The sequence below is a fragment of the Cnephaeus nilssonii genome (genome assembly GCF_951640355.1).
Source record: "Cnephaeus nilssonii genome assembly, chromosome: 4".
NCBI lineage: Eukaryota > Metazoa > Chordata > Mammalia > Chiroptera > Vespertilionidae > Cnephaeus > Cnephaeus nilssonii.
Window position 1 is genome coordinate 73,030,590 of NC_137075.1, and position 144,179 is coordinate 73,174,768.

The window sequence follows — 144,179 nt, forward strand, 5'->3', positions numbered from 1 at the left end:
CAGCTCTCCCACTTACTAGCCATTTGGCCTAGGCAAGTAACTTGATTTTCTGACCCTGTTTTCTCAGTGGCAGATGGGCATAATTACATTTCACTTGATTGTTGTTAGAATTAGCAATTATATACAAGCTGTGAATAGCTAGTATGGTAGTCATTATTCAGATATAATGTGGGGTTAATAATATCTTATTTAATACTTATATTAAGAACTGGTAATACTATTTTTTAAAAAAATATATTTCACTGATTTTTTACAGAGAGGAAGAGAGAGAGATAGAGAGTTAGAAACATCGATGAGAGAGAAACATAGATCAGCTGCCTCCTGCACACCCCCCACTGGGGATGTGCCCACAACCAAGGCACATGCCCTTGCCCGGAATCGAACCTGGGACCCTTCAGTCCGCAGGCCGACGCTCTATCCACTGAGCCAAACCGGTTTCGGCAAGAACTGGTAATACTATTATTAAAATATTAAAAAATACATGATCTCATTTAATCTCACACTAACCCTTAGAGCTAAGTCCTCTTATCCTCAGTTAATCAGAGTGGAAACTAAAGCTCCGAGAAGTGAAGTGACTTTTCCAAAGTCACACAGCCAGAAAGGAGCAGAGCTGGGGAGCAAAACCAGGTTCTGTGATTGCAAATTCAATATTTAACAGAACCCTTGTAAGAAGTGTATAAAATCATGGAATCAAGACTCAAAGAGGCTGTAAAGGTTGTTTCTTCCAATTGCTAAGTTTACTAGGACAAAACGTACATATTTCAATACTAAATTCTTTCTATTAGAAAAGTTTACAAGATGCTGGCTGGCAGCTGATTTAATATTGCTGATTTAATTTAGTGTTATATATCAGCTAATGACAAAAAAGATATCATGAGTAAGTGAAACCTATATAAATAAAAACTCACATTTTAATTGTTTGTATACCTAAGGTTTATACCTTGGGAGTAAAACAGATCTGGGTTCAGGTGCTGGTTGTTGAGCTCTGTGTCCTTGAGCTAATACGTTTTTCAGTGTGGGTCTAGAACTAGCCTATAGGGTTATTTTGACGATTGTGTAAGCTAACGTACATTCAACACCCACACAGCGCAACTGCACTATAAATGTTGGCTCCTCTTTTCTCATTAAATTCACCAGTTTTCAATCATTGAACAGCCTTTGAAGATGTGAGACATAATGGGAGACATGGAGATGGTTCCAATAATATTAAGTTATGCCACAAAGTAGCTTTACATCCTTACCCGTTCCTGACCAGATTTCCCTTGAAAGGCCCCAATGATGTTTTAGGATTGTATGGGCAAAATGGAAACTCCTCTCCACAGAAATGAGACTAATGTTTCTTGCAGCTATTTAGAAGTGGAATAAAGATGTTCTGCTTATCTTTTGCTGCAAACAATTTATCCCCCCAAAACCCACAAAGATTATATGGGGTCATAAATTCAAGCGTATTTCACTGAGTGATTTTTCTGCTCCAGGTGGTACTGACTCAGGTTACTTGGTGGTATTTAGCTTGTGGTGTGTATGGAGTGGGGTACTGGAAGCCTTCATTCATACATTGGGCACCTTGGTGAGGGCTGCTGGAAGGCTGGGCCCAGCTGGGTCTCTCGTCCTCCCCCTGTAGTAATCTCAGGGCCTCTCCACATGGTCTCTCCAGCAAGGTAGTTAGACTTCTCAAACGGTAGCTCAGGGCTCTAAGATCAACGGTTCCAAGCCTGGGCCCAGAACTTGGCAGTGTTACTTGTGGCATATTCTATTGGACATAGCAGCCACAGAGCCCTCTCAGATTCAAGAGGAGGAAACACAGATCCCACCACTTTGTGCAAAGAATGGCCAATAATTTGTCCTCACCCTTAGGCTGTGATGAAAGCACTTGAAGGTCATATGCTTAAAGAGACTACATGTTAATGGGGACACAATGCAGACCTCTAATAAGCAGTTATTGTTAGAATAGCTGATTTATTGTTAGATCTGCAACTGCAGATATTTCTTTCCCCCTCCATTATTTGGGGGACCTGGAATCTTCCCTTTACTTTCAGATCTGTGAATTATTTCTATTATACTTGCATCTCTGCCATCCTGGTGGTGCAGGAGATGTAATACGTTACTCACACATTACTCACCACTTCTGGGAAGTCTTCCCTGAACAAAACAGGAATAGCCAGCTTTCTATCTGCTAGAGAGATGTGTACTGCGTGTCTTTAAAACATTTCCAAAATTCAGGGAAAAGAGGATTGTTAAACACTAAAAGTCAGAAGGCAGTCTCCAGTAAATTGCACTTTGGTAGATTTAAAAAAAGGGAGAGAGAAAGAGGAGGTCCAAGATGGCAGTGGCCTAAGAGGCTTAATTATTAATGGACATAAAGGGAGAAATCCACAGTATATAATAATTGTAGAAGGTTTTAATATCCCACTCACATCAACAAATAGATCATCTAGACAGAAAATTAATAAGAAAATAATGGCCTTAATTATCACATTAGACCAGACTGATTTAACTGACATTTAGAGAACATTTTATCCAAAAACTGCAGAATACATATTTAATTTAATTAAAAAATGTTTTTATTGATTTCAGAGAGGATGAGAGAGGGAGAAAGAGATAGAAACATCAATGATGAGAGAGAATCATCGATTGGCTGCCTTCTATATGGCCCCCACTAGGGGTTGAGCCCATAATGGGCATGTGCCCTGGCAGAAATTGAACTGTGACCTTTTATTCCATAGGACGATGCTCAACCACTGAGCCACATCAGCCGGGAGGCAGTAAAACTCTTTGACATTGCTCTAAGCAATATATTTTTGGATATGTCTCCTCAGGCCAGCAAAAGAAAAAATAAATGGGACTATATCAAACTAAAAAATGTTGCACAGAGAAGGAAACCATCAACAAACACAAAAGACAGCTTACCAAATGAGAGAAGATATTCACCAATGATACATTCAGTAAGGGGTTAATACCCCAAATATATAAGGAATTCATACAACTTAATGCTGAAAAACAAACAATCAATTAAAAATGGGCAGAGGACCTGAATAGCCATTTCTCCAAAGAGGACATACAGATGGCTCACAGATATATAAAAAGATGCTGACCATCACTAATCATCAAGGAAATGCAAATTAAAACTATACTGAGATATCACCTCACATCCATCAGAATGGCCATCCACAATAAATCAACTAATATCAAGTGTTGGTAAGGCTGTGGAGAAAAGAGAACCCTCATACACTGTTGGTGAGATTATAAGCTGGTGCAGCCACTATGGAAAACAGTATGAATATTCCTCAAAAAATTAAAAATAGAGCTGCCATATGACCTAGCAATTTCACTTCTGATATTTATTCAAAAGAAAACAAAACCACTAATTTGAAAATATATATGTACCCCTTTATTCATTGCACCATTACTAGATGTCCATCAATAGATGAATGGATAAAGATATGCTATTAATTTAATTTTTTAAAAAATGTTTTAAAAAATGTTTTTATTGATTTCAGAGAGGAGGAATTACCAGTGGAATATTATTCACGAATAAAAAAAGAATGAAATCTTGCCATTTGCAATAATATGGATGGACCTAGAGAGTATTATGCTAAGTGAAGTAAGTCAGACACAGAGACAAATATTATGATTTCACTCATATGTGGACTCTAAAAAAGCAAAACAAATGAATAAATAAAATAGAAACAGACCCATAGATATAGAGAACAAGCTGATGGTTGCCAAAGGTGAGGGCCATGGTGGGGGTAGGGGGAGCTTAAAAAAAAGAGGACTTGAATAAAAGAGAGAAGAGAGAGGAGAGGGGAGAGAGAGGGACAAACAGAGACAGAGACACTAGCAATCTTTAGGTAATAGAATTACACTTTGTAGTTTCAAAAATTTTTATTTCTTTGTTGTTACAACTAGAGGTACCTCAAATGCTGGGAGTGCTAATCCTTTTAGCAAGTTAGTTGCTGGTTTCAGTAACATTGGAGAGTAGTGAGCAGCAACCAAGGTTAATTACATAATAGGTTAATTATATATGTTAATTATAGCCATTGATATTATATTATACTATATTACAAAACTTAAAGGGTACGTCTTAATTCCTACTAGGGTTTACCTTGCATGATAATTCTAGCAAATCTTTTTGATGTGAATAAATAGATCACTTCCCTTTCAGAAGTCAAAGTTCAATCACTCAGGAAAGCTGAAATAGCTGATAAATACTCTTCTTTGTTTCAAATAATGGAACAGAAAAATAAGTGATCCTTGACTATAGAAATAGTATATTTAGGGTAAACATGTCCCTAAACTCCACTTAATGTACCTACATATTACTGTCTCTAAAGTATCACTGTAGTTTTACTGAAGTCAGGAAAATGATAGAAAGTTTTATTCTAACCTAAAACCTGCTTTAGTACTAACCAGAGGAAATAAGATGTTTGTAAGCTAATCAAGAGTCCTTAAACTCCACTATAGAAATGATACATTGCCATTTTTGTATTAAGAGACTAATGGCATCGCTCTTCCATAAAGCTGTGTCCTCTGGCACAGGCTCAGGAGACAGCAGTGGTTTAGAGATAAATTGCTTTGAGGGTATTGGAACCACTGCGGTGCTGAGTAACCCTACTGAGAAAGGAAAAAGAGGACGCTTCTGGAGTTAAAATAAGACCGAATGCACGTTTGGAAAACATAGTGGCTGAAGACTATCGGAATTCTCAACATCTCAGGCTACCAGAAACTGTTCAGTTTTCACCTGTACTTTGGAGATGCGCTAGAAAGCTAAGACACTATAAGAATACAAATGTACGCTTTAACCAGTCCATATACAGGAAATTCTCTGTTGGTGTAGAAATTGCTCTGCTGTTCATCCCTTAAGGACTTGCTCCTGTTCCCTCTTTGTCAGGATGCAAGGGGAGGTGTTCACAGTGACGAGTCTTGGTTTTATGTATCTCTCATTCACACTCTCACAGAATTGGAGTCATTTCGAGCTCTCATAACTTTTGAGGAGACGTTGCAGTATTTTGTATATGTTCTGGGCAGTGCCTGGAATTCTGCGAGAGATCGATAAGCAGTAAGTGATGATGAGTAACACATCTTTGCCAGTGGACCAGGAAGGTCGCTGGCCTCCTTTCAGCAAAGAGCAAACTTATTAGCAGGGACTCTGGCCAACTTTTCCTCTTCGCTGCAGCTTCTAGTTTTTTACCCCGGCTTAAAGAAAGCCCACCAGCTAGCAGCTTCATAATATTTGCACACAATTTATTTGGGTCGGTTTTTAATTTTTCTCGCCGTTTGAAGCTAGGGTTGCCTGAAGGCTAATTCAAAGAGAAAGACGGAGGAACGAGAGGTTTCGTTTTGATTTCTGGAGAGGAATCTGGGATGGGCAGGGTGAAATCGAGTACCATTTGCTTAAGGTTACAAAAAATAAAAAGTCACCTAGTGTGGAGGTTCCCGTAAGATGAAACCAGCTTTGGGGGAAGGAGAGAGAAACAGAGACAGAAAGAGAAGAGGGGGAGGGGTAAGGATGGAGGGAGGGAGAGAGAGAGAGAGTGAGAGAGAGAGAGAGAGAGAGAGAGAGAGAGAGAAGGAGGGGGCAGGGCTAAGGAATGAAGGAAGCGCCGCCGAGCCTCCAGCCCCGGGCTCCCACCCCCACCTGCTGCGGAACGTTATCTCGGGGGGACAGCCCCGGAATCCCGAGCAGCCCCACGCGGGGGCTTATCAGAGCGCGCGGGGCCGAGGCGGCGGGCGCCTGTCCCTTTAAGGGGCCGGTCTCCGGGCACCGCCAGCCCAGACGCCCGGACGTGCCGGGGCCGCCCCGCCCCGTGCCGGGCGGCGCGACGGCACCTGAGCAACTGCGGTGGCGGCACCTCGGAGCTGGCGATCGGGCTGTCGTGCCGGCGCCGCCGCGTCTTCCCGGTCTCCTTACCCCGGCGCGCAGGGTAAGGGCGAGCCGGCGGCGTCGGGTCGGGGGCGCTGGCCGCGGGGACCGCGGGGTGAGGGCGGCGCCGGCCGCGGGGCCCCGGGCGGGAGGGCCGCACCATTTGGGGGGCGCGGCCGCGGGGCCCGAACACGGCCCGCCGTCCGCCGGGTAGGCCTCGGGCGCCGGGTCCCGCCGCCGGACTCCAGCTCGGGCCGGGCCTTCGTGGCGGCGGGCTCCCCGGGCGGCTCGGCCTCACGGGCCGCTCACGGCCCGACCCCGGCTCTGCCGCGGCGCCTCCGAGCGCGGCCGAGGTCTCTCTCCCCCGAGGACGTCTCTCGAGGGCGAGGTCGGCGGGAGAGGGCCCTAGGGTGACGGAGGCGCCTATTTTTAGCCGGGCCTGCGGGCCCCCGGGAGGGCAGGCGGATTACCGCCTCCGGGCCGGTGGACGGAGGGAGCGCGTCTCCGGCGCGTCCCTGGGCCGGATGGGCCACGCGTGCGCCATGCTGGAATTTCAGCCTCGCCTCCCCGGACACGGAGCGCCCGGCCCTCGCCCCTCCCACGGCCTCCTCCCACCGCCCCGTGCGCGTCTCTGGTGGTGGTGGGGGGCGGTTGGGGATGGGGAAGCTCCGTGAGGGGAGAGTTTGGGGGGAAATCTGTGGCTCGCCCTCGAGACCAGGGAAGTTATCCCTTCCTCTCCCGGAGGGGTGTGTCTTCCTCACTGCTTCCCCCTCCCCCCTCAGTTTCCAACAATGAGATTTTTGGCGTTGGGGATCTGGGCGGAAAACCCAGCTGGCAGCCTAGAAAAGTCTCCCGGTGATCAGATACCTGGTGTGGGCCGTGCAGCCCGGCTCGCCGGTCGTGGAAGGAGCCTGTGGGCACCGGCGCCCGGCGGGCCCCCCGACGCGGGGAGCGGCCTCCTAACCTCGTCCGGCGGCACCCAGATTTCGGTTCCAGACTGGGCTGTTTGAGCTTAGCCATCCCTTCTGGGAGGAAAGAGCCCAAACTCGTAGTTGGGCCTGTGCCCGGAAAGGATTCCTTAGCAGGTATTTGAATAAGCACTGCTGTAAAAGCTGCAGTGGAAGTTAACTGTTCCAAGTTGTGGGTGTGTTTCAGATGCTCCGAAAAAGGCAGGTACTCACAGCCGGCTAAAGATCAACCCATTGGGATGAACTAAACACTGCGTTGTGTGGGAATTGACTTGAGAGTTTGAGTTCTTGCTAATTAGATAGCACTGGTCCTCCCTACCTCACCTAGCGGGCACTGGGCCACCCTGTCTTCCGTTTGGCTTAAAAGCAGTTGCTTGATGAGACTGGAATGATCCTCCCAAGAATCACCCTGGAGTATTAACCAAGTGCTTGTCACCAGGATTTGCTCATTAAATCTGTTTTTCTGGTCTACATGCTTTGCTATAGATTTTCATATTGTGTTCTCTGACAAAAAGGGGCTCTCCCCACCCCCTTTTGTTCAAGGATGGAGCAAGAAATAGCGGGGTTTATTGTTTGTAGGTTTCTAAGAACAATTCATTACTCCCCTCCCCCAACATTAACTTAGAAATGTCTCTTCTGATTTTGCAGCATCAACAATTATAACAGTACTCTGTTAGGTGAGCTTAGGAAATGAGGTGTTCTATTTAACTTTCTGAGACTCACTCTGAAACTTCAAATGTAACAAAGCTTAGTGAAAAACTTTCTTAAATGTATTAAGCATTTTGAAATTATAAAGGCTATTCAGTATTATTAACCCTGATGACTCAGGGTCAACATTATGAAGAGCCATTAATACATGATTTTGGTTCTAATTTAATTTTTTCTATATCCTCCTTTAATATCAGTAGTCTGTTCGGCTTGGTATGTTTTCTCCGGTCTTTCACCCCAAACCTCCTTCTAGTTTGTAAGTGTTAAACTGATTTTAGTAGGGAGGACATTTTAATAATTAGATGGTAAATAACAGTCTGTGGCTTTTCTAAAGGACTTAAGGATTTTTTTGAGGCTTAACTTCTAAAGGACCCGTGTTTTAGAATTGTTACTATCACTAAGTTCTTAACTTGATTTTTATTTGAAACATGTGGAATATGTATTTTTAAAAATATGTATTGGTTTTAGAGAGAGAGAGGAAGGGAGAGGGCTAGAGAGATAGACTAGAAACATCAATGAGCGAGAAACATGGATTGGCTTCCTCCTGCACGTGTATCCTGACTGGAATTGAACCGGGGACCTCCTGGTTCATGTGTCGACACTCAACCACTGAGCCACACTGGCCAGACTAATTGGTTTGATGTTAAAAAGATAAGAGGCAAAATATACTTTTAGCACTAAGAATACTTTACTTAGTAGAGACTCCAATGGGAAATATAGTGTTGTTCTTAGGAAATGTGTAAGAAATGTTGAACTCTTTTTTAAAGATAAAATTAGTATTTTACATATCACCTTAACTACTATGGGCTGATTAAGAACACGTAACCTTAACAAAGTGATTTGTACTAAGTGAAACTGTTTACACTCCCCTCCTTTCAGGGCATTGCTTTTTTTTTCTCTTCTTACTAATTGCTTTGCTCATACTGTCTTTATGATTCCTCTTTTCTTGAGGTTGAAATGTTTAGTCCTTGGTTCACTTTTTTTTTTTTAATACTTTCCTGGTGATCTCATCTCATGCCATAGCTTTAAATACCTATATGCTGATGGCTGCCATATTTATATCTCCAGTTCAGACTTCCCTCCTGCACTCCACATTTCACCTTGGATGTTAAGTATAGTAAACCCTTGATTTTGTGGACCTCAATATAAAGGACTTTGGATTTATTACACAAAATTTCTGGTTCGTATGTGATATGTGAAAATTAATACACTGTTAATTTTTAAGTGCTTTTAACCAAGATTTGCTCATTAAATTAACGGTTTTTTTTGTTATTAATTCAGTTATTTTAAACAAATTTTAGTGAATAGGCCATGTGTTGGAAAAAACAGTGTAATAATTTCACCAATATAAATAAATATTACATATCTACAACTATAGTCTACATATTTAAGTCCAAGAATCACTGCTTATAAACAATGATGGGTAATGATTAGCACAAGATCACACTGCATAGTGCATGCTGATTGGTTCTGTTGTCTCCTGGCATCACTTTCTGAAGCAGTTTTAACCGATGTTTCCTTCTGTGCTAAGTCACACCACAACCATGTACTCTTGGTGACTGGTGAATGCACCCATTTCCTAGACCTATTCAGTATACATTTAAAATTAAGTAATAAATATAGAAAACTTTTCTGTGAAATTAAAATTTCATACATACTTAATTTTAATTACACAAATGTATCACATAAGTAAAAACAGGTAAACTAACTAATTTGTCAATTTTTTAACATATGAATTCGGAAACCCTAACGGACTTTTGGCTTTAATGGACTCCCCTTGCCTGAATTAGTCCTTTATATTGAGGTTTTACTGTAGTCAACTTACACTAAACTTCCATTTTCCTTTTTAAACCTGCCTCAGGTACAGTCTGATTTATCTCATTTGATGCTGCTCCATCCAACATTCAGGCAAAAAACCTGTTGAAGTATCCTTGACTTATCTCTTTCACACTTGGCATTTTGACTCTGTCTCATTTTGAAAATGTATTCAGAATAAAATCACTTCTTATCTCCTCCACTGCTCACTAAGCTGGTCCAAGCCATTCTTATCTCTTGCCTAGATTTTTGTCTTCCAACTGGTCTCCCTGCTTCTACCTACCCTGGCTCCCTACAGTCTTTTTGAACATAGTAACCAGATCATATCACTTCTCTTCAAAACACTGTAGGGCCTTTCCATATGCAGAGTAAAAGATGAAATCTGTATGGCCTACAAGGCCTTCCAGAGTTGGGCACTCCTACTTTCCCCATCACCCCTTACCTGTCTTAATTTAGCTGCTACTCTTCCCCTTGCTTGTTTCACTCCAGCCCAACTATCTGTCTTAGGGCCTTTACACTGACTGCTTCCCCTCCTTGGACCATTTTTTTTCCTAAGATATTTGCATGGCTGACTCTCATGTCTCCTTCAAATCTTTGCTTTTCAAATGGTCTATCTTACTTTACTATTTTATTTAAAGCTGCATTCCCCTACTTATGATCTATATCTTGCTCTATTTTCTCCATAGCACTTGCCACCTTCCAACAAACTATGTAAATTCTATTTGATTGTGTTTATTGTTTCTTCTCTCTGCCCCCAAACACATACTATAATGTAACCTCTATGAGGGCAGGACTTTTTGTCTGTTTTGTTTATTGAGTGTTTAGGGCAGTGCTTGGCACATAGCATGTGCCCAATAAAGATTTGTTAATGACGAATGAAATCCTTATCCTGCAGTTCCTTACTGTGATGGATACCTCATTCTTGGACACATGTAGTTTTCAGTTTGCTTATATAGTTTTCAACTTCAGTTAGTCAGAGAGCAGGAGAAAAATGGTACTGGAGCTTTTGGGGACCCCTTGGTGGACGGAATGATGTTAGAGTGTGATGGAAACCTTTTTCCCAGCCCTATGTGATTAGGACCATTGGTTAGGTTGGTTAAAGCAGGAACTGAAAGTATCTGTATGCCTTATATATTTTATTTTAACTTAAAACACTTTTATTTGTCTGTCTTATTTTTTGGATCAATCTTTTGTCTTTGAATTGGGGATTGGGGAGGGTGTCTTCTGATCTTTTTTCTATAAATCACTAGAGGCCCAGTGTATGAAAATTCATGCACTGGAGGGGGGGGGTCCCTCAGCCCAGCCTGCCCCCTCTCACAGTTCAGGAGCCCTCAGGGGTGGGAGGTGACCCGGCGATCAGGGGAAGGTGACGCCCCTGTCACACCTCTGCTGCTGCCACTGCCACAATGCAAGCCTTGGCCGGCCCTGGTTACCTGAGCCTCGGGCGGCCCTGGGTGGCTGGGCAGCCGCCATCTGAGGCTTGCCTGCGCCTTGGGCCGGCCCTGGGCGGCTGGGCAGCTGCCGGCCCTGGGTGGCTGGGGGGCTGAGGGGACTGGGCGCCGCCATCTTTGAGGGCGTGACAGCCAATTAGCATATTCTCTCCTTATTGGCTGTGGGCGCCGCCATCTCTGTGACGGCGTGATGGTCAATTTGTATATTCCTTCTTTATTAGGTAGGATACCCTAAAAGCATTGTTGATGATTTCTACTATTGGTTTCTTTAAAGGGGAATGAAAATGTGGCCACTAGAAACTTTCTAAGTTCAAAGTCAAGTCATTCTAGATCTTTCTACTTCTTCATCAAGGCCTTCCAAAGGATTTAATTTAGTTTTCATAGCAATAACAGCTCTTGTCTTTATATTCTCATATTTAATGGATTTATAAAAATAAATGACTACAGCCTGGTTGGTGTGCTCAGTGGTTGAGTGTCGACCCATGCACCAAGAGATTGCTGGTTCAATTGATCAGGGCACATGCCTGGGCTCTTTCCTCAGTACAGGCTGTGCAGGAGGCAGCCCATCGATGTTGCTCCCTCTTGATGTTTCTCCCTCATTGATGTTTCTATATCGCTCCTTCTCCCTTCCTCTCTCTCTAAAATCAATAAAAACACACACAAAAATAAATAAATGACTACACAGGAGAATAGACTGCTAGCCAGAATCATTAGCTTTCTGTAGACACCAGTCCATGTATTTCTACCTAGGAGAGAAATGTCATTTAATTCAGTGAGAGGTTCTTTAAAGAGGCTTCCATATTGAGTAGGCTTTATAGGAGCCATAAGATCCTAGCTGCCTGTCATTACTAGAGGAGAATGTCAGTTATCTACGTTTCTTTATTTTCACTCTGAGTAACACCTGTAATTAGTTATCAGGACTTACATGATTTTCTTTTTTTTTTTTTTAAATATATTTTATTGATTTTCCACAGAGAGGAAGAGAGAGGGATAGAGAGTTAGAAACATCGATGATAGAGAAACATCGATCAGCTGCCTCTTGCACAACCCCCACTGGGGATGTGCCCGCAACCAAGGTACATGCCCTTGACCGGAATCGAACCTGGGACCTTTCAGTCCGCAGGCCGACGCTCTATCCACTGAGCCAAACCGGTTTTGGCCATGATTTTCATATATATTGTCTTTCAAGAGTCTTGATGTTCTATATGCTCCCTGGGAAATGTGGGGCAGTTATTATTTATTCTTGCACACAAATCATTTAAGTTGTCAAGGAAACAGTCTGATTTGGTATAATAAGCTGGAAGTCATTAGTTAGGAGACTTAAGTCTTAGACCTTATTAAATCTAAGATTTTTATGCAAGTTTCTTACTGCTCAGTTCTTTAATTATAGAATGTATGATGTAGTGAAAAGAGCGTAGGTGCCAAGGAGTCTGAAGAGCTTGGGTTTGAATTTGGCTTTGCTAATTATTGCCACTTAACATATGTGTGAACTTACCTATTTTACTTAACTGGCTTGAGGTTCATTTGCCTTGCTTATATTATCTTAGTAGTTGCTACATAAGTGATGGGTAACATTAGAGTGCTTATTTGCTGTAAGGTTCTGTAAATACTTTATATACAGTATCATATTTAATTCTCTCAATCTTATGGCATAGGTACTATTTGGTGGAATAAAGGTGCTAGCAGTTTGTAAATGGGCTCAACTTTCTAAAAGGAGTAATGAACCACCTCTATTTTTTTTTTCATTAAGAGTGTAGTACTTTTAGTTATATCCATTGTATTGATAGTAGTTAATGCTGCTTTATTTCCACATATAGTAGTATTCATGAATATTGTACAATAAAAGAAAAGTACTAATAAAGTATTAATGGTGGATATTTGGGGGGAAAATGGATGTCTTAAGTTTTTCCCCTCCTATTAGCATCTTTTCACATGATTGAAAAATGGAAGGATGTGTTACACTCGTTCTAATTACCACACATTTTTCTTCCACAGTGTTTTTGAACTGTACCTGGCAAGGTAATCAAGTATGTGATTTAAACAACTAACCTGATTAGATTTATAGATCAGGTTAGATCTGAAATACCACTTGAAAGAGCAGAGGTTTTGTGTATTTAATTTTTATAAGACTAACAGGTTTTTTTCTTTTTTCTTTTAGGCTTTATAGGATCTCATTAACAAAAGCATGATGGAGTTTTATGAGTCAACATATTTTATTGTTCTTATTCCTTCAGTAGTTATTACAGTAATTTTCCTCTTCTTCTGGCTTTTCATGAAAGAAACATTATATGATGAAGTTCTTGCAAAACAGAAGAGAGAACAAAAGCTTATTCCTACCAAAACAGATAAAAAGAAGGCAGAAAAGAAAAAGAATAAAAAGAAAGAAATCCAGAATGGGAACCTTCATGAGTCCGATTCTGAGAGTGTACCCCGGGACTTTAAATTATCTGATGCCTTGGCTGTAGAAGATGAGCAACTTGTACCTGTTCCACTGAATGTGGTTGAAACTTCTAGTAGTGTTAGAGAAAGAAAAAAGAAGGAAAAGAAACACAAGCCTGTACTAGAAGAGCAGGTCACCAAAGAAAGTGATGTATCAAAGATTCCAAGCAAAAAAGTAGAACCTGTCCCAGTTACTAAACAGCCCACCCCCCCCTCTGAAGCAACTGCCTCAAAGAAGAAACCAGGACAGAAGAAGTCTAAAAATGGAAGCGGTATTATAATCTATTTAACTTTATTGGATGATAGTATTTGTTTTTAATAACTTCAGAGCTTGAAATTCACACCTAATAATGTATTAGATGTGCATACAAAATGTTAAATGCTGAGTCTGAAATGAAATCATTATCCTTTTTACTGTGTGTTTGCTTTCATTAACATTAATTGCTGATAGAAATAATTGGTATTGATCATAAAACAACATTTAAAATTAAACTTCACATTACAAATATTGGAAAGACCTTTAATAGAAACATAAAATCGAACTGTTTTACTAACACCACAAGGGATCTGTAAGTACCAGCAGTTAGAAACTTATTTATTTCAACCAATGCTGTCTAATCAGTGTGATAAGAATTAAAGATGAAAAGATAAATCAGATAGCTCTTTTCACCCTTGATTGATTTTGCAAACATTTAGTAGACATCTGTTTTATGGTAGGCATTATACTAGATACTAGGACTACAGAAATGAATTGTGCATTTTCAAGGTATTTACATGCTAGCTGTAGATACAAACATCTATGTATATAAAAGCCTAACCGATCGTTTGACCATTTGACCACCAGGGGGCAGACGCTCAGCACACAGGCATGGAAACATGGAACAGACTGATGAATCTCAGAAGGAAGGGGGGAGGGGGGTGGGCAGGAAGAGATTAACCAAAGATCTTATATGCATACTAGAGGCCCGGTGCATGGATTCGTGCACCAGTGGGGTCCCTCGGCCTGGCCTGTGGGGATCATGCTGAAACCGGCCTGGTGCATAGATTTGTACACCGGTGGCGTCCCTTGGCCTGGACAGTCCAACATCCCCCGAGGGATCCCAGATTGCGAGAGGGTGCAGGCCAGGCTGAGGGACCCCACTGGTGTATGAATCCGTGCACTGGGCTTCTAGTAAATATTATAAAATAAAAAGTTATCTATAATGATCTATGTATATCTAAACCAGTGTAGGAGTTCTATATCGGCCAATTAGTTCATATAATGACTGAAATTAATCTAAAAGGTTGAGTAAAGACTAGCTGGTTTATTTGGGTGGCTGGGAAGGGGTAGGGATTGGGTATTACAAGAAGAGGGGCGAAGGACATATAAGCCAATAATAAACTGATTTATATAAGAGATGTGTAAAGTATAGAAGAACAGAGGTCTAAACAAGTATTTATGGAGACTGGGGGAACAAAGCTTTACAGAGGAGGCAGTGCCTAAGCTGGGTCTTCCAGGATGAATCATGTCACCAAGCAAATAGTGAGGTCTTATTCCATATTGGCAGAATATCATGTGTAAAGGCATAAAGGTATAAGAATACAGTGTATTGCCCTGGCCGGTGACCTAAGTGGTTAGAGCATCGGCCCAAGCATGGAAGCATCGAGGGTTCGATTCCTTGTCAAGGGCACATACCTGGGTTGCAGGTTCGATAACTGTCCCCAGTCAGGGTGTGTGTGGGAGGCAACCAATTGATGTGTCTCTCTCACATTAATGTTTCTCTCCTTATCCTCCCATTCTCTCTCCCCCCACTCCCTGCATCCCACTTTATGAAATCAATGAAAAAAAAATCCTCACTAAAAAAAGAATGCAGAGTATTGTTGAACCATGAAATATGAGGTGTAGGGAGTGGTAGGAAACAAAGCTGAAAAGGTATGCAATGATTAGTTCATGATGGTTTTTCTATACTCTGCTAAGGAGCTGGGATGTTATAGTTTAGCCATTGTTGAAGACTTTCAGGAAGGTTAGTTTACACGGTCAGATTTATGTTTTAGAAAGACATCTTTGGCCAAACTTGGGAGTACAAATTACATGGGACAGTATTTGATATAATCAAAGAGATTGCTTTCCAAAGTTAAGTTGAGGGACTCAGCTATAGTAGTCACAGAAGAAATGATAGATTAGGAATGGCTGAAAAACGGGATATAAAAGAAGGAGCAAGTGCTGGAATTCTTGATGAAATTAAAGAGCAGGTGTAACAAAGTAAGAAAGCTACAATGACAAGTTATTAGTGAAAGTTATATATCAGAGCTTAAATTTGAGTGGTAAAGCATTCTATGAATTATTTATTAATAATTGTATCTTTTTGATTATTTTCCTTTATTTTTAATATGATTTTTCATTTATTTTTAATAAAGATGATCAGGATAAAAAGGTGGAAACTCTTACGACACCTTCGAAAAAGCAAGAATCATTACCCCTCCACCAAGAGACTAAACAAGAAAGTGGATCAGGAAAGAAGAAAGTTTCATCAAAGAAGCAAAAGACAGAAAATGGTGAAATGTGTAGATATATATTTTATAAATACTAATTCAATAGCAGTACACTATGATAAGGACCCTAGAGACCTCACATACTCTTTAATTTCCAGCTGAATGTATACTATAATAGCTTTGATACTAATGCAAGTCCAGGGTTCTCTTTAGCCTTGTGGCTTTGTAGTACTTTGACAGATGGGCAGGGTATAAGTTTGTTATAAAGAAGTATTTATAGTTTAAATATATTCTCATTCTTAACTAAATTTTGAAAATAGTGTAAATGGCATACAAAATTCTATAGAAGAAAAGGATTCCTGAAATATACTTTTTAATATCACTTAAGGATTATGCTTGACAACATTAGCTTGATTTGTCATTACTTTATATTCCCAACTATTTCCTGAATATAATTTGCATGTATATATGGGAAGCATCCAATTAAACGTGGTGGTGCAATTTTTATATGTTCAGAATTATCCAGGAGAAACTTAACTGTGAAATTTATGTAGTTTAAACAGTAATTTTTAAGTAATATTGGGCCGTGGTATCAACTAGTGCTACAAAAAAGTAAAATTGGAAAAGGAAAAAATTACATTCTATTATTTACATTAAAATTACAACACATATCAAGCAATCAGTTATAGAAAAATATTATGCAAAAATATTTCATAACATTAAATATTATGTTTTAAATAAAAGAACTATGCATGCCCAGTTTTTTCAAAAAGGTAGGAATATAGGGAGATTCCCATTAAAATGTGGAAGTTGGTATCTCTGACCAACAGACACCACACTTTACTGTTCATACTCATAGAGTTCTTCCCATTAAAATTAGGTACAAAGTAAGGAGGCTTTCTTTCTCCACTTAAAAAAATGTGTGTGTGTGTGTGTGTGTGTATATATATATATATATATATATTTTTTTTATTGATTTCAGAGAGGAAGGGAGAAGGAGAGAGAATCATTGATCAGCTGCCTCCTGCATGCTCCCTGCTGGGGATCGAGCCTGCAACCCGGGCATGTGCCCTTGACCGGAATTGAAACCGGGTCTTCTCAGTCACCAGGCCGACGCTCTATCCACTGAGCCAAACCGGCTATGTCTCTTCCTCCACTTTTAATGTTGTTCTGAAAGTTTTAACCAATGTAGTAAGATGTGCCACAGAAATTGGAGGCATACCTATTAGAAGTGAGAAGATATCTGGAAGGAATAATGACTGATTTTTGTACTTAGCAAGTCAAAGGAACTCAATTAGGAATTATCACTTACATTCAACAAAGAACCAACATAAAGCAAAATTTAAGTTTTTCTTGAGCACTAATTAAATATAAATGGATTCTTAAAACAGAAGAAAAATGAGAACCAAGTAAAATGTAAAGGATGTATAAGAAGAAGTTTTCAGATACTATTAGAAAGAGATATGCTGCAAAGTTTTAGATGATTTAAATGTTTACTGTACTATGAAATAATATTGAACTGGCACTGTGTTTTGACTTTTTAAATGATAAAATAGGAATTTAAAGCCAAATTTAGGTAGTATTAGAGATTTGAAAATAACTGCATTTATCATTAAACTTAAATGTGCTTACATGCTATTTAATTACTGCTGTAAAAAAATACTAATTATAATTTTTTTGAATCTAAATTGCAGTCTTGGTAGATGAACCTCTTATTCATGCAACTACTTATATTCCTTTGATGGATAATGCAGACTCAAGTCCTGTGATGAAGAGAGAGGTTATTGATCTGATTAAACCTGACCAAGTAGAAGGAATCCAGAAAATGGGGGCTAAAAAACTGAGGGTGGAAACTGACAAAGGTAACATACAGAATGAGGCAATCTTTTGTATAGAAAAAAACACATTTTTGAGTACTGATGGAATCGAGTACATTTTCTCATAGAAGCAATGAATCGTGAAAGACTAATAGAATACTGTAATAAAGGATTTATTGGTAGTTTTCTAGTCTAACCTCAGTTTTTGGACACTGGCTTTGATTTGCACAAGGGCTCACAGCTATTTTGGTGTCGGGTGATCCTTTCCCTTCTATGATGGTCTTATACAAGATTCCTATGCTAATTCACAACCACCTTTTATTTTTATTATTACTTTTTTATTTTATTGTTGAAAGTATTACAGATGTCCCCCTGTTTCTCCCCATTGATACCCTCCCCCATTCACTCCCATGCCTTACCCCCTGCCCCCCAGGCCTTCATCACACTATTCTCTATGTCCATGGGTTATACATATATGCATATAAGTTCTTTGGTTAATTTCTTTTTTTTAAATTTTTTGGTTAATTTCTTATAGACTAATTTTTTAGAGTAGTTTTAGGTTTACAGTCAAGTTGAGTGGAAAGTACAGAGTTCTCACATACCCCTCGGCCCTACACATGCACACAGTGCCTGTTTAAACTTAATAATGTAGCTGAAATATTAAAAGCCCTGGGCTTTTTTGGGTCTAATGGGTGGCAGTTGCTTTTAGGAAGAGTAAGTTGATGCCTAATATGAGAGCACTTGAGGAATTGAGATGGGTTAGTCAGATGTCTGATACATGGATATTTCTAAATGTTGGGATTTCTTGTATGTATTTGAAAAGTCAGATTTCCTTTTAATATCCTCATCTTATTTTCTCACCTGTAAAATTTGGTTTATATATCACAAGTATTAAGGTTAAATGAGAATATTTGTGAACAAATCTAGTATAGATACTCTCACATCCTAGAGACTTGAGTGATTTTTTTGTTTTTCAAGTGAGGGCATATTGGCACCTTAGTATTAAATTTTTGAATTTAAATTGTAGTCTTGGTAGATGAACCAGTATTGTACAGTTTGAGCAAATTGTCAGTTAATGTAATTCATTATTCCATATTACATTAAAGATGCTTAAACACTTGCTCTCTCTTGACTAGAGTATTTATTTTTGTTTGATTTGCAATATAAGTCTGTTTTGTCTTGGTTATTTTCTGGGTTAAGAATTCTTGATGCTTTACTGAAGTTACTGTGTCTTTTAAATGCCAACTGTTATTTTGTTTTTAGAAAATGCTGAAGTGAAATTTAAAGATTTTATTCTGTCCTTGAAGACTATGATATTTTCTGAAAATGAGGCTCTTTGTGTTGTAGACCTGCTAAAGGAGAAGTCTGGTGTGATACAGGAAGCTTTAAAGAAGGTAAGCATATTTTTGGTTATGAGCATATGTGGAAGCAGTGATTAGAAGTTCACCAAGCAAAACTTTAGCTAGAGCAATAAATTATCATCTACTTCCATTCTTCATACCCCAAAGTTTATGGCCACATTTAGAAGTTCTAGAATGCCCTTAGAAGTTATTTCATATACCCATATTAATCAGTACACTTACTTAGTTTAGCCAGGTGTCTGAGTCATTAGATGTTTTGACAAAAGCAAATTGCTTATAAGTAAGATGATTTATCTCACTTTCAAGTCTTTTGGCTCTTGGCTAAGTTGTACCTTGCTATTTCTAATTGGAAGTATTGAAAGCAATTTCAGGTGATTTCTGGATAGCATATAGGGAATATTTTTGTGACTGAAGATAGCACCATTCAAAGAACCTGGAAATCTGTTGTTGCCTGTGAATGCGTATATTACCCTTGTAAAATAAATAAATTATTTGGATAGTGGAATCATTACTATGACTAAAATAAGAAAACAACAACACAAAAACAAAAATCTGTGGAGTTAATATTTAATTTCTTATGAGTCTTGCTCACTATATTATGTGTACTATGTCATACTGGTAAAGGTGACAAGTTTTTATGTGTTACTTGTGTAACATAAGATGACACAATTTCTGGTCAGTATTAGATGTAGCCTTAATTGTTCTAAACACACACACATTACACCCCCTACCCCCCAAAAAACACTAGTTATCTGCTTTAAAACCTTGAGTGGCTTCCATATTTTCTTAAACACCCCCCCTGCCCCCTGACACACCCCATCCAAGCTATCACCTCTCACCTGATTGGCTTCAATAGTCTCCTAGGTGATGTTTCTGCCTTCCCTGTTAGTCCTCTAATTTATTTTTTCAAAACAACTGCAAGGTGACCTTTATAAAGCCTTAGGTGCCTTTCTCTTTGCACTTACACTATAACCCAAATTCCTTAGCAAGGACTTCGTCTATCTCTCTCTCTAACCTTACTTCATGGAATTTTCTCCATCACTCACTACATTTTACCCATTCTAGGTCTCTTCTGGTTCCTCTAGAGCAGGGATGGGGAATGTCCAGCCAGAAATAATTTGATCTGGCCCTGCCAAGGCATTAGAGTGTGTTTGATCAAATATAGCAGGCTAATTTTAAGTTGATAATTTTGTATGGCCTGCAAATGATGTTCTAAATATACAGTGGCCCTTGACAGAAAAAAGGTCCCCCACCCTTGATCTAGAGCATACCAAGCCTTCTATTTGGACTGTCCCAACAGCCCACTCCCTTAACCTCCCAATTTCTCCCCTTGGCTAATGCCTCTTTCAGGTCTCCACTTAAATATCCTTTCCTCATATAAAGATAATTTGAATTCCCAGTCCAAATAGTTCTCACTGTTGTTTCTCATAACTATCTGGGCTTTTTGTCATAACATTTATCTTAGCATTATAAGTCTGTCCATGCTTGTAAGTATCTATTGATAATGTGTCTTATAAATCTACTAGTGGCCTGGTGCACAAAATTCGTGCATGGTGGGGGGGAGGTGTCCCTCAGCCCAGCCTGCACCCTCTCCAATCTGGGACCCCTCGAGGGATTTCAGGTGACCGGGCTGATCAAGGGAAGGCACCAGCCCCATTACCCCGCTGCTGCAGCCACTGCCAGCCACTGCAGCCACCAAGGTGTTTTCATTAACACGGACTCTAGTCCCTTCACTGTGAAAAAATGACAACTTTATTTAGGCATATTCAAGATGTATCTTTCATAGGATATGACATTTTTTTTTTTTTATCCTCACCTGAGGATATGTTCCCATTGATTTTTAGAGAGTGTGGAAGAGAGAGGGAGAGACAGAGAAAAACATCAATGTTGATTGGTTGCCTCCTGCATGAGCCCTGACCATGGGCGCCAGGCTGGGGGGCATGCAGGGACCCCTGGGCCGCACGCAGCGGTGGCCGCCGGGGTCTCCACACACCCCAGAGGCCAGCAGCCAGCCCCCCATCGTGGGTGCCGGGCTGGGGGCATGGACCCAAACCGCTGCTTGGTACTGGAGCATTCCCAAGCGGCTGGGGGCACTATGGTGATGCGGGGATGTTCCCACCCCGCCCCCAGCCACTTGGCGCCTGCACCCATAGGCTCCGAGTGGCCAGGGGGTGTTCTGGGACCCCTGCCGCTCAGGACCTAAGCACGGGCCTACAGGCTAGGAGCGGCCTGGGTCCGGAGGATGTTTCCGGGACCCAGGCCGCACAGCGCCTGCATATGCAAATTAACCACCATCTTTGTTTGGGTTAATTTGCATACTTGCTCTGATTGGCTGTGGGCATAGCAAAGGTATAGTCAATTTGCATGTTTCTCTTTTATTAGTGTAGATGGCATGTTACAATGTAGTATGCTTGTTGGATAGTCTTCGTGTGATATCAGCAGTGGCCCAGAGTAAACAAGGTGTTCGAGGGTAATCAGAGTAAGTGTGATAACTCTCTGTGACTTTGGATACAAAATCAGATTATTCTGTTGCAAAGAACATTCTTGAAATTCTTAATTGATGAATTTGTCATTTGATGTACTTCATTTTAATTGGATAAGTATGTAAAAAAAAGAGTAGTCATTTTATTGTCTGAGACAGTGCTGAACTCTAGTGAGTAGGTGGGAAATAAAACTCCCCTTGGTAGGTATTTTAGGCAGGCCAAGGAGGGATTGGGGACGGCTAAAGACAGCATTTTGACATAAAGTATTTTGAAACTACATTTCCCCCCCTTTCCTTGGAATGTTGAGCTTCAGAATGAAATCTTCTTGTTCTGGATTTCTCTGGAGTGGTTCTATTCTCATTAGAAGGGACTCGGTGCCCTGTAGGTCCACTGTATCTGGGAAAGACTAGGTAAGTTTAATTTCTCTTTTTTTTTTTTGCCAGAGAAACTGAGTCTTGGTCTCAGATGTAAATGAATCCCCAATCTTATAAAGACCACTTGAGGGAAAGGGGGGAGATAAATGCAGGAGCATTTGCACAGGCATAGGGACTAGATAGGGGAGTTAGAAGGCTTGCTGATTAATTACATATGGTGGCTAAAGAAGAGTCTAGAATGAATGCTTGTTTTGCTGGTGAGTAACTGGATAGATTGTGGTGACGGTATTTGTGAACACTTGCAGAGGAAGAGAGAGTAGAGGATTGTTTTTTAGGAAGTTGTTTTAGGTATCCTTTGGATCATTTAAATGGATAGAATCATTTCACAATTGAATATATGTTTATTTCTGTAGAGTTGAAAAAGGATTTCAATGGAAGTGATTTAGGCAAGTAATCTACTATTACCAATACATATGGTGGATGTATATTAGACCAGAGAGGATGTGAAAGTGTTAAGAAAGTTAAAGAATGGGAAACATTAACATTTAAAGGGCAGGGAAAGCCACTACAAAGCAGAAGGAGAAATACCAGGAGACAGTGGAATCATAGATTCTTAGGGAGGATTGAAACTTTAGGGGTTGGGGAAGAGAGATTGCATAATTAGAGAGGAGGTATTACGTTGTGTGTGTGGGTGCACGTGACTTGTGTTTAATCTACAAGACACTTGTACTGTATATTTAGAGTGTAGGTTAAAATCCTGGGCCCTGGAGTCACATTTTCTGCATTCAAATCTGGGCTCTCCCACATTGAACTTTATGGCCTTAGATAGGTTACTTAACCTCGGTGCCTCAGTTTTCCCATCTCTGAAATGGGAATGATAATCAGGTTTTGAGAATTAAATGAGATAATATGTAGTAGGTGCTTAGAGTTCTTAGCCTATAGTAATTGCTCAAAATATGTTAACTGTTAATGTGATTACCATAAAAAATTTTAAAGATGTATTTGATTATTTTAGTTAATAGGTTATTAGTTTGTTAGTATTGGCCTTTAAATACACTTGCCTCAATAATGTAATTTTTCAACTTTAAATTATTAACCCTTTTGGCCCCATGTTATATAATAGGAAATCTGCTTACTTAAGTTTTTTCCTACCTTCTCTCTTCTTTCTTAGCTTTTGTTAATTATAGCATTTCTTTATCAGGTACTTTTAATATTTATTGTTTCTTTTGTGACTATAATTTTCATGTTTGTTTTAGTCTTAATTCTACAGTTTAATGATGGGTTCAAAGCTTGATACCAGTTCTTTTGCCATAGCTTCTGTATTCATCTCTTGGTTGGCTGAAGTTGTTTTTCCTGGAATTTCTTCAAGAAGGGCTCATGGAAACTATATTTCCCAAATTCTGGCAAGTTAAATGCTTCTTTGTCGTCTTTATACTTGAATGATAATTTGGTGGGGTATAATGTTTCTGGATGTCACTTCCTTTCCTTGAGAAATTTTCATAGTTGCTTTACTATTCTCTACATTCAAATTGCTGGATACAGATCTGAGACCTGCCTGAATTTTGCACTCTTTTCATGTATTCTTGTCGAACTACACTCACAATAAAAACATCCTTTGGGCAATCAACCAAGTGTTTTATTATTTATTGGACTTTTCCAGTATATGTCCTATTGTACAAACATCCAGGGATTCAGCTTCTTTGAAGTTTAGCAATAATTTTACTATAATATGTCTGAGCATTGACTCCTTTATTGATATTACTTGGGATAAAGCATGTCTTTTCAATAATGAGAGTCAGTGTTCCTAAAAAATAAGTAAAATAATGGGTATCAATTAAGCATATGTTGGATCTTTGTTGTCTTTATCTTTCATATTTTAATTCTAAAAGAAGGCTTTTGGTTCATTTGTTTCTTTTTATTTACTTCACCTTGTACTCTATGTCTCTTATTGTATTTTTAGCAGTCTTTCTTTTTCTGTTTGTTGCTTCTATTTGGATTATATTTCTGAGATGGTGTTACTTTTACTTCTGCTTTGGGTTTTGCCAGCACATATTTTATCTCATTCTGTGGTCTGGTCTTTTCTCTGAGCTCTTTCTCTGAGCTCTGTTCTTTGCTCTTCTTTTTCCAGAAATGACTGTTATACTAGATTTTTAAAAATCATGGTGATATTTTTTAATTACAGTTTTTTTCTACTCTTTGACAATCTTTTTCTGGTGATTTTTCTTCTTGCCATTTGTTTTTTCTTATTATTTTTCTTTCCTTTTTCTTGTATCTTGTATAGACCCTGTTTTATTTCTTTTTGATCAGTACTCCTGTTCCACTGAGGGGTGTTCTCGTTGGGCTGTGTGTGTAATTGAGTTCTTTTAGCCTTTCCTTTTTCCCAGATAAAATCTTCATTATGGAGAGTTCACTAGAGAAACTTGGTCAAACTCCCTTGACCATGCTTCACTGTAGCTGCTCTCTCTGAGTAAAGTTTGTATGATTTCTTCTTTTTTATTTTATTTTTTATTCTGCTTCTTGAGACCTTCTTCCAAGAAAATTTCTACCTTCTATTTTTGTACTTGTTCCTGATGTCAAATGGGAGATTGTTGGTTTTACTTCTCAGGACATGCCTATTAACTTAAGAGAACTAAGCACCCATGGCGCTTCTGCAGTTTTGGGTATATTCTGACAGGGTTGTTGAGCACCTGTGTTTGATTTCCACTGCTTTTGGCAATCTTTCCTGATATTACAGATGACTTTGACATCACAGATGACTTTCATTTTGGTGCATTTTGGTTTCATATTATTCTTTTGATCTTTTAGGAGGAGGAGGGGGAGGTGGCTATATTCACTCATGGTTAAAAACTGGAAGACCTATATAATTCTTTGTAAAAATATGTTTTTTGATTAATATGTATCCTATTATATGCATCAGAATATATACTGATACAGTGACTTTTCTGAATGATATTTTACTGACCACTAGTTGGCAGTCATTCTACTTATATGTATTAGTGAACTCTGCATTGGCCTAAGAACACTTGATCTGGATATTTCATTTTCATAATTTTCATTAGCTTGTGTTAACTACTACTAATACTGTATTGATTTCTCAATTATAGTCAAGTAAAGGAGAATTGACTGTACTTGTACATCAGCTTCAAGAGAAAGATAAATTACTTGCTGCTGTGAAGGAAGATGCTGCTGCTATGAAAGATCGGTGTAAGCAGTTAACCCAGGTGAAGTCATTCTTGCATTTAAAGGATATACTTTTTTTTTTTTAAGCAAAGGCTGTTTTATCTTTTTATTGATTTTAGAAAGAAGAAGGGAAAGTGAGAGAGAGAAAGAGAGAGAGCGAGAGAAACATCGATGTGAGAGAGAAACATCAATCGTTGCCTCCCACACATGCCTGACCAGATTCAAATCTGAAACTTGAGTATGTGCCCTGACTGGAGATTGAACTCACAACTTTGGTATCGGGACGATGTTCTAACCAACTGAGCTACCCAGCCAGGGGAACTGTTTTACTTTTAAAATGTTCTTTCTTATCAAGTTAGAAGGTAGGATTTATTTCAGGTTCAGCTCTAACTCTTAGACCAAAAAGTGCATTTGAAATAAGAGTTAACAGAATAATGTTTATGAGGGAATTGGTGTAAAGAGGTGAGATGCAGATGACAGTTTTTTTTTTTAACCTTTCACCTTACTTGTAAAGTACTTATTTCAGAATTCATGATTATTTTACTGACATCATTTTTACTGATGTTAAAATGTTTTCTTATTATTAGAGTTGTATGTACTTCTATTTTTAATAACACATTTTTCATAATATTTTTTCTGGTTTGCTCTTCTAGGAAATGATGACAGAGAAAGAAAGAAGCAATGTGGTTATAGCAAGAATGAAAGATCGGATTGGAACATTAGAAAAGGAACATAATGTATTTCAAAACAAAATGCATGTCAGTTATCAAGAGACTCAACAGATGCAGATGAAGGTATATCTTCATTCTTTGAAAACAAACAAGTATTTGCATTGATTTAATTAAGTGCCTAATATGGTAAGGCTCTATGCTGGGTTATGGTACAGTGGTAGTTAAACTGGCTGCCTCCTTAAGTAAACAACTTTTGTATGTGGGGATGAGGTAGGGTGCTGGAAGCTGACAAGTAAATAATCCATTATAATAGTGGTGTAAGCATTGGGTGCTTTGGAACAATGGAGATGGGAGATGGGGAAGAGAAGGAATGATAGGGAAGACTTGTTAGAAATGATATTCAGACGGTTGAATCTTTTGAAACCATTAGGCATGGTCAGCTACTAGTAAGAGGATGAAGGAGTAGGCACTGGGTATAAGAGGTTTTTACTTTGTGTGATTCCTTAGTCATATCTCTAGAGATGATGATTCATTGGGTCTATATTGGGGCTATTTGAGCTTTTTAATTAGTGTACTCCAGTGTTTCCAATACAGAATGTTTGGAGATAGCAGTTTGTAAGAAATAAAACTTATGTTATTTGGGAGTCAGGGCTGGAATGTAGAAGAGAAGATCTAGAGAAGTAAATAGAGGTCCTGTCTTAACCTTTTGCACTCGGATGTCGAGTGTGACTCGACACGGTTAGCATCGGTAGCAGCTCGTATGTCGAGCCACACTCGACACGTAGTTTCACTGCGGGGGGAAGAGGGATTTTTGTCTATTTTTCCAGTATCTTTTCTTGTTTTCATTAGCGTGAAAGGACAAGTAAAATGTAAATGCCGTCTCAACTGATGCCAAAAAAGAAAAAATGAAAAACCAATAACGCATGTGAAATTTATTAGGAAACTAGTACATGATCTTGTTGGAGAATTCAGAGATGGTACACTAACTTCCAGGGGTAGATTATTATCCACTAACTTAGAGCAACGTTTAGATGGAAAGCTCCATATAATCACACCTCACCCTAACAAAAAACACAAAGATTGTGTTGTTTGTTCTAACAGAAAAATCAAAGGAGGAAGAAGAGAGACGGTTTATATTTGCAAAACATGTGAATGTAAACCAGGTCTTCATGTGGGTGAATGTTTCAAAAAATATCACACCATGAAAAATTATAGAGATTAAAATTACTCTTTGAATGTATCAATAATTTGAAATATAAAAAAATCCAAATAAATAAGTTTGTATGAAAAGAAACTCCAGTTTTTTATTCTACTGCTGCGCTTTGTAAAATCTGGGGTATTTAAAAAATTAAATCCCGAGTAGAATAAAGGAATTGAGAAAAAAGCAAGCGAGTGCAAAGGGTTAAAGGGCCTTGTATAACTGAGATTGGGGAGCCAGTGAAATTTAGCAAACCAGAAGTGTTGATGCTGGAGGAATTAAAAGGCCAGACTTCCCAGACACAGGTGGGAGTGAGGCTCTGGGCGTGCCACTGAAAGAAGCATTTTCAGAAGCCCCCATGGGAGGATGTAATGTGGAAGAAGGTTTTATTGGGGTAGAGTTATATTTCTCCAGTTCCAATATCCCATTTCTCCCATGCCAGTCCTGGAAGAGGGGCAGCTGGGAGTTCAGCAGAGTCAGAAACAAGGCCAGTGTCCAAAGTTTCTGTTCACTGTTGCAGCCGGTTGTGGTTCAGCATTCAGACCAGATTATAATACATCAGTCCATGTGTGGAATCCAGCATGGCCTTGTGCCATGTGGGTACAGCGTAGCCTCCTATAGCTGGAGTCCCCAGAAGGATGGCATGTGTGTGAGAGAGAGAGGAAGGGCTGAGCTTTCTTTGTTTAGAAGTTTATATATTTAGATTTCCCGAGCTTGCAGTAGCCACGCTCATTCAGGTGTGATTGACAGGCAAGTATTTTTCCACTTCACTCAGACCTTACTGGGAATGTGTCTAAACTACCTTTCTCTAGTCCCTTCTCCAGTCAGTGAGCTGGGAACAAACTTGGAGTATTAAATGCAGCTTTTTGGCAAAGCTGAACAAATGTCATGCCTATACTATTCGATTTCCCCTTTCATTCCTTTCATGTTAAATAACAATCAGGTTATTAAAATGGCATCAGTGTTATAATATTAGTATTTTAAATTATTACTCCGACAGTATTGTGGAGAATGGTACAAAGGATAGATCTTTTGGAAAGCTTTGGCAGGAAACCAAGAGAACAAAGTTCTGAAATCAGATGTTGACAATAGAAAGATGAGTTTGAGTGATTTAAAAGAGTAGATAGAGCTTAGTGATAGAGTGGAGGAGAGAGGAGGAGAGAAATGATAATGAAGGATAATCCTACAGTTTTGGTTCTGTCTCTTGTTCTTACTTTCACCTGTCTTCTATCATTTAAGAAAGTTCAGTTCTTACTGTATATATCTTTTCTCTGTATCATACATTTTCATGATTCCAATTAGGTCTAGTTCAGCGATTTTTTTTTTGTCTTTTTTTTGAGATTTAAATATCATCTTTATTGCAAATAAAGAGGGTTTTGGAGAACCTGGTTTGGGTCTGCTTGCCAAGTGGGCTTATAATACCCTCTTAATTGAACTTCCTGAACCAGTAATTTTTCGATATTATTATCATTGCTGGCTGATGCTTCAGTTTGGAAGTTCTTATCATCACCTGTCTAAAATCATACTCTTTTGATCAGATTGTTTTTGTTTTCCAACATTTTGAGGCATTATTATTACTCTTCAGTCCTTTGACTTTTCTCCCTTGGTCAGTCTATAGTTTATTCTTAATACCTTAATAGATACTGTATTTCTTGTTACTCTTGCATTTAATTCTTAGACATTACCTTAGTTTAGTATTTCATACTGTTGCCGGTGGAAATGGGGTCCTTTCACAGAGTTGCAAGAAAAGCATTTCAGGAGACCCATGCATGGGAGGATAAGATGCAGTGGTAAGGTTTATTGGGATAGAAATAGAAGGCTGCCCCCAGGTTCCTGATACCTCATCACCAATCGTCCCCCTGTGAAAAAAGTTTAGCATTGCCTTCATCAAACCCAGGAAAATAGTTAATGTCCAGAAATTCTGTGCCCTTTGTTTAGTCCATGTCAAAACTTAGTCCAGTTCGACTTCTGTCCCTGTCTAGCTAGCACAGTCTCTGTTCCTGTCTGCACTCCATTTGGCGCTGTGTTGCTTTACCCAGGCTAGCACTTGGTGCCTGCACTTAGAGTGCCCATGGCTGGCTGGCCTCCTGCAGGCGGCTGCTATGCCCACATGGCTGCTGTGGAGAGAGAATGCATGAGCACATGAATGAATGCATGTTATGGGATCAGAGAGAGAGACAGACAGATTGAGAGAGAAAGAGAGAGATTGCCTTTAAGCTCAGATTGTTTTATCTCTGATTTGGGAAGGACCAGGTGCTCTTTCAAACCAACCCTTGGTGCTGGGTCCTCCCCCTAACTGATCCAATTTTTAGTTCTTTCCTGTTTCTGTGTCTCTTATCCAATCAGATCCTTTTCCCAGGTAAGGTAGCTCCTCTCCTTTATGGTCTCCATCTTGGCTCCTGTGCATGCCTGAAAGTGGAAAGATCTTCCCTTGTACCATCTTGGCTTCTACTGAGCATGTGCCCAGTAGAGGAATTTCTTCTTTGTTGTTTTATTCCTTCCCCCTTTAGTTTGGGAGAGTGTGCCAATTATACCCAGGGGAAATTGGAAGCCAGTCCTTCCTCCCTATATGGGGCAAGGAGGGGTGTTAATCCTGTTGGTGGGGCAATACTCTGATGCCCTCAGTTCGCAGGCCGACGCTCTATCCACTGAGCGAAACCGGCTAGGGCTCTACTGCAAATTTTTAACTTATTCTTCACAGCTATCAAAGTCCAAATGTTTTTTATGGAATTACACTAATAGTGGAATAGTACAAAAGAAGTGAATGACTGTTATCAGGTTATTACCCCATCCACTGCTGCTTTTATGCTTTCATTTGGTCCAATCCTCCATCTTCCCATCCTCTAGTCATTTGAAATATTCTTTTCTGTAAGTCAGGTTATGGAAGAACTGATTTTTCCAGCCCCAAGTGATATTTTCTTCTTCTTAATTGCTACTTAATGTTGATTTAAAAATTAGCTAGGTACTTATAGCATCATCTTTTATTGAGGATGAAAGGTGTTGAAGTGGTTCATCTTTTTTTTTTTTTTATTGCTTATAGAGGCCATGATATATAGATTCCATATAATAAATTCTCTGAAAAATAGAAACATACATTTTAATTTCTCTTAAATAGATTTATTAAAAATTATTAAGATTATTTCACATATTAAAGTAAGATATGTCCTTATGGAGATATAAGAGTCAGTGTTCTTTATCTTTTGAGTCTATAATTCCGAAATAAAAAATTAGAGGCCAGAATATTTTTGCAAATAGAATTTTGTGTAATGAATTTGCCATATATTTGGTTATGGCTCAATTTGCAATTTAGTATAAATGTATTGAACATCTTTTCAACTTTAAAACTTGATTAATAAAATCTTTAAAAAATATTGTGTACATAAAATTGACATAGGATTAAGATAGGCTTAATTCTGTATGAGTCTGGGGTAGGAAAAAGATTCTAAATCATTTTTAGTTCTGAAACAGCATCTCTGTGTATTTATTTTGCATTTCAAATATGATAGCAGCTAGCATTTACTTGCATTTTTAAAAAAATATTTTTTAATTGATTTCAGAGAGGAAGGTAGAGGGAGAGAGCGAGATAGAAACATCAATGATGAGAGAGAATCACTGATTGGCTGCCTCCTACATGCCCCCCACTGGAGACTGAGCCTGCAACCCAGGCATGTGCCTTGACCAGAATTGAACCCGGGATCCTTCATTCCACAGGCCAACACTCTATCCACTGAGCCAAATTGGCTAGGGCTACTTGCATTCTTTTTAAAAAAATATATTTTTATTGATTTCAGAGAGGAAGTGAGAGTGAGAAATAGAAACATCAGTGATGAGAATCATTGATCAGCTGCCTCCTGCATGCCCCCTACTGGGGATTGAGCCCACAACCTGGACATGTGATCATGATCAGACTCGAACCCAGGACCCTTCAGTCTGTAGGCCGACGCACTATCTACTGAGCAAAACTGGCTAGAGCTCTTTGCATTCTTGGATTTCTGTGACAGCTGGTATTTGCTTTGCATTCATCACTATCAAAATGTAATTCATCTTTTAAATCCTGTATAATAAAGAGCTAATATGCTAATTAGACTGAACAGCAGAATGACCATCTGGACGACCATCCGGACAACCTTCCAGACGAAGCCAGGGCTGCGAGGGCCGGCTGAGGCTGTGGGGGGCTGCGAGGGCCGTCCAAGGATGGTGCAAACTTTATTCTTAATGTTTTTTACGTTCTCTTCACAATAAAGTGTCTTTTAAATGTTAGCTCTGGCAGCCCTCGCCAATTTGGCTCAGTGGATAGAGTGCCGGCCTGCTAATCAAAGAGTCTTGGGTTTGATTCTGGTCAAGGACACGTATCTTAGTTGCAGGCCCCTCTCTGGTCCGGGCCCTGGTCGGGGCTTGTGCAGGAGGCAACCAATTGATGTGTTTCTCTCACATTATTGTTTCTTTCTTCTATCCCTCTCTCTTCTACTCTCTCTAAAAATGAATGGAAAAATATCCTCAGGTGAGGATTTAAAAAAAAGTTAGCTTTGGCAGTCATTGTTTTCTACATCTTATGTTTATAAAATAATTTTAGTTCCAGCAAGTTCGTGAGCAGATGGAAGCAGAGATAGCTCACTTGAAGCAGGAAAATGGCATATTGAGAGATGCTGTCAGCAACACTACAAACCAACTAGAAAACAAGTATGTTTCCAAATGCTTTATTTTTAATTGAATGGCAGAGTATTTTCTTGAATCTTCAAAGTGATGTTTGATAGTGATTGGTTAGACTTTTGCTTTTTATATTTGTTTATAAAATCAGTTAATTTAAAAAAACAATTCTCTTGCTCTGTGAAGAACCTCTTCAGCTAAACTACATGATAAATACTGTACCTCCAATGGAATGGTATATAAATTTATGAGACTGAAGTTTTAACCTTTTGCACTCGGATGTCGAGTGTGACTCGACACGGTTATCATCGGTAGCAGCTCGTATGTCGAATTGTATTGAATGTATCAATAATTTGAAATATAAAAAAATCCAAATAAATAAGTTTGTATGAAAAGAAACTTCAGTTTTTTATTCTGCTGCGCTTTGTAAAATCTGGGGTATTTAAAAAATTAAATCCCGAGTAGAATAAAGGAATCGAGAAAAAAGCAAGCGAGTGCAAAGGGTTAAACCATCTATCCCCCTTAACAGTAGTTATCAAATTTCATAATTCTGAAGAGCATCTTGGCATGTTAGTTGAAAAAGCATATTCTTGAGTTCGATCCCTAAATGATTATGATTCGGTGCTCTAAGATGGAGCCCAGGAGGGTACATATTAAGTCACATTCCACTGATAGTTACGTAGTTGGCTCTGATACTTTGAGAAACAGTGCATTAGAGAAGACTAGTAGCATCCTTACACAGACTAAATCCTAACTTTGATTTTAATACATTTTTCAGAATATCAGTTTGAGGGTGACACTGTTGATTATGCTTATGAGTGTGGTTATTTATTTTCTTGATTATATTATAGTGATTTTAGAATTTGTATAATTGTCATCAGAATGATTCAGAGGTTACACTCAATATGTTTTGCTTATTCTTTATATGAGTCAATAATAATGGGAGGTTCCTAATCTAGTTACTGTTTTCAGGCAGTCTGCTGAACTAAATAAACTGCGCCAGGATTATGCTAGATTGGTGAATGAGCTGACTGAGAAAACCGGAAAGTTACAGCAAGAGGAAGTTCAAAAGAAGAATGCTGAGCAAGCAGTTACTCAGCTGAAGGTGATATATTTCCACCCATATTTATCATTTCATAAATAATGTACACATTCAAATCAGTATCCTAAATGTATATAAAGGGTTGAGATATGTAGTTTGAGGCTGAATGGGACCTGTAGTACTTTGCCTATATACACGTGTATGCACTTATGTAAGAATTAAATATAGGCTTAAGTTTGAAGTTAAAGACTGTTTGAAGAAATGAAAAATGAAATGAGCTGATTGATAGGTACCAGTTGTACCGGTTAATAATGCGGATTTTGTAATCAAAGAAAACATGATAATCTGTACTAATAATAGAGGAATATGCAAATTAGCCAGGATGCTGTAACGTTATGACAGTTCAGCAGGGTGGGCGGGGCTGTGGGGCCGTGGGGCAGGACTCTGGGTCTGGCATGATTTTGTTCCACCCAGGCAGACTCCCCTGTGTCCTTGCAGCCAAATCCCGATGCGGACCTGGGGTTTACTAAACTTTACTGGAGCTGCTCCCCGCACCCCCACCCCCTGCCCCAGGACCATGCTGTCCACAGCAGGGCACCCTGGCAGCCTCCTGACAGGTGGGCAGTGGGTGAGAGCCAAGTAGGGCGGGGACGGCAGGGAGCCACGGAGGGGCGGGGCTGTTGGAGCCAAGTTCCCGGGGGTCTGAGGAGAGCGTCTGACATGAGCCTGGACTGCAAAGAAGGAAGAGGAAGCGGCCACGGGGAGCTCTTCCAATCCCCCTGCATGGACACCCTACCCCAGCCCCCGCACCCACGGGAGGGCGGGGAGACTGACTGGACGGGCACAAGACCCAGCCTCGGGTAGCCGCAGCCCGCACCTTCGACTCTTGATCTCTTCCCCCGCCACCCCTGCCAGGGGCGCCCACAACATTGAGAACTAGAGGCCCAGTGCATGAAATTTGTGCACGGGGGCGGGGGGGGGGGGTGGTGTCCCTCAGCCCAGCCTGCACCCTCTCCAATCTGGGACCCCTTGAGGGATGTCCGACTGCTCAGTGGGATCGGACCTAAAAGGGCAGTCGGACATCCCTCTCACAACCCAGGACTGCTGGCTCCCAACCACTCACCTGCCTACCTGTCTGATTGCCCCTAACTGCCCTCCCATGCCGGCCTGATCGCCCACAACTGCCCTCCCCTGCTGGCCATCTTGTGGTGGCCATCTTTGACCACATGGGGGCAGTCATCTTGTGTGTTGGAGTGATGGTCAATTTGCATATTACCTCTTTATTATATAGGATTATATAGGATTTGTCTTGCTGGTATGTATATTGTTGGCATTTACACATATGGAAGTTTGTTCTCTGGATATGGATAAGTAGATAATGACACTAAAGATTGAAGTATTGTGCTATACCTCATATTACAAATTATAGGTACCTACTGAAATTTAGCAATAAAGATACCATCTTATCTTTTGAAAGCCTATTAGCTCATGGAAGCTTAATGGAAAACAGATTACAGCTAAGAGGATCAGATATATACATAGTAGCTATAATGATCCACCAGCACAAATATTGTTTTGAAATAATTTCCAATCTCTAAATTCTGTATACAGGTGGTGGTGGTGGTGGTGGTGGTGGTGGGGGCATAGAATGGCTGTGGCTGATAATATCCATGCATATTATCAGGCTAAACATATCTGCCTATCTTATTAAAATGTAGGAGACTAGTTGTTGGAATAAGCAGTTTTATGATACAACAGTAAAGGTAGAGGATACTTAAAAATAAATGCAATCCTGTGTTTGTGCTGATTTATCCATTCTCCAGGTTCAATTACAAGAAGCTGAGAGAAGACGGGAAGAAGTCCAAAGTTATATCAGGAAGAGAACAACAGAGCATGAGGCAGCACAGCAAGGTAAGGGGAAGAGGTAGTCATGTAAATTTAGTATATAATTCTGGATAAAATTTTCTCCCCTTTCCATACTGTAGAGACAGTATGTAATTTGGCATTTTGGTTATAGTTCAATAAAAATAGCTTTTAAAGCACCTTTATTACTTTAACATTCCCTAGGGTTTTACAGATAAGCACTCTAGCTCTGGTCATTGGGGCTCAGCTGGTTGGAATATAGTCCCTACACCAAAAGGTTGCAGGTTTAATACCTGGTTAGGACTGGTATTGAAAGAAAACCGATTGATTTTTATCTCTCACATTAATGTCTGTCTGTCCGTCTGTCTGTCTGTCTCTTTCCCCCTCCCCCCGTCTATAAATCAATTAGCATGCCCTCAGGTGGGGATTTTTAAAAAAAAGCAGTCTAAAAGCTTTGTCTGAAGCATTAAGTTGCAAAAAAATTATATAGTCCATAATAGGGTAATGCAACCCTTGCTCTGTGTTTCCTTTCTGTAGTTATTTATTCCTTTTGGTTCTTTGATCAACTCTTCATTTGATTTTTCTAAGGGTCTCACTTCCTATATTGTGAAGAGAAAAACAAGATCATTATTATTCCAAGTAGTTGATTTAAAACTCCCTAGTCCTTAAATACTAACTTTCATGTCTTTATTCTTAATTTTATAAATATATATGGGAGATAATGAAGCTTGTGTGTTATTTATGTCTCCACTACTCATTTTCTTATATAATTTTATAATTTGGGTCTTTAAAGCTTTGGTTTCTTTTTATTTCTTTTTTCTCCTCAAGTATTTCCCTTTGGTTCAGTGTATAAATACTAGAGGCCCGATGCACGAAATTCGTGCAAGGGGCTCAGCCCTCACAGCCCTGGCTTCATCTGGAAGGTCATAGGGATGGTTGTTTCTACGCTTTTATTATTATAGATACTCAAGATATTGAAGCCCTATTTCTTTATATGTAAAGTTTATATTTATGTTAAGATTCATTAGCTTATTCTTAAAATTAATATTTTATATTTAATCAACAAAGCACACATGAGTCTTGCTAAAATAATTGTAACTATAAACTTATATATCTGCCTGGCCGGCATGGCTCCGTGGTTGAGTGTCGACCTATGAACCAGGAGGTCACCTTTTGATTCCTGGTCAGGGTGCATGCCTGATTTATGGCTTGAGGGCGTGAAGGAGGCAGCTGATCAGTGATTCTCTCTCATTGATGTTTCTATCTCTCCCTCTCCCTTCCTCTCTGAAATCAATAAAAATATATTAAAAAAACCCAAACAAGATCAAAACTATATATAACTATATGTAACTATAAATAACTAGAGGCCCAGTGCACAAAATTCGTGCACAGCGGCGGGGAGGGGTTGTCCCTCAGCCCAGCCTGCACCCTCTCCAATCTGGGACCCCTTTAAACGGGCAGTCGGACATCCCTCTCACAGTCTAGGATTGTTGGCTCCCAACAACTTGCTTGTCTGCCTGCCTGATTGTCCCTAACTGCTTCTGCCTGCCAGCCTGATCACCCTCAAACCACTCCCCTGCCAGCCTGATCAACGCCTAACTGCTCCGCTGCCAGCCTGATTGCCCCCAACTGTCCTCCCCCGCAGGCCTGGTTGCCCCCAACTGCCCTCCCCTGCAGGCCTGGTCGCCCCTAACTGCCCTCCCCTGCCGGCCCGATTGCCCCTAACTGCCCTCCCCTGCCGGCCCGATTGCCCCTAACTGCCCTCCCCTGCTGGACTGATCACCCCTAACTGCCCTCCCCTGCTGGCCTGGTTGCCCCCAACTGCCCTCCCCTGCAAGCCTGGTCACCCCTAACTGCCCTCCCCTGCAGGCCTGGTCCCTCCCAACTGCCCTCCCCTGCTGGTCTGGTCGCCCCCAACTGCCCTCCCCTGCAGGCCTGGGTCCTCCGCAACTGCCCTCCCCTTCAGGCCTGGGACCCCCCAACTGCCCTCTCCTGCAGGCCTGGTCCCCCCCAACTGCCCTCCCCTGCAGGCCTGGGTACCCCCAACTGCCCTCCCCTGCTGGCCATCTTGTGGCGGCCATCTTGTATCCACATGGGGGCAGCCATCTTTGACCACTTGGGGGCAGCCATCTTGTGTGTTGGAGTGACTGTCAATTTGCATATTTGTCTTTTATTAGATAGGATAAAACTGTACTCTTATCCGAAGCAGTTACTTTTGCTTTTAGTCTTTTCTATCATAACTTACTTTATGTTAATATAAGTGACTTTTTAATGGAAAGTAACTGCTTTTTAAAAAAATTAAATTTATTGGGGTGACATTAGTTAATAGGGTTGTATAGGTTTTAAATGTACATTACTATGATAAAACATGTATATTGCAATGTGTGCCCACCACCCAAAGTCAAATCATCTTCCATCACCATACATTTGGCCCCCTTTACCCCTTACTACCCCTCACCTCCTTCCCTCTGGAAACCACCATACAGTTGTCTGTCCGTGTCTCTTGAGTTTCAGTTTTATGTCTTACATATGAGTGAAATTATATGGATCTTAGCTTTTTCTGACTAACTCATTTTGCTTAGCATAATATTCTCAAGGTCATCCCATGTTGTCACAAATGCCAGTATTTCATCTTTTCTTATGGCTAAGTAGTATTCCTTAGTGTGTGCCATATCTTCTTTCTCTACTTCTCTGTTGAAGGACACTTTGGTTGTCTCATGTCTTGGTCACCATGAATAATGCTGCAGTGAACATAGGGATGCATATATCTTTGTGAATACTAGTAAATGTTTTCGAGTTGTTCGGGTTGATACACAGAAGAGTTTTTTGAGGAATCCCCATACTGTTTCCCATAGTGATTATACCAGCTTATTGCCCCACCAGCAGTGTGGGGGTTCCTTTTTCTCCACAACCTCTACAACACTTGTTATTACCTATCTATATATATAAAAGCCAAGCAACCAGAATGATGGAACGACTGTAATGACCGGTTGCTATGACGTGCATTGCAGTGGCCAAACGGCCCCATCAGGGCCCTGATCAGCCCTCCCCAACCTCTCATGGTCCCTCCCCCTGGCTGTTCCTGCCCCCAATCAGCCCCTCCCCCCCAATCGGGCGGGGCCAGCCAGCCAACCCTTCTGTGGCCCCTCCCCCTGATTGGCCCCCATTGGGGTGGGCTGGCCAGACCCCACCTGTGTACAAATTAATGCACCAGGCCTCTAGTCTTGTTGATAATAGCCTTTCTAACAGGTGGTGTCTCATTGTAGTTTTGATTTGCATTTCCCTAATAGTGAAGTTGAACATCTTTTTATATAACTGATAGTTGTCTGTATGTCTTTTTGGGAGAGGTGTCTATTCAGGTCCTCTGCTTATTAAAAAAATTTTTTTAAATTGATTTCAGAGAGGAAGGGAGAGGGAAAGATAGAGATAAAAATATTGTTACTGGGAAACTCCTGGGTGGGCTCAGGCTGCCCATTGCTGTGTCCAATAACAAAGGGTTGAATCATATAAGGCGTTTATTGAGAAGGCTAGCCAACCAAGAAGACAGGGTACCTACAAGCATTCAAATCCTGTCTTACAGCAAGGTGCAGGGGCCAGGATTATAAAGGGGCATGAGCTATAATGAGGCTAGGAATGGAATGCAGTTACATGCAGTCCTGGAGGTCCGTAGACATCAGCTATTGTCTTTAGTCATCAGGTGATGAGATGATGTTTTGACTCCTGGTGGGTTGGTCTGACCCTGCTTATCGGTTCTGCTTGCTGGATTCACAGCCAAGTCACCCCCTCAATCGCTTTGCACAGGCCTTGAAAAAAGGAAACTTTAAGAAAAACGTAACCCCCTATTCACATATAAGAAACTTAACCCCCTATTCACATAAGTATATGTGTTCTAAAACTTAAAATAATATGATTATTTTTCACATTAATTCAGGTGCTCTATCAGATTATAAGTCCCTCTCTCAATATCAGTGATGAGAAAGAATCATTGATTGGCTGCCTCCTGCACGACCCTATTGGGGATTAAGCCACAGTCTAGGCATGTGCCTTGACCGGGAATCAAACCAATGACCTTTTGGTTCATGGGTTGACACTCAACCACTGAGCCACACCGGCTGGGCTGTATGAGTTCTTTATATATTTTAGATATGAATCCCTTGTCTGAGCTGTTGCTTACAAAAAACATTTCAACATTTCCCAGTTGGTTGGTTGCCTTTTTTTTTTTTATGTAGTTAGTTTCCTTTGCCGTGCAGAAGCTTTTTAGTTTGTAATAGTCCCACTTATTTTTGCCTTTACTTCCTTTGCCTTTAGGGTCAAATTCATAAAATGTTCTCTATGACTAAGGTCCGTAAGTTTGCTATCTATGTTTTCTTCTATTTATTGTAATTTATTGTTTCAGATCTTATGTTTAGGTTTTTGATCCATTTTGAATTAATTCATGTACATGGGGACAAATTAACCTAATTTCATTCTTTTGCCTGTGTCTTTCCATTTTCCCAGCACCATTTATTGAAGAGGCTTTCTCTTCTCCATTGTGTGTTTTTGGCTCCTTGGTTAAACATTATTTGCCCATATACCTGTGGTTTTATTTCTGGGCTCTCAATTCTGTTCCATTGGTCAGTGTGTCTGTTCTGCCAATACCATGATGTATTGATTATTGTAATTCTGTAGAATGTGAAGTCAGATATTGTGATACCTCCAGCTTCTTTCTTTTTCTAAGGATTGCTTTGTCTATTCTGAGACTTTTGTGGTTCCATACAAATCTTGTGATGTTTTTGTTCTATTTCTTAAAGAAAACGACATTGCAATTTATTTACTTATCGTTAATCTTCATTTGAGAATATATTTTTCATTGCTTTTTCAGAGAGTGGAAGGAGGGGGAGCAGAGAGAGAGAGAGAGAGAGAGAGAGAGAGGGAGAAACATGAATGTGAGAGAGACAAATCCACTGGTTCCTTCCCAAACCTGTCCCGACTGGGGGTGGGAAGGGAACCCTTGACTGGGAATCAAACCTGCAACCCTTTGGTGCTTGGGTCCGACACTCTAACCACTGATCACACCGGCCAGGGTGATAATGGGATTTTGATGAGGATTGATTAAATCTGTATATTGTTTTGGGTAATATAGCCATTTTCACAGTGTTGATTCTTCTAGTCCATGAACAGAGAATATCTTTCCATTTCATTGTGTGTTTTTCAATCTCTTTTAATAATGCTTTGTGGTTTTCAGTATATAGGTCCTTCACATCCTTTGTTAAGTTTATTCCTAGTGATTTTATTCTTTGGTTGCAATTGTATCATATCTCTAATTAAGCATATTATTTATATTTACACTGCTATTTCTTGATAGGCATCAGTTAACTTTCTGTCACAGGAAATGAGGGCTTAATACTCTCACACCATTTCTCTCACCTTTCCCTCATCCTCCTGATAAGGTTATGTATACTTTTTGATCATGTCAATATTCATTGTTTACATCATTATGACTCTGTACTCAGTGCTGAGCCAAGAAAAATATTAAAACGGCAATTCTTTTCTTAAACAGTGTTTTAATTTTCTGGAGCTAATTATTGCTTTATGTTTTTAAGTTGCTTGATCTTTGTTTTACCATTTAAATTTTTACCTGTGGTTAAACTCCCTTTAACATTTTCCCCTCCCCTAGCCTCTCAACATGTTAGATAATGGAGACCCTATCAGTTTTTCTTGGAGCTATCTGTCTGGAGTACTCAGTCTTCTGTTTGAGTATCTTACTTTCTAGGTTTGCTCCATACCTATCTTCCTGAGACTTAGTTTTGTCTCTTTATCCTGTATTTTGCATCTTGTGTCACCGCCATCTTTCTTGCTTTCCTCTCTCATTTAATAGCAAATATTTTAGTATCTTCACAAGAATAAGCCTTGAAGTACATATGTTTGTATATCTGAAAATGTTTTTATTCTTTCTACTTTCATGCTTGTTTTATAGTTTGACTAGATGTAGAGTTCTGGGTTGGAAATAATTTTCCCACAGATTTAACTTCTACTGTTGCTGATAAGAAATATTATGCTCTTCTGAGTTCTAAACCTGGACATTATTATTATGTCTTTAATTTCAGGAGCTCTTTTATGAATTGTGTTCCATTCTGATATTAGTATCTTCTTATGGAAGAAACATATAACATTTCTTAAAACATATCTAATGCACACACATACGCATTCCTTCTTCCCCCTATTTCCCTCTCTGTTCTTGGTGGTAGTCAACCATGTTCTGCCCGTGTTATCCCTTCTCCCTGTTTTGGACTTGATTGTGTTATGGAGCCAGGAGGCAGCTCTCATAATGTCTGGTATCATGATTTCCTGAACCTTTCTAGGTTTCTAGAACCCTTTCCCTTTCCTCCAAGTTAGTGATCATCTCGCCATTCATTTTGTCTTAATTTCTTGTGATTTGGAGTTACATTTACTTATGATTGCATCAAGGATAGTTTCCCTCCCTCTGTCTCTGTCTCTGTCTCTGTCTCTCTCTCTCTCTCTCTCTCTCTCTCTCTCTCTCTGTCTGTCTGTCTTGGGGTTATTAGAAGAGAAGCAGACAGAAAATTTTTACTTCATCTTACACCAGGACATTTGTCAGCTTTCAGCATCTTTCTCTGCTTTCCAGGTAGAAGAGTACAGGGAATTTAGAAGAAATTCACTAAATAACTTACTAAAGTACTTATGAAAAGGTGTTGGAAATCAAGAAATGGTATAGCCCTGGCCAGTGTGGCTCAGTTGGGCGTCGTCTCATACACAGAAAGGTTGCTGGCTCAATTCTGGGTCAGGTCAGGGTACATGCCAGGGTTGTGGGCTCAATCCCCGGTAGAGGGCATGCAGGAGGCACCCGATCGATATTTTTGCTTCCCCAGTGATGTTTCTCTCTCTAAAAAAATCAATAAAAAAAATAAGATGATATAACAGTTTTAAACATCACGTACTGTTCAGTTAACACATTTATTGAATATGTACTGTATGTCAAGCATTGGTCACAGCTCTGGATTCAGAAAAGGTAATCTCTGATTTCAAAAAGCTGGGTGAGAAGACGAATTAGTATTGTGTGGCAGGTACTGTGATTAAAAGTAAGCACATAGGCTGTTCATATGCAGGCAGGAAGGAGGGAGCAGAGGAGACATTCAAGGAGGGTTTTTCAGAGGAGATAATGTCTACACTAAATAAAGATGAGTATCAGTAACTAGGAAAGGAAGAGACCTTTGTAAAACACAATGCTTTGTTACAGATTTACAGAGTAAATTTGTGGCCAAAGAAAATGAAGTACAGAGTCTGCATAGTAAGCTTACAGATACCTTGGTATCAAAACAGCAATTGGAGCAAAGACTAATGCAGTTAATGGAATTGGAGCAAAAAAGGGTGAATAAAGAAGAGTCTCTACAAATGCAAGTTCAGGTATCTAGTTTCCTCTCTTTTAAAAAATAAAGGTGGGCAGGAATTGGATGTATCTGAATAGAAGAGGGAGGATAGTCTGCCTTGTCCTAATTCTGGAGCAGTGATGAATAATTAAAACTTAATCTTTGAGCATTTGTCACAGTATGGTATTTTTGAATATATACTTAAAGATGTCCTCACCCACAGTCTTAGGCTTTTTGTATTAGATTAGGAACAACACAACATATTCTTAATTTCTACCTTGTAAATTAACTCGTTTAGAAGAATGCCTAATCATTATTGTTGTAAAATGACGTCTTTTGGAATCAAAGAATGCCTTTCTAAAAATAAACACATGTACCTGTAACTCATTTTGTTTGTATGCATTGGTATATTTAGTAACAGCACACTTTCCCCCCTCTCTTTTTTGGTTGCTGATTATGAAAGGATATTTTGGAGCAGAATGAGGCTTTGAAAGCTCAAATTCAACAATTCCACTCCCAGATAGCAGCCCAGGTAATGGTGCTCTCTTATTGTTTATCATTACTAATAGCTTCCTAGCTGTGTAACTAATCCTCTGAGTGCCTGTTGAGTGCTGAGCACTGGATTAGTCGTTGGGAGACTAGTCATAAATCAGTGTTGATGATCCTTGAGTGCTAAGCACTCTGATAATGATAATAAGAAACAATAAGAAATTCAAATTCAGCTAATTGAGAGGTGGGTTAGAGAGTTTTTGCCATATGAAGAAAAAAAATCCACAATTCTGTCACAAAACAGGAGGAATTGGCCAAATGATGTCAAGAATAGTCATTTGCCTATTAGAAGTGTTCTCTACTATTGACTAGCCATAAAGGAAAACTTTGTATTCCCTCAGGTGGTAGCAGTATGCTGATCATAACTCTCAGATTATATATGCAAAAGGATCATTTTAAGATTTATATTTCAGTTTAGTGAGTGGAGAAACCTTCCAAAGACCTGTTTTTCTTTAGCAGCATTTTAATGTAACCCATCTAGGTATTAACTATTTTCTTGTTGAAATTAATGTTCGATCCAAAGAATTGACTATTTTTGAAATATCAGAGGAACAGTTAAAATACTCTTTTTTTAAAAACTTTTTTTATTTTATTGACGTTTTACAGAGAAGAGAGAGGGATAGAGAGTTAGAAACATCGATGAGAGAGAAACATCTGTCAGCTGCCTCTTGCCCACCCCCTACTGGGGATGTGCCCGCAACCAAGGTACATGCCCTTTACCGGAATCGAACCTGGGACCCTTGAGTCCGCAGGCCGACGCTCTATCCACTGAGCCAAACCGGTTTCGGCAGTTAAAATACTCTTAATATGCTAATTTGGTTTAGCTTTCTACCATTTAATTAAAAAAGGATATATCTTTTTATTATGGTAGATATGTAGATATAGTCTTTGGAATATAAATAATAATACAGTGAGAAAAAAGAAAAAACCTCCGAGTATTTAACTTGTTCCCATTATATACATATTGTGAATTTTAATTCTTCAACTTTAAAATTCTAAAAATTGTTTGTAGAAAAACAATTAGCTTGGAATAGAAGTCACCTTTCTATATAAAAAGTAGTTTTCACATTTAAAACTTGTTTTTAAAGTTTCAGGCAAATTTAAAGTCCTAAAACTTTGAGATAGCAAACATTTCCTCCCATCCTCACCCCCCATTTGCTTTCTTTGTAGAAACTGTAGCCTAAAATTATTTAGGAAGAATTATTTAATATAGGGAAGGATGTTTGTGTGTTTATGGATGTGTATGTATATATAAATTATCAATTCAAATTGGATTAAAATCCAAGTTATTAGCTGAAAGAGAGCTCTAGAAAATTTATCAGGAATTAAATACTTAGAGGATGCTATAAATACCTTTTAAAAAGTAAAGATGTGCATAAGTATTACCAAAAAGTTTAATTCTTACCTTAATCATGAACTGTATCATTTAGTTATTGGAAATCGTTACTAAGGAAAAGAAGTACAGGGATGAAAAAGGAACTTCATGGCTGTTTTCCCGATGTTTTGTTTCTTTGTTGGTTGTTGTTGATCAAATTTGCCTTCAAAATAATAGCTACTATTTAATGAACACTTGTTATGGGCTAGATGATGCCTTAATAATTTTATATACTTTAATTTCTTTTAATTTTTAATGATTATTGTAAAACTTTTAAACTTTGTCCTAAATGCTTTTATGTTGACACTGTTTTTCTTTCTTAGACCTCTGCTTCAGTTCTAGCAGAAGAATTACATAAAGTGTAAGCCTGCCTGTCTACATTTCTCTTATAATTGCTTAGTCACCATTAACTTATTACCTGTTAGATTCAGTACTTATGATTAAATTTATATTCTAACTTGTTCAGAAAATGCAACTAAATTTGGAGCAACTCTCACCCTCTTGCCTGCCCCCCTCCCTCTCAATGATTTGGTTCCTGAAAAGTTAAACGTTCTGTGTTTTTGTCTTTATCATAAAAAGATTTGGGGAATTTTTTTCATTTGGGCTTGAGCATTTATGTGGGAGAGGTAATTATGATTTAAGATCAGTGGAAGTTAGTTTTTGTGTCTAAGTAGTTGCAGGTACTCTGTATCTAACTATACTGTGGTGGCCAAAACAAAGTTCTGTGTTTTTGTGTAATTGAGTTCAGAAGCCCTAAACTCAGGTTTTGTTTTTTGTATAGTAAATGTGGAAATTTATTAAAGAACAAGTACAGACTCCCACATGGGGAGGGAGAAAGAGTCCTCTCTAAACTCAGGTTTAGACATTGCTAGGCTTGTGAGCTTAAAAAAGTTACTTATTTTACCTCAAGTTTTAAAATAGGGATAGGTATTTTAAGGAGCTGTAGTGCGTATGACTGTTATTCCTACACTGAAAGGGGATTACAGAAATGAAAGGTACAGTTTATGTGAGAAACTGCTTTGATTTGAGGTTTGACATCTGATTATTTATTGAATGCAAATGTATTTCCCGTTAAAGGATTGCAGAAAAAGATAAGCAGATAAAACAGACTGAAGATTCTTTAGCAAATGAACATGATCATTTAACAAGTAAAGAGGAGGAACTTAAGGTACAGTAATTATTATAAACTAGGGGCCTGGTGCACAAAATTCGTGCACTGGGGAGGGGTCCCTCAGCCCAGCCTGCCCCCTCTCACATACTGGGAGCCCTCAGGGCATGTCCTACTGATGGCTTAGGCCCGCTTCCCGTTGGGAGCAGACCTAAGCCAAAGTCTGGCCTCCCTTTGCGGGAGGCGACCGTGCTGATTAGGGGAAGGTGCCAGCCCCATCACCCTGCTGCTGCATCCGCCAAGGTATTTTCATCAACACGGACTCTAGTCCCTTCACCATGAAAAAATGACAACTTTCTTTAGGCATTTTCAAGATGTATCTTTCATAGGATATGACATTTCTTTTTTTATTTTTATCCTCACCTGAGGATATGTTTCAATTGATTTTTTTCCCCCTTCCCTTCGATCCCAGGCTTGGCCCCTTCCCAAGCCTAAAGCCTCCACCCCAGGCTTTAGGCTTGGGAAGGGGTCCTCCCCACAAGGGGTCCCCCCCACCCTGCACCTCCGATCGCAGGCTCGGTCCCTTCCTCCCTTCCCCCCCCACCCCCCTGATGGCTGGCTGGGAGTGACCTGGGTGCTGAGGAGGTTCCCGGGACCCAGGTATGTACGCAAATTAACCGCCATCTTTGTTGGGTTAATTTGCATACTCTGATTGGCTGTGGGCGTAGCGGAGGTATGGTCAATTTACATGTTTCTCTTATTAGGTAAGATGGCTGAAATATTTTACAGTCATTGAGTTACCCTGATCTTGTAATCAGTATATGTGTTTATGAAGAAGAAAATACTCTAGCCCTAGTCAGTTTGGCTCAGTGGAAAGAGTGTCGGCCTGTGGACTGAAGAGTCCCAGGTTCGATTCTGGTCAAGGGCACATACCTGGGTTGCAGGCTTGATCCCTGGTAGGGGATGTGCAGGAGGCAGCTGTTCAGTGATTTGCTCTCATCTTTGATTTTTCTATCTCTCTTTCCCTCTCCCTTCCTCTCTGAAATCAATAAAAATATATTTAAGCCGAAACCGGTTTGGCTCAGTGGATAGAGCGTCGGCCTGCGGACTCAAGGGTCCCAGGTTCGATTCCGGTCAAGGGCATGTACCTTGGTTGCGGGCACATCCCCAGTAGGGGTGTGCAAGAGGCAGCTGATCGATGTTTCTCTCTCATCGATGTTTCTAACTCTCTATCCCTCTCTCTTCCTCTATGTAAAAAATCAATAAAATATATTTAAAAAAATATATATATATTTTTAAAAAAGAGAAAATACTCGAATTCATCTGAAAAATGTCTCTTTTCTAAACTACAAAATCCTTTTTAGCCCTCTAAGAGGAAAAGTTTAAAGGTTTTTTTTCTCACATGATATAATTGACAGTAATTTGGGAAATATGTTAAACAACAGGAATTGATGGTTTTTCTTTCTCACTTAAGAAATTATAATTTGAGACTTTTGCTTTGAGAACTTTGCTTAAGTAGAAGAGCATTTTACAAGCTTCAAAGTCAATTATATGAAGTCTTACTAATTCTATTTTTCCTTCTTGTTCTAGGATATACAGAATATGAATTTCTTATTAAAAGCTGAAGTGCAAAAATTACAGGCCTTGGCAAATGAACAGGTAGATCTTTATTGCTTTTTAAGCATTTACCTCAGAATTTCAGTTTGTCTATACTTATTTTTATTGGTATTGCAAGCTCTAATTTTACTCATGTAGACAGTAAATAAATATAATGGTTACTCGGGTCTGGCTCATGGTATGTTGTTGAAAGCCTTTTCTATTTTATATGCCTCTCACAACCCATCTATATATTAATTATTTTCATGTTGAAATTAATGTTCGAGCCAAAGAATTGACCACTTTTGATATATCAGAGGAGCAGTTAAAACATTCTTAATGTGCTGGTTTGTTCTAGCTTTCTACCATTTAATTAAAAAAGGACATATCTTTTTATTAGGATAAAGGTTGATCAATAAGTACAAAATATTGGATAGCAAAATGTATTGATATTGCTTTAATTTTACTTCAAATATATAAAAATGTAACTTTTTAATATGTAAAAATAAGTAAAAAAATAATTTAGATTACTGCCTGAGAAATGGCATAATTCTTATCTCATTCTAAACACAGGCTGCTGCTGCACATGAACTGGAGAAAATGCATAAAAGGTAATTAATGTATTGTTGAACATGGAGTCATTCATACATTTATGTCCAAGTATAATTACAGGAAATATTGCTGCTTATAACATAGTTGTGCACATAATTTATGTACACTTTCTCAATATATTACATGTTTTAATTGATTTTTTTCTCATAGTATTCGTGTTAAGGATGATAAAATAAGACTGCTTGAAGAGCAGCTACAGTGTGAAATTTCAAACAAAATGGAAGAATTTAAGGTGTGTGATTAAGCTTGTCATCTCTGCTTTTTTTGAACAACCTTGTAATAGTTTTCAGTTGAAGTGAATCTAGAAATACAACTTTTATGTGTAATGACTCTGAAACAGTGTTTCTAGAGTTTATCTGGGGACTTATACAAGCAATGCATTTTATCAGATTCCTCTTGCCTAGATTATCTTATTTCTACTTGTAACAGACTCTTGAAATTTGTTTTGCTCCAGCCTTTTCTCTACAGTTTTCAGTTGGTGGTTTGTGATGGTTCTGTCTGCCTTTGTTGTTGATGCGGTGCTAGTTTCTGGTCTGGCCAACCAGCTTGAGTGCTGTACAGCATTCTGATTCCCAGGGTGCATCTCTGTGTAGTATGATTTGCTTCTTGGGGGCTTTTATTTACTAGTACTCACTTAATGAAAGTATGGTTTCCCAGATTCCATTGGCACAAACTGTTCAGCTCTTTGAAATACACATGAAAGCAGTTCAAAGCACAGTGTTAACAGTCTTTTGGGATAAACTACATGACTGAAATAGGGGGCTCAGTAGAATTTGTTTTAGAGATTATTATACATGTACTTTATACTAGTACTGTATTCCTGTACTCTGGAATGTATTCATTAAAACTGGAAACTGGAGCCATGTGAGATTTGCATTCTTATGTACATTAGTATATAATTCACCTGCCACTTTATTAGTACTTAAAGCAATAATATGGGTTTGATATTTTTTTTAAAAACTTAAATTATTGCATTGTTACCTTTTCTTAATAAAACAGTAAATTTAGATTCTTTCTTCCAGATTTTAAGTGACCAAAACAAAGCATTACAATTAGAAGTTCAGAAGCTACAGACTCTTGTTTCTGAACAGGTAAGGTTTTTCATGAGCCTTTCTTCTTAAATAGTAACCAGTTCATTTACTTTGAAAAATATTGATTGTATTTTTATTGTTCTTGTGCTTATCAAATATCCAAACTAAGGAAAATATAACTTTTCTTCCTGAAAGGAAGTTAATGCTAACATGCTTATGAGCATCCCTCCTCCCGCCCAAAGGAAAGAAAAATGTAATAGTATGCATAAAAAGAATGTTTTAAGTTATTTTGATGCATTTGGTTCTGAGGATAAAAGTCCTCAGACTTGGAACTTCACATTTTCTAAGGCATCATGGTTCCCTAAAAGGAGAATGGGTTTGGCTCAGCCAGTGTTGCTCAGTGGTTAAGTGTTGACCTATGAACCAGGAGATCATGGTTCGATTCCCAGTCAGGGCACATGCCCAGGTTGTTGGCTTGATCCCCAGTAGGGGTTGTGCAGGAGCCGGCTGATCAATGATTCTCATCATTGATGTTTCTATCTCTCATTCCCTCTCTCTCCCTCTCTTAAATCAATTAAAAAAAAAAAAAAAGAGAGAGAGGGAGAGAGAGAGAATGGGTTTGAAACCTAATACCACCACTTAATGCAGTGATGTTGATCAAATTGCTTAACCTTTCTGAAACCTCTCATCCCAAGTCTTTAACATTTTATTTACATCATAAGCTTGGTAGATTTAAATGGGTAAGTTTATGAATAGTGCTTAGCCTAGTTCTTTGCATATAGTAGTTATTTTAAACCTCCATATCTTTCCCTTAGAATATTTGTTTTTTCCAATCTCATTTCCACCCCATACTGCCATCATACTTTATTCTATATTTATAGCAAGCTATCAAAACTACAGTAGTCTGAATAAGCATCCTATATAATAAAAGCCTAATATGCTAAGTGTCCGACTGTTCATTCGACCAGTTGCTGTGACACGCACTGACCAATGGGGCAGATGCCCTGACCGGTAGGTTAGCTTGCTGCTGGGGCCGGCCAATCAGGATGGGCGAGATGGGCCGGACATGCCCTGGAGATGTCCCGCGGTCCCTCTCTGGCCCCGATCGTGCATTGGTGGGGTCCCTTGGCCTGGCCTGCTCCCTCTCGCAATCTGGGGCCCCTTGGGGGATGTCCACAGGCCTGGCCAAGGGACCCCACCTGGTGCATGAATCCGTGCACGGTGCCTCTAGTAGCTCCATAAACTAGAGCCCCAGGCAACATCCATTTTATGTCTGTTCTTGAGGGTTGCCTTCATACTCTTCTACACAACTCTTCAAATTTCAGTTTTAAAAAATATTCTAAAAACTTTTGATATTACATGACACATTAAAATAGAAGCTTTGCATGTGTTTCTATTTCAGTCAGTGTATGTTTAATTTCTAGTTGGTCCTTTTCCATATCCTCGAGGGTCTCTCTCATATCCTCGAGGGTCTTGCTAAATTTATCGGCCTTTTCTAGGAAATTCTTGAAAAACCTTATAACCGAGGTTTTGAACTCTATCTCCAGTAGTTTGTTTTCCTCCATTTCTTTGGTTTTTGATCTGTTTCTTTGTCTTCGCATTTTCGCTGCTTCCCTGAGTTGGAAGGGTAGCTTTGTGTGCTAGTTGTCCTATATGGGCCAGTGACTTGGCCTCCCCAGTTACCTGAGGTGGACACTCTTGGTGCACCCCTTTGTGGACTGTGTGTACAGCCTTGTAGTTAAGTCTTGATTATTGTTGGTATCAGTGGGAGGAGTTGACCTCCAGGCCAATTGGCTGTGAGGATCAGCTGTGTCTACGCCGGGAGACAGCCTTATTCGACTAGACTTGCAAAATTGTAAAAGCCTCTGTGCTCAGCTTGGATGGGGCGGAGTTTCAGGTTGGAGCCTACAGCCTTGGCTTCCCGTCAGCCCTGCCCTATGAGGTTCCTGGGTCTCAGTGTCCCTCAGTGTCCCTCGGTACTCGCTGCAAGCACCTCTGAGAGAAAGGCGCCCTGGAGTTTCGCCCACTGCCGAACAGTCTAGTGTCTCCCCCAATGAATCTGGATTCCAGATTCTCGCCCGGAACTGGGGTTCAGTGCAGTCTGGAGCTTTTGTCTCCTTTCCGCTAGGGCAATCCAGCGGCACAGTCAACAGTCCGTCCTCTGTGCGCATTCACGTGCGCGCCTCCAGAGCTCTGCCTTTCGCCGCTCCCCTGAGTTACCGCCTTACAGCCTAGATTCCCCCAGTATGAGCCTGGGTCCCCAGGGTCTCACCCGGAACTGGGGTTCAGTGCAGTCGGAGCTGGGGTTCAGCGCAGTCTGGAGCTTTTATCTCCTTCCTGCTAGAGAACGCCGGCCAGGCACTCAGCCACCGCGTCCTCTCTGGCTCCGTCCTCTCCGCACGCGCGTGCCCGTGTCTCTGTACCTCAGACTTTTACAGCTCCTCTGATTTTCCTTGTGGTTTTCTCTTTCCTTCTAGTTGTAGGATTTCCAGTCAGCCAGCTTTCCTGTGGTTTTGGATGATGTCCGTTTTTTCTTTTAGTTGTAGTTTTGAAATTGTTGTGCTAGGCTGCAGTTTAGGTGTTTAACTATGCTGTCATCTTGGTTTCTCCTCCGCATGTGTTTCTAATACCGTTAAATTTTTAGAACACACTTATTAGAAGCTGAAATGTAAGTTATTGCAAACGATAGCACTTCTTTCAGCAGGTGCATGCTTTCTTTTTTATTTTATAATCCACATTTAAGCAGGTATTGAATTGGTGTAAGTAGCTGTGCCAAGTACTGTGGAAGTATTTTGGAAGTATTGTTAATATCTTAACAGGTATAATCCACTTATTTTCCTCCTCCCTTCAATATGATATTAAGTACTTTGCTTAATCTTTATTACTTTATATATTCTTTACCCCTGCAAATTAAACTTAATAGAGGAGAAAATTCTGAGCAAATGATATTTAGTGTAGGAATATGACTTCATGCCTCTAATCCTAAAGTGGTATTTAAATCTTATCTTAAATCTTATTCTTATTTCATTTTGTTGAGGTATAGCTTATAAGAGATATGATATTTCATCAATTGTAAGTTTTTTTTCTACCTCTTAATTTATCATCCATCTCTGAAGTCTGGTTGTATCTTAGAGCCTCTGGTTACAGTTTAGTTGGCAGTATTTTTAATTTTTAGTGCTTCATAAAATATCGGTTGTGAGATGCAACGTTAGTGACTTGGATTAGATTAAATATGATAGATATTTTTTATCCTCACCCCAGAACATTTTTTAACTGATTCCAGAGAGAGAGAAAGGGGTGGTGTGTGTGTAGCGGGGGTGGGCAGAGAGAGAAACATCAATTGGTTGCCTCCCGTACGCACCCCGACCGGGGATTAAACACACACCTAGGTATGTGCCCTGACAAGGAATTGAACCTGAAACCTTTTTGGTGTACAGGACAATGCTCCAACCAACTGAACCATGCAGTCAGGGCTTATAGATGGTTTTTTGATTGTGTTAATTCTGACCCAGAAAAGTAGAATGTAGTTTTTGTGAGTTAGTTATCAGAGATTCTGGAACACCTATTTCAATATGTAGTTTTAAACTTTTTAAATTAACTTCATGGGAGATTAAAGCAAATGCCTAGAAACTTCTGAATCTGTCCTAAAGTTCCAGTATTAAAGATACTCGTAAATCCTATTTAGGTTTAAAAGAAAACCTAAATTTTTAAAACTCTTTTAACTTTTGTTCTGTACTAAAAATGGTATTCTCTATCATTAGACAAGAGTGAAACCACTAGTCTTTAAATTTTCTTTTTCTTAAAGATAATATGATGCCCTAAAACTGCCATTTCATATCTTATATAAACTATCACATGTGGAAGTTAATAAAAAATTTAAAAAATATATTTTTAAAAATCCTCTAATTTCTACCTTATTTAGTCAGCCTTTACTGTGAAGTTTCTTTGTGCATTTAGGTATTGTTAAAATAACAACTTTTAGCATGAGATGAATTTTTTTAAACAAATAATAGTTTTATGAATTTTTAGCAGTAATCCTCAGAACAAAATTTCATAGTCACATTTTAAAATTTTATTTAAAAGAATTATTTGATAAGTGTGGAAACTCATTATGGTACTAACTTAAGATTTGCTCTTTGATAATTGTTAGAATTTTTCTCTTCTCTTCAATATTTATTTTAAAATATTGTACAAAGCATATGACTGGTGTTACGTTTTTGGTTGTAGTTCCTGTCTTACTTATCTCATCTTGGCAGACCAAAGAACCACCTCTTTGACTTTTTTCTGGCCATTTCTTTGTTATTGCTAATAAAAGAAGAGATAAAGATTAGTATAATGTTTTTTCATTTTTACCTTTCTTTAACCCCTTCCTACCCAGCAGTCAGAATTCCAAGTGACAGTTGAGAGATGAACAGTTCAGTTATTTAAAAAAAATGTAGTCCTTTTGCCCCATGGATTTTTATCCTGGAGGATAAGATTGACCTTATTGAAACAGAAACCAACAATGGTGCCAGGTTGTTGTTTCTTAAGGTGTAGGAAGCAGAAAGACAACAAACACCAGGTAAGGGAAGCTGTTTATACACAAAAGAAGTGAAATCTCCATTCATAGATGATGCAAATAAATCAGTTACAAAATCTCATTTATTCAGAATAAAATAAAACTTTTTGGGGATGAGGGTTCTTATATGTCCTTTTTTTTTTTTTTTTTGGACAATATTGACTTTTTAGCAAAGGAGCAGCATGATATTTTATTTTATTCTAGTAGATTTTTAAGATTCAGTGATCAAGATTATTAAGTAAAAACTATGGGAGTAGGCAATTTTTACTCTTTGCCCTGATGCCTGGTTGTACTTTACTGAAGACTAATTTATTATTATATAAGATATGGTTTTGAAAGTCATATAGGGACAGAAAAATTGGATCAGATCAGATCAATAATCTATTAAGTAAAAATGTTAGATAGATGCTAATTGGGTCAGTTTGTACAATTGAATAGTGAATGAGCAATTGACCAAGAGTACTTGTTAAACTGTGACCTCCTTAAAGGAAATTTCACTTTATTAAATATTTGCTAATTGAGTATATGCTAGAAACTATGCTACATGCTGAAGCTACAGAGATGGATGAGAATTGGTTCCTGTCTTCAAGACAGGTTTAGTGTGAAGATATATAACACAGAAAAATGTGATGAATAAAATTCTTGAACAGGTTAGGAGGAGGAGTAATGAATTCTATTTTGAAGGAGGGTGAGGGTGAAATGCACAGATAACAGGGGACAGCTAAATGTGATTTTGAAAAAGGGCCATGAATTTGCCAAATAGCTAAAAGGACCATTCCAGGTCTAGTGGATACAGTATTAAATGTCATGGCAGTATACGGTTAAATTGGTATATTTAGAGCATATTAGAGAACTGCAAAGTATGAGGTGTAAGGAGTAGAGAGTCAGTAGGGCCTAATAATGAAGAACTTTGTATGCTGTGTAAGGACCATGAACTTGATTTAGCATATAGGTATGCCACTGAAGGGTGCTATAAAAATAAATAAGCATTTTGTCTAGCATTTTAGATAGATCACTCTGGTGACAATGAGGTGTTTGAATTTACATAGGGGAGAAGTATGTAGGACTAAAAGTAAAACACAACTGAACGGTTAAGGTGAAGATAACTTGGACTTAATAGTATTGTCTTTTTTCCCCAATCTTCATCAAGGACATGTTTTTCATTGATTCTAGAGAGAGAGAGGAAAGGACAGGGAGAGAGAAACATCGATGTGAGAGAGAAACATTGATCTGTTTGCCTTCCGTATGTGCCCTGACCAGGGATTGAACCTGAAAACCTTTGGTCAGTGCATGGGGATGACACTCCAACCAACTGAGCCACACCGGCACGTGCGTGCATCCTTCCTCCCTCCCTCTCTCCCTTTTTCTTTTCTTCATTTTAAAATAGTGCTTTAATTGACACTAACATTACATATAACATAATGATTTGATATTTGTGTATATTATGAAAAGATTACCACTGTAAGTGTGGTTAAAATCCATTACCATGCATAGTTACACATTTTGTGTTAAGTCTTTATGTGAGACTTAAGATGGGCAAAAATCATCTTGATGAAAGATGTAAACTTATTGCATGATTTATTTTTCACAGTTTATAAACCTATAAACCTGATTAGAGGCCCGGTGCATGAAAATTTGTGCACTCGGCGGGGGTGGGGGGTGGGGGTGGGGGTGGGGTATCCCTCAGCCCGGCTTGTGCCCTCTTGCAGACCAGGAGCCCTTGGGGGATGCTGCAGTCTGGCCTTCCTCTGTGGGAGTTGACCTGCAGGCCGATCGGGGAACAGCGCCGGCCGGCGAGCAGTCTGTCCTACCCCCCACCCCCCCCCCTACCCCATCGCCTCTCTGCCACTGCCAGTCACTGCCGTCCCTTCCCTCTGCCCCCAGATCGCATCCATTCCCTTTGCCCACTGGCACCCGTCTTGGCTGGCCTGGTGCTGCCTTGCTTGTGGGCCCTGCCCCCAGCCCAGTGCTTGTTCCGCCTTTTGGTTAATTTGCATATTAGGCTTTTATTATACAGGATTTAATATATGTTTGACAACTCTTACCTCCTTTCTGATGGTAGGAAGAATTTTTTCCATTTAGAAGTTCTTTGTGTACTTCTCACAAAATAATCCTTATGGATTAGAAGCAGGGAGAAGAATGAGGATGATGTGATAGTTGAGAAGAGTAAAGCTGAGAGCCTAACCTACGGCATAGAAGAAAAGTGGGTTAATTTTAGAAATATGTAAGAAGCAGAATCTTAGGATTTGGATTTGGCAATGGAAATTGGAAAAATTAATAGTGTTTGTGAAAATGGTTGTAATAACATTGGGAAAAAAATTAAGAAACTAGAGAAATTAGGAAAGAGCAGGTAGAGATGGGTGGAAGACAGTGTTCAAGGAAAAAGATCCTAAACCTGTTTTGAACTTGCCTATATAAATATTATACATTAGCTGTCTGAAGGCCTGGGGATACTGAGGGGAAGCTCTGCTTCTGGACACACAGTAAATTATGACTGTGAGGACTTTTGTTATGTATGGGGGGATGGCAGGAGGGAGGCCAATGTCAGGGGTCAGTTGTATTTTATTGCAGACTAATTCATTATTATATAAGATGTAGTTTTGCAAATCATGCAGGGAGGAAAAAAAATGGATTAGACTAGACCAGTAATGTATAAAGTAAAAATGTTGGATAGATGTTAAGCTGTGTCAGTTTTGTGCAGTATTGAATGAGCAATTGACCTGTTGCTTACCATACGTGCCCTGACCAGGGATTGAACCCGAAACATTGTCATGTGTTTTTTTTTTTTTTTAAATGTATGCTTTTAAATTGATTTTAGAGAGAGAGAAAGGGACGGGGGCGGGGAGGGGGGAGGCATTAGTGTGAAAGAAAAACATCAATTGGTTGCCTTCTGCATGCACCCCAACTTGGGACTGAACCTGCAACCTGGGTATGAGCCTTGATCAGGAATCGAAGCTGTGACCTTTTGGTGCATGGGTTGATACTCAGCCAACTAAGCCACACCGGCCAGGACTACAGGTCATGTTTTAATGATTTACAAGGAGGATGTGTTCATATGTTGCTTCTGCAATTTATAATCAGTTTTATATATTGGTCTGGGTGGTAGTTATATAACCATATACATGTTAAAAAATTCTTGAATTGTACATAGGAGTTTTGAACTTGCCTATATAAATATTATAACTTAGTGTTTAAAAAAAATCCATTTATAAAAAGAAAGAACAAAGCCTCCTTCCTGGCCTGTGAGGCCTTAGAACCTTTGATTTCTTTTTTTTTTTTAATATATGAAGAACTGAATTAATTGATGAAAAGGAACTAGGGCACATTCTCTTCTTATCCTCAAAATTTTCTTTTATAGTAATTAAAGAATTATTCATAACAAACTAACTCACTTTGCTAGTCCATTTTATATTTCACGTTTTTCTGTCTTGTGTAGCTGCTTCTCTTTTGTATTGTGTTTGTAAATTAATTATTTAATTATTAGCAATCTTCAAATATGGATCATCTTACTAACTTTTGAATGTAATTAAAACTAAACAATTTTTATAGAATCGTATTTCAATGTTTAAACAAGTTTTACCTCATGCAAAGTTGGTAAATTAAACTCTTTGGCGATTTTTATTTTAGCCTAATAAAGATGTTGTGGAACAAATGGAAAAATGGTGAGTTTAAAATTTTCTTTAGATATTTTAATGAATCACTTCTACCAAATTTGAGATAACAATTATCTTTACTAATAAAAGGGTAATATGCTAATTAGACCGGATAGACGGGGCATCTTCTGGATGTCCTTCTGGACAAAGGCTGTGAGGGCCGAGGAGGGCCAGCTGCCGCGGTGACCGAGTGGCAGCAGCAGCAGGGTGATGGGGGCGGCGCCTTGTCCTGATCAGCCTGGTTGCCTCCTGCAGAGGAAGGCCAGACTGCGGCTTAGGCCCGCTCCCCGTAAGGAGCTTAAGCCATCACATCCCCTGAAGGCTCCCGGACTGTGAGAGCAGGCTGAGGAACCCCCCTTCCCCCAGTGCACGAATTTTCATGCACCAGGCCTCTAGTCTTATATATAAAAGGCTAAGCGTCCGTCTGACTGGTAGCTATGACACGCACTGACCACCAGGGGGCAGATGCTCAGTGCAGGAGCTGCCATGACGTGCACTGGCCATTTCAAAATAAACGGCACCACAAACCTGGTGCCGACAAACCAACACTCGGCTTCCCCCAAGTGGGACACAGGCCCTGCCACCACCCTGGAGGGACACCCTACCAAATCGCAGCCAATGCTGCCAAGACCCCATGGTGCAAAATGTGGCCCACAGCCCAGCCCAGCCCAGAAACGGTCACTGTAGGTGCCGGGGAATGACGTCACATAGCAACGCCCGGCTTCTTCTCCCTAGCGAGTAGCCTCCTTGGAGTTTTTTCAGCCCAGGAACACAACTTGCTTTATAGCCAGGTGCAAACATTTTACACTTTAACCCTACTAGACCTGAGGCCCTGAACCTAACTGTCCCCTTAAACCACACAAAGTCAATTCAAACACATGGGGGCAGACATTTGCAATGGCTAACCATGAGGTTTGACCATGATTGGTTGGTTATTTTTAGTTTGTGACGCATTTTTTTTCATGTAATAGGCAAAGTACCGAAAATTAGGTATAGCGGCAGATTTGGTTAACCATATGTCTGTGAAGCGTTTTCACGTGCCTCATCTCATTTGATCCTCACAGAAGTCCTGGAGTAGATAGATAGGAGACTCGGTGGAATCCTCTTTTCTTTTCATTAGCCAGAAAACGGAGATTTAGAAAGTTTAGAAACTTGATCCGACTGAAAAGAAGTAAGAAATGACTTCAGGTTTTCTCACTGCACAGAATATAGTCAAACACGGCTACAGTTAAATATTTTACCCTTTGTTCTACCTGCGTGATCTACAATAATAATGTGCTTTGTGTTGATATTTATTGCTGTGTTGCTGACAATTACCTGAAAGAGAAGTTGGGGTGCTTCACTGTGCTGGAAAAAGTTTAGCTAAATCAGAAAGCAGATCTAATTAAGCAAGTTTATTCTGTATATATAAAAGGCTAAGTTGACTCGTACATGCACAATACATATAAAGCTCTTGCTGGTGCCAATCGCACGCGTGTGTTCTGATCTATCATTATCGATCGTGAATTTGGTTGACACTTCTAATAGAGAAGGGTGAATAGCGATATTAAAATATTTCTTCTAATCAATTTCCTTTCAATGTTCACGAATCCCTGCACTGGGACACTAGTTAACTATATTAATCAAGATTCTCAGAATTCTTTTTGTATTTCACAATGGAAGAGAGTGGTATGCTATTGATTGATTTGGGATTACATTAGGTTTGTGGGTGCCATGCGTAGCAGTGATTTATTTTTTTAGGCTAGCATGTAAACATGCATTACTTGAACACATTTTACTTACTGGTAAAGAAGAAGTACCCTTAGACATTAATCAAAGATTCTCAGAAACGTTTCTAGAATTAAATTTTATAAGGAACAATGGACAAAGGAGGTAATCCATGTAAAATATTTAGGAATGATATAATTCCTTATAAATAGTTAAAATAGTTAAAAAATAGTTCATACATATGTTTTAAATTTATAATTTCAGCATTCAAGAAAAAGATGAGAAGTTGAAAACTGTGGAAGAATTACTTGAAACTGGACTTATTCAGGTGGCCACTAAAGAAGAGGAACTGAATGTAAAGCACTTTTAGAGTTATTTTCCTTGTGGTTATTCAGTGAAGGGGTTTCACTATAATTTGTGTAAGATTTTTCCCATAGCTTTTAAACTGCATATGAGTTAACCACATTTTATTACATTTATAATTTTTTCATTAAATTTAATATTTTATTAAAAATACAAAAATGCATAGTTGATTATAGCATTCATTGCCTTAATGAAGTAGATACTATTGTTATGCTTTGTAAAATAGCTCTTCCACCTCCACCCATGCTCAAATTATAACCAGCGCTAACTAGCAGACTTCATAAGTTCAGGAAGTAGTATAGGAGGCCAGAGAAAGGAGAGACTGTAGTTCTGTTTATGATTATCATTAACAAACTCGAGTAGGATAAGTGGTGGTGCTGGAAGAAATAACTTAAAAGTTGTATTTGAGTTTAGGGTGACAAGTGGTATACTGTATGGTTGTATGATTGTGTAAACATAAATAGAAATAATTGTGGGGATAATTTAATTAAAAATCTATTTGGCTAGCTCTAGAAGTTATAGAATTGTAGACGTGGAAGAAGGGAGATTTCTGGGCCTTCCAGGGGAAAAAAAGCAGCTAAAGAAAAAATGAGAAGCTAGTTTATTTTGAAGCAAGCTATTTTTCCCCAGAAAATAAAAGTATGTTCTGCTTATGTGTCTTTGAAAAAGGCAATAAGAACAGAAAACTCATCTTTGACAAAAGAAGTTCAAGACTTAAAGGCAAAGCAAAATGATCAGGTAAGGAATTTAATAGATTATGCAACCATTTTCTTTAAAACAATGGACAGGCCTGATACATTCAAACATAGCCATTCTGTTGTTTGTCTGTTCCTTCCTTCTCCAAAGTGGAATTTGTCAATTGTAGTTTTTTGTGACTTGATTATCAGTAATAGAGTCAGCAGTTTTATTGGATGCTGACTATATCCCAAGTACTAGGTAGAGTACTCCAGATAGGAGGTCATTACTTTTTATGACAGGATAAAAGGGTTGAGTATACAAAAAGAAAGTGAGACTCGAAATCATGGGTGGGGAACCTTTTTTCTGACAAGGGCCATTTGGATATATATAACATCATACGAGGGTCATACAAAATTATCAACTTAAAAATTAGCCTACTATATTTGTTCAAACATTTAATTAACTCACCTCTAATGCCTTGGCAGGGCCAGACCAAATGATTTCTCGGGCTCTATATGGCCCTCAGGCCGGATGTTTCCCACCCCTGCTCTAAATAATAGTAGAAGGGGTTATCTGATTTAGGTAATTTTTTAAGTCGTATTTTCTCTTTATCTGGTTAAAATTATTCAGTAATTTTAACATTTATGTGTTGATTTTTCTTTTGGCCTATACTTAACCATAAGTAGCCTTAAAGCTGCTTACTTTCAAAGTGCTTTTCATTTTCATAATTATGATGTTAAAATCTAGTAAAAATTAATTCTTGGGTTTACTTTTCTTATTTGGATTTTGGTATAGTGGAAAATTTAAGGATAACATACTTTTCTATTTCTGACCCATTTGTATTTTGAGCAAATTACTAACTAGTATGCCTTCTTATTTCCAGGTTTCTTTTGCATCTCTAGTTGAAGAACTTAAGAAAGTGTAAGTAGTGACATATTAAACTGGTCTTCCTCTTTTAGTCCATTGGTTAGTCCTGATAAATCTTGTTTTATTGTGCAATTGAGTTAGCTATGTATGTTAGTTTAACTTTTTCACTCTAGAATTTTTTTATTGATCGGATAAGCTGTGATTTCCCTGGTACAACGTGATTGTTAAAAAATGTATTTCCATAATTGATTCCATTTATTTTCTTAACTTATAGCATTGCATTGTTAATTTTCTGTTTCTGTGGTAGGAACTATTAAAGAATAGGTTTTATTAGATGGGGAGATACATTCCTTGCTTGTCTCCTTTCTGAGATGTCTATAAAGTTTGATGTCATAATTGCGTATAAGTTCTATCACAGCTTTTGCAGCCCTAAGAGCCAATATTATTGAGAGGAACTTGATTCTCTCTGCTATTCTTCAGGGTACACCTCATATTCTCTATGTACTTCTGAAACATGTCACTAGCTTCTCCTAATGTGCATAGGCTTCAGCCACTTGATAGTTGCTGATTATTTCTCATTTAGAAAGAGCTTTAAGTATTATTTCCCCTTCTGTCTGATATGTTGCTATTTTACTTAAAACGGGGAGAATTTATTTGGTGAGCTTATTCATGATTTGGTGCTATTCTTAGTTGGTGATGGTTTCTATTCAAATTTAATACTCCATTTCTTTATCTAAGAATTCATGAAAAAGATGGAAAGATCAAGTCTGTGGAAGAGCTTCTGGAAGCTGAACTTCTCAAAGTTGCTAATAAGGAGAAAACTATTCAGGTATTGGGAGTGAGAAAACTGTGTGCTTGTCTCTTTGTTTATCAACTTTAATGAATACCACGTAATTTCATGTGTTTGTCTGTACATTGCATTTTATGTCAATTTCTGTGTTTCCATTGTCCAATCTTGTCTGTTTTATCATTGTCAAGGATTTGAAACAGGAAATAGAGGCTCTAAAAGAAGAAATAGGAAATATCCAGCTTGAAAAGGCTCAACAGGTAAAAATCCCAGAGCCATAGCATGACAGATCTGTTAGTGTATGTGTATTTACGAGATACTTGGTTTTCTTGTTAATTGGGAAAATTCTTTTAGTAGTGTGATGTAAGTATATTGGGTAATGTGCTTTTTATTGTTTTTGCCTGATTTGAGAAAGCGTCCTTCATATTTAATCAATGAGTCTTCGAACTGTTAAAGATTCCTTTTTAGAAAGTTTTCTGTATTAATGTTTCACTTTAAATTTTCAACTTAATATATGAAACACTTTGGTAAATCTTTTTTTAACTTTTTTCTTAACTGCATGGACTGTAATGTTTTGTTATAGAATATGTATTGCTCAACCTTTGCCTTTAGAACAAAGTACAGATTTCATATTTCAGAGGTAAAATTGGTTACTGGAAATAGATGGGTTTTGGTGAATTTAATCCAATAAGGCTTCATTGAAAAAATGGTGAGGCTGTATGGAAGAGATTCCAATAGATTGATTCAACAGTATTTTTTGAGTTCCTCCTACTTGTCAAAAGAATATGTTAATGATTGAAGATAATGTGTTGAAGGAAATGGGGTATGATGAAAAGATAAAACTCCTCTAAATATAGATTGAGAGATCAGGAAAGTTTCCTCCTGAGGAATTGATATCTAAGCCAAGCTCTGAAGGGGTTATGGGGGATAAAAAGTACTATAGAACTGTGTCTGATAAGAAAATGAGATTAAAGAAGGACACTATAGAATGCTGTTGAATAGTTGGCCTTGAAGACTGGGGAAGAAGAGCTCTGATAAGGTAGGGAGGTATGTGGACAGTTTAATGTTCTAATTTTCACAATTACAGAAGTATCACATTATTTAGAGTTAGTTATTCATAACTATATTCCTTGCCACCACCTGCCTGCCTACCTTACATTTTTAATTTGTTATTCTTACTGTGTCATTGGAATCAAGAGATGACAAAATCAAAATGCATCTTATTTTGGCATGAATAATTCAACTGGGATCTTTGTAATTTAGAATGTATCTGTGTTTATCATAAAGCTTTAATAAGGTAAGTTGAAAGGATTATGAATGCTTTTTCTCTCTGCTTTTTTTCTTTGTATTTCAGTTATCTATCACTTCTCAAGTTCAGGAGCTTCAGAACTTGTAAGTACCATTTCTTTAATTTCCCTTTAATATTTATTTTCAACAAGTTAAATACAATTATAACAAAAGTTGTAGCTTCTTTTTATTTGATTTTAAGTACTATTTTAGGGAATATCAAATTATACCTCAAAAAGGCCTTAAGTTTTCATTAGGATTTAACCTATAGGTTGTTTTTTTTTTAATGGGAATGGGGATATAGTGGAAAGTTTTATTTTATAACCTGAATATGACCTTAAATTGAGATGATCCTCTTTGTCCATTTTCATAGCCACTGTGGAACTGGCTATATATTTCAAAACCAAACCAGTTGTAATCCGTCTAAATTTGCTGGTATTGACTTAAACAGCATGATATGGAGTGGGACTACAGCTATCCTAGTTTAGTCAATATCTTGATCTTCAGTGATAGATGGATTTAGTCATCCTATGCTTTTTAATTTGATTTATTCCTCCTATGCTTTTTAATATGATATCTCCAAAATCTTGCATGCTTAATTTTTAATTTATTTAAATTAGCTTGGGCTATAAATATAACCTAAAATATATCTTTCCCAGTCTCCATTATTTTTGCTTTGTATAGTCTTGTAACATTTTCATTGATAGTTCTTCTTAATTTATTGTCAGATTAAAAGGAAAGGAGGAACAGATGAATACCTTGAAGACTGTTTTAGAAGAGAAGGAGAAAGATCTAGCCAATAGCGGGAAATGGTTACAGGTGAGAAGATAAAGACAATGAAAACATCTTTTTTATACTTGAATATTAGTTCAATTCATACCTATTCTTTTTCAGGATCTTCAAGAAGAAAATGAATCTTTAAAAGCTCATGTTCAGGAGATAGCACAACATAACTTGAAAGAGGTATAGTATAAGCAGACAACCAGAATATTACATAAAAATGAGCAGTTTTTATTTTACTATATTAGAAAGCAAAGAAGGTAATCTGTTCTCTGAACTTCTTTGCTTAAAAATTATTGTTGTAAAAATCATAGACACAGACAACAACAGTTATGGTTACCAGAGGGAAGGGGATCATAAAGGGTAAAAGGAGTTAAATATATAGTGATGGAAGAAGATTTGACTTTGGGTGGTGCGCACACAATGCAATTACAGATGATGTGTCATAGAACTATACAATCAACACCTCTGTAACCTTATTAACTAATGTCACCCCAATAAATTTAATATTTAAAAAGTTGGTAGGGTTTATGACATTACTGATGTGGAGTCAGAATGTTATTTAATTTAGTATTGATTAATAAAGATGTGTTTTTAATCTTTAAACAAAAATTACGTATCAAAGACATGTAGGGGGGTAACATACCATAGGGATCAAGAAATTGGTCTGGATTAGAAACTCAGATCATTCCCTGTGTCCTTGGACAACTTTCTTAGTCTCTGTCTTGCTTATTTTCTAATCCTTTAAAGAAATGGATATTAAAAATTAAGTTAGAACTTTGTAATTTTTAATAAATTATTTTGTAAACATAAAATTACTTTAAAAATCTGTTAATTAAAAAAATAAAAGCAAAATCTAAGGGGAAAATTAAAGAAAACTTATTCTGTCTTTTAAATTTACCACATATAATTATGTTTTTATTTTATTGGTGAGGTATTTTACATATATATATATATGTTATAGTGCCTGATCTTTTTGATGTTAGAATTGAAAATGTGAATCTGTTTCTTAGGCATGTTCTGCCTCACGGCATGAAGAACTTGAGACTGTGTAAGTACATTTTTAGCTAACATTTAAAGATAAAGTTCTCATTATTTTTCAGAATGTGCTTGAATATTATAACGAGTTTCTTTTATTTTTTTTTATTTTTTATTTTAATGAATCTTTATTGTTCAGATTACAATTGTTTCTCCTTTTTCCCCCCATATCTCCCCACCACCCAGTTCCCACCCCCTTCTGCCCTTACCTCCCCCCCCCCCCGCTGTCCTTATCCATAGGTGTATGATTTTTGTCCAGTCTCTTCCCATACTCCCCACACAGACACCCCTTTCCCCTGAGAATTATCAATCCACTCCCATTCTATGCCTCTGATTCTATTAAGTTCACCAGTTTATTCTGTTCCTCAGATTTTTAATTCACTTGACTTTTAGATTCACTTGTTGATAGATATGTATTTGTTGTTCATAATTTTTATCTTTCTTCTTCTTTTTCCTCTTTTTAAAGAATACCTTTCAGCATTTCATATAATACTGGTTTGGTGGTGATGAACTCCTTTAGCTTTTTCTTATCTGTGAAGCTCTTTATCTGACCTTCAATTCTGAATGATAACTTTGCTGGGTAGAGTAGTCTTGGTTGTAGGTTCCTGCTATTCATCACTTTGGATATTTCTTGCCACTCCCGTCTGGCCTGCATGGTTTCTGTTGGGAAATTAGCTGATAATCGTATGGGAGCTCCCTTGTAGGTAACTAACTGTTTTTCTCTTGCTGCTTGTAAGATTCTCTCTTTGTCTTTTGCCCTTGGCATTTTAATTATGATGTGTCTTGGTGTGGTCCTCTTTGGATTCCTTTTGTTTGGGGTTCTGTGCACTTCCTGGACTTGTAAGTCTATTTCTTTCATCAGGTGGGGGAAGTTTTCGTTCATTATTTCTTCAAATAGGTTTTCAGCATCTTGCTCTCTCTCTTCTTCTGGTACCCCCATAATTCTGATGTTGGTTCGCTTGAAGTTGTCCCAGAGGCTTCTTACACTATCTTCAACTTTCTGAATTCTTTTCTCTTCATGCTTCTCTGGAGGAGTGTCCTTGGCCTCTTTGTATTCCAAATCTTTGAGTTGATTCTTGCGATCCTCTAGTCTGCTGTTGGGTCTCTGTATAATATTTTTTATCTCAGTCAGTGTATGTTTAATTTCTAGTTGGTCCTTTTTCATATCCTCGAGGGTCTCATTGAATTTATTGGCCTTTTCCATGAAATTCTTGAAAAACCTTATAACTGTGGTTTTGAACTCTATGTCCAGTCGCTTGTTCTCCTCCTTTTCTTTGGTTTGTGATCTGTTTCCTTGCCTCCTCATTTTCTCTGCTTCCCTGAATTGGTAGGGTAGTTTTGTGTACTAGATGTCCTATTGGTTCAATGGGTCAGCCTCCCAGTTACTTGAGGTGGACACTCTTGGTGTACCCTTGTGTACTGTGTGTCCCCCAGCAGGAGCTACAGCAAGAACTAGTTTTCTCCTCCTTTGCTTGGGTGGTTTTGGAGCAGTCTGACTGGAGCTGCAGTTAATTTGGTTGAGCTGCCACAGAACAGACCATTTATATGCAAAAGCCGCTGTGTGGAGCCTGGGCGGGTTTGTAGAATGTGCGGGGCGGGCCTCAGGGCCGGGCGGGGTCTCAGGGCGTCACTAGGCTAGGGCGTGGCAAACAGCAATGGCTGCCGTCAGCCGTCTCTGCCTTTCCAAGTTTCCAAGTCCCTGCGCCCCGCGCTCCAGCGCAGTAAACACTGATTGCTGGGCGCACCTCTGCAAGAAAGTCACTCTCACTTTCCGACCCGATGGCCGAGAGTCCAGCTTCTCCCCGTAGGCGTCTGGGTCCCCCACGTGTCCCCAGAAACTGGATTTCAGAGTGATCGGGAGCTTGTCTCCCTGCGGGTTGAAGAAAAGCCGCGCACCCAGTCGCCCGCCGCCAGCCTGATTCGCGCGCCTCCGTACCTCAGCTTTTCAGCGTTTGTGCTCCTTTCTCTCCTTAGTTGTCTAACGAGTTTCTTTTAAATCATTAACTTTCTGGTTAAATAGGAATTGTAGTCCAGAGGCAAATAAGCAAAGTCTCTGTTTGGTATATTAAAACATGGGCTCTTTAGAAGAGGGAACTCTTGTGACACTGCTGGTGGGAATGCAGATTGGTGCAGCCACTGTGGAAAACAGTATGGAGGTTCCTCATAACATTAAAAAAGGATCTGCTGTTTCACCCATCGATCCCACTTCTGGGAATATACCCCTGTATTCATAGCAGCGTTATTTACAATATAAGATCTGGAAGTAGCCCAAGTGCCCATCAGTATATGAGTGGATAAAAAAGCTATGGTACATTTACATCAGGGAATACTATATGGCTGTGAAGAAGAAAGATCTCTTACCCTTTAAGATAGCATGGAGGGACCTGGAGAGTATTATGCTAAGTGAAATAAGCCAGTCAGAGAAAGCCAAATATCACATGATCTCACTCTTCTGTGGAATCTAATGAACAAAATAAATTGATGAACAAAATAGGTCCAGAGGTATGGATGCAAGGAACAGAATAACAGACCTTGGGGGGTAGGGGTGAAGTGAAGGGAGGAGGAGGGGATAGGAAGAGGTTAACCAAAGAACATACTATATAATAAAAGCCTAATATGCTAAGTGTTCGTTCGTCCGTTCAACCAATCAAAGCGTAATATGCTAATGATATGCTAAGGTTGCTCAGCCGCTCGCTATGATGTGCACTAATCACCAGGGGGCAGACAGTCGACTGGTTGACCAGTCACTATGACATGCACTGACCACCTGGGGACAGATGCTCCGACCGGTAGGTTAGCTTGCTGCTTGGGTCCTGCTGGTTGGGACTGAGCAAGACAGGCTGGACATGCCCTGGAGCCCTCCCATTGTCCCTTCCTGGCTGGCCAACCTCCCGCGTCCCTTCTGGCCCCGATTGTGCACCGGTGGGGGTCCTTTGGCCTGGCCTGCGCCCTTGCGCAATCTGGGACTCCTCAGGGGATGTCGGAGAGCTGGTTTCGGCCTGATCCAGCAGGCCAGGCCGAGGGACCCCACTGGTGCACGAATTCATGCACTGGGCCTCTAGTATATGCATCACCCACAAACATGCATAATAGCGTGGCAAAGCCTGGGGTGGGGTGGTGGTTGGGTAGAGGGGGCAAAAAGGAGAAAATGGGAGTCATCTGTAATATTAACAACAATAAAATTAAAAATAAATGAATAAATAAAAAGTAAATAAACATGGGCCCTTTAAGTATTTTCAGATACCTGAAGACTTTATCCTTTCCCAGCCCTTCAAACTCATTTTCTGAAATACTCTTTCTGCTTAGTATTGACTGGTGTTAAGTTTGTTGTTGTTTTTAAACAAAGTATGCAATTATTGTAAAGAGAGGTAAGAATTATTTCAAATTAAGATTATTTTAGTATTTGAAAGAATATGTTTTAATTAACTAGATGATAATTTTAATCATAACTTGATAATAAATATTGACTCTTTCTATAAAAGTAACTTGCTTATTGGGGAAAATGGTGTCTGTCATCAGTATGCTGTGAAGAATAGTAAAAATACTGAATCTGTTTTATCTTATAAAAATTTTTATCCTATAAAGTTTGTTCTCTTAAACTGAATCAGTTTACAGTGGTGAGAAGGGTACCTGGACTTTATCTTTTTGGTCCCCTATAGAATTCCCTTTAAGAGGTTTTGTTTTGTTGTGATGTCATCAGTCTTTATTGATGTTTAAGATGTGGCCTGATAATCTGTGTCTTTAAAAGTAAGACATTGAGGATATTAATTAGGTCACTAGAGGCCTGGTGTACAAAATCCATGCACTGGTGTGCAGGGTGTGCCCCTCAGCCCAGCCTGTGCCCTCTTGCAGTCCGGGAGCCCTTGGGGGATGTCAGACTGCTGACTTAGGCCTGCTCCCTATCGGACATCTTTAGCGCTGCCATGGAGGTGGGAGAGGCTCCTGCCACCGTTGCTACACTCGCCATCTGTGAGCCCGGCTCAGGGCTTTTGGCTGAGCAGCGCTCCCCCTGCGTGAGTGCACTGACCACCAAAGGGCAGCTCCTGCATGGAGCGTCTGCCCCCTGATGGTCAATGCATGTCATAGCAACCAGTCGTTCTGCCGTCCGGTCAATTTGCATATTAGCCATTTGTTATATAGGATTGTCCTCAGGAAGACAAAGGAGATGTCTCTATTCCTGGCATTAAGATTGCTCATTTGTAGAACTAATTGTTTATTTTGTGGGCATTGTGTAACTGTCTTAGGTGTTTTTGTCACATTTGCTAATAGAAAGATTAGAGACATATTTGTGGTCTATTTGTATTAGGTATATAGATCATTAACCTTTTGCACTCGGATGTCGAGTGTGACTCGACACGGTTAGCATCGGTAGCAGGAATTGAGAAAAAGCAAGCGAGTGCAAAGGGTTAAAGTATGTGATTTTAGATTTATTTCTGCCTCACATTTTTTTCTTTTTTTAATTAATAGAATATTTTTTAGGAGGAGCAGTTTTAGGTGTATGGGATACATAAAATATTGATATTAAAGTAGAGACTTCCAATATTCTCCCCTCCCCCATACCTCTTATTATTTATATCTTGTATTAGTGTGGTACATTTGTTACAATTGAACTGATAGTGTTATATTGTTATTAACTAAAGTTCATAGTTTCCATTAGGTTTCATTCTTTGTATCTATGGGTTTTGAGGAATGTATAATAACATGTATCCATCATTACAATATCATAAAAAATAGTTTTGCCTTCCTAAAAATCTCCTGTGCTCCACCTATACCTCCCTCCCTCCCCACCACTCATCCCCTAATCCTTGGCAACCACTGATCTTTTTACTGTCTCCATAATTTTGCCATTTCCGGAAATGTCATATAATTTGAAGTATATATATATGTAGTCTTTTCAGATTGGCTTTTTTCACTTAGTACTATGTATTTAATATTTGCTATTCTTTTCTGTTTTTAATTTCAGTCTTTGAGTATGCTGTTTGCCATTTTTAAAATAGACCTATAAACATGTTGAAATTCTAGATTAAGGTGTGAGAAAAATAACTTTCAACTCAGCAAATATTTGAGAGCCTATTATGTGCCCTTGGTACTGGGAATAGTGAAATGGCTAAAATGACTAATGGTCTTAAACATTATGCTAGAGACATCTGTATTTAGGATGACAAAGACAGTGGAATTTACTTGGGCTATACACTGAGTGGCCAGATTATTATGATCTCTGAACGCATAATAATCTGGCCTCTCAGTGTGTGTGTGTGTGTGTGTGTGTGTGTGTGTGTGTGTGTGTGTGTGTATTATGTATTAGAGGCCCAGTGCATGAATTCGTGCATGGGTGGTGTCCGGCCAGCCTGGCCAGGGCGAGGGGACATGGGCGGTTGGTCAGCCTGCCTGCTGGTCGAACTGGTCGAGGGGACAATTTGCATATTAGCCTTTTATTATATAGGGTATACATTGAGTGGCTAGATTATTATGTGTTCAGAGATCTTAATAATCTGGCCACTCAGTGTATATGGTAATGTTACCGGACAGCCCCCTTGAGTTAGAGGGAGGGAGCTCTCGCCTTTTTGGCTTTTGTCAATCTTGCAAGAAAGGTTTCAAGACCGGTGACAGAGAGCAGCTTTGAAACAAAGCTACTGAATTTATTAAGAATACACTTGGCATAAAGTGTAAGTGGGCAACGCAGCTAGTCTGAGCACATGGCCGGTTGGGGTTCAGGGGTTTTATACCTTTTCCTCTCTAGGTTTCTAAGTTCTCCTGCTGGATATCTTGAGTAGCAAACTAGGTTTCAAAGTCTCCTTCTGCATTGTTGTAGCTTATTTCAGAATGTTTGAGATAACTCCTTCTCTCCTCTTTCCTGCCCTAACATCCCCCAAATGATATTTGTTCTTGAGTTTAGCTGGCACAAATTGCATTAATTGGGTCTTTGTTCTCTATTTTTACAGCCCAGTGTGATTTAAGCTATGTATTCTCTGGTTAGGTAGGAGAAGTATAAACCATTTGCTCTCAAGTTTCCTTGGTTGGGAAGATAAGGTCTTACCATTCACAAGCTGGCTACAAGCTGCCCAAACTGTTGGCCTTATTTAATTTTCTTGTTTCAGTTTCCTCATTCTACTTGTCCAGGAATTTTTCTAGCTTCTTACTATTCTGCCATAGTGAGACATCTCTGTGTTGGATTAGGAAGAACCAGATGAAATTATATGTAGCATTTCTTCAGTACAAAGGGTTGGGAATAAAGTTTTAGGGTCAACTAATTATGGCTTTTCTTTTAGATTTTTCTCCTAGATAAAGCCATACTTGCCTAAGAACTGTTAAATATGAAATAAATTGTGTTAGGAAGTACTTGACTTTGAGTTGAATAATTCTGGAAATAATTATCTTTTAAAACAAATTTATAAGTTGGTGTAATATGGGAAGAAAGCTGATAGGCATTGTTTCTGCTATCTTTTTTATCTTACAGGTGGTATTGGAGTCTGCTTATCCTTTTTTATGTGTATAACTAAATATAAGGTGTTTGTAAAAATTCTAGGTTGAAAGAAAAGGAAAAGGAAATGAAGAGAGTGGAAAGTATGCTAAAAGAGAGGGAGAGTGATCTTTCTAGCAAAACAAAGCTGCTACAGGTGAATGTTTAATTATTGTATGAATTATGTATATGTTTTAAATACAATTTTAACTACTACAGAAGAAAACAGAATACAGAATGACCCTCCCTCCCGCACAGCTGCTGGGTCCCATTTCTCAAAGATGACTTACTTTATTCATTTGTATATCTTTTGAGAACATGCCATGCATATGTATATATACTTAATTGTCTTCCATATTTAACCATTCATACTTTTGTATTTACTCCCCATTCCCATTTAATAATGTTTTTGAGATATTTTCACATAAGCACTTTTCTGTCTTTAATTTTTAATGGCTTCATGGTATTTTACGACATAATTGTATCATCCTAGTTTATGGATACCTAGATTATTTACAGTTTCTTGTTACAGCAGTTCTACAGTGAATATCTTTGTTACAGCAATTCAACTATGAATATTCTTGCACACACATTTTCAATACTTTTGTTAGTATATCTGTACCTAAAAATCCTAGAAGTGAAATTTGGGATCATAGGATTATGCAGAGTTGTTTTTCTCCTTTTTGAAAGTGTTAGTTAAAATAGAAAATCAGTGTATCCTCACCCTCATGTAGTTAATATTGAAAGTACTTACAAAACATTCATTTGAAGTGATAGCAAATTTTAGATTCCCACATTGTCTCTCACTACTCTTGTTCACATTTCATGCTCCAATGGTTGGTTTTGTCAGGTTCCTTCTCCCTTCCAAGTAGATTAATTTTAAATTTGTTCGATAATACTAAATCATCCTCCAAAAGTATTTTTACTGATCTACCTTCCTACCAACTGAGGGCCGTTTTCTTTTCATCCTCTCCAACAGTGACAAAGATCAAGACATTTTGGTATGGTGCTTGGTAGATGGTCAGATTGTTTTAATTTGCATTTGATTGTGTGAGAAGTTAAGCACTCTTCCTTTGTATATGAATTGGCCTTTAATTTTTCCCACATTTTTTCTCCATGTTAACTTTTTCTTACTAATTTATGATCCCTTTCAACATATAAGGGAAATTAGTCTTGTCATATGTGAGGTGATTTGTTCTAAGTTTTTATTTTGTGTTTTTTTTCCTCTCTTGGAAATTTAAAACTTTTATGTACTCCAGTATAAGTAATTTTTTTAGTTTCAAGTCTTGGGATGCAAGGTATCTCTCATGCTATGATCATAAGAATATGTTTACATGTTTCTTTTAATACATTTATGATTATATTTTTTGTTGAGATGTTTTATTCATATGTACTCTTTTTGAGTAAGTTATGAGAATAACATTTCAACTTAAATAAAAGAAGGCTAGTCCTGACGGGATTGGCTCAGTGGATAGAGCATCGGCCTGCAGACTCAAGGGTCCCAGGTTCGATTCCGGTCAAGGGTATGTACCTTGGTTGCAGGCACATCCCCAGTAGGGGGTGTGCAGGAGGCAGCTGATCGATGTTTCTCTCTCATCGATGTTTCTAACTTTCTCCCTCTCCCTTCCTCTCTGTAAAAAAAATCAATAAAATATATTTAAAAAAAGAAGGCTAGCTGCATTATTAAATAATCCATGATGATTATTTTAGTATAGTAGTTCTGCCCCTCAGGGGACATTTAGCAATATATGGAGACACTTTTGTTTGCCACAGCCGGTGGAGTGCTGTACCTAGTGAATGGAGACCATGGATAAAGCTAAACACCCTACAGAACATGGGGATAGCCCCTCGCGACAAAATAACAGCTAGCCCAAAATATCACTAGAATTTGTCCTATTGGTTTAAAATGTTACCCTATACTAAATTCTTACAGGTATTTGGCTCTGTTTCTGGATCCTATTTTCTTCATTGAGACATAACCACTTTCAGACTAGTACTAAATAATATTATTATTTTCATTTTATAATTCGGGCTTATTATGCCCCTTTAAAATTATTACTATTTTAGAATTTTCCTGGCTTCAAAGTAAAAATAAAACTCTCTGTCCAGTTATTAATGTTTACTTTTTGTTTAAATAGGAGGTACAAGATGAGAACAATTTGTTTAAATCCCAAATTGAACAGCTGAAGCAACAGAACTATCACCAGGTAGGTACTATGAGATGGCTTGCCATTTATTTATGTGGTGAAAAATTATATAACCCATGATGGGCTGGGTAATAAATATTCTTACCAATTTGTCTTTTCATTGAGACCTAGAGGCCCAGTGCACGAAATTCGTGCATGGTGTGTGTGTGTGTCCCTCAGCCCAGCCTGCACCCTCTGCAATCTGGGACCCCTCAAGGGATGTCCGACTGCTCGTTTAGACCCGATCCCGTAGGATCGGGCCTAAATGGGCAGTTGAACATCGAATATCCCTCTCACAATCCAGGACTGCTGGCTCCCAACTGCTCGCCTGCATACCTTCCTGATTGCCCCTAACCACTTCTGCCTGTCAGCCTGATCACCCCCTGCCAGCCTGATTGATGCCTAATTGCCCTCTCCTGCAGGCCTGGTACCCCCCAACTGCTCTCCCCTGCAGGCCTGGTACCCACTAACTGCTCTCCCCTGCAGGCCTGGGTCCCCCCTAACTGCCCTTCCCTGCAGGTCCAGTCGCCCCCAACTTCCCTCCTCTGCCGGCCTGGTCACCCCTAACTGCCCTCCCCTGCAGGCTTGATCGCCCCCAACTGCCCTCCCTTGCAGGCCTGGTCCCTCCCAACTGCCCTCCCCTGCTGGCCTGATTGCCCACAACTGCCCTCCCCTGCTGGCCATCTTGTGATGGCCATCTTGTGTCCACATGGGGGCAGCCATCTTGTGTGTTGGAGTGATGGTCAATTTGCATATTACTCTTTTATTAGATAGGATAGAGGCCTGGTGCACGGGTGGGGGCCGGCTGGTTTGCCCTGAAGGGTGTTCCGGATTAGGGTGGGGGTTCCCTTGGGGTGTGGGGCAGCCTGGGCAAGGGGCCTGTGGTGGTTTGCAGGCCAACCATGTCCCCCGGCGACCCAAGCGCAGGCCCTGGTATCTGGGATTTATTTATCTTCTATAATTGAAACTTTGTAGCCTTGAGCGGAGGCCAGGGCTGCAGGAGCTTGGCTTCCTCCATTGCTTGGGGCAACTCAAGCCTCCTGTTCTCTCCAGCTCCATGGCTGCTGCCATTTTTGTTGGGACTTATTTATCTTCTATAATTGAAACTTTGTAGCCTTGAGCGGAGGCCAGGGCTGTGGGAGCTTGGCTTCCTCCATTGCCGGGGAAACCCAAGCCTCCTGCTCGCTCCGTGGCTGCAGCCATATTGGTTGGGTTAATTTGCATACTTGCTCCTGATTGGCTTGTGGGTGTAGTGGAGGTACGGTCAATTTGCATATTACTCTTATTAGATAGGATAAAGTATGTGTTGTTTTTATTTATAAGTGTTTTATCAAATTTCCTGAAAAAAAAAAAAAGCAGTTTGCTATGCCATATCCAAGATAAAAATCTATAAAGTACAGTGTATACACAAATAATGTGTATTCCACATCTGTTATGTATGGCTGTGTGTATTTTCAGCTTTTCTAGAAGACCTTTTTTAGTATCTCAGTTTAAAATCCTATGAGGTCAGTTTTAATTTATGTGTGTATACCCTACTACCCCTTAACCCCAAATGAAATGTCGATAATTGGAGAGAAACTAAGTAATATGTAATATTATAAGTAACTAGAGGCCCGGTGCACGAAATTTGTACACTGGGGCGGGGGGGCGGTGTGTCCCTCAGCCTAGCCTGCACGCACTCCAATCTGGGACCTCTCGGGGGATGTCCAACTACGGGATCGGGTCTAAACCGGCAGTTGGACATCCCTCTCACAATCCGGGACTGCTGGCTCCTAACCGCTCGCCTGCCTGCCTGCCTGCCTGCCTAATTGCCCCTAATCGCTTCTGCCTGCCACCCTGATCACCCCCAACCGCTCCCCTGCCGGCCTGATCTTGCCCCCAACTGCCCTCACCTGCCAGCCTGGTCGCCCCTAACTGCCCTCCCCTACCAGCCTGGTTGCCCCTAACTACTCTCCCCTGCATGCCTGGTCCCCCCCAACTACCCTCTCCTGCCGGCCTGATTGCCCATAATTGCCCTCCCCTGCCGGCCATCTTGTGATGACATGAGGGCGTCACGCGAGGGCCACCTAGGCTTTTATTAGTATAGATAGTTTACCACTATTTAAATAACTTTTTTGAGATATAATTCTGCTTGGTTAAAATTTTATAAAGATGTTAACAAAATATTCTTTAATTTATGAATGTATATGGATAAACTAGAAAGTTTTTTCAGGGGCAAAACAATTAGTTCTTGATGACAAGCTTATAGTAGTTTAATTTGAGATATTGGAGTCATAAAGGAATAAATATCACATGTGAAGGGCTATATACATTTACATATTATGTAAAATTTACTTTTTGGTACATGGAAGTTAACTCTTCCTAATTTTTATTTTGACTTCATTTATGGCATTTTTTGACTTCGGGAACTTAGTATAGTCAAATAGGAAATATACCGTATGAAAATTTGAATGTATTAGCTCAGTGCTTTGCACTTAGTAGGAAATTGATAAATTGTTAAATGAAGAGTTTAAGCATGTAGTGACAATGAAGATTCTATTTAGGGCTCAGTACATTTAAAAAATTTGTATATGTTTTTATTAAAATTACTTGGAACATATGGAATATATGGCATGTTTACCTTTGGTGGTGTCTTAATTTATGTCTGAAAAGTTAATTTTTTAAAATCTTCTGGAAAGCTGTGTTTTGAAATAACATTTAACTCTTTTTAATAGGCATCTTCTTTTCCCCCACATGAAGAACTATTAAAAGTGTAAGTAATAATTTTGATTCTTAATTTGGGAATTAGTAACTTTTTATGTGCTAAATAGTTCTAAAGCAAGCAATTTGCTGTCATTGCAAATGGTCACCAAATTTTTACAGTTCTGTTTGGATTGTTTGAACTGCAGATCAGTAGAGTTTAGCTGTGCCTTTGGCTAAGCTAATGTATAGTATTTGGATTTCTTTGAACATTTTGTTGAGGGAAATTTTTATTTATTTATTTTTTTAGGCATTCCGAAAACATCCAATAAAATAAACTATACTTCAAAGGCTTTACTTATTTACCTTAAATTTTATCACTTACTCTGTCATTGTGGAATTGAATGATGAAAATTTAGTTTAGTTTATGCATCAAAAAAACCCCACACCCTTATCTGTATTGTTGCTCTCTTCTGAGGAGACTTTTTTTTTCTAAACTGAAATATTTTTTTAAAATTTGTGACCTGTACTTTTCTCTAAAGAGGCTATATTTAAGGTCATTTCAGATTCGTTGGTATATTTCAAAACATTAAATGTCAAACACATTTATTATTAGGTGATATAACTAATCTAAATAAACATAAATCTATATATAAATATAAATAAATATATATTCTTTAAAAACAAAATTAGCTCTTGGTTTGAGGACTATACAGAAACAGACTGTGGGGACAGACGCAGAGCCCTAGTTTGCCAAACCCTTATATAGAGCTTTATTCTTAGGGAAGAGCTATTTGTAATTTAAGTTTCTACTCAAGCTGCTGTCCACTATAACAGAATTGAATTGTGAGTCTGCCATTGCTTTCCACTAACTCATTAGATAGAACCAGAAAAACAGGAACCTCGAGACTGTTATAAAAATTACAAGGGAACACCTACCTTACATTAATTGCATACTTTTATTGTGGGTTAGCCACTTTAAGAAACTCACAACTGATTTTTTTATCTTCTGGAACAAAGTAATATTTAAGAGAGTGCTTCTACATCATTTTCACTCTTCTGGAAATATAGCAAATCATCGTTTTTGTGGACCTTGATTTAATGGACTTTGGATTTAAGGGATAAAAATTTGTGGTCCGTATGTCATATATCTGAAAATTAACACTCTGTTAATTTTAAAATGTTTTTAACCAAGATTTGCTTATAAATAAATTAACAGGTATTATTTTGGTTATTAATTCACTGTTATTTTTAACAAATTATAGCAGATAGGTCATGTGTTAGAGAAAACACTAGTAATTTCGCCAACATAAATAAACATTACATTTCTACAACTATAATCTACATATTTAACCCTTTGCACTCGCTTGCTTTTTTCTCGATTCCTTTATTCTACTCGGGATTTAATTTTTTAAATACCCCAGATTTTACAAAGCGCGGCAGTAGAATAAAAAACTGGAGTTTCTTTTCATACAAACTTATTTATTTAGATTTTTTTATATTTCAGATTATTGATACATTCAAAGAGTTATTTTAATCTGGACATCCGAGTGCAAAAGGTTAAATACAAAAGTCACCACTAATTAACAACGTTCAGCAAATGATTAGCACATGATCACACCTCATGGCTCACAGGAATAGAGTTTGTTGCCCCATGGTGAGACTTTCTGCAGCAGTTTTAACCCTGTAGCTGATGTTCTGACTTGTGCTAAGCCACACTCCAGCCCTGTGCATTTGTTTACATGTGACTGGTGAATTCATGCACTTACTCGACCTATCTATCTATATATATAAAAGGCTAAGTGACCGACCGTCCATCTGATCTTCCGACTGACCGGCTGGTACATATGACGCTCATTGGCAATCTATATATATAAAAGTCTAAGTGATTGTTATGACCGACTGGTCGACCAGTTGCTATGACACACACTGACCACCAGGGGGCAGATGCTCAAAGCAGGAGCTTCCCCTAGTGGTCATTGTGCTTCCACAGCCAACCTCCCGGCGTCCTCCCCCCCCATCAGCTAGCCCCCTCCCCCCCAAAGGCCCCCATCGGGGGGCCGGCCGGCCAACCTCCCAGGGTCCCTCCCCCTAGCCGCCAGCCCCCTGATAGGCCTCAATCGACAGCCAGGCCGAGGGACCCTACCTGTGCACGAATTCGTGCACCTAGCCTCTATTTTAAAAATAAAGGTTGACTTGTACATGCACGATACATATAAAGCTCTTGGTGCCAATTGCATGCGTGTGTTTTGATCTGTCATTGTCAGTTGTGAATTTGGTTGTTGTTGACATTCAATGTGAATCACCTCACGATTTATTCATCGACCGACCGATTGACCGACTGGCTCTGGTACATATGATGCGCACTGGCAATTTAAAAATAAACGTTGACTTGCACATGTGCGATACTTACAAAGCTCTTACTGGCGCCAATTGCGCGCATTTTAATTTTATAATACTATATTACATATACTATTTCGACATATAATTTTTTGCAGTAACGTTATTACCGCACGAATCTTCTAATTAATTTCCTTTCAATGTGCACGAATCCGTGCATTAGGCCACTAGTTCAGTATAAAATTAAAATTAGAGTAACACATAGAAAACTTTTCTGTGAAATTAAACTCTTCTTACATACTTAATTGTATCTAATTACACAAAATTATCTACATAAATAACAGGTAAACTAACTAATTTGTCGATTTTTAACATACACACTCGGAAAACCTACTAATGGACTTTCGGCTTTAATGAACACCCTTGAATTATTGAGATTTTACTGCTACTTCATTAACTTACATAAAAATAGAGATAACTATAACTGCAGCAGTTTATGTGTTCATGAACTATTTCTTAGGGGATTGTTTAACTTTAACACAAATGTCAGCATGTAGTAGTGTAAAAATTTATTCGTAGATGGTTCTCTATGGTAACTAAGTTTAAGAATTTGCCTGTTAAGTTAATGCATTTTTTAAAGCATCATCTACCTGAGGTTTTTATTTTGTAGTAACAAATATTTTATTCACTGTTTATCCAAAATATTGCTGTGTGTATTTATGTTCTGGTTTAGAATTTCAGAAAAAGAGAAAGAAATCACTGGTCTCCGGAATGAGATCGATACTTTGAAGGATGCTGTTGAACACCAGAGGAAGAAAAACAATGTAAGCAAATCTTGATCAGAATAAAGCTTTTCTTTTTATTTGTTCACTGAAATATCACATTTCAGAATTTTTAAAAAATCTACTTTTACTTGAGATATTTTTCTTAGTCTTTTTAAGTACTATTTTGTGTATAGCTCTTTTGGGGAGAAGTATTGGGCTAATTTTATTGGAGAACAGACTTTTTTAAATGAATAAGTGAAAAGGCCAATTTGTACACTTGAATATTATTTAAAATGTTGAAGCTATGATTATTACAGCTTCTGATTAAAAAATATTTTAAAATTAAAATGCAGTTTATTTTCTGTTAAATTTTTATTTGGGAAAATTATTTTTTCAAGTTCAACGTTTTAAAATCAAAGCTATTTCCTCTTACTTTGATTGGGCTAGCTTCTTTGTAAACTAAAAGTAATGCCAGTATTCAAAACAAGTAATTTTGATAATTAACTGTCTTTCAAAGCCTTCTGGAATTTTCCTTTTTTAACTGAGTTCAAATTTTGGGAATTAATAAGCATGTTATCGAGGTCTCTCAGGACCTGAATACTTTTATGCTAAAATGGGAAGGGATAATGCCCTCAGAAATATCAATCCTAATACTTTTATTAAATAGATAGAGTGAATTAAGATGAATTTTTTAACTTCTCTTTGACCAGAGGTGACAACTATGAGATTACAAACATTTTTGGCAGAGAAGGAATTTTTGCACACAAAAATACGATTGCTAAGTCTTAAAGCAAGGTTACAAATGTTATTGAAATCTAAGGGGCTATTGATAGTAAATTGATACGTGTTTTCTAGTGAAAGTAAAAATTTTCAAAGTTTGCATTAATTTGTTAATTTAACAAGTTGAAATGTTCCTGCACCCCTGAGTTTGTCAAAATTAGGTATGTGAATTGCCCTTGTGTGTTTGTGTAATGTTACTAACAGCATTGCTTGGCCACAAAACCTGAATTGAATTTGCCACTATACTGCTAACATCCTAACTATAGAGCATAGTAAATGCCATTCTAATGCAGCAGCGCTGGAGGCATTGATGTGTGTGAGAAAAGCCAGGATACTGGAGGCAAGCAGATTGCTAGTTCTGCCACTTCATTTGCAGTGTTCACTTGACCAAATTCCTAACCTACCTGAGCTGTGGATTCCCTGTCAATGCAGTGGGAATAAATACCTCTTAGGGTTGTGAGAATTAATGAGAATTTGTGTGAAGCGCTACATGCAGTGTTGGGTACATAAGTAAGCATTCAATAAATGGTGATTATTGGCTTTTTATTTTTTGTTTTTTATCTGTTTGGATTTCTGAATCTGAACAAAGACTGAAATATAGCAGATTGTCCTTTTCTGTATTTGCTAATAAAATGCTGTGAAATAGATCTTTCAGAATTCAGTTTCCAATGACCTCTGTTTCTCTTCCAAGAGAATGTGTTTTATAGTCTTCCTGTCTCCTGGTTTGCCTGGATTGAGTAGCTCATACAGTTCATGTCAGGTTGCTTTATGGCATATACATTTGACCATGCCAAGAAAGATACAGAAGCACAGTGAGTTACTATGTCATTCCTAGGTAGACTTGAAATGTGTTAATTAAGTTAAACATATTTAGAGAAAAAATGTTAGGCTGCAGTGGAATGTCCCATGAGTGATAGTGGGCCTTGTTTAAAAATCAAGCTTTTAGCAATTCTTGTGTACTTGCTCTGTCCTTAATCCTTTAATTTTCGGTGTACCTGAAATCATATTTGTAATCTTGGTATGTGTGTTTACTTTTAAATGCTTTCTTCTTTGTCACATGTGCACAGTAATTACTTTAAAGCTGACATATTTGACATGTATACTAAAACATGCGAAGTGGGCATCTTTGTTTTCTCATTCAAATTTCTAAACATTGCTTTTTATTTTTTTTGCTAATGTACATATTTTCCCATTGAAATAATTTTGCAGTAACCAGCATTTAAATGCAGTGCAAAATACTGATGAAATAAAAAGCAAAAATCTTTCAATAATGGATAAACTGAAATCATTCTCTCTAAAAATGATTAGGACCTTCGGGAGAAAAACTGGGAAGCAATGGAAGCATTGGCATCAACTGAAAAAATGCTGCAGGACAAAGTGAACAAGACTTCCAAGGTTGTAATGCTAACTCCTAGAAACAATCTGCTGAACAGAGAAAATCTGCAGCTTGTCTTGAAGTCAGACTAAAGCATTTAATTATACTGCAATTTAAATTTATAATCTCCTTCTCCATCCACATTTATCATCTCTGCCATCTCTGCTTTTTTTTCATTACTCCTTGAAGCTTTAATTTTGGGCTTGCTGGTTTGTTGTGATTACCTGATTGTTCGAGCTTTGGTGATTACTGCTTTAAGCTGAAGAGTCTCAGGAAACCTATGCTGCCTCCCATGTAAGCTCTTGTGAGACAGTGTGTGCCTCTTGAGTTAGCTAAGAAAACTTCGATGAAAACTCAGCCAAAAAAACTAACTGAATTAATAAACACATTTGGATAACTAGGATGTACCTACAATGCACAGTGAACTTTCCTAGGTTCTTTGGGGCACACCAAGACAACTCAGACGAAGTGGAAAATAATAGAAGTCTTAAGAAGTTCAGGGAAGGGATCACTTCTTGGTATATTATTGGGGATGGTTCCTTAAAAGAGGTGGAATTAAAATTAGACTTTACGTTTTGAAGTGGCTGGACAGTAATCATGTATTATGTTCAGTATGGAATATTACTATAAGGGATAATTCTCTTGACCAGAGTATGTACAGTACTCTTGAATATCTCTCCCTGTCTTCAACGTGATAAAGGATATTCTTCTTAAGTTCAAGTTCCATGGGCTTAAAGATTTCTAATGAATTAAAATTAAGTTGTTTTTAAAGATTGAGAGAAATGAATGTGCCAGTTCAGTCAGGCATTTTGAAAATTCTTACCAAGAATAAATGTGGAACAGAAATATTGAATTTTATAGATGGATTAATAAAGCTCATTAATTATGTGATTCAGTTCAGCATTCTATAAGTATTTTGTGTGCCAAGGTAATCTGTTGAATTTTGAATGTCTTAGTGACATTTGAAGGACTTTTTTTAGTAGAGTTTTTTATAAATTTTTAAGTATATATTTTTAAGTATATATTTGTAGTTATAGTTCCTTTAGTGTAATGGAAATTTACCTAAACTTGAGACTGCTGGCAGATACTGGGACCAGAGAAATTTAGGCCCAGGAATAGAAAAATCTAGGCCAGGGAGGACATTGTTTCATTGTGAGTGGTTGCAGTCAGTTCTATCAGTAATGGGGGTGGTTGTTTTATAACTTTGTTTGTCACTGTTAAGAGCTACCTTTTAGCTTTTGTTTTGGTAATGAGACTGGGTATCTACAAAGTACTAATCCTATATAATAAAACCCTAATATGCAAATTGACTGAATGGCGGAACGACGGCAGAACAACCGGTCGCTATGATGTGTACCACCACCAGGGGGCAGACGCTCAATGCAGGAGCTGCCCCCTGGTGGTCAGTGTGCTCCCACAGGGGGAGCGCTTCTCAGCCAGAAACCGGGCTCATGGCTGGCAAGTGCAGTGGCAATGGCGGGAGCCTCTCCCACCTCCACTGCAAGTGGGTGGTAAGGAACGAAAGGTCCCGGACTGTGAGAACCCCAGGCTGCGAGAGGAATGTCTGACTGCCGGCTTAGGCCTGGTCCCCTAGGGCCGTGGTTGGCAAACTGCGGCTCGTGAGCCACATGCGGCTCTTTGGCCCCTTGAGTGTGGCTCTTCCACAAAATACCACGGCCTGGGCAAGTCTATTTTGAAGAAGTGGCGTTAGAAGAAGTTTAAGTTTAAAAAATTTGGCTCTCAAAAGAAATTTCAATCATTGTACTGTTGATATTTGGCTCTGTTGACTAAGGAGTTTGCCGACCACTGCCCTAGGGGCTCGGGCCTAAGCCGGCAGGTGGACATCCCCCAAGGGGTCCTGGACTGCGAGAGAGTGCAAGAGTGCAGGCTTGGCTGAGGGACACCCCCCCTCCCCCACCAGTGCACGAATTTTGTGCACTGGACCTCTAGTCTCTTAATAATCCTGCAAGAAGTTATATAGGCATTCTGGCATGTTATGATTCCAAAAGAAAGCTAGAGTTTATCCATGTTGCATGTGCTTGGTGATGAGTATAAGAATTTATCCACATTTCCAAACTCACCGCCAAGTGTACGATGGCTTCTTGCATAGCTAATAATCAACAGATAATAGAATTTACCGTCTTTCTCTATTTTAATGGAATCTAGTCCTCAGATAGCATAAGTGTAAAGTGATATTGATTGACCCAGAACCATAAGTTGTGCTGTAAGGAGTATATATTCTTGAGGAGCTACTATAAATGTTAGATTCACATGTAATATACTTTATATATATTACTTAGACAAAGATAGTAAGGAAATTATAATGATTACTTTCAATTATTGGATATTTTCCAGGTGTTACAGGGGAATGGAAATTGTATCTATAATCAAACTACTTTGTTAAATGAAAACATTTTAGCTAGAATTAGTACAGACTAAAAGTAACTTCTCATCTTTGTGCCTCTTGGTTAAAAATTAAACACTTATTTTCTTTAGATTCATTTTTCCTTGGGAAGTTATCAAAAAGATTCTGCTCCACAATGTATCTTTTCCTGAGTGATTTTCTTCAGCGATTGCTCTATCATTTCTGTGGTCAGATGCTAAAAATTCAGAGACCTCTTAATTATCTCTGAATTGGCAGTTAAATATTTTCCGTGAATAAGTATACCTTATTTTATGCAGCCAGGTGGGTGTGTTCCTGAAAAATAGTCGAATTTATTGAATTATTTAAAATACTCCCTTAAAACATCTATTTTTAAAATCCTCCACTAACCCAGAATACAGTAATAACTTTTCGTGTGTAGAGAATATGATTAATCTCTAGCTTTTTATTGTGTGACTTTAGATTTTCTTAAATTGAAGTGTGTGCATCTTAAATCTGTAATTAATTTCAAAGATCACATTTAAATGATGAGGGGGGGATTGAGTTGAGATGTTGCTAACTTGCTTGTATTTCTGTCACCTGTTGAACTTCACAAGCGTTTTGAGATGATTTTCTTGGCTTGGTTTAGATGTGCATTTTTATAGCTCTTATTTTTTATCTTGCACAGATAGTTTTATTATTAGATTTTTATTTGTGTGTGATCAAGCCATTACCCTAATTTTGACAAACTATGATTTTGAGTTAATTGATATTCATTAGATTTGGATTTAAATTCACCAAATTTAGACATGCATTTGTAATACTTAACTTTAAATTTACAGTGGACAGAGTCCATATAAAAGTTTCAGAATTAGTCTTCTTGATACTTGGCATTGGTGAAGTAATATGACATCAGTTTTTCCTCCTTCTCTTCTTCTCATATGTACCACCATCAATTTTTGATTTATTTTTTTGCTTTGTTTAAAATAGGTATTTTTACCTGACCTTGGAGGTGGAAATATGGAAATTGGCATTTTAATCCCCTGGCATTATAGTTCATCGGTGATGCATTTTTTTGTGGAGATTTGTCAGGCAGTAAGCCTCAGTTATGTTGCCCAGATGCCTACTTTTTGCATGTAGTTTGTTACATTTCCAGTTTTTTGTTTTGTTTTGTGTTTTTGTTTTTGTACATACGGTTGAAAATTTTAGCTGCAGGAAGTATATTTTGTTTTTTGGGTTTTATTTGCTTGTTTTTTGAAGTGTTCCTAGAGGGGCAAATCACTTGATTTCTAATGACAAGGAAAATGTCCATATTGTTAGATATTGCCTTGGCTTGATTAATATAAGACGTTATTTGTTATTTAGGATGCTTTAGAGATTTTGCACATTTTTATGGAAGCCATTTTGACAATTCAAAATGGGGAAAATTTGACATTTGTCAATATTGATATGAATTTTTAAGAAATACTTTCACTTTTTCCTCCCTTAGAACTTAAAAGACTATAGCCTTTTTTTTTTTTAATTCTATAAACTTGTAAGTTTGATTTGAACTTCTGCTTTAGGAAAGACAACAACATATGGAAGCTATTGAGTTGGAAGCTAAAGAAGTTCTCAAAAAATTATTTCCAAAGGTGTCTGTTCCTTCAAATTTGGTAAGATTAATTTATTATTTTGTAAAACATGACATCTTTATTACTGTTCAAGAAAGTTGTAAGCAGCATTTGCACTCTGCACTTGTTTTCAATAGTGCACCAATTCCTTACTCTTTTCCATTTTTAACCTAGGGCGCTTCTAAGTAATGAAGATGAGTTACTTGATTCAAAACTCATTCCTGTTTTTCAGCTGATACTTTTGTTGTATTCTATAAAATTTAAATAGGAGACATATATTTAGAAGGTCATAAACATATTTGGGACAAAATGATTTCTTAATGGTTAATCTGCCAATAATGTTCTCAATGGCTTTATTCAAAATAGAACTTAATTTTAAGTGATTGCTTCCTAGTTTTAGGAACATTTTATTTTTTTAATTAAAGGTATTTAATACTATGAGCCAGGCTCTCTTTAGTTCACAATGCAAGATTTTGGTCACCTGTTAAGGTTTTCAAGTAAAAGTCTTGAAGATAATATAGAACAACTTTCTTAACTTGAGGTTGTGTGTGTTTTAAGTGGGAGAGAAAAGTTGCTTTGATTCAGATAATCAATGCAGTGGATATTTGAGGACAGAGAAAGCCAGTGAATGCATGTAGTTCCCTAAATGTTGGTGTAGATATTTTTATTTATTTTAATGGAGAATTGTATACATATTCCGAAGTAGAATAGTAGAATGAACCTGATATACCCAATATACCACTTCAACAATTAATAATATGTGGCATGAATTGGTAATACATAGCATCTTGTTTTTCCTCCTACCCTGCACTTCCTAGATTGTTTTGAAGGAAGTCAAACATAAGAGCATCTCATCTATAAATATTTCTGTAAACCTATGTATAAAAGATAAGGATTCCTTAAAATAAAACTATTACATTTTTTAAAATCCTTAATTTCATACATTTAGTCAGTACATTTTTCTAGTTGTCATATCAATTGTCTATTTTAATGAAACAATAACTACTTACTGTAGTGTGTTTTAGTCAGGACCCAAGGAAGGGTCAACATGTGATTTGTTTAAGATGTCTCTTAGATTTTTTTTTATTCCATGAGTTCCCTTCTATTTGTTAGCAATCCCTACCCTTTAAAAGGAAAACACACCACAAAACCTATGTTTTATATGCAGTTACCCTGTTTGGATGTAGCTGACTGAATCCCTGTAGCCAGTATGTTCCTCTGTCCTTTCTGGATTCATAAGTTGTTCGTCAGTAGAGGCCTGATTAGGATGGAGTGGGAGCAGGACATAGGCAGTGTGGTGCATTTCATCAGTATAGGAGAGATGAGGGAGGATTACAAATTTTAAACAACTAAATCAGTTTTTCATCTGACTTATTCATATAAATCCCAGTATTTGAAGCGAAGTAGAATTTTAATAGTTTTAGTCTTGGTTCAAATTTATAATGTGAAAATGTAAATTTTGTGCTTTAAGGGTATTATATTATTTTATTGTACTATGGGGTGATCTCACATCCAGTTTTTCTTCATTTTTTTGTTCTGATTTGATAGATTGTAGAGAATCCTGATTCAGCATGTAAATGAAGCTTTAAATTACAGCAGTTAATAGAAATTTCATTTGTGTTCATTTTTTCTTAGAATAAAGTAAACCAAAGACTTAAAAGAAGATTAAGATGAAATTTGATTTAAAGTATCTAACAAATAAATACTCTATTAAAGTATAAAATTTAGATAAGTATCCAAAATGTAGAATAAATTGTTCTAAAATTTAGAATAATGACTAAAACTATAATATAAAACTTATGTTTATATATATATATATTTAATTTTAGAGGACATTTATTAAAGCTGGGGACAGTGAAACAAGGGAGGGACTAGGATAGAAGAAGCAACAGGAGAGAGACTAGGTGGAAAATGAGCCTAGGCTGGGCTGCTTTGGCTTACTGAGAAGTCAGGGAATAGGGGGCCTTGGGGACAGAGTCAGGGGATTAGCCTGGGATGAACTGCTGCTGCCCATTGCTCCCTGGTTGTAACCCTGTGGGGTCTCTTAGAGTTTAGGAGATGCATGCCCGTCGGGGGAGAAGAGGAAGAAGGGAAAGGTGTGGGCATGCTTCTGGGAGGAAGAGCATGTGCCCATAGATACATTTTTAGTGTTTATTTTCAAGGCTTGGTTATGTATAATTTAAAAAAAATCCTCACCCAAGGATATGTTTTTTAGTCTTTTAGAGAGAGAGGAAGGGGGAAAGAGAGAGAGAGAGAAAGAACCATCAGTGTGAGATAAAAACATTGATTGGTTGCCTCATACTTGCCTTGACGGGGATCAAACCTGAAACCTAGGTATGTGCCCTGACCAGGAATCAAACCCTCAACCTTTTGGTGTACTGGATGATGCTCCAGCCAGCTGCGTCTCCTGCCCAGGATGGTTATATATAATTTATGCATTATATTTATTCTTTGAAATTTCCAGAGGGCTGGAGTTTGTCTATGTAGTTTTCTTAAAAAATAAAAAAGAAGTTTTTATTGATTTTAGAAAGAAAGGAAGGGAGAGGAGCGAGAAATCTATCTATCTATATCTATCTATCTATCTATCTATCTATCTATCTATCTATCTATCTATCTATCTAGAGATGTGAGGGAGGAACATCGATCAGTTGCCTCCTGCACACAACCTGGGCATGTGCCCTGACCAGGAATCGAACCAGCTACCTTTCAGTGCATAGGACAACACTCATCCAACTGAGCCACACTGGCCAGGGCTATGTAGTTTTCTTTTACAGTATAATCTAAATTAGTTATTTAAAAATGTTTACCTATTTTATTTATATATTTTTGGATATTGTTTATTTTTATTTTTCTTCTCCACAGAATTATAGTGAATGGTTGCGTGGATTTGAAAAGAAGGCAAAAGAATGTGTAACTGGACATTCTAGTTCAGAAGAGGTTAAGGTTAGTTTAAGAAGTGAAATATCTGTGTTTTAACCAAAAAAGAATTTAAATCAGAATTTGTCTTTATGAGCTTGGGAAAGATAAAAGATGTAGTATGAATAGACTAATGATTTTTTGTTGTTGTTGTTAATCCTCACCTGAGGCTATTTTTCCCATTGAATTTGAGAGGGAGAAAGGGAAGGAGAGAGGAAAAAAACACATCAATGTGAGAGAGACATAGGGATTGGTTGCCTTCCTTACTCGCCCCTATCCGGATCAGGGATGAGATCCACAACCCAGGTACATGCCCTTGATTGAGAATCCAACTGGAGACCCTTTGGTGGGCGGGCTGTCACTCTAACCATTTGGCTACATCAGCCAGGGCAGAATAATGATTTTTTGAGAAAGTATAAGGTGATTTCATTTTGTGTAAATTTTGGTGAAAATGCTCTAAGTCTTCCTTGCATTTGATTTGTATACAAAGTTAATGTTTGCCATTTCTTTAACTGTACAACTCAGTTCTAAAACTGAATATTTATTTCTTACTCTCTTTTTAGCCTGAATTTAAAAAGTAAAGCTCAGTTGAGGTAGGTAGGTAGAAACTGACTGATTTGCTAAAGCAACCCCAGATACATCGTTAGACGTGTTCAGAACCTAGATGTGTTTTTATCCTTGCCTACTGAAATTTGGGGATTAACTTTTCTTTGTATGTCAAGTGGCATGATTCAAATCCTCTTTTGTGTGTAGCCTAGGTATTATGACTTTACTTCACATGTGAATTTGCTTTGATTTTACCATCCTGCTAAAGAGTGATGAACCTATCCAATAAAGAGGGAATATGCTAATTGACTGTTAAGCCCTCACAAGATGGTGGCACCCATAGCCAATAAAGAGGGAATATGCTAATTGACTGCCACACCCTCACAAAGATGGCAGCACCCAATCCCCTCAGCCCTGCCTCATCCAGCCGGAGTCCCCCAGTCCTCTCAGCCCGACCTCATCCAGCCTCAGTCCCCCAGTCCCCTCAGCCCTGCAGAGGAAGGCAGTTGGGTGTGATTGGGCCTGCAGGAGAGGGCAGTTAGAGGCGATCGGGCCGGCAGGGGAGGGCAGTTGGGGACGATCATGCCGGCAGGGGAGCAGTTAGGTGTCAAGCAGTTAGGCCAGCAGGGGAGTGGTTAGGGGGCTATCAGGCTGGCAGGCAGAGTGGTTAGGGACAATCAGGCAGGCAGGCGAATGGTTAGGAGCCAGCAGTCCCGGATTGTGAGAGGGATGTCCGACTGCCCAAGGGGTCCCAGATTGGAGAGGTTTCAGGCTGCGTTGAGGGACACCACCCCCCCCACCCCCTGTGCATGAATTTTGTGCACCGGACCTCTAGTCATCATATATAATAAAAGGGTAATATGCAAATAGACTGAACGGCAGAACAACCAATCAAAGTGTAATATGCTAATGATATGCTAAGGCTGCTCCACCACTCGCTATGATGTGCACTGACCATCGGGGGGCAGGCAGTCAACTGGTCGACCAGTCTCTATGACATGCACTGACCACCAGGGGGCAGATACTCCGACTGGTAGGTTAGCTTGCTGCTGGGGTCCAGCTGATTGGGACTGAGCGAGATGGGCCAGATACGCCCTGGAGCCCTCCCATGGTCCCTCCCTGGCCTGATCCTGCACCGGTGGGGTCCCTCAGCTTGGCCTGTGCCCTCTCGCAATCCGGGACCCTTCACGGAATGTCGGACTGCCGGTTTTGGCTGGGCTGAAACCGGCAGTCCGACATCCCCCAAGGGGTGTAGTAGTGTGCAAAGCAACAGGCAGACGGGGAGGAGCCCAAGCCCAGGCTGGGTGCCGCTCCTGCTCATCCCGGCCCTGACTGTGCCTGCCACTGCTGCCGCAGCTGTGCCTGCCAGCCATGAGCCTGGCATCTGGCACCCATTGGTCAGCTGAGCAGCACTCCTACTATGGGAGTGCACTGACCACCAGGGGGCAGCTCCTGCGTTGAGTGTCTGCCCCTGGTGGTCAGTGCGTGTCATAGCAACTGGTCAACCGGTCGTTCGGTCGCTTAGGCTTTTATATATATAGATTGTGTAATGTATTTTGTAGTAAACAGACTCAGAGTTTTATTAGCAAAAACCAAATGACCAAAAAGGTCATTGTATTTTATTGCTCCTTAAGAAGGTTGAAATGTAATGTTTCATTTTAAAACAGTTAGAAACCATTTGTCATAATATACCAGTAAATACTGAAACAAGTTAGAAGCACAAAACTTTCTGGTAAAACTAGAGAATTTTTCTTTATGTCACTTTTTTGCAGGTTCTAGAGCACAAGTTGAAAGAAGCTGATGAAATGCACACATTGTTACAACTAGAGTGTGAAAAATATAAATCCGTCCTTGCAGAAACAGTAGGAAATGATTTTTAATCTACATTTTGGTTTCATTTAAAAATCATTAACTTATTCCTTAGTGGCTTAAATAGTTTATTTTAGCATCAGAGCATGAATTTTTCATAACAACTATACTTTTGTCCATAGGAAGGTATTTTACAGAAGCTACAGAGAAGTGTGGAGCAGGAAGAAAATAAATGGAAAGTTAAGGTTGATGAATCACAAAAAACTATTAAACAGGTACTATATTTAAAAAGGAAGAGCTTATTTAGAACAGTGATTTTTAAAAGTATGTATTTTTATTGACTTCAGAGAGGAAGGGAGAGGGAGAGAGAGATAGAAACATCAGTGATGAGATAGAATCATTGATTGGCTGCCTCCTGCACGCCCCTTACTGGGGATCGAGCCCACAACCTGGACATGTGCCCTTGACTGGAATTGAACCCAGGACCTTTCAGTTTGCAGGCCGATGCTCTATCTACTGAGCCAAACCAGCTAGAGCAGTGATTCTTAAAGTGTGGGCCCTGGACCAGCAACATCAGCATCACCTGGAAACTTGTTAAAAATGCATTCTTGAGTCTCACCCAAGACTTAACTGCATCTGAAACTCTGTGGGGCCAGCAGTCTGCTTTAAAGAGCCCCTCAAGTGATTATGATTCCTACCCAAGACTGAGAATCATTGGTTTAGAGTACAACTAAAGGATAATGATAAAATGCTTTGAAAGTGACAGAACTACTATGCAGTGACACGAGTTAAATTATTTGGAGTTCAAAATTACTTTTTTAAAAATAGGTTTTTATTGATTTCAGAGAGAGGAAGGGAGAGGGAGAGAAAGATAGAAGCATCAGTGATGAGAGAGAGTCATCGATCAGCTGCCTCCTGCATGCCTTCTACTGGGGATCAAGCCTACAACCCTGGGCATGTGCCCTAACCGGGAATCGAACTGTTACCTCCTGGTTCATAGGCCGATGCTCAACCACTGAGCCACACTGGCCAGGCCAAAATGACTTTTATAACATTATGTTGTGACCCATGACATACAGTATTCAAGAAAAAGTTAGTAAGTTTTTATATTCTTCATGGACCTGAATGTTTTTGTGCAATCTTAATTTCTCTCCCATTTACTTGGGTGTGGTAAAGAGTGCCATCTATTGCTTGCTTATTTTTCTGGGCCAACCTGTGCAGAATTTAGGGATGCTGATGGTACTCCATGTTAATGCATTTGGGGACTAAATACAGTCAGTTGTCAGTTAATTGTTAAAAAAATTTAAGCACTTCTGGCAAGGCCTGATATAATAACACACAAATGGGGTGGATTTTGACTGCAACTTAAATCAAGTTAAATGTGACACTCTCATTTTTAAGGGCTTTTAAAATTCATTATAGCTTTAAATGAGATGCATTTCAAGAAAATGGTTTAAAATTCTAGAAGATAGAAGTCTCTATATCCTTGGTGGTTTAGTTGGTCATATAATTGCTTCATATTTCAGATGCAGTTATCATTCACATCTTTGGAACAAGAGCTAGAACAATTAAGAAGAGAAAATAAAGATATTGAAAATGTATGTTATTTCATTGTTTGACTTTTTAGCATTAAGCGTATGTTGTTGTTTTTTAAGATTTCTGTTAAGACTTCTTTAGTCTACTTATGTGCTTGTTATGCATTTAAGAATATCTTGTAGTTTTTGAGATAATAGTTTTTTATTCAGAAGTGTCATAACTCTTCATTGTGGAGAAGCATCATGAAGGGAAATCGTAAATGTGTTTGTTAATTTTTCCTTCTTTGTTACATTGCTAGCTGAGAAGAGAACGAGAGAATTTGGAAATGGAACTAGAGAAGGCAGAAATTGAACGATCTACCTATGTCACAGAAGTCAGAGAGGTACTTACAGTAGATTTTTTTTTCAACCTTGCTTCTCTACTTAAATTAAGTTTATAACAGAGTAGTAAAATATTTTAGTGTAAGTTGTTTGTGGCAGAGCTTCCAAGTTGCATACATAACATGGGCTACCATAAGGAGATCAATCTTAAACTCTAAACTTCATTGCAGCTGAAAGATCTGTTGACTGAATTGCAGAAAAAACTTGATGATTCATATTCTGAAGCAGTAAGACAGAATGAAGAGCTAAATTTGGTAAGAAGCTTGCTCTCCACTGGGTATCAAGTAGGCTCTGAAAACACTTGTGTTGACACGTGGAGAAACCATCCAAACTTTTTCTCCTTGCTAACATCTTTAGCTTGGCAATATTGTAAGTTTAAGATAATCTTCATATTCTGTTGACTCCTGAGGTGATCTTTTCTTTTCTTGATTCCTAAGATGATCCTTCTTTTCTTAGCTCCTAACAATAGCATGTTTGGCTTGCAACTCTTTCTCAGAGAAATTTTCCGTGTTTTATGAAACCTAATTTCTTGAATAGCTTTATGAATAAAGAAATGAAACATGCCGATAAAGACTGACTGAGTTGTGAAGATTCTCTTCTCAGAGTTAACATAATTAACTAGACCTCTTATTTTTTAACCTGGAAGGAGGAGAATATTAAAGGTTGAAGATGCAGCCTCTTCATTCAAGTGCAATAATCCAATCCAGCTTCTTATTTTAACTGGACTTTCTATAGATTACTTGAGGCCCAGTGCTCTAAATTCTTGCACTGGAAGCAGTGGGCGGGGGGGGGGGGGGGGTCCCTCAGCCTGGCCTGCACCCTCTTGCAATCTGGGACCCCTTGGGGGATGTCCGACTGCTGGCTTAGGCCCGATCCCTGGGACCCCTCGCTCCTTACCACTCGCCTGCTCGCTCCTTACTGCTCGGCTCGCTGTTCCTTAGCGCTGCTGCGGAGGCAGGAGAGACTCCTGCCACTGCTGCTGCTGCACTCACCAGCCGTGAGCCTGGCTTCTGGCTGAGCAGTGCTCCCCCTGTGGGAGTGCACTGACCACCATGGGGCAGCTCCTGCATTGAATGTCTGCCCCCTAGTGGTCAGTGCGCATCATAGCGACTGGTGGTTCTGGTTGTTCCACCTTAACAGTCACTTAGGCTTTTGTTATACAATAGTTAATAAAAAGCTTGTGAAATTCTTTGTCATCAACATATCATTTTCGGCATAGAAGTCATGAAGCTATAGACTTAAAGATTTAACTAAAGTTAGCTAAATGTCTATAGACATAGAGTACTCCCATTATTAAATTTCTGGAAATTTCTACTGATTGTGACAGGCTTAGTTGTTAGATAAATATGACTATCTTGTAGTATGTTTTGAAAACAATTGTTATGTTTTTCCATGACTTAAAAATTGTTATAGCATGTGGTTAGATTTTTTAGAAGTACCAGAATAAACTCTAGGAAGATTACATTAAGTTTTCTTACACCAAGTTAATCCTGCCCAGTTTGGAATTTTCTTAATACTGCTGTAGGTACCAAAGAAAACTTCTTAACTTATCAATTTGTGGTTGATTTTCTGTGTTATGTTAGTAATTTATGGGAATCAGTTTTCAGAATAGGACTCTATGGAATGTACATGTAGATAGAGCCTTGTCCTTCTCCCCCAAACACACACATGCACACAGCAACCTCTTTAGTTTTTAAATGAAATTTTTGCTTTATTTACCTTCATTTTATCTTAATTGAATCATTCCCACTGCAGTGTGAGACTAGTTTTATACATATGTTTGCTATACATTGATTGTACAGATCAGGACTGTGGTTTGCTACAGCTGTAAGCCTTACTCTATAATGTGTTTTTAGAAAATAATTTCTCCTACTGTTGTTGGAGACACTACTGTTAACTCTGGTGCTTGGTGAGTGACTCTAACAGTGGCATCAAACCCACAGGATTATGGTTGAGTCTTCATTCAGACTGATGCTCTCTTTGATTATTTGCTCCTTAACTTCTGTCAGGAGGAGGTCTTTTTTTTTTTAATGTTTTTATTGATTTCAGAGAGAGGAAGGGAGAGGGAGAGAAATATAGGAACATCAATGATGAGAGAGAATCATTGATCGGCTGCCTCTTACAGGCCCCCTAGTGGGGAATCGAGCCTGCATCCCGGACATGTGCCTTGACTGGGAATTGAACTGTGACCTCCTGGTTTATAGGTCAACACTCAACCACTGAGGCATTATGGCCGGGCAAGAGGCCATTTTGAGTGGGGGTTTTTTCACATCGAGTTTATAATCTTAATTTTAGTTTTTCTGTTTGTTTGCTCAGGAAAACTGTTGCCACATTTTAAGATAAATTAAAATAATTTTATTTGTCTATACATACATTGTGTGTTCTTGGACCAAAGGAATAACCTCTCTGGTGTATTAAATCAGAATTAAGTAAAGGAGCAAAAACTGAAGAAGTTGGGATTTAAATAGAGTTCTAAAAATAATTTCCAAATGAACGTCCCCCATTAATTCTCCCTCCAGTTCGAAACGTCAGCATCTTGTATTTCCCCCTTTTGCGTCTCCAAACCTGTTTGGAATGTTATGCCTCTGGGTGGGAGGCTAAATCAGTTAACTTGGTGAGTTTAAATAAGAAAGTTTTTTGTTTTTTTTTGTCAGTGTAGTCCATTTTCCTTATTCATATTTAATCAGGACAGTTAACAAGATTAGAGGCATTCTGTATTGGCACTAGAATTTTATAGAGCTTTATTAATGTTTTGACAAGTTGGTTATTGAGAAGTGTGTCTTAAGACATTACTTGTTGCCATTATTAGGCCAGTATGGTCTTGCACTGATTTCTTCAGTGCCATCTTAAAGGATAAGCAACATTAAAATTTTTGGAGTTATCATTTTATTGGATTTGCAATCTTTTGTTCAATGTCTTTTAAAATATTACACAGTTGACTTTTCTTAACTGTATAGTCATGAAAGTCTTTAAAAATTAGTAAAATTTCTGACTACTTGCCTTTTATTTTTTAAAATATATTTTTATTGATTTCAGAGAGGAAGGGAGAGAGAGAAACATCAATAAGAGAGAATCATTGAGCTGAAACCGGTTTGGCTCAGTGGATAGAGCGTCAGCCTGCCGACTGAAGGGTCCCGGGTTCGATTCCGGTCAAGGGCATGTACCTTGGTTGCGGGCACATCCCCAGTAGGAGGTGTGCAGGAGGCAGCTGATTGATGTTTCTAACTCTCTATCTCTCTCCCTTCCTCTCTGTAAAAAAATCAATAAAATATATTTAAAAAAAAAAAGAGAGAGAGAATCATTGATTGGCTGCCTTCTGCACGCCCCCTACTGGGGGGTCAAGTCTGCAACCCTGGCATGTGCTCTTGACCAGAATAGAACACAGGATCCTTCAGTCTGCAGGCCGACGCTCTATCCATTGAACAAAACTGGCTAGGGCCTACTTGCCTTTTAATTTGAATAATTTAAATATGAATGGATTATTATGAATAGTGAATAGGAATACTTTTAAAGCCACTTGACTAGAATTTGATGGTTTTGTTTTTACATTTACAGTTTTCTTCTCTAAACTCTAGTTTGTTTCTATAGCTTTTCTTACATTGACTTAGCTTTACAGATGGGATCCTCCACTGCTTAGCTTTTCTATACATCTGGTGCAGCATATTGGCTAATCCACTGTGCATAACTGTTAGAGATCCCATTCTTTCTCATTCATTCTTCAGTCCTAGACGTCTAAGCATAATCAAAGAAGGATGAAAATAAAGTTAATTATGGTGTTCCTTTATTTTTACAGTTAAAAACACAGTTAAATGAAACACTCACAAAACTTAAAACTGAACAAAGTGAAAGACAGAAGGTAGCTGGTGACTTGCATAAGGTAAGACACTGCTTGTCCAGAAGATGTTATTGCATCATGCAATGTTGTGCCTTGAATCTTAAACAAACATACTGCTAATTCTGCTGTTATTTTTTTGCATTATTATATTAATTTGTTTATAAATTTAAACTATTTGTTATATAGTTTTTGGAACTAAACTTTTTGGCTTGTTTTAACATTTTTAATTTGCTTAATCATTTCATCACAAGTGTGTAATTGATTGCTTTTTAAAGTATAGAATAAACTTTAAATTTAATTGAAGTTATTCTTTTTTTAAAACTTATTTACAGCCATATATTTTTTGAGGAGGGATTAGCTTATATAGTTATTTATCTTCATGGATCTGAAAGATGTATATAGACCTCTGATGTTTCAGAAGTTTGTTCCTTTCATTTATTACTTTGTAGAAATACATTTTTCTTAGTCTCATAAATAGGCAGTTTTTAGGATTACATTTTTTCTTTGCATTAGGTTGACACGTTATTTGTAATTTTGAGATATTTTTCAAAGTGTAATTCATGTGTGCTTATTATCAAAGCTGCTTTAGAGCTGTGATTGTGTTCATTAGCAAAACAAATACGTCACTTTTCCAAAAGTTGAAAGAAATGTTTTTGTTGGTTCTGTATGATGTTATGCAAAAGTATAGGACTTCAGAATTGCTTCAGATTACTTTGGTGTTATTGTTACCAGAAAATAAAATGTGAACTTAGGAAGTTTGTTTTAGAGCTCAAAACTTAGGTACATGATACAATTGTCAAGGCTGAGCAGTCTAGTTTACTTTAGTATGTGGTAATTTTTGACCTCTGGACCAAATATATAAAACATGTAGTTTTAGCTTAGCAATTTAGTTTCTCAGATATACTTCAAGGATATTAAACAGGCACTCAAAGATACTAGATATGCCATGTTATTTGCGATGGCTAAAATGGCAATAATAGGCAACAGTGATGTGCCCATATCTATATAGAAAGACCGTGTAGCACTTGATTGGAAATGCACATAAATATTTATTGACATGAAAAATGTTAACAAAATGCAATGTAAAACAAACAAGTATAAAACAGCATGTGTGTTAAAGACCATTTACTGTATACATTTTTTTGTGTGCCAGTTTTCTATTTGCCCTTGTATGCACAGAAGAGGGATCTAGACCAGGGGTCAGCAAAACCACAAACTATTTTAGGATTTGTGGGCCACATATGACTTCCTCTCATATACTGTTCTTTGTTTGTTTGTTTAACATAATCCTTTACAAATGTAAATACCATTCTTAGCTCATGAGCTGTATAGAAACAGGCTGTGGCCAGACTTGGCTGACCCCTGACCTAGCCTAATGTTATCCTAAATGTGTATTGTTTGAACTTTTTAAAACAGTGAGCCATGTGTTTTATAGTCTGGTGGGGGAGGAAGCTGTTTTCATTTTGGAGAAAAAACTGAATAGGTTGGCTTTACATTGTGTTTTTAGAAGAGCTTTATTCTTGTACAAAAGATCTAAGAAAACCGCTCATTGTTTTTCTTGTCTATATTTAATTGTCAGTTGTAGTATGTGGAGGCTACCATATTGCTTTCTTTACAGGCTCAACAGTCACTGGATCTTATCCAGTCAAAAATAGTAAAAGCTGCTGGAGATACTACTGTTATTGAGAATAGTGATGTTTCCCCAGAAATGGTATGTCTTTTCTTTAACTTCAAATCTCAGGGCTTATTACCTTATAAATTAAGTAAAGTAAAACATGTACAAGATCCATCTATGACTTAAAAAATGCCTTTGTAGCTCTGGCTGGGTTCCTTAGTTGGTTAGATTATCATCCTACACACCAAAAGGTTGCAGGTTCAATCCCCAGTCAGGGCCCATACATCAGAGGCAACTGATCAATATTTCTCTCTTATTTCTCTCTCTCTTTCCCGCTCCCTCCCTCCCTTCCTCTCTCTCCCCTCTCTCCCTCTTCCTCTCTCTCTCCCCTCTCCCTTCTTCCCTCCCTCTCCTTCCCTTCTCTCTCTCTCAAATAAATTCTTTTAAAAATCCTCCGGTGAGGATTAAAAAAAACAACTTTGTAATGTGCTTCCATCAGTCATGTTGCTTTTTTAACTGATACCCTATCTCTTAAATGCAGTGTTTTTATTAATGTTTGTTTTCCCTTTAGCTTAGTAAGATGTTAATCAAGGTTTGTGTTGGGAGGTATTTTGGTATACTGTTTAAGAGTATAGACTGCTTGTGTTAGAATCCTGTCCCTACTACTTAGTAGTTGTAAGACTTCAGGCAAATTCCTTAGCCTCTCTGTGGTTTAGTTGCCCCATTTGTAAAAGGCAATTATAATAGTACCTATATTGTAGGATTGTTGAAAGGAATAAGTGAGTTACTATATAAATCAGCGGTCGCCAACCTTTTGGACCTCACGGACCACCGGTTGGCGACTGCTGATATAAATCACTTAAAATAGCTGGTAACACAACAGTGCCTAGCACTTAGAAAAGCTCAGTATATGTTTATTGTTGTTTTTACTGTTATTATGAATGTTTTCTTCTTTGGTGCCCCACATTTTTTTCTGATCAGAGAAATGAATTCATATCTGACATTCAGAGATTCTAGGTTTTTCCCTTTGTTGTCCAGTGACAACATTTATGACAGCTTTCTTTGGTGCAAACTAATTTGCATCACTAGGTATCAAACACTCTTTCTCTATGTGGTTTTTACTGTTGATTTTCATGTCACCTTTCAGATTTTTCATGTTGTATTTAAAACAAAAATGTTCTGCCCTTTTCTTGTATTTGGAGTTTTTCACTACTTCCATCTTTGTTTTAGGAGTCTTCTGAGAAGGAGACAATGTCTGTAAGTCTAAATCAGACTGTAGCACAGTTACAACAGTTGCTTCAGGCAGTAAACCAACAGCTCACAAAGGAGAAAGAACACTACCCAGTAGTAGGTAAGAATAACTGAACTATTACAGTCTGTCTATGGGTAATAGGCATAGTGTGTATATGTGAATGTATGTTGTACTGTGTGTTTATCAAAACTACAGGAGCTGTTATTGCCCAGCAGAAATATTTCCTCTATCTCTTTCAGAACCTCCAGTGACAGCTTTAGCTTTGTTGGAGCTTTATTACCATTTTGTACATGTTTTGGTCTTCCAGCTTGGAGGGAGGGAAAAAACCCTTTATTTTTACCTCCCTTGACCTTTGCATAAAACATACACTCTTGTAACTTGTTTACCTAGGTTTTGTTCATTGCCATAATGTCTGCAACTCCTTTACTTTATCCTGATCTAAGTTCTGGTAAAGTATCTGTGCATTTTTTTTTTTTTTAATGACTTGGTAAAATAAAGTGACTGTGATGTTTTTACGAAGTTAAGATTCTGAGCTGAAAATCAGGTCATCACAATTTCTTTAAATTGGATGCTGGATTTTTTGTTTCTTTGTTTGCTTATAAAGCTAACCAGATCCATTTTTTAACTTCTGAAGTGACGGTCTTAATTGAAGATAAATAAATCCATCACTAACCAAACCATGTTAAAAAATTTTATTGCCTATATTACCTGGGAAAGCTCAGATTTGTTGCCACTTAAAAATGACTTGCAGGGATGTAATGTGCAGCATAGAGAATATGGTCAGTAATATGATAACTATGATTGGTGACAAATGGTTGATTGACTTATTGTGGTGATCACTTTGCAAGGTATTTAAATGTGGAATAACTTGTATACCTGAAACTAATATAATATTGTGTATCAGCTATAACTAAAAGTAAGTTTAAAATATATATACTTAAAAAGTGACCTGTGTTTTAGCTGGTGAATAAGATCAATTGATTGGTTAATTCCTGGGTTTTACCTGTTTTCAGAATGATTTAAGTCATATTGACCTTGGGTAATTAGGATATTACAATATGCATGAAATACTTCAGATATTCTTCTTTCAAAGCTGTTTGTTCTAAAATAATCATGGTATCTGGAGATGAGTGGAGTGACTTATACAACACACAGGGGCTGCTCATCACTGAACTGTCTCTTTCAAAACCCTTACTTAAGACTCTTTAAGTCTGTACGGAGGCCTCAGGGTAAGTTAGGTGTCCTGGAAAAGCTGGAATGGACAGCTGTTTTTTTATTTTAGACATGGGTTACTTTTATTTTTATTTTTTTTATTTTATATCCTATGCTTTAACTTTATTTTTTTTAATCTTTATTGTTGAAAGTATTGCATATGCCCCATTTTTCTCCCCATTGACCCCCTCCAGCCCAACCACACCCTCCATCCCAGGCCATCACCACCCTGTTGTCTGTGCCCATGGGTTATGCATGTATGCATATAAGGTCTTTGGTTGATTACCTCCCACACACCCACCCTCCCCTGCCTTCCCTCCAAGATTCCGCACTCTGTTCCATGCTTCCATTGGACAGCTATTTTTTTTCCTCATTTTTTATTAAAGTATTATATGTGTACATATCTTACCATTGCCCACCCCCCAACCCACTCCCATACATGCCCTCACCCCCCAGAGTTTTGCGTCCATTGGTTATGCTTATATGCATGCATACAAGTCCTTCAGTTGATCTCTTATCTCCCCCACCTCTCCCTAACCTTCCCCCTGTAATTTGACAGTCTGTTTGATGCTTTACTGTCTCTGTATCTATATTTTTGTTCATCAGTTTATAATGTTCTTTATTATCCATAAATGAGTGAGATCATGTGGTATTTTTCTTTCATTGACTGGCTTATTTCACTTAGCATAATGTTCTCCAATTCCATCCAGGTTGCTGCAAATGGTAAGAATTCCTTCTTTTTTATGGCAGCATAGTATTCCATTGTGTAGATGTACCATAGTTTTCTGATCCACTCATCTGCTGATGGGCACCTAGGCTGTTTCCAAATCTTAGCTATTGTAAATTGTGCTGCTATGAACATAGGGGTGCATATATCCTTTCTGATTGGTGTTTCTAGTTTCTTGGGATATATTCCTAGGATCACTGGGTCCAATGGGAGTTCCATTTTTAGTTTTTTGAGGAAACTCCATACTGTTCTCCACAGTGGCTGCACCAGTCTACATTCCCACCAGCAGTGCACAAGTGTTCCTTTTTCTCCGCATCCTCGCCAACACTTGTCGTTTGTTGATTTGTTGATGATAGCCATTCTGACAGGTGTGAGATGGTATCGCATTGTCGTTTTGATTTGCATCTCTTGGATAACTAGTGACTTTGAGCATGTTTTCATGTGTCTCTTGGCCTTCCTTCTGTCTTCTTTTGAAAAGATTCTATTTAGGTCCGTTGCCCATTTTTTTATTGGATCATTTATTTTCCTTTTATTAAGTTGTATAATCTGCCTGTAGATGTTGGAGATTAAACCTTTATCAGTGATAACATTTGCAAATATGTTCTCCCATACAATGGGCTTTTATTATTGTTTTGTTGATAGTTTCTTTTGCTGTAAAAAAGCTTTTTATTTTGATGTAGTCCCATTTGTTTATTTTCTCTTTAGCTTCCATTGCCCTAGGGGCAGTATCAGTGAAGAAGTTCTTTTGGCATATGTCTGAGATTTTGCTGCCTGTGGATTCCTCTAGTATTTTTATGGTTTCCCGTCTTATGTTTAAGTCCTGTATCCATTTTGAGTTTATCATTGGACAGCTATTTTTATTACAGGGGCATTCTGTCTCTTTTTTTAAATCCTCACTCAAGGACATGCTTATTGATTTTAAGAGAGAGGGGAAAGGAGAGAGACAGACAAGAGAGACATCAATGTGAGACAGAAACATCAGTTGGTTGCCTTCCCATACCCACCGCCAGGGATCAAACCCACAACCTAGGTAAGTGCCCTGACCAGGAATTGAACCCCAACCTTTCAGTGTACGGGATGATGCTCCAACCAACTGAGCCACCTAGCCAGGGCCTGTCTCACTTTTATAGAATGATTATCCTCTGGCCTGCCTTAGCATATGCTCTCCTTTAAAATGCTATTTCAGGCCAGTTACCTTTAAGAAGACTTTCCAAATAAATTCAGTTCATTCTTTTAACCTGTCAGCAAAACAATTATTTCGTAGTCTTTTAGCCTTAGGATGTTGACCTTTCAGTTACCTAGAGTTACACTTCTGTCACATTACCACCTTCCAAAAATAGGAAATGCCCTTGCTTCCTGCTTCTTACTCTTTTCTCTCCACGTGCTCCTTCTGTTCAGTCTTGAAAACCTGCTCAGATGTCTTATTTTAACCGTGCACTTCCTTTAGGTTACCACCCTATTTTTTCTTTTACTTCACTCTTCAACAAAATTCTTAAAATAAGAAACTATTCTCATAACATCTACTTCTTGATATTAACTTGTTCATCTAGTCTAGAATGGCTCCTCTTCCTGCCTTTCCAATGAAACTTTTTTTGCTGAGGTCATTAGTGATTTCCTAATTGCTGGATCTAATACAGGTCCTTTGTTTGCATGGAAGATACTGAAATATGCTAAATAGGCTGAAGTCAGTCCATAGGCCTTTGTGTTATAAGGGAAGGGCTCATTTCCAAGAGTTTAAAAAATTATGAGATCACCGACTACCCTTGTCTTTAGACCTCATCAGTAGTACCTCTCCAGCATCTCAAAGGTGTTCTTGAATATTTTCTTTTTCCCCCACGCACATGGGTTGCTCATATTAAGTCTTGTGAACCATCTTTGACTTGGCCTTTTTCCACATTTGCCTTAATCATATTAAATTTGACACTTATACTGATCATTGGTAATAGCACTTTTGTTTTTTAAAAATTTTTGCTCTTAATATATAAAATGTAGTAACTTGTTAAATAAATATCTATGCTCTGGAACACGGCTAAAACTGCACTGTTTGGCAGGCAGCTCCTATAAGTGATAGCTCAGCAGTCTTTTGTCAGCTGATGAGCATAAGTCCCTATCTGGCAAGTGGAAGGGAGGGGTGGGCATGAACAGTAGTACAGCAGGAGGATAGGATGGGTGTGTGAAGGTGGAGGTCCTCCAGGCACTGAGGACCTCCTTCCTTCGGTGTGTTTTACCCAGCACTGACAGCACTGACAGCACTGACAATGCTAGCTTCTCCCACAGATCCCTTGGTCCCACAGCTCTTCCTTAACTGTTGGTGTCTCTCTCAGGTTTTTAACTTCAGCCATCATTTTTGTGCAATGTATTCTCCCTCTTGTGAACTATTTTAAAACTACTAGATGATTAAATTTTAACTGTAAATTTTTAAATCATCAGAATGTAGGTAATAGGTTAAAGCTGATATCAGGAGACTTGTTTTTAGTATATACGAATTGTTTAAGATAATGCTGTACATTATCAGTGAGGGAAAAGCTATTTTTAAAAGACAAATGAGAGAGGTGATAGACAGTAATTTAGTTTTCTAAATCCTAATGCACAGTACTTAGCATTTTTGTAGGAATAGGAGTATTTATCTTATATCCTTAATTGGTAAGACCTTAACCTTTCTTTTCTTCTGGATGTCTTCCTGCCCATCTGCTATTCCTCTCTCCCAGCAAGCCCCAAAAAGAAGGCTATCAGACCCCTGCTTTTTAAAAAAAATTAAGATAATTGCTTAATTATCTTAATGACTAGTATTTTATAATATACTTTTTTGTTCCCAGATTATCTACTCTTCTTTATGTTTCCTATTTGCCTGCCTTTGTGTTCTAAGTGTGTACCTGTCTGTATCAGAAAACTTCATCACCCCAGTGTTTTGATCTGTTTGGACCATTATAACAAAAACCCCACAGACTGAATGGCTTAAACAACAATTTATTTCTCACAGTTCTGGAGGCTGGGAGTCCAAGATGAAGGTGCCAGCTGATTCTGTTTCTAGTGAAACCTTCCTGGTTTAAAGATGGCCATCTTCCCTTTGTGTCCTCACATGGCAGAGGGGTGAGGGAGGTCTCTGGGTCCTGTTTATAAGGGCACTGATCCCATTCATGACAGTGGAGTCTTCCAAAGACCCCATTTCCAAATACCGTTTACATTGGGGGTTAGAATCTCAACATACGGCTTTTAGATGGACACAAAAGATGCAGCTTCCCTGACCTTGGAACCAGTTTGTGGAGTCCCGTGGAGGGAGGATGATAACTTTAATAGCTGACACTTCATGAGTGTGCCTCCGAGCATGAGCATGCTTCTGGCACAGAGGCATTGTCATTCATGTAATCTTCATAACACGCAGCATGGTAGATAGGTAGGTATTGTTAATTTTTAATTCCCATTATACAACAGACTCAGAATTGGTTCTGTAACTTGGTGAAGGTCACACAGCTGCTAACTGGTGAGCTGGGGTTTAAATCAAAGTGGTCTGGGCCCAGGGCCTGTGCTCTGAATCAGTACTTTCGTTCTCCCTGATTCAGGCACTGTGTGCTTCCATCCCTTCTATCACTTCTTCCTTTTCTCCTCATTTTGTCTCATCCTTTGTTGCCAGCTTCCTAGAGTTTCTTCTGTTAATTCTGACTTTTTCCTAAAGTTGGTGTGTATTTGGTTTATTAATAATGAATGGGAGAGGCTCTCAGTGTTATCCAGAAAAACTGGGGTGAAGTATGTATGTGCTTTCCCTACTCCCATTGACAAATAGATTATTTTATGATGCTATTGTCTCTTGTTTCTGAAAGAAAGAATTCTTTTGTAGTGCTATTGAAGTATAATGTTGACGTTCCAGATAAAAACTAGCTTTTATTTCTACACTTTACACTTGATCAGGTTTTCATTTTCTGTAATGTGTTTACATAGCACTTTATAGTTTAATATGTGTACTTTCTGATCAGCTGTTAATCTTGTTTAGATAACATGCTAGCCAGTGATAACTTTTACTTTCTAATTGCTTCTTTTCCCCCTCAACTTTTTATTTTGAAAAATTTCACACAAAGAAGTGTTGAATGAATAGTACGTTCACATAGCTTACCTGCTTTCTCTCTCTCTCTATGTATGTTTTGCTGATGTCAAACCATTTGAAATTAATGATGACATTTTATCCCTGAGCACTCCAGTGTGCATCTCCTAAGAACAAACGCATTCCTTTATAAGTCCACAGTATCAGTATCACATCCCCAAAAATAAAACAGTAGTTCTATATCATCATCCAGTATTAAACCCATATTTAAGTTCCCTCAATTATACCCCAGATAGCTTTTGTTTTTCCCAAACCAGCATCCTATCAAAATTCACATGCTGCACTTGGTTATGTCCTTTGAAGGTAATTTCTTTAGTCATTTTATCAGACTTGGAAAGCTTCATATGACCTCAGAGAGTCTCTGAACCTATTTACGCATGAGTGGAAAGTTGTAAATTTCAGTCCCGCTTTTCAGGGCTACTCACTCACCTGAATAGCTGTAGAGGGCTCTTGAGTAGAACTAACAAAAATGGATTCTCAGTCTTGTTCTCTTAAATGTTTTTAATAGGGTTTTAACACCCTTGCATTATTCTAAGTTTGGTATGAGGTTTTGACTCATATATTTTAAAATCCATGTAAAAGTTTCAGAATTTTTCCCTTGGATTACCATTAATATTAATTGCTTTGATCCTAGTCGAAAGGACCATGCTAGTTCAAATGGAATATGTACTTCTGGTGCTTGTCAGAAGTTTCTGATTGCCTTTTGTTTCTTTGTTTTAAAATGAATTTATTTATTTCTGATCTTTTACAGAGTGAAGTAATTGAGAAACTGTTCAAGAATAACAGGAGGCATTGTATTATATTTTGCCAAATTAAAGCCTTATTTATGTTTTCACCCTTTCTACTTCGTCAGAAACACTGAACAGAGTTTTGTCTTTTCTAATCCTTGTTAGACTACTGATTTAAAGAGAGAAAAAAAAGCCAACTCTGTAGACACCTTCAGAGTTTAGTTTTATAATAAAAACTGTTTGAATAATTAGACCTTTACATTCCTGAAGATAAAATAAACATGTAATCTTTTATCTTATTTTGCTCAATAAAATTGTTCAGAAGATCAAAAGTAAAGACAATGTAAAATTTAACATTTTAATACTGATGTTGTGCACTGTTTTACTTAACATTTTGGGGAGTAACTGCCTCTGACTTCCACTCAAGAAAACACTTTTTGTTGCTAATGTAATCGGTTTTTGTAATGGCATCAGCAAATAAAGGGATGCTTATTATCAGACTTGTTCTAATTTCATTGAGCTTTAATAGATTTTATTAGCATTACAGGCCAACACAATTAGTAATTTCAACCTTCAGACAAGATGAGATAGGCACTGTTGATCATACAACCTCTCTGCTGGAGCCCTGGGTCTTCTCTGGGATTCTGTGCAACGTAAGTCTTATCCAGAAGAGCTGCCGGTTACAGAAAGCACAAGCAGATATTTAGGGTTTCATTCTTACCACCCCCACTTCAGGTTGAAGAGCTCTACTTTATTTTTACTATTACTGTTTTATTAAGTAATAATAATAAACTTTTTCAGTTTCCTTCTTGCCAGGCACTATGTTATAGTTCACATGTTAATCTTTTTTTTTTTTTTTTTAATCCTCACCCAAAGATATGTTTTTATTGATTTTTTTAGAGAGAGAGGAAGGGAGGGAGAGAAACATTGATAGGTTGCCTCCCAAACGCACCCTGACTGGGGATTGAACCCACACCTAGTAGGTATGTGTCCCAACCAGGAATCGAACTCCACAACCCTTTGGTATCTGGGATGACACTCCCAAGTAACTGAGCCACCTGGCCAAGGCCATGTGTTATCTTTTGTTGTTGTTGAAGAAGCTTTAAAAAAAAATAAAAATCGGTTGGCCTGGCTGGCATGGCTCAGTGGTTGAGCTTCCACCTATGAATCAGGAGGTCGTGGTTTGATTCCCAGTCAGAGCACATGCCTGGGTTGCAGGCTTGATCCCCAGTGGGGGGATGTGCAGGAGGCAGTCTATCCATGATTCTCTGTCATCATTGATGTTTCTATCTCTCCCTCTCCCTCTCTCTGAAGTCAATAAAAATATATTAAAAAATGATAATTGGATGAAAAACAGCCCTTCAGATGCTAAAAAAATCACTGACCAATGTCTGTGCCACTGAGTATTGAAGCATTAAAGTGCCTGGCTTCCCTGCAGTTTGTCATGCTTCTACCATGGGGCCTCCACTTTGTTCTCTTGTGTAAAACGTTCTTTCTTGACTTGATCCCTCACCATCTAGAGATCTGTTTAAATGTCACCTTTCTCATCAGATCTTTCTCGATCATCCAGTATCTCCCTGCCTCCCTGTCCCCCTACCTGTTTTTGTCTATAACATTTATAATTTTCAAATAGATACTTGGTCAGTCCCCAGACCCCACTGCAGAGTAAGCTCCATGAGGGCAGGAATTGCCTCTTTTGTTCTTTGCTTTATCCCCAGCCCTGAGAAAGTGCCTGACATCTAACTGTGCTCAAATATTTAAATGAATGAATAGATGAAATTTATTTTTATAGCTTGCGGATTGTTGCTTCCCAACCTTTTCACTTCATAGCACACCTATCAAATAATATTTCTAAGTTATATGACCAGGGATGCCTGCCTAGGGATTTGGGATTCCCCAGGCCTTACCTGGCTGCTTTCAGCAAACCATTGGGAAATTGATCTGAAGGCCAGATACTGTGTCAGCATCTTCTCTCTTTTCCTTTGCTTTGCTATAAAGCTACTTATGTCTTTGCCACCTGAAAACAAACAAACAGAAATCCTGTCTTCTATTTTACAAACTTTCCTTGCTAATCTTCTCTCCGGAGTTTGGTTTCTAAGAATTGTATAATTGTATTATTTTTTTAATCTTCCTCTATGTTGGAATTTTTTAAAAATAAAATAATTGTAAGAGACTCAGAGGACTCTGTCTGGTGTCTTATTTGTGTCCTCTTCCTCAACATTCCAACCCAAATATTCACCTTTTTGCCTCTGAAATGGCAGGAAGTTGTTAATATTGCCTGTTCCAGTTAGGGGTGGTTGAAATAGTTAATGGTTATTTAATTTTATTAAAAGTCTATTCCTGTTACTTGCATCAATTTGTCTTACTTCCTTACTCCAGAATCAAACAGGAAAAGCTTATCACACTCCCATTTGGTTATTTTTCAGATATGCCAAGATAGCTCTATGCTCTCCAAGTCATTCCCTCTAGGTTAAGTATTGCCAGTTCTTAGTTGCCCTGAATATGAAGGGCCACACTAGCCTGCTTGCCTCATCCATCTACAACTGCCCACTGTAAGCAGTTCACTCACTGGGGGGAAAGGGAGCAACGAAACTAAGAGGGAGCCATGTGTCCTGGGTCTCCAGTGGCTCTCCTTGCCACTATTGGAGCCAGTTGAGGCAGAAAACCCTGATTACTCAGATTGGGGAGAACCTACAGGGAGGAGAGAATGACCATGTATTTGGGAGCTGAGTTGTTGCTCCCCCAAAACAGAATGGAGAGAGCTGAAAGGGAGGAGTGAGGGGATGCCTATGAAGCAGGCTATAACCTTGTTGGGTGTGGCAGAACTAGTAAGTTTCCTGGAGGTCAGTGACCAGTGTAAAGCACCCAGGCTGGAGCAGCTTGCAGGTGGTCCCCCAGCAGCACGAGGTTGTAGGTGTGCACCAGTTGGCAGAAGCTGTATTGCCCACAGTTTGAGCCAGGGACAGATTTTCCACGTGTCTTGCATCCCAGGACAGATTGCATATGGGCACCTGCCACTCATGGGATCTTCCCTAGATGGTGTGTATAGGAAAAGAAGTGACCATCAGCAAAGGGCTGGTCTTGTAAGACCCCAAAGGCACCTGCTGGAGCCATTGATTCTTGACTCCTTCATGAAGTGGAGACAGAGGCCCGTGCTAGTTAGGGCGGCCCGGGTGACTCTTCTTGTGTCAAAGGTGTTTGCTCAGGAACAAGCTGCTTGCTCTTCATCCTGACATCTGCTGGGTCCAGGTGCTGGAGCTATTTTAGGTGGCTGACTACAGGAGTTCCTTCCCACCTCCCCTGAGCTGATTCCATGAGCCTATAATTGCTCTGAACCTGTGTGTGTGTGTGTGTGTGCGCGCGCGCGCGCGTGTGCACGTGCATGCTTTATAAGCTTGCTTAGTGATCAGTTTGATTTAGAGTTCTAAAGAGCTCCCTATGGGTTTTTCTGACCTTTCTCAAAGCAACTGGGTCCTCTGTCCACCAGGGGACAAAGTCTCTGAGGAAGAGAAGTTCTGAATGAGCCTGGGGTGCATGTGCTCTTCTTGTCAAGCTCAGCTCCCTGGGTTTCGGGGGTGGAGAGAGCTGAAAGGGAGGAACTGAGGGAGCCCAGGGAAGGGCGTCCTGTGGGTTTGCCCACGGCTCTGGGCTTGAGACCAAAGCTGAGGGGTGGCAGGATGGGACTCCGGTAACACCAAGGTTCTCCTTTAGAAGCGACTGGACAGCAGGTCATAAGCCAGGCCACCTGGGAGCACTAACCAGAAGATAGGAAAACTGAACAAAACAAAGTAGATTTTAAGTTATAGAGACATGTATTTCAGTTAGATACACGGAAGAAATGCCTCCCAGCAGGTCCAGAAATCTTAAATGGGTTTCTAAGGAAGTGGACAGCACTCTTCAAAGATGCTGTGAACAACAGGAGAAGTAGCAGCAACATCCCTCACATTTCTACAGAACTCGGGCTCCTATTCATTGAGTTCTTGCAGCCTCAACCATGTATCACACTCATGGAAGACGAGGTTCACATTATAAGCCACTGGCTGGAAATCACAAAGGGTGCTTGAAGGCACCAGGCTGCAAATGCAGATCTGACTCCAAACCTCTAGGTTCTCTTTCCTCCAGTTTTTTTTTTTTTTAATATTTTTACTGATTTCAGAGAGGAAGGGAGAGGGAGAGAGATTGAAACGTTTCAGAGAATCAACAATTGGCTGCCTCCTGCATGCCCCACACTGCGGAGCGAGCCCGCAACCCAGCCATGTGCCCCTGACCATAATCGAACCTGGGACCCCTCAGTCTGCAGGTCAACACTCTATCCATTGAGCCAAACCAGTCAGGGCCTCTTTCTCCAGTTTTAATAATAGACTCCAAAGCAAGGTTGGAGGTTTCACAGGGCTGTTGTCAGGACATAGAGGTTATACGTGTGAAAGCACTCTGAGGAATGGGCAATACTCTGCAAATATAAAAGACATTAACCGTATCCATGGATTCTTAGCGTACATCATATATGCAATCACTAGGGGGAGGCATTAGACAAGGCATATAGGCAAACTTGGTTTTGGAAGGAAAGTGTGTTTTTTCCTAAATGATGCTCAAGGATTTAAAATGGAAAAGCAAAGGTTTGTATGAGGGACTGGCTGCCATTCTCATCCAGGTTTGATGTGCTTTTGATGAGGTGTTTCCATGAAGGCATCTTAGTCTATCATGAATAGTTTGGATAGTGGGTGATGCCCAACAAATGAATGGAAGATACTCACGGCTAAGCACAGACTCTCTCGTGGTTCTTTTTGCCTTCTGTTTGCTCTGTGATCATTTCTGTGTTTGTTGAGGTTCTGTTTCTCCTTTATTGTTTCCACTTCATTTCTTTTTAGACCGTGTTTGTTGTTCATGTTAGAGCTAGTAAGGCATGTTCCTGATCCTTCACATCCCTTTCATGGTGTTATGAGCTGGCCCACATGGCTATTTTATCCAGGTCATTCTAGGGCTATTTCTAGGTCATTTTCTTCCCCACTTTTTCCTATGGTGATTTGTTTTCTTCTCTTTCCATTCTTCTAGAATTCGTCATTATCCTTCTGCTAGCTGCAAAGAATGTTGGATTAGGAAGCCAAGTCTCATGAATCCCACTAACTAGCTGGTTGACCAGAGACATTGCAGAATCCCAGTGAACCTTTGTTTTCAGGGATAATTATAATTTCCATGTTTACCATCCAGGTATATTTATTTTGTATAGTAATCTGGCTTTTGCCTCTTCTGTGCATTCAACATTACCCAAATAGTCCATCTTCTCTACCACTTCAAGTATTTCTGGGTCAGTTTCCAGGTCCTCATGAAGAAGTCCCCCCTGCAGTGTCTGCTCTGTCACGTCAGATGACCCTCTGGCCAGAGCAGACCAATGCTGTGTGCGGCTCCGTTACCAAAGGGAGAGTGGCTCCCTTGCTTTGCGTTACCACCTGCTAGAAGGGTCCCAGCGCAGTGTTGTTTGAGCTTCCATGTGTGATGGAGTTTCACAATCATCTCGGTTGCCTTTCTCACATTCAGGACTGCCTGGAAGTGGGTCCTATCATAGCCCCCACGCTTTCATCCTGAGAACCTCCTCTAACAACCAAGGACCAGTGAGTTGTGCTGGCTTCCCTCTCCTTTAGGACGAGGCCTACCTTTCTACACTCTTCTGAAAACAGGTTATGTGCCAGGCATAATAAAAGTTACGAATCGATCAGGAGACAAATCTTGAGTTCTTGGCCAAGGACTTTCCTTGTGCATAGACTGTTGTCAGGCCTGTTCCTATGGCTTCTGAATACGTCGGAGCCTCAGCGGTGCACACAGGAAGCTCTGGCTGAAAATGACATCTCTGTTTTAGTTGAGGAAAAGTTGCCATAGTCACCATGACTACCCTCTTGTTTGGTCCTTCATGGTTCTTCCTTCTACATTTCTCTTAATCTCCTTTCATTTTAAATGCCATCATAAAGTGTTCCAAACTGAAGAGGGCATGTCAAAAGGATACAGGCGCCCTAGCCGGTTTGGCTCGGTGGATAGAGCGTCAGCCTGCGGACTGAAGGGTCCCAGGTTCGATTCCGGTCAAGGGCACATGCCCCGGTTGCGGGCTCGATCCCCAGTGGGGGACGTGCAGGAGGCAGCCAATCAATGCTTCTCTCTCATCATTGATGTTTCTATCTCTCCCTCTTCCTTCCTCTCTGAGATCAATAAAAATACATTTAAAAAAGAAAAGGACACAGGCTTTGCTTAAAGGGTCTCCCCTAATCACATTTGGGGCAACTTGAGCATAAAAGTTATTAACAGCAATGGATAATAGCACATTGCATTAAAAAAAGAATCCACCAGTTTACATTTATACTATAATAAAGTGGAAGGGAGAAGGAAAAGCTTTTTTTTTTTTTTTTAGAAGAATGCCAATTAATAAACAGGAATGATTAAAAAAACATTTTTTAGCCACTATAGTAATAATTAATTCAGGTAAGAATTATTAATGGATGCTGAAACCACTGGGTGAAGGGTTTTGGGGGAAGAGAATAGTCATACAGTCCCAAAGTATCATCCTCTAGATTACTTGTTAATTAAAAAGGGAAAAGGGTACTTTTATGACGGAGAACTCTGGCAGACACTACCTTAACTAAGTGATCAGACAACACCAAGAATGGACAAATCGACATAGTGGCCTCGGTGAGACATATGAGGACACCTGTGTGGGATTTTTGCCAGAAATGTTGAGCCTGCATGGAATCAAGAAGAGACAATCAAACATCCAAATCTGGGAACATTCTGCAAAACAACTGGCCTGGATTCTTAAAAGAAATTCAATGTCCTAAAAGACAATATGTCTGGGAACTATCCCAGATTAAAGGAAATTAATGAGACATTTCAGTTAAGTGTGGTCCCTGGATCCTGGATATGGGGGAAATCAGACCCTAAAGAACAGCATGAGGACATTTTAATATTGATGGTAATAGGATTACATCAATGTTAGAAATCATAGTTTGTGTAATAAAGGAAAAGTAAATAAAGTATCATTTATTTTGTATGCATGAGTGTCTCAGAAAAAGAATCTTTATGTTTTTCTAAAAGTTTCCCAATATTATGGACTAGTAAATAGTCCTGTGACCCTGACTTGCTTCTTTTCTGATTTCCTCTCCCAATTTCCTTTTCTGTGTTTTTCAGTTAGAGGGATCTCACAAAGAAGAGGGAAAATCAAGAGATGGCAGTTGAAGGGCACCATGACTAGCTGGTGTTTCCCTTCAGAACAATGGTGGGGCAGCCACAGACCTGGATAGTAGGGGCCACTTGTTTTTGTTGGACCAGTGCTTGTATAGCACTGGTTTGGGGGCGGAGGGGTGAGACATTTTACTTCCTCTGGGTCCTGAAAGGTTGCTTGTTTTCTTTGCTTTTTCTAGCTCAGCACCCAGGGCAGGCATCTGGAACAAGGGAGGCTCCATCAGAGAGCCTGTGGGTCTAGTAGCTCCTTGGGCTACACCAGGGGCCGGAAGCTCACAGTTCTTTGCCGAGAGGAGAAAAGTTGTTGCTATTTAAAAATTATCATCCTTATTGTTGTTATTGTCACTGTTATTGTTACTTAAGTTCCCAAAGTGAAAAAAACCTGAAAGAACATAAGGTGGACTTCATGAATAATAGAATTTGGAAAGAATGAATAATTAAGGACAGTCTTTCCTGCCAAACACAAACTTTTTCTTGGCTTTGGAGAATGTCTTTGGTTTTGTGTTTTTGAGTTAGAGAAGAAGATAAATTGAATTTGACATCAGGAGTATTTCAGAGAAAGGATCAAACCATCAGAGCCAAGCACCAAGATGGGGGAGATGTTGATAGAAACCTCAGACATGTGTGGGTGACCCCAGAGCACGGATGACTCTTGCTCTACGTGGTGTCCACAGAGGCGACTGGGGGTCTGCTAGGGGCCTCTGAGGTAGCCTACTGGAGTCCTGGTACCCATCTTGGTGCAAAAAGAACATCCAAGGTCCTGTGCGCCCTGCAAGGGCATGCAGGGAGGGGCTGAGAGAGGCCCAGAGTGGGGCTGGGGAAGATCTGGTGCATGGACATGTATTTAAATTTGACAGTTAAGTTCGCTGCCATCAGCACAGTGGGGGCTCAGCTACAGAAATTAGACTGATTTATGTAAAATTAACATTATATCTTGACAGTCTGAGTCGAGGTGGTAAAATTCGAATGGCTGTACCTATTTTGTTGGGCTTAGCTGGGGCCTGAACAAATGAGCAGGCCTTGTTCTGGTGTTACTGAGTGGGCGGTATTGGAATTTGTTTTGCTTGTTTTGTTTTGGATTAAATGGTTTCCCAGGACTGCGAGGCCAGGCCCTTTATTTTAGCCCAGTCTCCTGGTCCCCTCCGGGATTCCTGATACCCAGGGCCCTGGGTGGTCTGCAGTGAATCTTCCTCCCCCGCCTCCCCACCTCCTACCTTCCAGCCTCAGTCTGCACCTGGTGGCCTGAGATGATGGAGATGACTGTAAAGGCTGGGGACATGGGGCCCACAGGAGAAGCCACCAGCGGTTCCTAAAAGGTAGGAGGTCTCTCCCACTCCACAGGGCAGAAGCACTTATACTGTTTTTCTTCCAGCGCCCACATAACTTCCCCAGGATGCAGTGGTCAGACTGAAGGCAGCTGGGACGAGTTTCAGGGAGCACGGAGCAGGGGTAAGAGGCATCCCCTGCAGCTTTGAGCTCCCTACTCCCCTCCCAGCACCTTGTACAATCCCTCACCACACCAGGAAGGGCCGTGCTGGGCAGCTGCCAGCTCAGGGGAACCACTGCCACAGGTGTGGGGCCTTCTGATGGTCGTGACCTTTGGGAACCCAAGGAAGTTACACAGAAATCTGTAGCATTAGGAGCCTCAAGAAACTGCAGTTGTTTGGCTTTGAGTTTTAAACCTTGAGTCATAAACTGTCCATTACCCGAGAGACTCACCGTTCTGGGAAACAGCATGCACCATTTGAGGAGGATGAGGTGAGGTGGGTGCCTCCTGCACGCCCAGAGAGCGTTGGCTGGTACTGACTAGCTCAGGGGTGGTCGTGGGCTTTGGAGGTTGCAGCAAGCCATCTGAGAGCGATTTGTGTATTTTTAAGGACTTCTACTCCAGCTCCTCCTCCTCAGCACTCTGCTGTCCCTGACACTCCAGGTGGTGACAGCTGGATGCTACCTGGCTGCACTCGCCTTTTAAAGGAGGTAGAAGCCCTTTCCAGACACAAAACATTGAAGGGTCAGCACACAGCCAGGCACCTACCCTGGAAAGGGTGGTAGGTGTAGGACACAAGCCAGCTGACAGTTTCTCTACCTGGAAAACTAGGAGTGGGATGGGGCTGGGTAAAGGAGGAAAGCATAATGGAAAAGGAGGTAAAAGATGCAGCTTATTACAAAGCACATTTGCATGACAATGCAAATACAATAGAGCAGAAAATCAGGGAAAGTAAACACGCTTATGAAAAATGCCATCAAAATTTACCTCCCAACTTTTTGGTAGCAGAGACAAAAAATTTAGTCTATTAATAGGCAAGAGACTTTCTATTTACTACTACTAATAGCTAATAGTTCATGACTTCTAGGTACCAGGCACTGTTTAGGCACTTGCCAGGGAATGTCTTCCATCCTCCCAACAGCTCTACGAGGAGGTGCTAACTTCATGCCCTTTTTTTACTTATGAGAGAACACACAGAGAGGGAGGCGGGGGTTACATAACTGGGAAGTGGTGGCCCAGGGACATTATGCAGTAAGACTCCACAGCCCCACCCAGACCCCTCAGCCTAAGGCAATGCTGTTTCTGTATATGGAAAAGGGGATGCATACTTCTTTTTGGCTTCTTGAAATGCATCATCTAACCAAGAACTAGCAAAGTGTCCCACAATTGCCCGATGGGCCAAATCTGCTTCCACCTGGTCAATAATATGTTTATGGATGGAGAGTGGAAAGCCTGTCTCGAAGCAGGTGCCACGAGACGTTAGGCGTCTCCCATTCCTGAAGGTCGCTTAGAGAGGCAGAGGGGCCGAGAGCCCTTGCTTCACATTCGGCTTCCTAACCCCAGCTTCTGCCAATTCCAGTGATGGATTCAGAAGTGACGACGGCTATGTTGAAAGTTAGGAGGAAGAGGTAAGGCTTTCTTTTAACCAAGTAGCACGTCTTTGTATGTGACACATCTCAGATGCCCCTTATTCTCTTGGCCTCACCTGCCTCCTAGACACAGCTGCTTACTCCTCTCAGCTGCTAAGGTGGGGATTGACTGGCAAGGCTCTGGATTCTGATGCCCAGTGTCTCAGGCCCCTCCCAGCATTTCTGGACGCGCATGAGCGTCATACCTCAGGTGGGGGCTCTGGCTTCCTGGGGGCCAGGGTCATTTGATGAAACTCAGTGCAGGGAAGAGAAGCCCACGGGCCACTTTGGCCGAGGAGACTAGAGAAGGGTAGATAAATTCTGTCTCCATTTTTCCCTTTGATGAATTTTTTTTTTCTTCTCTTTATAGCCTGACCAGGGATGTCCTGTGTGGCAAGAAGATATACCTATGGGGCAATGGCTGAATCTCATTAAGACTTGTTGGCAAGTAGTGGACAGCACAGTAAGACAGCCCGAGTTTACTTCCCATCCTCCCCTGACCCACCCTCCTTTCCCTTCACTTTGCACTTTCAAACTAAAGCATCAGCCTTTAGCCCTGGCCTAAGGAATGCAGGCTAAGAGGAATCTAACATGAGCTTTGGAGTCAAAGTGAAGTTCCTTCTGAGCTTGTTCTCTAGGTCCCTGTCCTGGACCATTCAGTTTTAAGGGAAGGTGACTCTCCATGGACCAGACTGTCCAGGAAGCAGTGGCTGTGTGGATGCTGTGGGCTCTGCAGAGAGAGTCTACTCCCCGTATCCCCATGCAAGTGTGACCGGGGTGGGGACTTCAGAACCAGAGGACGAGGACAGCTGCCACCCTCTTTCACTGCCTTACTGTTTACCTGGTCCTGCCTTGATGGTCCCACCTTCTCTCTCTCTTTTAAAAAATTTTTTTAAAATTGATTTCAGAGAGGAAGGGAAAGGGAGAGAGAGATAGAAACATCAATGATGAGAGAGAATCATTGACTGGCCACCTCCTGCACGGTGCTCTCCACTGGGGACTGAGCCTGCAACCCAGGCTGTGCCCTGACTGGGAATTGAACCGTGACTTCCTTGTTCATAGGTCGATGCTCAACCACTGAGCCACGCCGGCCGGGCCCATCTTCTCTCTTTTGTCTGCACTGGTAGACGTGCCTCCAGCCTTCAAATCCTATTGTACCAAGACGATCCAAATTCCTCTGACTGAGCCTTATGTCTTTCCTTCCTAGCAAGCCCTCCAGGAGTGCGAATCTCTGTTGTGAATTAGTGATATGAGAAAGTTGCTGCTCTAACTTTCCGTTCTAATCACTCTGAACAAATTCCCTTGCTCTGATGTGACTGCCAGATTCCTGTGGGACTCCTCCCGGATGAATTGTGGACAGCTGAGCATCTCGTTGGCAAAAGAGAAATAAGAACTGGAACTTCCCCCCTTGGTCATCTGTTGGCCCCGGGCGGTAGAGAAGTCTCACTATGAAACACCATGTGGTCGCCAGAGACACATATTTCCTATCCGTTTCTATTGGCTCTCATTCCACAATGACATAACCCAAGATTTCACGAGCTAATGAATCTCTAAAAATCCAATTTAAGTCTTTGGGGTTTATAAAATGTCCCCCAGTTTTCCTGTAGATGCAATAAAATTACCAGAGCACAGCTACCCCACAGCAAAGCTGCTCAACCTCCTTCCAGGCTAGTGATGAGGGGCTGCCTTGGTGAGAGGGGTGAAAGGAGCTGCCTCATCTGAGGACAGAAAGGATGCGTTTGTGCCTTCAGAGTCCCGGAGGCTGGCTGAGGTGGGAGATGAGATGGAGGAAGCTCTTTCAGTGTCAGAGAAGCAAAGCCACGTAGCTCCTGGCGTGGTTCTGTCCTTTTCCACCCCAGAACCCTCAGGTGGGCAGCTCTGAGGCAGGGGTGCATTGTGGGAACCATGGCCCCCAGAACGAGACTGAAACTCTCTTGGGGTTACTGCTTGGGGAAAAGTAATTTCAACGGACCCTCCCTGAGCTCTTCAGAGAAGCTCCATTTGGGCAATTGGTGTCTTGGGGCCAAAGCCTCAGAGCAGCAGGCACCTGGGCTGCTCTGAAAGTAGCTCATCAGTGGGAAGGTGTTGGGGGTGATGAAAGGTCGGGAACTGCAGTAAAGGTAAGGCAGGGAGATGTGTGAAGACAAAGGAAGCATCAGTGTTCGCGCCTGGAAAAGCTGCCCCGGTCCAGGAGCTGAGTTCTGAGGCCCCATTGCCCAAGCCTCGGGCCTCTTTCTCCATCCACCACCACCTCTGTCTCCCATTCTCCTCCCCTTGTCTGGTCCCCAGGAGACTGAGGAGGTTAGGGGGGCTTCATGGATAGAAGGGTCACCACAAACGTGCTTCTAGGATTAACTTGAACCCTTTAGACATTGGAGTCTGGGTTTTTCTCTGGGAAAATGTCCCTGCTCTCCCACCTTGGATACCCTTTGTTGCCTGATGGGTGAGCATTAAGGCAGCCCAGGGCCATTGCACCTCCGGCTGTGTATGCTGCAGGGACAGCTGGGATGGAAACAGTCGGTGCCTTTGCAGTCGAAGACTTTTTCTACGGGTTCTTTCGTGGACCTGTAAACAGATCTCTTGCCAGTGTTTTCTTGGTCGTATCTTTGGTGCCAGGGTGTCTGACTGCTGTTTTGTCTGGAGGTGCATCCAGAATTGACTGCAGATGATTCAGCCTGGGGTCTAGTTTCTCTCTGTCCGGAGACTCAGCAAGACTGTCAGTGGATAGGCCTCCGCGGGCCTCTGACTGCAAATCCACTCGGCTCCTTTGTCTCTGAGTGTCCTCCCGTCTGTGTGACACTTTCAATAGCTGGGCCTGATGTTCCTATGAAGACGGCGGGGTAAATTCCCGAAGAAGGAGCAGGATAGCGTTTCCACGGTGGCAGAGTGCTGCCGTTTTTCTCCTTGTTTTGTTCATATCTCTTCTCCTTCCTTACACAGCTTTCCTTTTAAGGTTAATCGAGGAGGGGGTCCCATTAGGCTGTAGAGATACTCGGTGTTGCTGGTTTTCCTTGGAGTGCTGAGAGATAACGAATGTTCCCTGTCGAGAAAGAGAAGTACCTTACACTGGAAACCTAGGACACTGCTGTCCACATAGCTGCTTCTCTGTGTGAGGCACACTACCTACTGATTTTATGTTTCTGATCATCTGGGCATCTCCTTGGTTTTCAAACTTTTAAAAGAAGCAGACCCCTCTTCAAGTGAAAAACCGTAGCCCTGATGTATTAAACAGAAAGCAGACGCCTTGGTTGTGGAGGTGGGACCGATGCTCTACCCTCTTGACCTTCTCTTTCCCCCTTCGTCCCTCGCAGCAGCCCACAAGCCCTGGCACTCTGTGGAACAGTGAAAAGCCACTGTGCTCGCAGAAAGTGTGAGCTGGTGTATCTCGGTACTTCCTGGCAAGGCCATGACACTGGCAAAGACTATACAAATCATCAGTTTGACAAGAGCATTTTAGGGAATTCATGGTACAGGTGCTATGGCTGCTATACAAGGCCATTTGATGCTTAGTTCCTGCCTAGAGGGAAGCAACCACTTAATTCCTATAACAGGTACATGGATATGTGGATGCTGGTGGTGCTGAGTGCCCATTTCCGAAGTGGCCACTGGGACCCAATCCAGAAAAACATAAGGATGGGAGGGAGGCACGTGTAGTCTTGAGAGCTACAAGTCTGCTCAGGACTCCAGCAGAAGAGGTTCTTCTATAATTTCTGAATCAAGGCTCATTGACAGTCAAAAAGCCAAAGAGTTGCCTTCATCCATGTTGGTGCAGTGAAGCTGTTGTCTTCCATTTGACTTGAGGGTCACTGATAACAACTTAATGACTTTGGTGATATAATTGTTTCAGGGCTTATGTGCTAGGACTGGCCTCTACTTCCTGTATAAGTTTTCTATGCCCATATGTGTCTTATCCTCATTGCTGGAGCCTACCATGGACCATTCACCAACTTACTGGGCTGCATCTTTCTCAAAAAGCACAGCTAAGGAGAGGTGGACAGAAGGTGGAAATGTGTGATCTGAGGGTTGCTGACTGGCAAGGCCTTCCTTGTATGTGATACTAGTCTACCCTGCCAACTGCTGTTACCCCTCCAGCTTCCACTTAATCATAGTGGTCATCCACTGTGATCACAGACAGTGTTAGTTGCAGCCCACTTTGTCACGTGAAAGAAAAAAGGAACAAGTACTTGGAAATAGCTTAGTCTGATTAATCACATCCTGTTAATCTCCCACTATTTCTGAGAAATCACTAAGGGGAGCCTAGTAAGTGCTATTAGTTCATGACTGAGTGATTGCTAATTGGTTATTCATTTAAAAACATGAAGAAATTATATTTAATGTTGTTGTCTTTATCTGGAAAGTGGGTTGTTTTGTTTGACAGAGTATTAGCCGTGATATCTTCGGGTTAGCACAAACCACTTGGTCCCCCTTGAAAATTCATAGATATAGAATTTTAAAAAATTCTTAGGTATTAAAATAATAGGTATTATTATTAGGAGAAAAAATTCTCTCTCCCATTTATTGGTCCCATAACACGGAAATGGTACCTGTCAGGCCTGATGCAGCTTGCTTGCTCCATCCATGGGGTCTTCCCCTCTCTCCTTGGAGATAAGCATGGGGTTCCCTCTCTTGCTTCCACCCTATGACACTTCCCTAAAACACATTGTTCCATAAACTATCTTTCTGCTTTATTATAGTAATAATCATTTTTTGAATCTTTTTAATTTTCTTAGTTATTATGGGAAATATAGTTGTGAAGGGTAATCATTGCTTATGAACAGTGACAATAACCTTTTGGCTTACTGATCCTTGTCTAAAAGCTTGCTGACAAGGATGCTCTCTTGGGGTGCAGTATATTATTCCCCCATTTTGTCCCCAGACACAGAAGGTGGGCACAGCAATGAATATGGACTGTAGTGGAATTCAGGAAATACAAAGTTGGATGTTAAATCTTGGCTCATTTCTTCAGTCACCTTCAGGTCACCTTTCACCATGTACAATATTGAACTGTTGAGCTGTTAGAAACCACAGTGCGTGGCAGTGAGAGCCTTGAGACATGCAAGCATTGTGGTTTAATATATGCTTCAAGGAATTTTGTGTATAATATGGTACAAGTGAGCAAAAGCCAACAGCTGTGTGAACCCACTGGGCTCTTTGGATGTCTTTGCATGTGGTAAAAACCAAAAGCCTATCATTTGTTGAGCCTCAGGTATGTGCTATGTTCTACAATTGTATTATCCTGGTTTTCAGATAAGGAATCTGAGCCTCCAAGTGTAAAGGTAACATTTTCAAGGTCACATGGATAGTGAGAAGCAGAGAAGGGATTCAAAGCCTTAAGCATGGCCTCCATGGTAGTCATTAGTGCCATTTACTTCCAGGTCAGAACATTCAGTTACAGATGCAAGATTCTCCTGAAAGGGCGATTGGCTGTTCTGTTCGTTTGCATCCTTGGGTAACTGTGATGAGCAGAATGCTCTGGCAGCTTGAGATGGACATGTGGTATGAGCATGAGATAAACCTTTGTGGTTTTTGGTCATTAAGATTTTGGGATTCTTTGTTACTGCAGCATAACCTGGCATATCTTGGCAATAAATGCTCCAGGAAGGTGGTTAACACAGCTACCTAAATTAGTTCTGTAATTTTCTATTTGTCAGGTAGAAGCAACAGGCTGAATCGTCTTGGGGGGAAATAATGATTAAATGTCTCTAACAAGGTAGGTCATGAGTTGAAAAGGATCTTTTACAATAATTTTTTTCAGTGCTTTCTTTCTGATCAATTTCTTTTCCTGTTCTTGCCTTTTTTTCTCTACCTTCTACTTCTTCCATTCCATACCCTGAGTCTCCTTTTAGTTTCTATACAAATTGGATGCCTAATGCACTCAAATATTTTTTGAAATAGGAGGGAAATTTCAGAGTCCAGGAAAGCAACGTCTTGAATTCCAAATTCTCTTCCCTTTTGTTGACAATTTGGTTTAAAAATGATGTTTAAGAAGTTCACCTTTACCTTTAACTAAACAAAGCAATGATAAGACTCAAGATTTTAGTTTTCACATATCTTCAAAGTTCTTTCCCCCCCATTTCTCCTGGTACTGCATCTAGGGGGCCTGCGGAGGACTCTTGGCTTGGGTGCTTGTGCAAGCAGATTGAATTTATTTCTGGCTGAGCCCATCCCTATCTGTCATCCACTTATCACCAATAAATATTTAAATGTCAGGGCAGTAGCCTTCGAATGGAGCCCTGGGTATTAGGCTTCTGCAAGTTGTAGGTGATCATTACTAATTCAATGAATGTAGTTGTAAATTGGCTAAGAACACACAATGGAAGTGATGACCAGAGCTCTTGTCAACGTGGGTTCACTCCATTGAAATCCGTTTTAGGCTTGCTTCTGCCTCATTCCAAGAAAATATGAGCTGTAATTTGCTTCAAAATAAATGCTCCTTTAGTTTCTTGTCCAAATATTAAACAAGAACAAGGCAGGTTGGAAGAGCCATATTCATATTGTTCTGAATGATTTGGAGGTTTGCAGGGTCACTTTTTGAGCTAATGTGAATGAGCAGGCACAATGCTTTTCACTGAGATGAATTATGAGTTCAGGGTTACCTGGGTTTTTATCTGAGTTAGATAGAGAAGTCAGAAGTAGATAGAAATGAAATGACCCATTATTAAATAATCAATGAAAAAGCTACACTCCTGCAATGTTTCTGGATCAATATACAAGTTACCTTTCAAATAGATGAATTATTCTTGTGTAGTTCAGAGCAGAACAAAGCCCACTTCCAGCCAGCCTCGCCAAATGCATTGTGGGTGAAAGCAGAGAAAGAAGGCATTAACCCACCAAGGACAAAAAGGGGGGTGCTCCCTATGCAGCAGCCTTTCCTAAGCTGAGCCCAATGACAGTATTGGGAACACAGTTTGGTAAGCACTGATTCAGAGGTATAAGCCACTGAAGATTACGATGATAGCATAGATGAGACTCTGGGAAAAGGTATGTCATACCCTATGGGCTGGAGTGTAAATCGGCAAAGACTTTCTGAAAGGCAATTTTAGTTATCTATCCAAATTTAAATTTCTATACTCTGACCTAACTATCCAATTCTAAGAATTTATCCTACAAATGTTATTACATATGTATAAAAAGTTATTTGTGCAGGATGTTCCTTTGTTGTGATAATAAACACATAATGCAACTTGAAAATGTCCATCCAAAAGGGAATGTTTAAGAAAACTATCAATATGTTGAATAGTATCAGCCATTTAAAAAATGAGATAAGTATCTATGTGCAGATGTATATGATCTTGGTGGAAGTTTTTCAGCCTCTCACTGCTTGAGGTTTCTCATTTGTAAATTGAGTATAGTACTTAATAACTATTAGAGTGACAGACTAAATGGATATATATGTGTGTTTATATGTATGTTGTCCATATAAAGTTTTTTATTTTTGGAAAGACTAAAATTTAGAAAAGTAACTGAGAAACTCAGTTAATAGAGCTACGTTTATAATCTCAAGACCTCATCTGGGAGTGGGGGTGGAAGAAAGGGGAACAAAGGTGGAAAGAAAGCAGTCTTTATAGAAAATATACACTATGTTAGGCTATCTGCCATATACTAGTACTTTAATCAATCGTTTAATTCCACAATCATCCAAAGTAGGTATTAATATCCTCATTTTACAAATAAGAATAATAAAATTCAGAGAAACTTGCTAAGGTTCTACAGTTGTGAGTAGCAGAATTAGGCTTGCAATCTAGGTCTAATGTCAAAGCCATGCTTCCTACCACTGCCTTCCATACTGAGACCCTATCTTACTCATCCCTAAATATTCAGGGTCTAGTATAGGGCCTGACTCCATAGTGCTTGCTACACTTAATTAAAAAGTCGAGGATGCTGACATAGATCATCTCTGTCTTCTTATTCTTTAATATGTGGGAATAATTACTATGATACTTTTTTCAATATGTAAGTTTCTTGTACTTATTTATCCCACCTTTATCAGTCACTGTTGGCTAAGTTATGCTGCAGTAACAAACACGTCCAAAAATCTCAGTGGATGACTACTTTGTTAGATGGATTTCATGGGTTGATTGCCACTCCGCGCCATGCTGCCTTGTGAGTGTGATGGGAGAGGAAATGAGGGTGAGGAAATCATGCAATGGCCCTGAAAGCTTCTGCACAGAAGTAACACATGTCAATCCACTCACATTTCAGATGGTCAGACATGAACACAATAGGGTGGGAAGAGTATACTTGTCCCTTAGGGAGAGTCTCTGTTGGGAGGGCCCACTTAGGAGAAGCTGGTAAGAGGAGCAGCAGATATTTTGAAGAGTAATGCAATATGTCCCACTATTCTATTGCAAAATACATTTTAACCCCCTTAAAATATATACTATGTTTTCTACTTCTATTTAGCTATCACTCTTCTGGTTCTAGCACTTTCTTCACTAGATAGTTAAGCTTAGTTTTTCATTTATGGGAGCCGGTCTTATCCCAAATCAGCAGTTCTCAAAACGTGTTGATGGAACCCTAGTGGTTCCTTAGACACTCTCAGGGGGGTCCATGAAGTCTAAACTATCTTAGCAATAAAACTAAATTGTTATCTACTTTTTCACTCTCATTCTCTCATGAGTATAATGGGGGTTTTCAGATGCTATATGCTGTGTGATACTGTAATAGATTGAATACAGAAGCAGATATGAGAATCCAGTTGTCTTCTATGAAGCCAGGCACTAAAGAGATTTGCAAAAGTGTAAATCAATACCATTCTTCTAATAATGTTTTTGTTTTGGAAAATATAGTTGTGTTTTATAAAAATGCTAATAGGTTTTTAAAAATAAGATTAACAAATTCATTTAAAATTTTTTTCAGCTTTAATTTCTAATATAGCAAATATTGATAGTTGTAATATATGTAAACTACTAGAGGCCCGGTGCATGAAATTCGTGCACGGGGGTGTGTGTGTCCCTCAGCCCAGCCTGCACTCTCCAATCTGGGACATCCCTCTCACAATCCAGGACTGCTGGCTCCCAACTGCTCGCCCGCCTGCCTTCCTGATTGCCCCTAATCACTTCTGCCTGCCAGCCTGATCACCCCCTAACCACTCCCCTGCCAGCTGATTGATGCCTAACTGCTCCCCTGCCAGCCTGATTGCCCCTAACTGCCCTCCCCTTCAGGCCTGGTCCCCCCCCAACTGCCCTCCCTTGCAGGTCTGGTCCCTTCCAACTGCCCTCCCCTGCTGGCCATCTTGTGGGGCCATCCTGTGTCCACATGGGGGCAGCCATCTTGTGTGTTGGAATGACAGTCAATTTGCATATTACTCTTTTATTACATAGGATAGCTCTTTCGGGTACTTAATACTTTTGGTAAGAGTGTAAAGGGATTCTGAGAACAATGTTTGCAAACTTCTGTCCAAATGATGTGGCAGGCCCTTTTTGTCTCCATGAGAGTTTTAGTGGAAAGATCTTTAACCACAGTTCAAGTTTCCCTAACTGCACTGAATGTATCATGGAGCCCAGTAGGTTTATATAAATACTGTTATTTTTCATAATCATCCCCAGTGTTCCATAGCTTGTACTTCCTGAAGGGGAGAGATGATTAGTTTGTTAAAGAAGATTGGTTGCATGAATTCTTTTCAGCCCTGCAGAAGTTCACAGCTTGATGTGGCATCAGTAATGAATAAGAAAAATGGTGGTGCATAACCCTGGGATGAAAAATGTTGCTTTCTAATAAGAGGCACTAGTAACTTCATGCTGTCTTGAAACTTTACCATCATGTCTCACTAGTTTCGATATAGAAGAATTGAAAACAAGCCACACATTGACACTGATGAATAATAATAACGAAGAATACATTGTGGAGAGCTGTTTTTCAGACTCAAGAATATTTTTCACGTATGAACGAATTAAGCCTACTTTCTCATTTGTGACCAACCTCAGCTAATTTTTTTTAAATCCTCCCCCTGATTTAGCCTTTGCACTATGACAGTATACCCTCCACCCCCAGGAGTTATCTTCCAATAAAAGGACTTAAGTTTGCCCAGCTGGTGTGGCTCAGTGGTCAACCTATGAACCAGTTCTGTTGGATCAGGGCTATACCATTATGACCTCATTTAACTGTAATCACCTCCTTAAAGGCCTTATCTGCAATTCAGCCACAGGGGTTAAGGTTTCCACATATGAGTTTTGGGGGAGGACACAGTTCAATCCATAGCACTTATGTTCACTGAAGTGTGAGGACCACTGCTGCAATCTAACCAGTAAAGAAGTAGTAAAGTCAGTGGCACCTTCTGATGTAGCCCCCTTGTTCCTACGTCTGAACCCAGAGGAAGGGCCAGAGAAATGTGAGATTTGAAGCTTCCTACCTTGCCCTCCAGACTAGTGCTGTTCAATGGAAATGTAATGGCAGCCACATTATGAAGACATAGCTAATTAAGAAATTTCTAGCAGCCATGCTGAATAATGTAAAAAGGTAAAATTAATTTAAAAATTATTTAGTTTAATTCAAAATATCCAAAATATTATCAAAATCAACATAAAATGAATATCTTATTAGTAATCTAAAATGAATCTTTTAGATTACTAATAAGATATTTTACAATTTTAAACAGACTGTCAAATTACAGCGGGAAGGCTGGGGAGGGTTGGGGGGGAGGTAAGAGATCAACCGAAGGACTTGTATGCATGCATATAAGCATAACCAATGGACGCAAGACACTGGGGGTGGGGTGGGGTGAGGGCATGTGCTGGGGGGTAGGGGAGGCCGGGGGAAGGTCAATGGGGAAAAAAAGTAGACATATGTACTACTATTTGTAATACTTTAAACAATAAAAAAGATATTTTACAATTAAAAATATATTTTTATTGATTTCAGAGAGGAAGGGAGAGGGAGAGAGAGAAACATCAATGATAAGAATCATTGATTGGCTGCCTCCTGCACATCCCCCACCAGGGATCAAACCCACAATCTGGGCATGTGCCCTGACTGGGAATCAAACCATGACCCCCTGGCTCATAGGTCGATGCTCAACCACTGAGCCACACTGGGCTATTTTACAGGTTTTTATATTAAATCTTTGAAATCCTATGTGAATTATTTTTTAATGAGTTTTATTGATTTTAGAGAGAGAGAGGAAGGGAGAGGAAGAGATAGAAACATCAATCAGAGAGAAAGATGGATCGGCTGGCTCCTGTATACCCCCTACTGGGGATCAAGTCCGCAACCCTGGCCTGTGCCCGGACAGGAATTTGAACCAGCGACCTCTTGGTGCATGGACGACGCTCAACCAGCTGAGTCTCTGTGTGTATTATTAGATACTTACAGCCCATCACAATTCAAACTAGCCAGTTTTCAAATGCTCTGTGGCCCTGTGTGGCTAGTAGCTCCCGTATTGGACAGTCGGTGCTAGATTATTGCAACCTTCACTTCAGGGCTGAGGAGGCAGAGCAGACGAGGTGTGTTGTGAACCTGCTGCACAAGTGGCGTCATTCCTGAGAGAGGCTTTATGATTAGGATTAGCCCTGAAATGTTTTTGTTAACATGACTCTCCTCTAACCGGGAGCTTAAGATGTCATGTTTAAGCAGAGAATGGGAGCTGACGGCTCAACCTAGCAGTTGAAGAAATTGTCACCATTCACTATTCTGTTTACCATTTTACATAAGAACTCACAAGCTGCCAGCGCCGGCTGATGACAGAGCCGGGCAGACTGGAGGAGAGCTTGCCCTTAAATGAAAACTGAGCTGCATTTGATTTATCACCCTCAGCTGTCACTCCTCACCTCCACCGAACCTTTCCCAAGACCACAATAAATGTCACTTCAAAGGTTCAGAGCTGGGTTTCAACTGTGAAGAATGTATTCATCCCACAACAGTCTCCTTCCAACAAAACAGCATCTGTGGTCCGTGTTGGGAGTGGGGAGAACACATGGGAAAAGTTCCTTGAATTTTACACAATAAAGAAAGCATTAGGCTAATCATGAGGTTAACTTTATCCATCTCCCACAAACCCACGTGCGGGTTCTCTGGGGCTACAGGCACGTCGTTATTGATGCTGAGGTGTGTCTTGGGATCCACTAACGCCCCGATGCTTCTAGTTACTTTGAAGACAACAAATTCTTGTCTTGTTGGAGGAAATCAGGGCTTGGGGGCTGGAAAAGAGAACGTGTAGTGGGGAAGGCGTGAGAAGTTGCTCTCATATAGTGGAGGGCTTCTTGGAAGAGCGATTAGACTCATTCTGCATAGTCAAGAAGGGCAGGATCGGAACACATTTTTAGCTAGAAATAAAGAAGATGTTTTCCAGGAGATTGTGGCATTGTTAATAAGACACAGACCTCAGGTTGCATTCTCCTAAGGAAATATTTATCAGGTACCTACTTTGGGTCAAGCATTGTCACTCACGTTATTTCAATTACATTTCACAACATTCCTGTAAGGTAGCTATTATTACCTTGTTTCAAATGTGGCACCCTCCTGCTCCAAGGCCACGATGACAGCCATCGGGGTGAGGAAAACATCTGTCTGGTGCCTGCAACCTGCTGAGCGCTCCGCTTGCCTGAGCAGCTTTCTGCCCCAGACAGGAAATCAAATGTAAATGTCACTTGCTTTCTGTGTTGGATTGGAAAAGAGACAACTTGTGTGTCCTGGACAGCGGAACTTGAATTTAACACGAGAGAAAGGCATTAAAACAACCTGTACAAAATTGCAAAAGGTTTTTATTTAAACCAGAACTTCTCTTCTCACCAATGATTACGTGTGCCTCAGCAAAGTGCAAATTCTCTTCTCTATGTGTGCTTAAAAGTTGTTTCTGACCTGTACAATCTGCATGTCCAAAGTCAGTCTTTTTCTCTAAGATATGTCTTGCTGTGTTCATAAAAGAGTATGTTCAGAATGCAGTTCTAAATGGATACTGGTTTTTCTTTTGTCCTACCAGCTACTTCCCATCTCTAGTGCCAAGAAGTGGGCATAAATGTCTGTTTGTGATACAAATCTCTGTATATAAAAGCCTAAGCGACCATCCAAGGGGCAGACGCTCAATGCAGGAGCGGAAACCACAGGCGTGGAAACATGGAACAGACTGATGAATCTCAGAGAGAAGTGGGGAGGAGGGAGGGCAGAAGGAGATTAACCAAAGATCTTATATGCATACTAGAGGCCCAGTGGACGGATTCATGCACTGGAGGGGTCCCTCGGCCTGGCTGTGCTGAGCCGGCACAGCCATGGGTGAACCTGAGAGGGGGCGGTGAAGGATTTAGAAAAGACAGACAAGAGAATAAAGCTGGGTCTAGGTGGGACACTGCTCTCTCTGATGGAGAGACAGCACCACAGCCTATATCAGGGTAAGCCGAGTCTTTATTTTATAGCCAGATTCCACGAGGCAAAGTAAGGACATGGTCACGATGTTTACAGTGTTCTCATGGGTTTTGAATCTACTCAATTACATGCACCTGATCAAGCTTTGTTTACTTGCTGCACCACCCTCAGCCTATATCACTTAGCCACATGGGACCACAGGTTTGGACCATAAGGTCAAGCTTACAACTATAGCCTTTGGCTATAATTGTGCTGGGACTTGCACGTGGCTTTGCCATGAGAGGATTGTGCCCTCTCATTAGTCCCAGGCTTGAACCTGTCCAAATGCTGTAGCCGCTCTCCACGCCTAGCCTGTTGGGATCGGGCTGAAACTGGCTCTATGACATCCCCCGATGGGTCCTGGATTGTGAGAGGGCACAGCCAGGCCAAGGGACCCCACTGGTGCATGAATCCGTACACTGGGCCTCTAGTGTATGATAAAATATTAAATGGCTAATATTACTGAGTACTTACCGTGTGGCAGGCATAGTTCTAAGGGCTTTATTGTTCCTGACATATCTCCCATAATGTAGTAAATACTCTTAGCACCCCCACTTTATAGAAGAGGAAACTGAGGCACAGACAGGTTACATAACTTGCCCTGGGTCTCACAAGTAGTAAATGGTAGAGTTAGGGTTAGAACCAGGCAATCTAACACAAGACCATAAGCAAGAGGCTATATAGTCTCTTGGTATAGAGGAGATTATATAGCAGAATACAAGCACACCAGGAAGGCCCTAGCGAAACCCACACTTGTATTGTCAATATAATATACTCACCACATGTGGCTATTGAGCCCTTGGCATGAGGCTAGTCCAAATAGAGTAAAACACATACCAGATTCTGAGGACTTCATATGAGAAAAAGAATGCAAAACATCTTTTTTTGTAATTATTTCAAATAGATTAAATGTTGAAATGACAATATCTTAGATATAGTAGGTTAAATAAAAACATATTGTTAAAATTAATTTTATCCTTTTTTTACATTCACAGATTTTATTACTATGAGAAAAATTTAAGTTCTCATCTTAACTGAAAAAACCTGGATATAAAATTATATATAAACAGTTAATCACAACTGTTAGAAAGTGCCCAGCCATTTTTAAAAAAGTTTTTCTTATAAGCCAGTCAGAGAAAGACAAGTATCACATGATCTCACACATATGTGGAAACTAATGGACAAAATAAACTGACGAACAAAAAAGATCCAGAGATACTGAAGCATGAAACAGACTGATGTATTTCAGAGGGAAGTGGGTGGGCACAAGAAGAGATTAACCAATGAACTTATATGCATACTAGAGGCCTGGTGCACAAAATCATGCTTGGGGGGGGGGGTGTCCCTCAGCCCAGCCTGCACCCTCTCCAATCTGGGACCTCTTGGGGGATGTCCGACTGCTGGTTTAGGCCTGATCCCTGCGGCAGTCAGACATACCTCTCACAATCTGGGACCACTGACTCCTAACTGCTTGCCTGCCTGCCTGCCTGATTGCCCCCTAACTGCTTCCCTGCCAGCCTGATTGACGCCTAACTGCTCCCCTGCTGGCCTGATGGACCCCAACTGCCCTCCCCTGCTGGCCTGATGGCCCCCAACTGCCCTCCCCTGCTGTGACCCACCTCCTCCGCTGGGATTGACCTCCTCCATGCTGCACAGAGCCGCAGGACCCCCAGGCCTCACCAGGTGGAGCGGCCACCAGGCCCCACCTCTGTTGTGTGCACAGCCATCTTGTGATGGCCATCTTGTGACGGTCATCTTGTGATGATGTGAGGGTGTGACGACCATCTAGGCTATTATTAGTATAGATAGGCATAGCCCATGGATGGGACAGACAATATTTCAGGGAAGACCTGGGGAAGGGGTGAGTGCGGGGTGGGGGGACTAATTGGGGGGAAAAGGAGACATCTGTAATACTTTCAACAATAAAGATAAATTTTTTAAAAAAGTTTTTCTTTTTCAAATTTATTTTTAATTTTCAATGACAATTTACTTTCAATATTATTTTGTATGGCTTTCAGGTATATAGCATAGTGGTTAGACAATTATATATTTACAAAATGTTCCCCCCAATACCCCATATTTCCAGTACCCACTGGCACCATACATAGTTATTGCCATATTATTGACTATATTCCCTATGCTGTACTTTACATCCCTACCCATTTAAAAAAATTTTTTTTAAATGTGGCTTCTAGAAAATTTTAAATGACACATGTGGCTTGCCTTTGTGACTAGCATTTCTAATGGACAGCGCTGACCTAGATGGACAGTTTGCTCATTCATTTGTTCCCTCATTCATTCAATAGTCCTGGCCCCAGTGGCAATGGAATAGAGCAAATAACCAGATAGACTTGGCTCCTGTCCTCATGTAGCTCAGTATTCTGGAAAGCTGGTGGGTTGGGGTGGGAATGAACCCTAAGAAATAATTACTGAAATGACTTGATCAACAAAATAAAACCCGAAACATGTAGGCATGGAATAATAGACTGGCATACCTTGATGTTAGGATAGGGGGACAAGAAGAGATAAGCCAAAGAACTTATATACTTACACGCATAGCCCACGGACATAGGCACTGGGGAGTGGGTAGGGGCTGGAAGGAGGTGAGTAAAGGGGAAAAAATGGGAGATAACTGTAATACTACCAACAAATATATATGAAATAATTACTGAGTAGTTAATTAATTACCATAAATATTGTCAAATAGGAGGAGTTTGCTATGAGAGACTACACTTAAGGGCACCTAATCCTTGGGGGCCACTCAATAAATGTTATTCATTCAGTAAATGTTTGTTGAGTGAAAGAATGAATCTGGGGGATTAGAGGAGGCGTCCCTGAGGAAAGAACTTGCAGGTAGAATGAAGAGAGAGTCAGGTGACATAACGGCAGCTTATGCTGTGGTCACAGGCCCTGCCATGCAGGTGGCTTTGGCTCCTCTCCCCATTACACCAGAGCTGTCTCTGGTCAGGTTTCAGTTGACAGCTGTGCCAGGAGTTTCGTTGGATGAGTGGAAGTGCAGGGAGAGGTGTTTCTGGCATGGAGAGGAGTGGTCTGCAGGCACCAGGGGCATGTCAGGGAGCCGGGCAGGGGGAAGCACCCCAGCACCCCTCCTCCAGCACCACCCAGCACCCAGCACCCCAGCACTCGGCCTTCAATGTCTCCCACATGGCAGCTTGGTGTTGCTGCCTCTCCCTTTCCTCTCCGCCCCACTAGTCTTGCCTCTGCAGTCTTTGCCTTTGACAGGTTTTTATTTTGTTGTTGTTTCTGCCCAGTGTAAATGAGACCTCCAGTAGAGAGAATGACTTTTAAATCTTTTGTGACCCTGTTGTACAAAACGTTCCCAATTTCTTCCCCGGAGCAGTTTTCATTTCTGTGGCAAGTTACAACAGAGCACTTATTCTTGTAGATAACAGTGTGGGCGCCAGGGAAGGGGGAGGAGAAGGAGGGGGGGGAGGAGGAGGGGGTGGGGGAGGAGAAGGAGGAGGAGAAGGAGGAGGAGTAGGAAGAGAAGGAGGGGGGGGAGGAGGAGAAGGAGGGGGAGGAGGAGAAGGAGGGGGAGGAGAGGCAGGTGTGGAGAAGGAGAGAAGGAAATGGGGGAGGGGGAGGCAGGGGGTGGAGAGGGAGAAGAAACAGGGGAGGGTTTGAGGAGGGCAGAGGAGAGGGAGGTGGAACCCATGCTGGCGTCTAAGTGGCCAGAATCAGCTCTCTTTCACCTGCCTGAAGTGGGAGGGAGCTGGTAGCAGGGCTGGGCTGGGGGCAGAGCTGGGCTGGGGGCAGAGGGCAGCTTTGGGCAGCCTGCGAGGAATGCAGGGCACCTGCCCTCGGGCAGAGCCTCACATGTGCAGCTCCCCCTGCCCCAACCTTGTGTGTGATTCTTGGACGGGTCTCCTTCACTTCCTTGCATACCTGAACCCAGGTTGCCAAGTTACCCAATGAGCCAGAAAACAATAAAACCACCATAAACCCAGCTGGGGGTGATTTGCTGGGTTCTGAGGCTGGATCTTCCATTGGGCTTGAACACAAAGAGGGCTGTTGGGGGCTGGGGAACAGTGGCAGCAGGGGAATTAGGCACTGTGCCCTGAACCTACTGGGCCCTGAACATCCTTGTTAAGCCAACGAAAGAGTTCGCAGTAAGGAATACCTTTTCCAGGTGATTTGCTACACAGGTACTACCTGGCAGCAGGTGCAGCCCGCCAAGCGCGACAATGTGGTTTGGTGAACAGTGTGTAGCGCTGCTCTAGGTCTGTGCTAACAGCCTGGGTCTCCGTTGGCCTGTCTCTGTCTCTTACTGTTCCAAGATTCTGTGATCCTTTGAAACACGCCTGGTCAGGGACAGGCTTCTGACCTGGAGGAGGGTGGGACTCCCGGCTTCGTGTCCACCTGGTGGTGACTATGGCTCTCTGAGCGGGGTTTTCAGCGTCGGCACTGTTTTCACTTGGGGCTGGGTGATTGACTCTTTGTGGCGGGGCCCCCTGTGCACGGTAGGGTGTTCAGCAGCATCGCTGGCCTCCACCCACTGGATGCCTGCAGCACCTCCCCACCCTGCCCGAGTGGTGAGAAGCAAAGATGCTTCCGTCATTGCCCAGCGTCCCCTGGGGAGCTACCCTGCCCCTGCCTGAGAGCCACTGCTCCACAGCCACACGGGAGGCGGCGGTGCACACGCTATGGAAAAGTCCAGGATGCAAAGCAGTTTCTGCTGGAATAGATCCTACATCACGCGGTGTTTGTGGCTTTTTCTTCCCAGAACATTTTATGTAGCTCAGATCAAGAGTGCCCTTAGTGCTCACTGACGGGGGTCTGGGGAGCCCCCACCCCAGCACAGGGCGGCTCTGCGGGTGGATAACTGAACGCGGGCAGCATCTGCCCACCGCGTGGCCCTTCTGTCCACACGCCCCTCCTCCACTCCTTGTGCAGGGCAGTGGTTCTCAATCCTGAAGGTGCAGTTTGCTCACCTGGGGGCTTTTACAAAAATAGCATGCTTGCTGCACTGATTTAATTGGTGAAGATTGGGGCATCCGTGTCAGGTGGTTTCACTAGATAGCCAGGGCAGGGAGCCCAGGTGTGGTCAAGAGCGTGGGCTTTGCAGTGGACAACCTAGCTTTAGACTCAGCCGGCCAGACTTCCGGAGTTTATCGTTGATGAAATTGGGGATAATAACATCTCCCTCCTCTGATGACAAGAAAAGGAGGTAGCATGTGAAGGAAGTATGAGGTGCATAATAAATGCTCAGGTGAGGTGTGTAGTAAGTGCTCAATAAATGCCCTCTCCTTTAGGGCCCGCCTTCCCCGACCGACTTCCTGTCTTCCTTTCCCACCCCCTTTTCCCTCTGGGTCCCAGCCGGATCTCAGGCCACTCTGTGGTGTGTCTGTGTGGCCGATGTGGGGCTGCCTGTCCCGCCTCCCTGTGGAGCCACTTTAGTTCCCTGCACCGAGGAGGAACCAGTTTCTGCGCATTTTCAAGGTACGAGGCTATGGCGGCTCAGAGGGCTGTCCCGTGTGTTTCTGGAAAAGGCAATCTGAGGGGCAGCAGTGAGCCGCTGCGGTGGGTGGGCTGGAGGGCGGACCAAGAAACGCATCCTTGGCCAGGTATGTCTCCATGGCAGCCCATTATTTTTGTTTATGTATTTTTGTTTGTTTGAATGGGGAGGTGGGTGGCTGCTGCAGAGCTCATACATAGTAAGTCTGAAATCACAGGGGTCAGCAAAAGGTGACAGCGAAATGGAGAGGTTCCATTCATTCTTTCACTCATTCATCCTTTTAAGTTATTTGCCTTTTAAAGGGACCCCTGCCGAGGAGGCCCCAGAATTGGAACAATGCCTTGAACTAGAGGGTGATCAATGGGCTCGGGAAAGAATGCTCTGTGGAGGTCTGTTGTGGAGGCTGCTGGCCGGTCACAATGTTTAACCGGGGACAAGGGGCTCCTGTGAACGTAGCATCTGTGTCCGAGGTTTAGAAAACCTCCACATTTTATCCGGCAGAAATTCAGGCACAGCTGCAAGTTGAAACAGCCTTGTAAATACGCGCAAATATTGCACGCTCACCGAATTATTTCCCAGTTTATTCTCCTCCTTTGGAAAGCATGCCTGTAAAATGCAGTGGTTTACTAGAAAAGATAACCCTGGGAGGAGGTTTGGAACCAGAACCTTCGTAGGTCTCCCCCCCCCCCCCCCCGCCTCAGAAACCCACTGTGGACATTTCACCCCCACTCTGGAGGGATGATGCTGTCCCTCAGAGGACATTTGTTGTCGCAATTAGGGGCGGTGCTACAGCCATCTCGTGAGTAGAGGACAGGGATGCTGCCAAACATCCCAAAAGGCACAGAACAGGTCTCCCCAGTGAAGACTTAGCCCTAAATGCCAACAGAGCCAAGACTGAGAAACCCTGCACCAGACAAACGGGTGTCCAGGGCTGGCTCTGTGCGGGCACGGGGATATGAGGGCCCTCACCTGGGAAACATCACCTGCTTAGCCTGGTGATGGTCATGGTTAGATCTGAGCTCACGGTGACCGGACGATGATGGTGACAACTATACTAAGGGCTATTTCATTAGGACCTGCTCTGTGCCTGCCCCGAGCTGGGCCCCTTACAGACATTATCTGACTGGATTCTCACAACAGTCTGGGATTATGCAGATGAAGGAACAGAGCCTCAGACTAGTGAATTGCCTGGCCAAGTCCACACGAGTAGTAAGCAAAGGAATCCGGGTTTGTATCCAGGGCTCGTCCCTCCAGAGTGGGGGTTGCCTGTTCCCGAGATAACCTAGGGCCGTGGTCGGCAAACTGCGGCTCGCGAGCCACATGCGGCTCTTTGGCCCCTTGAGGGTGGCTCTTCCACAAAATACCACGGCCTGGGCGAGTCTATTTTGAAGAAGCGGCGTTAGAAGAAGTTTAAGTTTAAATAATTTGGCTCTCAAAAGAAATTTCAATCGTTGTACTGTTGATATTTGGCTCTGTTGACTAATGAGTTTGCCGACCACTGCCCTAGGGGCGGGCAGTGGCTAAGCATCTGCCCAGTGTAAATGAGATCTCCAGTCTCATATAAAAGCCTTTTATTTTTTTATATTTCTTTCATGCAGCTTTGGGACAGGTTTTGTCCAAGAGTTGGTTCCTTCCTCCCTCCTCCCCGCCCCCCCTCCCCCCTCGCCTTTAAGGTGACTTGCAGTGGATTAAGTCCTCACCTTTGAAACTTTTAACCTTACCTTGATTCACTTTTCATGTGTGGTGATTTTAGCCGGTACCCGTCCATAAGTAACAGTGATATCATATCACTCAATGGGCAGAGTAACTTGCTGGAGTCCTCAATTTGCAGGCGAGCCAAGGAAAGTGGGCTGCAGGGCTCCTTGGCTTTCTCTGGATGCTCAGATGTTCCTCATCCAGCCGGATGACAGGGCTCCTTCGATGCCAGCTGTGAGGACAGGGAAGCTGTGAGGCCAGGGAAGCTGTGAGGACGGGGAAGCTGTGAGGATAGAGAAGCTGTGAGGCCAGGGAAGCTCGGGACCTCCAGGCAGCTCATGGCTGGTGTCTGGGAAGACTTGTCATCCACGTGGCTGATGTGACCCTGACACCCCTCTGGGCAGCTATGGAGAGGTCATGAGGGTACATGGGAAATTAAAAGATGGAATATGCTCGTTGAGGGTTAAGATTTACATTCATGACAGAACCCGGGAAAGTCTGGGTGGGCCGTTTTCTGCCCTGATCAGGGGCTGTGCCGGCTTCTTCAGGGCAGACAAAGTAAGCCAGGGCCCTGCCTGGCAAGGTGCACTGAGATGCCGCTATCAGGAGGCTCCAGTGGGATTTGTTTCTGACTTGCGCTTTGTTTGAAAGTCTCTTTGTACAAGTGGGAATGTGGGTTTCCTGAGGAGCAGCACACGTGTAAAATCCATTCTTCAAAGCTCCGCTCGAAGCAGGCCCTCGGCGAAACGGTGATGTCTGTGAAGTTTGCCTTCTAGTTTCACAAGGCCCCGCCTTCTCTGCGTGGCCGGCTATGCCCAGCTCCACAGGCACCTGCCCCTTTAGGAAACTGCCCTGTATTGTAAAGAGTGACTGGTAACGTGTTACAGAAAGAAGCAACACTGAAAAGGCTTCGTACTGTGGGATCCGACGATGTGACATTCTGGAAAAGGCAAAGCTATAGAAACAGAAAAGATCAGTGGTTGCCAAGAGTTGAGGCTGGAGGCTGCAGGCTCCACCTGCTCATGCCAAGAGTTGAGGCTGGCATGAGCAGGTGGAGCACAGAGGATTTTCAGGGCAATGAAAATACAATGTACGACCCCATCATAATGGATACATGCCATACGTTTGTCCAGACTCATAGCATGTTCAACAGCAAGAGTGAACTCTCAGGTAAACTAAGGACTTTGGTGATATTATGTCAATGTAGGTTCATCAGTTGTGACAAAAGTACCCACTCTGATAGGGGGGTATTGGTAATGGGGAAGCTATATTTGTAGGAGCATAAGCTTATGTATTTATTTATTTTTAATTTTTCAATTAAATATTTACTTTCAATAATATTTTGTATTGGTTTCAGGTGTATAGCATAGTGGTCTCACAATCTTACACCTTACAAAATGTTCCCCTCCCCCTCATATTTCTAGTACCCACCTGGCCCATACATAGTTATTGCAATATTATCCTATCTAATAAAGAGGGAATATGCTAATTGACCTTCACACCCTCAAAGATGGCAGCACCCACAGCCACAAGATGGCGGTGCCCAGTCCCCTCAGCCCCGCCGGGGCGGCAGGTCCCTCATTGTGGTTTTAATTTGTATTTCTGCATGCCTGCCTCTGGAGTCCCCCAGTCCCCTCAGCCACCCAGCCACCCAGGGCTGCCAGAGGCTCAGGTAACCAGGGCTGGCCGAGGCTTGCGCTGCCGGCAGTGGCAGCAGCAGAGGTGTGATGGGGTGTCACTTTCCCTTGATTGACAGGTTGCCTCCCGCCCCTGAGGGCTCCCTGACTGTGAGAGGGGGCAGGCCGGGCTGAGGGACCCCCCTCCCCCACTCCAGTGCATGAATTTTCATGCACCGGGCCTCTAGTAAGTATATTCCCTATGCTGTACTTTACACCCCTGTGACTATTTTGTAACTACCAATTAGTACTTCTTAATCCCTTCATTTCTTTCACCCAGTCCTCCAACCCCCCCCCCTTCCCTCTGGCAATAACCAGTCTGCTCTCTGTCTCTATAAGTCTGTTTCAATTTTGTTTGTTCATTTATTTTGTTCTTTAGATTCCACACATAAGTGAGATCCTATGGCATCTGTCTTCCTCTGTACTGATTTATTCAACTTAGCAAAATACCCTCTAGGTCCATCCATGCTGTTGCAAATGATATGAGTTTATCTTTTTTATTAATGGCTGAGTAATATTTCATTGTGTAAATGTACCACCACTTTTTTTAACCACTCAGCTACTGATGGGCAATGAGACTGCTTTCAAATCTTGGCTTTTGTAAATAATGCTACAACTTCGTGTTTTGGGTTTCTTTGGATAAACCCCCAGTAGTGGAATCATTAATTGGGTCATAAGGGACTTCCCTTTTTAGTTTTTTGAGGTACCTCCACAGTGTTTTCCATAGTGCCTGCACCAATCTACATTCCCACTAGCAGTGCACCAGGGTTTCCTTTTCTCTACATCCTTGCCAAAACGTATTGTTTGTGGATTGATTATAGCCATCTGACAGGTGTGAGGTGATACTTCATTGTGGTTTTAATTTGTATTTCTCTGATGATTTGTGATGTTGAAGATTTTTTCATATGACTCTTGGCCATCTGTATGTCCTCTTTGGAGAAGTGTCTATTCAGGTCCTCTGCCCATTTTTTAATTGCATTGTTTTGTGTTGAATAGAATGAGTTCTTTATAGATTTTGGATATTAATCTCTTATCAGAAGTGTCATTGGCAAATATTTTCTTCCATTCAGTAGGTTGTCTTTTTGTTTTGTTGATAAGGTTTCCTTTGCTGTGGGAACATTTTTGAAAACATTTTTATTGATTTCAGAGAGGAAGGGAGAGGGAGAGAGAGATAGAAACATCAATGATAAGAAAGAATCATTGATAGGCTGCCTCCTGCATGCCCCTACCAGGGATCGAGCCTGTAACCAGAGCATGAGCCCTGACTGGGAGTTGGATTGTGACCTCCTGCTTCATAGGTTAATGCTAAACCACTGAGCCACACTGGCTGGGCTGCTGTGTGAAAACTTTTTAGTTTTTTTTTTTTAAATTGAATTTATTGGGGTGACATTGGTTACTAAAATTATATAGGTTCAGGGACACAATTCTATAATACATCATTTGTATATTGTATTGTGTGTTCACCACCCCAAGTCACGTCTCTTTCCATCACCATTTATCCCCTGTTTACCCTCTCCTGCCTCCCCTCCCCTTTCCCTCTGGTAACCACCATGCTATTATTTGTCTATGAGTTTTTTCCTCCTCTTAATCCCTCACCTTTTTCACCCAACCCTCCTACCCCCTCCCCTCTGACAGCTGTCAATCTGTTCTCTGTATTTATGAGTCTGTGGAAAACTTTTTAGTTTGATGTAGTCCCATTTGTTTATTTTTGTTTGTTTGTTTCCTTTATCCCAGAAGATATATCAGAAAAAATACTGCTAAGAGAAATGTCAGAGATTTTACTGCCCATGTTTTCTTCTAGGAGTTTTATGGTTTTTGAGTCTTACATTTAAATCTTTAATCCATTTTGAGTTTATTCTTTTTTTATTTTTTATTGTTATTGTTGAGAATTTTATAGATGTCCCCCATATTCACTGTTTCCCGCTCCCTCAACCCGGCTCCCACCCCACCCCAGGCCTTCACCATACTATTGTCTGTGTCTGTGGACTATGCATATATTCATATAAGTTCTTTGGTATATGGTGTAAGAAGGTAGAAGAGGGAGAAAGAGGAGAGAGAGAAACATCGATGTGAGAGAGCTACATCAATTGGTTGCCAACTGTGGTGGGGAACCTGCAACTCAGGTACATGCCCTTGACCAGAATAGAACCGGAGACTCTTCAGTTCATGGGCCAATGCTCTCACTACTGAGAAACACTAGCCAGGGCTTGTTTCTGATCTTAAGGGAAACACTGGGACCATAAGCTTTTTGAGGGCAGATACCATCTTTGACATTTTTTACTTCCCTATCTCTTATCAACAGCATTCTTGACAATGCAAAGCACATAGTAGTTACTAAAATTGAATTCAATGTTTTTATAAATACTACCAGAGGCCCGGTGCATGAAATTCATGCACTCGGGGGCAGGGGGTTCCTCAGCCCAACCTGCGCCCTCTCGCAGTCCAGGAACCCTTAGGAGATGTCCACAAGGAGTGGGCCTAAGCTGGCAGTTGGAGGTCGCTGAGCTTGTCAGCTGTGAGCCCAGTTTCTGGCTGAGCAGCGCTCCCCCGTGGGACAAACTGACCACCAGGGGGCAGCTCCTGCATTGAGCGTATGTCCCCTGGTGGTCAGTGTGTGTCATAGCGGCTGGTCATTCCACTGTTCGGTCGATTTGTGTATTAGTCTTTTATTATATAGGACTAGGGGCCCGGTGCATGAAATTCGTGCACTGGGGAGGGGTCCCTCAGTCCAGCCTGCCCCCTATCACATACTGGGAGCCCTTAGGGGAGCAGACCTAAGCCGCAGTCTGGCCTCCCTTTGTGGGAGGCGACCGGGCTGATCAGGGGAAGGCGCCAGCCCCATCACTCCGCTGCTGCAGCCGCCAAAGTATTTTCATCAACACAGACTCCAGTCCCTTCACCATGAAAAAATGACAACTTTCTTTAGGCATTTTCAAGATTTGTCTTTCAGAGGATATGACATTTCTTTCTTTATTTTTCTTTTTATCCTCACCTAAGGATATGTTTCCATTGATTTTTCCCCCTTCCCTCTGATCCCAGGCTCAGCCCCAGCTTAAGCCTAAAGCCTCCGCCCCAGGCTTTAGGCTTGGGAAGGGGTTCCCCCCTGGCATCTCTGATCACAGGCTCGGCCCCTTCCCAAGCTTAAAGCCTCCACCCCAGGCTTTAGGCTTGGGAAGGGGGACCCCCCCCGCCCCTACGATGGCCAGCTGGGAGTGACCTGGGTGCCAAGGAGGTTCCCGGGACCCAGGTATGTATGTAAATTAACTGCCATCTTTGTTGGGTTAATTTGCATACTCTGATTGGCTGTGGGCATAGCGGAGGTACAGTCAATTTACATGTTTCTCTATTATTAAGTGAGATTACTAGCAGTCTACATAGGCTGATGAAAAACTCTAATCATAACTATTTGGAAGGACTCTGTACGTCACATAGAATACACCTTTTCTACATCAAAACACCATCTACAGTGTCCCTGTCATGACTGGTAGTCACAGCTATTGTCCAGTGACTGCCAGAGGATCAGTGTAGTTGCATGGTGAGGAGTAGCTGCAATCACCCTCACTGCCCTTGAATCCTGGCTGAGCCTTTTACTCTATATGTGCCTTTGAGGAAGTTATGTAGTGTTCTGGAGCCTTAGTTTTCTCTTCTACAAAATGGGGATAGTGGTGGTGTCTCCTTATATGGGGTTGTAAAGATTAAGTAGAAAAAAATGTGTATACACATAAATTCATACACACATAACATATATATGTGTGTGTGTGTGTGTGTGTGTGTATATATATATATATATATATTTTATATAGCTCTTCTGTACGTATATAGATAATGATATTTAGCACTGAGTCAGCAAGGGCAAACACTCCATTGGGGTGGCTATTATTATTATTCCAGAGACAGGTTATCCACTCTCCCTAAAGATGGACTCTTCACTTGGGAACAGCTCTTATTGTTAGCAAGTGCTTCAAAATCAGAAGGCTGGATCTTTTGTCCTCTGACTTCAACATAAAGGTTCAATATTGAAACTAGATTACAAATTTTATTCTCCCAAAGGAGTAATGTTTAAATGTGTGCTGACTTTGTTTGGCCTTCTGAAACTAGCGAGGATAATTCTTTTCCTTTCCATGATTTGTCTTCAAATAAGACAAGTGAGTTGTTGCTCCTCGGCCAGTGTTTCCCAAACTGAGAAAAGAGTCTCTTTTTCAAGTCACAATGCTCAATTGGACATTAAAGTCTCTGAGAAATCCTGCAATAAATCATTCCCCAAGCTCAGGTGAGCATGGAACCCTTTTGTCACGTGACATTTACTAATGTCCCTCTAATTTCCTGTACACATTTTTATTTTCCCTGTATTCAACAAGGTTTGGGTGTTGACTACAGATACTACTGATCTTGGAAATAAGTGCCTTATTTTAACAAAAAATAATTTAATACTTTTTTTTTTTTTTTTTTACTTAAAAACTCACCCTAACTGGTTTGGCTCAGTGGATAGAGTGTCAGCCTGCAGACCAAAGGGTCCTGGGTTTGATTCTGGTCAAGGGCACGTACCTTGGTTGCAGGCTCCTCCCCTGCATGGGCCCTGGTTGCGGGGGGGGGGGGGGGGGGGGCTCATTCAGGAGGCAACCAATCAGTGTCTTTCTCTTACATCAAGTTTCTCTCTGTCTTTCCCTCTCTCTTCCACTCTCTCTAAAAATCAATGGAAAAATATCCTTGGGAGAGGATTAACAACATAAACAACAAAAAACCCACACAAAAAACAACAGCAAACTTCTCTTCCCACGTCTTCCTTTTGCTCTTTTCAGAAAGACCTTTTTCACTGTTGGCGAACCCGGGAAGACACAGAGCAGGAGGCAGAAGAGCTTTGCTCCCCTCAACCTGCTCTCCCCTCTTCCTCTCATCCACGCCCCCCTCTCAGAAGTAAAGCTCCTGCTACTCTCTACCAGCTGCTGTCATCGCAGTAGTAGATCAAGAAGGGTTGCACACACAGGCAGAAACCTCGCTGCCTTTTATTTTCCCCCTGTTCTTGGAGGTGGGGTCTCCCACTGTGGAGGGATGAAAGTGCAGCATGAAAAATTAAAACCTGAAGCGAAGGACGCGTTTCCACCAGAACCTTCTCCTCCCCCGCCTCTCCCCATCACTCCTGAGAACTGTTTCCGAAGGAGAATACCTGCTCTGTTTAGTAAGTGGGCTCCTCACGCAGCTCCTAGTAAAGCCTGATGTTGAGGAAAAGGTCAGTTCCATGATGTGAGTGACAGCGCTCCTACTCATTGTTTCTGCCCTGACAGAGGAAGGCCCGCCTCCGTTTGCAGGCAAACTGTGCAATTCGGTGTGAGGGACAGCACGTGCCCCAGGTCACCAAGCACAGGCTTTCCATTTTACACATGAAGCAGTTGTGGCCCAGAGAGGGTAAGTCGTTCAACCTACGCCACAAAGCAGAGATGCCTTCCTCCGACCACTCCGATGGTACCTTTCTTTGCCGTCCTTTCTGCTCTTTTCTGTGTGTGGGTTGTAAGGACGTGAGGGAACAATTGGCTTCACAAATCAGGTTTTTACCTTTCCTCACTGGCATCCAAGAAATATATTGCTGGGCTTAAGGTCTTTCTCATTCATTCAATATATATTTATTAAGTGTTTACCGGATGTCAGGCATTGTGCCAGGACATTCTTCCGCTGCATCTGTTCAACAGCCAGGGTTTATTTCCTTCTGACGCTGGTAGAATGAGGCCCGAGGCCAGTTGCCCGAGGTACAAGAATTGTCATTTTATATTTTCTGGTTCCCAGCACCAGACACTTTGGCCCCACTCACCAGAGAACCCTCACCATGTTTCCAGCCTCTTGGTGACCCTTGAACCAAGGTGGTCCGAGTCTGAGCCCTTGGGCTTGCAGCTTTCCAGAGAGGCCTGCCGAGTCTTTGTGTGGCCATTTCCTTGCAGGGCTAAGGAGTGGTCCTCTCTCTTGAAGGCTGTGGTAGTACAGGATGGGCCGAGGAGTGTGCACCTGAGTAGGCCCTCATCTCCACAGTGCAAGGGCCTGGCTAAGTTGATTGGGGGTGTTCCCCCAATCCTTCCAGGCTCCTAGGGCTGCTATGAGACTGATGTTACAAGAAGGGGAAGGGAACAGCAGGTGCATGCTCTGGCCCTGCCTGGTGTGGCCAAGGGTTGAGCATCTTCCCCGTGCACCAAAAGGTCGCTGGTTCATTCCCAGTCAGGGCATATGCCTGGGTTGCAAGTTCAATCCCCAGTAGGGGGCATGCAGGAAGCAGGTGATCCATGTTTCTCTCTCTCCCTCTCCCTTCCCCTCTCTCTCAAATAAAGAGAGAGAGAAAGAGAGAGAGAGAGAGAGAGAGAGAGAGAGAGAGAGAGAGAGGGGTTATCCAAGATGGAAGCCACAGTCTTATATAACTTAAAGCTGGAACTGACATCCCATTACTTCTGCCATGTTTAGGGGAGAGGATTGCAAGAATATGAGTACCAAGAGTTGGGGATGATTGCATGACCAGGAAGAAAAGGAGTGACAAGGTCTAGGAGGATGCTGTGAGGTGACTTGATTGGTTCAAAAGTCTTGTCCCTTCCCAGCTGCTGAGGTATGGATTCTCAGCCATGGAGAAAGATATAGCCTGTGGTTAGACAGAAGGTCACAGAGGGCTTCAGAGAGGCAGAGCCCCGTCTTACTAATCCTCCTATTGGAGACGCTCACGAGGCCCCTTTGTAAGGAGCCAGTGGGGAGGGGACGTGAGGCAGTGCTTAGGACACGTCCTTCTGAGAGTGAGCAGACACCAAATTTCACAGCCAAAGAAAAGTTGACTTCAGCTGGGTGTATAGTCTCACCCCAAGTTACAATAAAGTAATAGTGGCAAAAAGGGGGCCAAGCAAGTAATACAAGTTAAGTGGCAGGATATAGTGCCATAGGGACTGGTGAGGACTAGGGGAAAATGGAAAGTGAAGGCCCTGTTAAAGGGGCCACATTGG

The 144,179-nt window shown here is 40.5% G+C and overlaps 1 protein-coding gene across 6 annotated transcripts; it reads left to right on the forward strand.

Moving 5' to 3' along the window:
- Nucleotides 1–5,716: 5,716 nt before the first annotated feature.
- Nucleotides 5,717–105,413, forward strand: KTN1 (kinectin 1). Of its 6 annotated transcripts, XM_079767898.1 has the most exons (44): nucleotides 5,718–5,921; nucleotides 12,961–13,513; nucleotides 15,639–15,776; nucleotides 17,408–17,575; nucleotides 18,794–18,924; nucleotides 24,853–24,969; nucleotides 25,582–25,722; nucleotides 31,371–31,477; nucleotides 32,417–32,549; nucleotides 34,310–34,397; nucleotides 41,587–41,753; nucleotides 42,180–42,248; nucleotides 43,964–44,001; nucleotides 44,718–44,808; nucleotides 46,339–46,407; nucleotides 46,918–46,955; nucleotides 47,107–47,188; nucleotides 47,979–48,047; nucleotides 56,173–56,207; nucleotides 58,170–58,260; nucleotides 58,938–59,006; nucleotides 59,830–59,867; nucleotides 60,552–60,642; nucleotides 60,792–60,860; nucleotides 61,955–61,992; nucleotides 62,616–62,706; nucleotides 62,782–62,850; nucleotides 63,681–63,718; nucleotides 70,232–70,322; nucleotides 72,304–72,372; nucleotides 75,066–75,103; nucleotides 78,104–78,194; nucleotides 80,223–80,309; nucleotides 84,214–84,303; nucleotides 87,124–87,204; nucleotides 89,496–89,585; nucleotides 89,715–89,807; nucleotides 91,059–91,130; nucleotides 91,367–91,450; nucleotides 91,619–91,702; nucleotides 95,242–95,325; nucleotides 96,902–96,994; nucleotides 98,129–98,249; nucleotides 104,937–105,413. In XM_079767898.1, the coding sequence occupies exons 2-44, from the start codon at nucleotides 12,988–12,990 to the stop codon at nucleotides 104,939–104,941; spliced, it is 4,074 nt and encodes a 1,357-aa protein (XP_079624024.1). In that variant the 5' UTR covers nucleotides 5,718–5,921; nucleotides 12,961–12,987; the 3' UTR covers nucleotides 104,942–105,413. The 6 variants fall into 6 exon arrangements, with proteins under 6 accessions (XP_079624025.1, XP_079624027.1, XP_079624024.1 ...); XM_079767899.1 differs by lacking the exon at nucleotides 91,619–91,702 and having other exon boundaries at nucleotides 5,717–5,921; XM_079767901.1 differs by lacking the exon at nucleotides 89,715–89,807 and having other exon boundaries at nucleotides 5,717–5,921.
- Nucleotides 105,414–144,179: the final 38,766 nt, after the last annotated feature.

Coding starts and splice junctions, on each gene's coding strand:
- KTN1 (XM_079767898.1), top strand. CDS start 12,988: ATGATGGAGTTTTATGAGTCAACATATTTTATTGTTCTTATTCCTTCA. Junction 75,104..78,103: donor CATGAAGAACTATTAAAAGT/GTAAGTAATAAT, acceptor GTTCTGGTTTAG/AATTTCAGAAAAAGAGAAAG. Junction 95,326..96,901: donor TAGCTGGTGACTTGCATAAG/GTAAGACACTGC, acceptor CTTTCTTTACAG/GCTCAACAGTCACTGGATCT.